Raw genomic sequence first — 142,180 nt, 5'->3', positions numbered from 1 at the left:
TGTTTCCAAAGTAACCCATAATTATCCTCCTACTTGTCCCTTCCCTGCCCAGCATAGATAACCAAGCAACTGTTTTGTGGCGGAAGTATCTCAACCCAAGGTTTGGAGCCATCAGGGGCTTGTGTTCTTTTGGCATCTTAGGGTTATTGAACACAGGAGAACTATTGAATCAAGTGCCAGTGGTTAGGGGACAATGTGGATGTAAATAAAATGTGCTCTCTGACCTTTCTCAGGGACACTATCCATTCAATCTTCCCAGCCCAGGCATGTCTGGCCAGGCAGATTCCAGCATTGACAGTAAATGAGAAAGTCCTCCTGATGTATATCACATTTACCCAGGCATACCTGAGTCTTCATAACTAGTATCTAGATTCTCAGAACAAGGTTCATGGACAAACCTATTTGCTATTGAAATGTGTGTAAAGCCAGAGAGACTTAAAATAGGATTTGACCCTTTAGGAGCTAATACAATAAAGGAGGTGAATTTACTCACATCCTACCATCTTCTTGAAGCTGATGTCAAAGAACAAATGAGTATATACACATTTTGGGTTAATTTAGGAGGCCTTTCACTACCATCCCCCTCTTTGGGATGAGAGTTTTGATGAAATGCAATCTTGTATCATACTTACAAATGATTGGTCTGGAGACTGAGTCAAACTTGGTGATGCTGGTGTGCTATTTCCTTGTCTAGCCTTAGGAGTTCTGTTTTTGGCTATACTTTCTCCTGTCTCTTTTCCTTCCCAGTGGACCTGGTAACTTTAACCACAGCCCTAGAGATCTTCAATGAGCATGATCTGCAGGCCAGTGAACATGTGATGGACGTGGTGGAGATCATTCACTGCCTGACTGCCTTATATGAACGGCTGGAGGAGGAAAGAGGCATCTTGGTCAATGTGCCACTCTGTGTGGACATGAGCCTCAACTGGCTCCTCAATGTTTTTGATAGGTAAGGGCTTGTATCCCTGGAAGCCTCCATGATGAAATCCAGTGGGACATTTGAAGTGGGCATGGTGGGAAGAGGTTGCTTCCACAGTGGACTTGGACTTAGCTCAGCTCGGGGCCTGGTTGGCACAGAGCCCTGCTGGGATCAACTCTGTGAGGGAAATTAATGCCAAGATGTTAACTCTTTACATGTATTCGTGTTCTCAGTCTCTTCTCTTAAACCTAGTGGTCGCAGTGGAAAGATGCGGGCACTGTCTTTTAAGACCGGCATTGCATGTCTGTGTGGCACAGAAGTAAAAGAAAAATTGCAGTGTGAGTACAGCCCCAAGTCTGGAGTGGAGTTGGGCATAGGGAGAGGTGTTGTGGGAGGAGAAAGGGTGGAAATAAGCAGAAGGCACGTCTTAATGACTCAGCAGAGCACTACTCGGACTACATTATAATAGTGGTCCAGGCTATTGCAATGAACCTACAACAGCCCAAAGCTAAGATGGATCTAAGGCCTGTTACTCTTTCTAGTGTCACTCCAAGGGGGTTGGCTTCTTCTGATCCAATGTGATTAATTGACCAAGGTCTGAGCTGGTATCCTGTGGCCTATCAGGCTTATTAGCTCTCTCCCCGTTGGAAGCTCAAGCCATGTCACACATTCTACTGGAGACTTCCCATGTGATTACACAGGCAGGGCACAATTATTAATCCTTATTGGGGTTATTATTGGGAGGTGAATAGGATGTCCTTCTGTCATATTTAACCTCTCTGGTTTATAGTGCCTTTGCCTTTCCCTCCATCCTCCATCCAGTACAGCATTTTGTACTATTCTGTGCTAAGTGTGGCAAGTACAAGGTTCGATCAGATATGGTCCCTGCCTCAAGCTGTTGAGAGTCCAGAGGAGGAGACAGAAATACATAGGAAGCATTTTTGAAAGTGCTAATTAGAATAATCTGAAGGGCAAAGGATATGTGCTATATCAGATCACAGAAGAGGGATGACAGTGGTCTGGGAAAGCTTTACAGGGAAGGAGACAGAGCAAAGCATGTTCATTGCAACACTATTATTGATTTCTCCCCACATTCCTTTGAGAAAGACCAGACAGTGATTATTTTTCCTCAGTTTACAAGAAGAAAACTGCAGCATAGAGAGGTTCATGATTTCCCCAAGCTCCTACAAGCTAGTCAGTAACAGATCCAGAACTAAAACGCAGGCTGTCTGCTTTCTGAGTATTTTCTAAGCCATAGGTGATGGCATGAGACAAGACAAAAATCTTGGAAGGAGCTTCTCTAGGGTCGGGAAAGGACGGAGGTGGTTCTCACTGATCAGATATAGCCCATGTTCAAATACAAGTACCATAGTCTATTCCATAATCATTTAGAGGTAATTATTAGATGATGAGCTCCTCTTTGTGGATTATCCATGCCAGGGTTTCTTTCCATTTGTGTGGAGAATTGAGAGCTTACTACAGTGCCAGACTCCATGAGCTACATGAGTAGAAGGGGACTCATGTTCAGACACCCCTACATCCCATGCCCCTTCATCTTGCTTCTTGAGAATCTGTTTTCCCGGCAGTGTTGTATCCATGTCTGGCACTGGTCTCACATGCAGCCTGCTCTCTGTCTTCATCTCTCACTCCCCCTGCTTCTGATGCTCTGTCTCTTTGAGCCTGTCTCTTTTTCTCTCTCTGAACGCAGAGGATGCTTTTTTTTAGACCCCATGAGCTTCTAGAAGGTCAGGGATGGGCCTATAAGTATTCCGGGTTTCAAAAGTCATTAGCTCAGTCTGTGTGCTCTTTCTCTGTCTTCCTTCCCTGCTCTTTCTCCTTACACCATTCTCTGGCCATTCCATCTTCGGGTGGGTGGGTGGCTGTGACTTATGGTGTGGCCAGCAGACCTCTTCAGCCAAGTAGCCAACTCAGGCAGCCAGTGTGACCAGCGCCACCTCGGTGTCCTGCTTCATGAGGCCATTCAGGTGCCCCGGCAGCTGGGGGAAGTGGCGGCCTTTGGGGGCAGCAACGTGGAGCCCAGTGTCCGCAGTTGCTTCCGTTTTGTGAGTATGGAACTGGGGATGGATGACGAGAGGCAGGGTGGGTGGGAAGAAGGGAGGGAGAACTAAGAGTGAGGCTTCTCATCTGAACTACTCAGATGTAAAGGGAGGTCTGATCAGATGGGACAACAAACCAGAGGGTTCTCTGGACTTTTAAGATCAGAGTTCTGTTAGGGTGGCAGGGGGTGGTGGTGGCAGTTTGACAGCTCAACTAGGACAAGGCAAAAGGTGGACACCTCTGTAGGATAGGCCACGGGCCAACCCAGGCCTTGCTGGCTCTCCTGCCCCTCTAAGGGCGGCCATTCTGGGGACAGGGGCCTCAGTCATTGTCATTGGCCTTCTTGTTTCCCTAGAGCACTGGGAAACCAGTCATTGAAGCTTCACAGTTCCTAGAGTGGGTCAACTTGGAGCCCCAATCCATGGTATGGCTGGCTGTTCTGCATCGGGTCACCATTGCTGAGCAAGTGAAGCATCAGACCAAGTGCTCTATCTGTAGACAGTGCCCCATCAAGGGCTTCAGGTAGGGAAGGCAACACCTGATCATTTTGAATAAATAGACCATGTGACATATAAAAACATACATCATTAAACAATGTATTCTATAATCATATAACTACAGCTAATCTATGGTACAATGCTACATATGGTAATCCTTTCTACTGCAGAATGTTTAACGATTTAAAAAAATTGGAAACGATTAAATACTTCCTTTTGTTTTAGTTTATATTATGAAGTATTCCAGACCTACAAAAACGTATAGAAAAGTGAAAGGGGGTATGGGAGGCAACAGCGCAGAAATAGTTTGTTGATTGTGTCCCAGGGAATATTAAATAGAACCCAGAAACCCCAGCATCCGGACATAGAAGAACACCTCTGAACCAAATGGTATGCTGGCAAGTGGTTCACAACTGACTCCCCAGAAAGCAAAGCAAACAAACAGAAACCAAAACCTGGTTTGTAGTATGTGCTAATTTCCATGATGTAAATACTCCCACTGTGGCTGATGTTGAGAAAAGATGCATGGTTGTACACTAGTTACAACATTTCCACATTGTAGCTATGACAGACTTAACCTCGAGGGCATAGATAATAGAAAAATATTTAGGAGGAGATGAGTTCTGAGCATTTGTTACCTTTGTTTTTAAGATCATTTACTTAATTTTGAGTTTATATATATATTTTACAATGGCTGTATTTAACAACTGGCTTGGAAGATCCCTGAAATTTTAACAGCTGGCTCTTGTGAGCTGGTGTGCACCCACCACCAAGCTTAAGAAAGAAAGCATTATTGCAACACATTTGAAATTTCCCTGGTTATATTCTCCTTCTCCTCCCACTATCCTGAATTTGGCTTTCATCATAAAATGCTCCATTTTTAAACTTTTTAAAGCATTAAGGCACTCTCTTTACAACTGCCCTGCTTTTTATAAGCAAATGAGGCATGGAGGTGGCATTTGACTTGCCCAAGTTCACACAGTTGGGTAGTATAGATCCAGGATTAGATGTTGGATCATCTGACTTTTCTAAGTCTAGGCATTTCACTTTTCTATACTACTAGGTCTGGGCAGTTCAGCCAGGCTTTGGACCTGGATCTGAAGGGCTAGTCAATATTCAGTAATAATAGAGTTATTATTATTATATTTTTTTGAGAGAGAGAGAGAGTGTGTGTGAGCAGTGGGAGCGGGGCCAAAGGCAGGGAGAAAGAGAATCCCCCCTTTTTAAAGATTTTATTTATTTATTTGACAGAGAAGAGAAAGAGAGAAAGCACAAGCAGGGGGAGTGGCAGGCAGTGGGAGAGACTGATTCGGGACTTGATCAAGACCTGAGTCAAAGGCAGACATTTAACCAATTGAGCCACCCAGGTGCTGGAGAAAGAGAATCCTTAAGCAGTCTCTATGCCCAGCGTGGAGCCCAACTTGGGGCTCAATCCCACGACCCCGAGATCATGGCCTGAGCCAAAATCAGGAGTCCGATGCTCAATCAACTGAGCCCCCAGATTCCCTGAGTTATTATTATATAAAGAAGTCTTGGAAATAGCTTAGCCAACATGCCCAGGGCTAGTAGAACAAGTGCCTTGGTATTGTAAGTGTAACTTCTCCAATGTAGTAAGTGGTACCTGTGAGACTGGACCCTTTGGAGACATCGTTTAGAAAGCTATTTGATTGCAGAAGGGGAGGTGGGGGGGGGAGGATGGGGTAACTGGGTGACAGGAAGTGAATCTTGGGCACTTGATGAGATAAGCACTGGGTGTTATACTATATGTTGACAAATTGAATTTAAATTAAAAAAATAAAGCTATTTGATATCAAGAGCTCTTTACCCCTGCCCACCTTTGTAAAAAAGATGGTGAGGCAATACTATTTCCCACGCAGAGTCCTGGGACTCTGACCATGTACATTTCATGGAGGCTTATGGTCTTTAGAATAAGGTGAGTCATCTGGTGAGGACACAGCCACTGTTATGTACAGAAGGTTGCGCACATTATGACTCCATGCCTCACCCCCTTCTAATGTGTGTGTGTATATTTGGATGTAGGGAAACGGAGAGGTCACTATGGTATACTGTATTCTCTGTCCTACCGCCTCTTGTCTCCCCAAGGTACCGGAGTCTGAAACAATTTAACGTAGACATCTGTCAGACCTGCTTCTTGACAGGCAGGGCCAGCAAAGGCAACAAGCTGCACTACCCCATCATGGAGTATTACACCCCGGTATGGAGCCTCTGTGTGGGGCAGGAAGGGGAGGCAACAATTGGGTTCTGGGCCCTTGATCTACTTGGCCAAGCATGGACTAACTATATTCTGCTCTCCCTTGGGGAGCATTCTCCCAGCAGTCCTGGTGATTCACCAGTTTGGGGGATTCTGGCCTTTCTGTTTTTCCAGCAGAGCTTTTCCCTCACTGGGGCCATAGCTGGCTTTAGCAGCCCAGGGCACTCATGGCCATTTAAAAGGCATTTACTATTTTCCTGCAGAGAAAAGTCTCGGGGAAAAGATAGAGCAAGGCAGTTCCAGGCAACTAGCCTTCCTTCCACGGCTCACTTTAATTTTTCCTACCTAGCTTCCTGCATTGCTCCTGTCACCTGGTCTCCACCTGATACTTTGTCATTTCTTCCACCCCTTCCAGTCAATACCAAAGTTTCTGTTCAAATCAATTATTCAGTCTCTTGGAGGTAAAAAAGAGTATGTTCTTTACCCAGGTCCCCAAATTCTACTTCATTTTCATTGGAAACTGTGCAAATCATAGCTACCTGAGCCCAGGTTGGTCAGCATTCCTGAACTCCACTCATAGAATTTCTCCTCTGCTGTGGTCAGGACCCAGAGCCCCATGCTTAGCTCCCTGAGTTGACTCTGCTCCCCAGACTCTTTTATCCCTTTCTGCTTCACAGATACTCCCCAAGTCCCAAGCATATTGCCAGCTCCCCCCACTGTTTTCTCCCATCCTACCAACTCCATCTTCCAGTGTGTTTCCCCGTAATCCATCTCTCCAAATCATCATCTCTCCTCCGAATTCTGTTAGCACAGAAACATGTGTGACCCAGGGGGAGCAGGGGCTTGCCCTTTATTTTTCTTTTATTATCATTTCAAAATAAACATACATAGAAAACTGGCTTGAGATGGTTGATTGATGATCCCCTACCTCCTGCTCACCTTTTACACCCCTAGAATTTATATAAAGATACTTTTAAAAAAGATTTTATTTCTTCTTGAGAAACATAGAGGGAGAGGCAGAGACATAGGCAGAGGGAGAAGCAGGCTCCTCACAGGGAGCCCAATCACTCCCTGAGCCGAAGGCAGATGCTCAACCACTGAGCCACCCAGGCGTCCCTATATAAAGATACTTTAAAAATTAACACTTATATGCTTACTGTAAAAGATTCAAATTCTATAGAGGTGTACAAAGTATAAAACCAAAGTCCCCCTCTCTCCTCAGCCTTGCCCCCACCTCGCCAGTCCTACTTCCCCAAGGCAACCAGTGTTCACATTTTGGCATTATATCCTTCTAGACCTTTTTCTAAGAGTGGGGTGTGGTAGACACGAACAAGTGTAGATGACCAGTCATGTTCCCTGCTCTAGGGGAGCATCCACACTTCCCCAGCAACCCAAAGCCATTAGGATGAATCCCTCTGCCCTGTCTCCCCCACTAGACCACATCCAGTGAGAACATGAGGGACTTTGCCACAACCTTAAAGAACAAATTCCGCTCCAAGCATTATTTCAGCAAACACCCTCAGCGAGGTTATCTGCCTGTGCAATCGGTGCTGGAGGCTGACTACAGTGAGACGTGAGTACCAGGGGCTGAACTGGGGCTGTGGGCCCTGCCAAGCTGGGGGTGCTCTGTGTAGGGGCTGAGTCCCATAGGGGCTACAGGCATATTCCGAGGCAAACCCGACTAGCGACTGGGAAGTTCAGCTTGGGCCTGACTGGGAATCTGGCCTAAGAAATAGTTTAGAGTCCAGTCTCTGTAGCCTTTTTCCCATCAACTCTTGCCCATCTCCCTAGTTTGGTGGTGGGGGATGGAGGGGATGGTGATAAGGAAACAGACTGCTCAGCTGCCTGTTCCTTGGTCCTCTGAGTCCGCTGCTTTCTTCTAGGCTGGCCTCTTCCCCGATGTTGCCACACGCTGACACACACTCCCGCATTGAGCATTTTGCCAGCAGGTACCACCAGGCTTGGGGGAGGGAGATTTTAAAGAGTCTAAGGGGGATGGGATTTCCAGTGAGGGCAAAGAGACTAGGGGGATGCACAAAGTGGGGTATGTGGCAGCCAGTAAGGCCCAGCACTTAGGGGTGGTTGGGTCAGCCCCCAAAGCTAATGATCCTATTGTGGGATTAGTGTCTTTGAGATGAAAGCAGGCCCCACATCCTGCTTCCCCTTCTGTTCCTGCTCTTTCTTCTCAGGCTTGCCGAGATGGAAAGTCAGAATTGTTCCTTCTTTAATGACAGCCTGTCCCCAGATGACAGCATGTAAGTTTTCACAGCTGCTTGTTTTCTAAGAATAGTTCTCCTTGGGATCCCTCTGTCACTATCTGGGAAGGCTATATCTTCAAGGGGGAGGTAAGTGTGGTGGTTAGGGTCCTAGAAGCCCTGAGGAAGGGAGGCTGGTTTCTGGGCACAGTGTTTAGTAATAGAAGCCCTCTATTGACTGAGCTGCCATCTTCCCAGGCCCCTTCCTCTTGCAATAGCCCATCCTTCCATGCCTAACCCTGAAGGAAGAAGAATCTGCCCTCATCTAACATTGCAGATGTGAGTCATTATCTCCTGCTCAGGATGTCAAAGCCCCATCCAGTGCCACACCCTGAGGAGATGGCAGGGACTTGACTGGAGTGTGACTAGAGAGATTCTCTCGTGTTATAGCTCAGAGATGGGGCCCCTTATCCCTAGGGAGGTCCCCTGGCAAGCTCAGGGGGCTTAGGAGCCACTGGCCATGGATCAAGTGGGCCCTGATTGGGACTTAAACAGTCAGTGAGCTGCCTGGGGGTGGCGAGGAAGCAAAGGAGGAGGCCGTCAGGAACTGCACGGAACGGGAAGTGATTTGCTCATTGTTTCCAGGGGGCTTCAGGTAGAACCCAGAAGCCCCAGCATCCTGAAAACACTCTCTCTTGTACCCTCAACCATGACCTCTGCCACCTTTAAACATTTCTGTCCCTCTTCACCCTCAATATATAGCCTCGCCCTCTCTCTGGGTCTTAGAAGTGAATCTTCCGGCATATGTCTCCTGGGATCTGAGCTGTGAGCTGAGAACTTGTGCCCTGAGAGGTTTCCTGCTTTAATGCTTTGGCCACCCTCCTTTTCTCTCCCCACATCCATGCAGAGATGAGGACCAGTACCTGCTGCGGCACTGTAGCCCCATTACAGACCGGGAGCCAACCTTTGGACAACAGGCTCCATGTAGCATGGCTACAGAAAACAAGGGGGATCTAGAGAAGATCCTGGCACACTTAGAAGATGAGAACCGGTGGGTGTGGTGATGGCACAGATCTGTGTGGGTTTGAGCATCAAACAGTTTAATTCTGAGTCTTGACTTCCACATCGAGCTATGTGGCCTTGACTGAGTTTCTTATATTTGGTGATCCTCCATTTCCTCATCTAAAAAATAAGAAGGGTGGTAATAGTATCTACCTCCGTAGGGTCACTTGTGAATTTCAAAGGAAATCAGGCAGATTTCTTTTTTAATCTTTTTTAAGATTTTATTTATTTATTTATTCATGAGACACACACACACACACACACACACACACACACACACACAGAGAGACACAGGCAGAGGGAAAAGCAGGCTCCATGCAGGGAGCCTGACGTGGGACTTGATCCCGGATCTCCAGGATCACACCCTGGGCTGAAGGCGGCACTAAACCGCTGGGCCACCGGGCCTGCCCAATGCTAGCTATTCTAATAATTATTTGAATCCTTTTAACTCAACTCAAATATCTTCAAGTACTCAGTAGATGCAAGCAGACAGAATGCGAACACAGAGACTACAGAAGGCAGTATGCATGTCTCTGGCCTCAAGGAACTTTCAGGGTTGGAAATAGAAAGAGGCACTTGGCACTTGCTGAAAGTAATAAAACAAGAGAAGGGTGACATTGCATGGAGTGTTTGAGGACTTGAAGAGGGAAGGTGAAAATGACAAAGATGACTTTAATCTCCATAAAGTATGGGTGTCAGTGGAGGCCTGGGTCAAATGGTCCAAGCCACTTTGGGGGCATTCAATAGAACCCAAAGTATTCCTCAGACCAGTGTTTCTCAAACATCAGTGTGTATACGAGTCAATTGGGATGCTGGGTAAGAGGCAGATTTTGATTCACAGGTCTGGGGCAGGGTCTAAGTTCTGCATTTTTAACCAGCGCTCAGGGGAACCCCCTGCTGCTGGCCCACAGGCTACTTGGAGTGGCAAGTCCTTAGAACAGGGCTGGTCTGTCAAGCATTCGTTACTGGTTCAGGACAAGATAAATACAGAAATACAAAGTCGGCTTTTAGAAACTTTTATAGCAGTTCAACATTGGCATGTCTTCTAGGCACATCATTGGTGGACTTTTCATCGAATAAGGTCTGAGTGTTGAACTTGTGTGGCAAGTCATATGTGATGGGAGCTGTGTACAGCCATAGACATTATGGGTCCACAGTGATTGAACTCCCCACTCCCACCCCCCAATTTTTGGCTATGGATAGTTTGAGAAGCACTGCATTAGGTCAGCAGTGGGCAGGCCCTGGGAAGCACTGGAGAGAGGGTGATTCTGTTGCAAAGCAAAAGTGATGTCCTGCAAAGTAGACCATCTTTTTGGAATCTGTTTCTTGATGATTCAGCATGGGTGTTCAAAGTGGGCCACAGAGGATGATAAGTGGAGAGAAGAGGCAAGGTAGGTGATCTTTTGTTTAGGTCTTCCATTGGAATCTAAAAATCTAAAAGTGGAGTAGGTGAGTCAGTGGCCCTTAATGCTTCATTTATTTGCTGACTATGTTCCTGCCTGATTTTAAGTTCAGAATTAATCCCTGAAGCAGTACATCAAAGCCCTGAGACATTTTTTATACGAAATGTCAGCAATTCTTGCTCTGAGGCCCAAGGATGGCAGAGTAAATGACATGTGTGCTGGAGAAGAATGCATATGGCCATAAGAGGAAGAACACAGCTGGGGCGGGGGTGGGCAAAGGGAATGCTCACACTTAGGTCCAAGGGGACATCTGGGACCTGGATGGTCGATAACTTGTTAGGGCCTAGGTCTCAGCTCCTCTGTCCTTGATAGGATTCTCCAGAGTGAGCTGAGACGCCTGAAGTGGCAGCATGAGGAGGCTGTCGAGGCACCCACCCTGGCTGAGGGCTCTGCAGAGCTAGCACAAGACCACCGCAATGAGGAGCTTCTGGCTGAGGCCCGGATCCTTCGGCAGCACAAGAGCCGCCTCGAGACCCGCATGCAGATTCTGGAGGACCACAACAAGCAACTAGAGTCTCAGCTGCAGCGCTTAAGGGAGCTGCTCCTGCAGGTGAGGCTGGAGCCAGGGGAAGGACCAAAGCAACCCCCCCACCTCTGCCCCACACCCCTCCCTGCACCCCTGGAGAAGTGGGGAGCTGGGGAATGCAGCAAAGAGAAGGAAAGGAAAAGCTCCTTGGCAGTGGCTGTTGGATGACTTTCTAAAGAGAATGGGGCTGACAATTAGGGAAGGTGGGGGAAGGAAGGGGCCAGTGTGTCCCATTGCTTGGCCAACTCTGAGTGCTCACTTCTCTACAACCCATTTGAATCTGGTATTGAAGGAACACAGTTCAAAGAATCGTCCAAAACATTGATTTTGCTACTGTGATGTTTGCTGGAAAGAAGCAGGTTTGGACATGCTGGGCAAGAGAAAGATTTTTGCTGGGAAGGGGGCTCTTGACTACATTTGTTCCTTTCCCCTTTGAGAGATAGAATATATGACATGATGTAGCTCTGGATTCAGACAGCCCTGGGTTTGAATGTGGCTCTGCCCACTAGTGACTGTCAGGTGTTAGGAAAGTTATTTAGCCTCACTTATCCCCAGTTCCCTCATCTGTAAAACAGAGATAGTAATATACTAACTTCATGGAATTGTGAACATAAAATGAGATAATGTATTTAGCATGATAGCCAGGAATATAGTAAATACTTTGTAAATGTTACCTATTACAGTTGACCCTTGAACAACACAGGTTTGAACTATGTGGGTCAACTTATATGTGTATTTTTAAAAAGATTTTATTTATTTGAGAGAGGGAGAGTGCACACAAATGTGCATGAGTGGGGGTGGAGGGGCAGAGGGAGAGGGAGATGTACAGCTCCATCCCAGGACCCTGGGATCATGACCTGAGCTGAAGACAGATGCTTAACCGACTGAGCCACCCAGGTGGCTATACATTACTGTAAATGTATTTTCCCTTCCTTGTGATTTTCTTTTTCTTTTTTTTTATAGAGGGAGAATGAGGGGGATAGGCAGAAGGAGAGAAACAGAGAGAGAATCTTAAGTGCAGAGCCCGACACAAGGCTCAATCTCACAACCCTGAGATCATGACCAGAGCAGAAACCAAGAGCCAGATGGTCAACCAACTGACCCCTTATGCTTTTCTTAATAACATTTTCTGTTCTCTAGCTGACTTTATTGCAAGAATATAGTACATAAGGATGCCTGGGTGGCTCAGCGGTTGAGCATCTGCCTTTGACGAAGGGCGTGATTCCGAGATCTGGGGATTGAGTTCCACGTCAGGCTCCCTGTGAGAAGCCTGCTTCTCCCTCTGCCTGTGTCTCTGCCTCTCTCTCTGTATCTCTTATGAATAAATAAATAAAATCTTTAAAATAAAAAAAGAGTATAGTACGTAGTGCATATAACATACAAACTATAAGTTTGTTTACTGTTTATGTTATCAGTAAAATTTCTAGTCAATAGTAGCCTATTAGTAATTAAGTTTTTTTTTAAAGTAGTTAAGTTTTAGAGGAGTCAAAATTATATGTGGACTTTTGACTGCACGGAGTGGGGGGTTACTAACCTCCGCATTGTTCAAGGGTCAACTGTCTTATCATTTTATGTACTAAGTAATACCAATCCATACCTCTTCCCCAGATCCTCCAAGGGATAGCCTCTAGATGAATTCCTGGAGGTCTTAATATATATCATCAACTGAGGATCAGGTGTGCAGCTCTATGTTTTCAGGGAGCGCTGGATACTAAATAGCTTAATTATAGCTGAGGTGACAGCAAGAGAACTTTAGGTGCAATGCCAGCCTTATAAGTGCTGGGAGCCTTGGGGCACCTGGGTGGCTCAGTTGGTTACCGTTTGCCTTCGGATCAGGTCATGATCTCAGGGTCCTGGGATTGAACTCATTGGGCTCTCTGCTCAGCAGAGAGCCTGCTTCTCCCCGTCCCTCTGTCTGCTGCTCCCCCTGCTGGTGCTCTCTCTCATAAGTAAATAAAATCTTAAAAAAACTGGGAGCCTTTGAACATGTTGTTGAGGGAAGAAGGTAACTGGTAACTGAATATTCTACAAAGTTTCTTAAAAGGGGAAGCCACTATTTGAGGCACCACGGAAAACTTCTTAAAGTCCAAGGGCAAAGGGATGGGCATGAGGTCTCTAAAACCCCTTCTAAGCTCAGGAGTCTGTTAAAGTAAGGTCAGAAAAGCAAAACCCCTAAAGTCATGCCTTACCTCCTGTTAGCCACCCACCGAATCAGATGGCAATGGCTCTGCAAGCTCGTCCCTAGCTTCCTCTCCACAGCAGTCAGAGGGCAGTCATCCCCAAGAGAAGGGACAGACTACTCCAGATACTGAGGCTGCAGGTAAGTTCCTCCGGCCCTTCCTAGCCCCTTCCTCCATGGCTTCATCTCCCCCAGATCTACCCAAGGTCCTGCTAGGGCTGGGACTGGTTTTTCCTCATGGCTTTGAGCTTAGCATCAGGGATGATTGACTTATTGACTGATTCATTTATTTGCTTATTCTACACGTGTATGTTGAGCACCTCCTATGTACGAGGTGTGCTGGGAAGACACAGATACTGTGTGTTTGTCTTTCAGCTGGCAGCATCCCACCTCAGCCCCTTAGCCTCTTCAGGGGATCCCTAGTTCTCTTCCCAAATCTCTCTTTCCCAACTTAGATGATGTGGGGTCAAAGAGCCAAGATGTCAGTCTGTGCCTGGAGGACATCATGGAGAAGCTCCGCCATGCCTTCCCCAGTGTGCGAAGTTCTGATGTGACTGCCAACACCCTGCTGGCCTCTTGATGGAGCCAGATCCCCATCCTATAATCCATAGTCCTCTCCCGATTCTGGCAAATTCTTCCTTCAGCCTTCACCCAACCTTTCCAGTCCCTATGGGGCCCACATTCCTCAGCCAGAGTTCTTTGGGCTCTGGGCAGCAGCAGGGATCGGCTGGTATGTGAAGTGGATGCTTCAGGGCTGGAGGAGGGAGAGGCACGATTCCTCCAAATATAGAAATGTGCCCTTTAACCCTCAAGTTTGAGACAAGTCGCTGACATATGTTTCTGTTGTAGTCCAGGCAAATGGCACTTGGAGGCCATTCTGACGGGGAGCAGAGAATCTACCTTGCAGAGCTAAGCAGTGCCCATTACCCCTTTCCCTTCTCCATGGAATTATGGAAATAAGGAAGCCTACTGACCCCAGGGTTACAACATTATGAATCCACAGGAGTTAGCCCTATTCTCTGGCCCAACTCAGGGAGGCAGAAAGGTATCCCCAAGACACACCCCCCAAAAAACGTGCCCCTGAAAATGTTTTGGCAGCATGTGTCCTGTGATTTTAGTTTCATGGTACCTCTCTAGCCATCCTAATGTTGTTTCCCCTTTGAATATCTTCCGTTCCTTCTGCCTCAGGCCCTGGCAGACCTTCCTCAAGGGGGGAGGGGGGACCAATTCATTCTGATTCCTACTTACACCTTACATTTGGAAACATTAAAGAAACACTTATGTGCTTAGTTTTTTTCCCCCTGATCATCCTCCTTCCTGAAGGCCTCAGCATTCCGAGACACCAGCTGAGTTGCTCTGGGGATCCAGCTGAAGCCACCCTTAGCTCAGCCGGGTCTGCCCTCACAGCCCTGGGGTAGGGGCGGCAGCTTCCTCAGCAAGGGAATCTTGCTGTACTTGGGGTGAGGAAGGGGATGCCACTCACCAGCCTAGAGGAGTGTGACTGCCCAATACTCTTGCAGGCTGTGACCCTTCTTTCTTTCGGGTGGAATCAGATGGGGCGGCTGATTTTCCCCTGCTAATCATAAAGCAGATGCGAGTGGCAACCCTAAATAGTGGCACCTTCCTAGGAGCCACTGGCCACAAATCAGGAAGCTGGCCACTTTCCACCCAGACAACAGCAAGGCCTTCCTTTGCATAAAACGGTTCTAACTCTGGAAGGTGAACCCAATCCTCAAAGTAAACTAACTCTTCCTAGACTACATATACCATAATCCCTTTATCCAGAAACCGTTCAGAGCGGATAGCAGGTGATTGGGGTGGGGAGGGAGTTGGCTTGGGAAATTGGGAACAGAGTCAGAGCCCACTGAGGCAGCATTTTACAAGAGGAGCTTTATAACCTAGAACCCTGCAATTGATTTAATTTGCCTGTTTATATACATATATATCTATCCTGCATATTACTGTACCTCAGTACTCCTCTGGCCTCACTCACACATTAAATTCTAATACCTCTTAAAGTATTAATGTTCTGCCTTGCTCTTTGTTAGCCCCATCCTCTGGTTGGACAGATAGAGGCATCCTGGTTGCTCCCCTAGGATGTCTCTCCACTCATGTTTGGGGTGAGCTGTCCTCAAGACCAAAGCAAGAGAAGCCTGTGGCCACAGTGGAATCGAACAGAAAGGGTCACTCTGGTCTCTTGACTCATTCCAAATCTTCTTCCCTGGAGACCTGGGCCTTGGATGAATTTTCCTGGTCTCCCCTAAATAAAGGATCAGGTGTCAAAATAGAGCAAAGGCAAGCTTTACTCATCCCATATAGACAAGAAGGAACAGATAGGCTTTTATTGGCCTTTGCCAGGCTAAGACACAGAGAATACCCCCGGCCTCTTCCAGTTCCTAGGTCTGGCTCAGGGACTTAAGGAAAGCAGTGGTTGCCACCAAGATCAGGAGGGTGTGAGATAGTGGGGGTGCTCTGTTATAATCAAGTAGCCAGCCATGGGTAGAACTGCTGGGAAGCTAAGATGTATCTGCTGCAGGGGAAGGAGGGCAGCAGCTTGGGTTCAGAAGCCTAGGACTAGTCCCTTCTAGAATGGCCAGGGAGCACTAAGTCCTAGGTCCAGGCTATCAGACCTAACCACAACATCTGCCTTAGTGCTCATAAGGTCTCTGGATGGGAGGACTGGGTATCCAGGTGTATGGTGGACAGGTAGTAGGCAGGCACCAAACCAGAGCCTGGGCCTCTGTCTATGGTGGGGGTGGGGGGGATAATTGTAGGGGCCTGGTTGTGGACTGGAATGGGATAGAAGGAATTTGCTATATAGGTAGGGAGCTCAGGGTCTTTGAGGCATATCCTGCCTAAGCCATAGAAAGGCAGATGTTATGAAACAGTCTTTTACTGGGGAAGTCCTTGAAAATCCTTTCCATAACCATCCCTCCCCTTTCCCCTCCCCCTCCCCACCCCCGCCAAGAGATCTTGGGCTGCTGAGGGCCTGTGGCAACTGCGTGGGCTAGGTATGGTAGAAAAGATGTAGATCTTGCTATGTAGGATTTTGTGCTGTAGGTGGACCGAAGCAGCAGGTTAAGAGTTGAATTGTCACTAATGGGGCCATTGCCATTTTGTGTGTGGTCCTGTGTGTACTTTAATGCCCGAGATGAGTATATCACTCGAGGGTCCAGTGACCATCACAGCAGCATGTGTGGGCAGTTTGCCCGCGGTGAGGTAAATGGGTCCTTGGGCACTGGGAATCTAAATTAGGGTGAGATTTACTGAGATGTGTTGCATGTTGTTAGGCATCTGTCATGTATTGTGTTTCCTATAGGTTTTTTTTGTGAGGCTGCTTAATTTATGGCCCTGTGCCAGAGGAGTGGCAAAGAGAGTTTCTGGGCAGGCAGCCTAAAGAAAACCTCCGACTTGTGAGATTAGCATCAGTGGAAAGGAATGTGTTTGCTGAGGTGGTTGTCAAATGGTATCAGGGGACAGTTGGGATTGATAGGCGATTTATTCTGGACAGAATCTGACACAGGCCCAAAAGCTGTTATGAGGGTGCCTCTGCTCCAAGTGAGAGCAGAGTTGGGTTATGTTGACTGGGAACTTGTCAGGAAAGGCTAACTGGCTATAAAATATCAAGCTCTGTGTTGTATGGTTCCCTAAGGAGGGCCCTACCCAGGAGGACATGTGCCCTTCCCTCCAGGATGGCAAGGCTGAAATCAAGGCTCTCAAGTGCCCATTTCCTTCAAGTCCCCAGCTTTGGAAATATTTCCCTGTGGAGAAAACCGCTTGAGGCCCTTGTGCTCCGGGAACAGGGCCAGTAGGCCACAGTAAGGAGAAACCCTGAGGTCTGGCAGAGGCCAAAGCCAGGAGATGCTTTCCCTCCAGGTTAATTTTAAGGAATATCCGTGCTGCCTGAGGTGTGTATTTGGGACCTGGGCTCCATGTCCAGCTTCGTGCTTAGAACATTCCTTGAGCACACATTCGTAGTGAACGACTCATGGCCTCTGACCCTGTTTCAGGCCAAGAAACTCATTAAAGTTCCCCTGACATAGGTGACAGCTAGCCAAGAAAGTAAGCTGCCTTAAAAATAAACAGTCCTGGGGGAGAGATTGAGGGCCTTGCCCTGGGGCTGTGGAGACTTAGCTGCTCAGCTGGGCAGCTCTATCTCTAGGCTTTCCTGCCAAAATCTGGCCCTAGGAACAAAGGAATACTTGAGCTCCTTACTTTCTTAGCACCACCGGCTGTGGGAGAGGGCAAGGCTCAAGGTCAGGGCTCAGCTCCTAGCCTCGATCTCCTTCCACAGCTGCTGCATTTGGGGTGACCTGCTGAATGTTCTTGATGCCCCAGGGCAGTACTGAGGCCAGAGTGGAGGCTCCTGTGCTGCTTGCTGGCTGCAAGAACTGGTCTCAGGAATAGAAGTTGGGGAAGGGATCAAGGGGAGGGGGAAGTGGCAAGGGTGGCACACAAGTCTAGAAAAGTTTGGGACAGGGGTGTGGCTGGGGAAAAATTGGTTAACTTTGCCACTCACCGTGGTGCTTTTCCCCTTTCCCTTGAATTCTGCTTCGAAAAGAATAAATTTGTATTTGTTTACTTTGGTTCTTCTGGTTATACTCTGATATTCTACATCCTTCCCTCATTTGGGTGTGGAAAGAGAGGGTGGGCCAAGGCGGCACAGGAATACTACACAACACAGGCCACCAGATGAGTTCAACACCTGCTGGACCAAAAAAAAAAAAAAAAAAAGAAAAAAGAAAAAGAAAAAAGAAACCCCCCTGCATTAGGCCCCATCCATTACTGTTACCTAGATTGGTTGCCTTTCAAGGTCCCACACAAATTAGCCAGTTAGTTATCCCCTCATGGGAGGAGCTCTCTATAGCAATAGTTCTTAAATACCATCCTCATCAATCTGAGGGATTTTTCATCAGCCCAAAGCAATATGAGAAAAGTCAGGACAATGAAGTGAGTTTCCATAAAGTTACATTTATTCAATTCAAAGGCCTATCTTTTATTATGGATATATATGTTTAAGGTGTTCTTGTAGCTATGGCGATAAAACTATGACAATAGTTTTTTTCAAATGCCATTTTCTGGCAGAATACAACCCTGTGAGTCCCTCTTCCCCACCACCAATTTTTTTCTCACCAATCCTTAACAGCACTGTCCAATAGAAATTTAATGCGAGTCACATACACAAATTTTCTAGCAGCCAGATTTTAAAAATAAACAGGTGAAATTAATTTTAATATTTAACCCAGTATATCCAAAAGATTATTTCAACATGTTATCAGTATAAAACAATTACTGAGAGACGCTGCATCCCTTTTTTGTTTTTTCACTAAATCTTAGAAATTGTCAAGCGGGTTGACAGAATCAGTTGGGAAAAAACCCAAGACACCCACATCAATCCAGACACTCTATTACTCATAGAGGCAGCAAAAGCAAGATCAGCAAGGGTCTCACCTCCCTGCATCCCTTGTGCCACAGGTTGCCACTGAAACAAAAGGGGCCCGAGGACATGCAACATGAATGGTGGGACCTCCTGTTGCTGAGTAGCCAATTCCACACTGCTCTACCCTCTGGGGGTGGTGGGGCAGGCTGAAAGTCTGGTGCCTCACTCCAATGAGGGAGGCAGATGAGAAACCGCCTCCCAGAAGCTTCCCTGGAGATAGGGAGGTGAGTGAGAAATGGTCTTGTAGCGACTTCTCAGGAGACTGCCTATCTTCCCATGTTCCGGGAGGCTCATGGGGCATTCTGCCAAGGCCTGCGGCAGCCTGCACACAACCCTTGACAACGTGGCCTATGTCAATATGTGCAAGGTCGGCAGGACACCAGCATGGAACAGTTCGCCTTCCAGAAAACCAGTGTGTGTTTTACACTTACTGCACATCTCCGTTCAAGCTAGCCGAACGCTGAGGGCTCGAAACCCCCATGTGGCTAGTGGCTACCATGTCGGACAGCACAGGTCTGCGACATGCAAGATTCAGGATTACGGGACCGTAAAAAACGAAAACTTCCTGAGACATGGTATGTGTGTGCATGCGTGCTTGTGTGTATGTGTGTGTGTGCACGCACGCGCACGAGCATGCGAGCGTGGTGGGGGTAAGGTGAAGGGTCAGGGTGGCAGGAAGCCTTGGGTGACTGGAGGGCATGGTGAAGCAGTTGCCCTGGGTTACAGTGAGATGTGGTAGCAGAGGGCTTGGAAGGTGACTGCCAACATGTGGCTTCGCCCTTGCCTCTTGCTGTTGTCTTCCCTACCATCCTGCCTCTCAGCACGGTTCTGTCTGCTCCTGATACCACGACCTGAGCCCAACCCAAGAGTCAGATGCTCAACCAATTGGAGCCAACCAGGTGCTCCTGAAAAAAAAATTTTTTTATATCATGATTTTCTAAGATTATTTCTTTATTCATGAAAGATACAGAGAGACACACAGACATAAGTAGAGGGAGAAGCAGACTCCCTATGGGGAGCCTAATGCAGGACTCAATCCCAGGACCCCAGGATCACGACCAGAGTCAAAGGCACATGCTCAACTACTGAGCCACCCAGGTGTCCCATCACCTTGGTCTTCAAGCGGTCTTCTAACTTCTCTCCTAGTCTTCATTTTGTTTGCCCTTAACATGTCTAGCTCCTTTCACCCCACTTCTTCTCTGCATTTGCCCCCAGTATTCCTTGCCTTCCACCCTCATCCATGGGCCTTGCCCATACATATTGATCTGCTCTTCACTGCCTCTAGCTGATTAACTTCAACTGGGAATGGGAGCACTAGAAGTGGCCCAGAAAACTTGGGAGTTCATTTCCTAGAGCAGCACCAACTTTGTCGATTGGGACTAGATCTGGGTCTAGCTGGACTACTTCCAGAAACCCCTCAGATGCCTCTTGGTCATAAGTATTATCACCCTTGATTTCCAGATGAGAAAATACTAGAGCTCTAAGTGGTGTAGGGACTTTCCCAAGGTGAACAGCAGAACCAGGATTCCAACCTTGTGTTCTTTCCACTACAATGTAATGAGATTCGAATATTGGAGCTGCCATTTTTTTTTTGGAGCTGCCATTTTTATCACTTCTCTAGACACTTTCTCGAAATCCCAGTGCTATATGGTTAATAGGAGACGATCTGCTTAGTTCATTAGAAGTTATCCCAAGGGCTCTTTAGGAGGATGGCCCAGTACTGGCACCATCTTGTCATTTCCTAATGGTAGTTTATTGCCTGTATCTCCAGTTTTCTTTTGGATAGGAGTACAACCATCATGGGAGCAATTTAATAAAGTGACAGCAATCCATTTAAAATGAGGAATTTATTTATTGCTTAAAGAACACAGACCAGAAAACCTTAACAGTACAGCAGAAAAAAACAAACCCATCCAGGGTTTTTAAGGGAGTCTTCATAGGCATCACAGGCATCTGATTTTTCCTAATCTTTTCTGGTGGGGATTTCAATGAAGAGGCTCAGAATATAGATAACAGCTCAAAATTTCATCTCTGCTCTAACTATTCTCTTAGCTGGCAAATAATAACCAGACACAACTTATAAACACAACAGAACAAAGCTAACAGCAGCAAGAAATCATCCCTGAGCAGGAAAGCAGCCCCTATCACCTAAACAGAGACAGGACACAACCTAGTGCTAACTGCTGCGAGGTAGGCACTTAATTCACTGTGGCAGGTCCTAGCCTTTGGTAGAAAAGATTCTTTTTGTGTCTTAGGAAATATTTAAAATTTATAGGAAAAGGGAACTGGAAACATATTCAAACCAGCTATATAGCCTTCAGGCTAGAGTGTCTTTGGCAAGCATGGCTGAATCATTTGATGGCATCAACACAACAGAAGCAATATAAGCAATTCTCAAATTGATAAAGAGAAGCAAAGTTCCATATTGAAGTTGGGTTTTTAGGTCTACTATGTTTTTATATTCTGTCCCTTTCTACACAACCCTAAACTTCAGATATGACTAGAAAACAAAATTTCAGATAAACAAATACAAATGACTCAAAAAAAGGGTCAGAAACACATACAATTTCATCCAGTCTTCAGGCTGGATAGTGAATCCAACGTTCCTGCGCCAGGGCCAAGGCTCTCTCACTTCTCCAAAAAACATTTCAATTGTTCCCGTAGGGAAATGAGCTGTAGGGAGAGGTGGAAAAACATGAAAAATTCATCCAAAATCTTAAGTTCCATTACTTGACCTAGAATTTACTTGAATGAGCCAAAGAGAACTACTGTAATTTGGTATTTATAGGGTTATCTTCGTCTTGCAGTGTTCCAAAGAACAGTGCCACGGTAAGTCGAGTGCTGCATGCTGCTTTCTTTTATGGTGCCAAACTTATAAAAGGAAGCTTTAAAATTGAATATGCTTAAAAATTCAACATGCTTGTTGTTAAGACTTTGTGCTTCTGGGAAAAGCGTACAGAGGGATCACTGTAGCCACATTTGAAGAATATAAAGCAGCTGGGATAGCCTTCACTCCCACGGAACACACCAGATCTTAAACCAAGTCTTAGCTGCTGCTTCTTGCCATGTTATGCTAGATACTTAGAAACCGAGCCGGAGACCTGACCAGTCAGGAGTCCTGATGATGTTCTACTTATTCTGATTCTTTCTAAGTCAGAAGTCCTGAACCTTTTGTGATGTAGGATTTAATTTCTTTTTTACTTGAAATGGCAAAGTGACCAATAACATTAAGAGAGATATTACTATCTTTGGGACAAAGATTGTTTCTGAGTGTTACTCAATTTAGGTCACTCTGTACCAGTGTAGATTTTCATTCTGTGAAAATGAAAGGACAGAGCATTATAAAATGATTCTATGCTGCACATAACCTACCAAACTACCAGAATTGCTTACTACAGTAATTTAGAGGCTCTTTACCCTCATGCTGATGTGATATCAACTGCTGCATGCTCCAGTTCTTTCCCCCTTACAGGCTCTTCCTCTCACCACCTCCAGGTTCAGACTTCTGGCTAAACAGTCGACCTAACTCATCTAAGCCTCACAGCTTCAATGATCGGTTCTCTGCATGAGCCAACCTCTACTCTTCCATTTTCAAAAGTACTTCCAAGGCACCATGCTTCCAATTTGACTCATTAGCCTCTCCACCCCCAAACCCCCGCCACCCCTAATAATTCCCTTCCTGTTGTGGTCTGCTAGTGGCATACCATTTACCAGTCACTCCGGCTTCGGACTCCTCCTTGTTCTCCTTTTTGTCCTGTAAACCCAATCAATTGTTAAGCTCTGATTCCTTCTAGCACTCATATCTTCCTCTAGTCTCTCTCCACTCCAATTCCTCCTACCTACTGCTGGCAGAGAAGTCTTCCTGAGTTATTCCCCAGCGAGAAAAGCTTTGATAGCTCATGATGCCCTCCATCAAAAATCTCAACTCTAGCCTGTCAACAGCACCCCTGAGCTATAGTACTTTCTATATAGAATGCCCTCCTTTCCTTATATCTTTATTAAAACCCTACCTTTCAAGGCTCCAGCCAAACATCATTTCTCCACAAAGTCTTCCCTCATCTCTATGGACAAAAGTGACCCCTAATTCCTTTAAATTCCTGTCTCTCTCATGAATCTCTCTCCAGATGGAGGCAGAGACTGGGCTGTAAGTATTTTGTAGCTCCCTGCAGAACCTAGCTTAAGGCGGGCACCCATCTACGCTAAGTGAGCTAACATAAAGGACTGTGAGTGAATAAAGTTTATGGCTACATTTCTGTGTTGGAAGTAGCACTCCCCAATACTACTTAGATGGATGGAAACAAAGATGTTTGGTGGGTCCTAAAGTAATTTGGCATTAACTGTTCATGTGGTTGTTTTAAGTAGTACCTGGTTAAGTGATTTGCTGAGGGGAAGGGAATATACAGAATTCCCCTCGCCTTGCTGGTCTGAGGAGTGGGGATGAGGGATGGTGTCTCCACCTTAAAAGCCCCATGCTAAGCCCATCATCATATGGCCTCCAGTTTCTTTGAAATTGTGATCCTCAGTTTTTTAGGGCTGAAGTCAGCATCCATTTTCTGTACAGCCAGTTGACCCTCACTTATCCCACATTAACCTCTTCTCTTTTCACTCTGTTCATTCTCTCATGGCTTTAAATAATACAGTTGTTCCAGTTAGAAATCTGGCATGCATCCTTAACACTTTCTTCAACACCCACTAATTGATCCAAGTCCCATCAATTCTATCTTTAAATTACATTCTCCCATATATGAATGTTTATGGCAGCATTATTCATGATAGCTAAAAAGGGGAAACACCCAAATGTCCATCAATAGATGAATGGATAAACAAAACATCGTATGTATGGTATGGTATGTACATGCATGCACATGCATGCACGTGCACATAGACACAGACACAGACAGACACACACACCATTGAATATTAGAATATTATTCACCCACAAAATGGAATAAACTACTGATACATGCCATGACATAGACTAACTTTTAAAATATACTAACTGAAAGAACCAGATAGAAAAGACCACATATTATGTGTTTCCTTTAAATAAAATAAGCAGAATAGGGAAAATAGATTAGTAAAAAGTACATTTGTGATTGCCTAGGTCTGGCAGGTGGGAGGAATTCAGAAGAAACAGGGAGTGACTAGTAATGAGTGCAGGTTTCTTTCTGGGGTGATAAAAATGTTCTAAAATTGATTATGGTGATGGTTGCACAATTCTGTGAATATACTAAAAGCCACTGAACTGTCCAATTTAAATGTATGGCATATGAGTTATACCTCAACAAAGCTGTTATAAAAACATTTTTTTTTAATTTTTTTTTCATTTATTTATGATAGTCACACAGAGAGAGAGAGAGAGAGAGAGGCAGAGACATAGGCAGAGGGAGAAGCAGGCTCCATGCACCGGGAGCCTGACGTGGGATTCGATCCCGGGTCTCCAGGATTGCGCCCTGGGCCAAAGGCAGGCGCTAAACTGCTGCGCCACCCAGGGATCCCTAAAAACATTTTTATTACAGTTAAAAAAATTCTATTCTTCCCATATCCACTGCCACCACCTTAGTTCAGGTGGTCATCACCTCTTATTAGACTACCACACAGCCTCCTAACTGGCCTCCCTGCTTCTAGTCCTGCCTCCCTATAATCCATTCCCCAGATAACAATCAGAGTGATCTTTAAAAAGTGTAAATTAAATGTGACTCTCTTGCTTAAAACTCTTCATGGGTTTCCCACTACACTTAAGACTAAAACTCATCCTCCTTATCATGGCCTGCAAGGGACCATATGCTATGGCCTCTGCCTACTTCTGCAACCTTATGTTAAGTCACTCCCTTCCTTGCTTTAAATACTCCAGAGGTCCTCCAAGAGGCCAAGTTCTTCTCCAACGTGGGACCTGGCATATGCTTCACCCAAGAGGCTCTCCATTCCCTCTTCGCCTGGACTTCTCCTGTAGGTCAAAGCTTACATATCGCTTCCTCAAAGAGGCCGCTCATTTTAATTCCATTTAATTCACAACTCTTTTTATACAAATAGCACCGATTTTTTTTCTGCTTCACAGCACTTCGTGACTTGCACTTTTATATTTGTATGATAATTTGCTCACTGCCAATCTTCTGTGGTAGATAGTTAGCTCCATGAGGACAAGCACAATTATCTGTCTTATTCAACACTGTATGGACATCTTGTGCTTTTCACTTAATAGGCATTCAATATCTGTTGAATGATTGAGTTTTCACAAAAATCTTTCCAACCTGCTACCCTCATTTAAAATATTTGGCCGTTACTACTTATGTGAAAGGAACAGCAGAAATGACATTGGAGATGGGGTGAGGGATTCTTTGTATCAAATGTTTTCTGGTTGATTCAAAAACTCACTTCTCACCTGCTCATTTTTTTGTATTTCCTGTAGCTGAAGCTGCTCCAGCATAGACTGTAAATGATTCTGGAAAACAAATTGTATAAATGATGAATGCTGAGTCTCAAGGGAAAAGAGAATCAAGTGAGACAAAGAGTTTGACAAATGGTTTGATAAGAAAATGGTCAGTTGTAACAAAAGAGCGCTCTTTTTAAAGGATTCGGAGTCTAAAAACTGTACCCCCTAACTACAGAGCCATGTCATTTGATTGTATAACCCTACACACAGAATTTTTTTCTTGCCCTAAAATAAATGGTTAGAATGCCTTCATGTTACCTTTTTCTAGTTTTAGCACAAATCCTTTGACTATGGTGAACTATTTAAAAAGCTGGCTTGGAACTGGATGCTGACTCACTCATTTTCCTGCACTAGGTTAGAATATTACTATTACTAACTAGTACTTCATGCAACAGCATAATAATACCATATGGGTGTATCTTTCACAGTGTGCCCGCATCTATTAGATCACTTGGTTATTCTAAAGGACAACACTCTAAACAGGTATCGTTCTATGTCACGTTGCTCCATTTTGATGACTACAGCTCTCCAGAAAATGAAATCTGGCAAGGAATTTTCCAGATGCTTCAGAATTTCCCTTACAATAAAAAAGCATTCAGGGGCAGCTGAGTGGCTCAGTGGTTGAGCGTCTGCCTTCAGCTCAGGTCATGATCCTGGGGTCTTGGGATCGGGTCCCACATCAGGCTCCCTGCGGGTAGCCTGCTTCTCCCTCTGCCTATGTCTCTCCCCCTCTCTGTGTGTCTCTCATGAACAAATAATAAATAAAATCTTTAAAATAAGCATGCAAACATGGCCTAAACATACATTTTCCTTTGGTTGAAATATGTATTAACAAAAATAAAGCAAAATATTTATTTTTCTTCAGGCATGCATCATAACATTTAGAAATGAATTTAGTTAATTTTCTTTTACTGCAATGAATACATTTTGGTACAAACAACAGGATTCAATCTATGTCTTACCACTTGCTGTGGTCCTTGGCAAGTTACTTAACTTTGAATTTCCAATTCCTTATCTATAAAATAGGACTAGTGATAGTACCTGTATTTCAGGAATGTGAGGATGAAATGAGATGATACATGTAAAATGGTTAGCTCTTTATGTGCCTTTCTTATGATAAATGTTCAATATTGGTGATTATTATCTCAGGCCTCCTGGTCTCTTCCCAAAAATGCTTATGTGAGATGATCAAAATTACTCAGGTAAAAGGAATAGGGCTATGTTTTATTAGGGGTTTCTAAGAGGCTCTTTAGGTGTGCAAATGAATAAGAATGCTGCACAGAGACAACATGAGTAGAAACACAAAGATAGAATTTTGAAAGTAAGATATCAGGATATCTTTATCCCAGCCAGCTAGAATTTACCTTGAGCGTCAGGTTTTCCACTTTCATTATGAGATCCTTCTGTCTTTGTGCTTTGCATTGAATCTCTTGGAGCTTTCTCTCCATGTAATGAATCTGCTTCTGAATATCCATGACTAACAGAGATAAACAGAAATTTTATCTAAACAGAGCCTAAACTAGTGGGCCGAGATAAAAAGAAACTAAAACTCCAGTATACATCTCAGCAATAACTTCTCAAACTTAGTCCTGCATCTAACATGTGTTTAGAGTCAATCTTCAGCACTGCCACCCAGTCTGTCTCGCCCTTTTGGTTTTTCCTTTATAACTTACCTACTGAACTGGCTTCTTCCTTTGCCTCATATTGGCCAGATGCAAAGAACCTGGCCTGTAGCTCCCTTTCCAGATCCTTTTCATAATAATCTTCCTCCTCTTCCTCAACTTCATACTCATCACCATAGTTGTCCTTTTCTTCATCCTCCTCATCCTCATCCTCGTCGTCATCATCATCCTCGTCTTCGTCGTTGTCATCGTCGTCGTCGTCATCATCATCATCATCACTGTTACTGCTAGAATCACTGGACATCTCCCGAAGCATACCATATTCTATTGGTTTTAAGGAAGAGAGGAAGGCGAAACTATCTGAATCTTTTATATTTTTTAAAGATTTTATTTATTTATTCATGAGAGACAGAGAGAGTCAGATACACAGGCAGAGGGAGAAGCAGGCTCTTTTGCAGGAGCCCAATGTGGGACTCCATCCTGGACCCCAGAGTCAGGCCCTGAGTCAAAGGCAGACGCTTAACCGCTGAGCCACCCTGGCATCCCTATCTCAATCTTTTCAAATGACTCCCACTCTAGCTGCAATTATCCTCCTTCCCCTCAAATTCACCAGAAACCAATGCATTTTATAAATAATTTTCTTGAAGGAAGATTTTTCTCGGGATCCCCGGGTGGCTCAGCGGTTTAGCGCCTGCATTCGGCCCAGGGCGTGATCCTGGAGACCAGGGATCAAGTCCCACATCAGGCTCCCTGCCTGGAGTCTGCTTCTCCCTCTGCCTGTGTCTCTGCCTGCCTCTCTCTCTCTCTCTCTCTTTCTCTCTCTGTGCGTCTGTCATGAATAAATAAATAAAATCTTAAAAAAAGATTATTCTCTTCCCAGAACAATGAGGGAACTAAATGCAAAACACTAACATTCATTCATTCATGTATTCAATGATCAAGACATTTAGAGTATCTAAGAGCCCAGAGGCATTTAGAATACCAGCGATGGATGAAATGACAAAGGCCTCCTTTTTCTGTGATTGGCCAGTGAGTCTATGGAGAATGGCTTTTCACACAGTCAACACCTGTCCTCTCTGAAGCTCTTATTTTGCTGCTATAAACCTACCTGACGAGATATGACCCTGCATATAGTCACTTAGCCCTGGGGACACTGCAAAACCCAGGATGGAGCCTTGACTTTCAATTTCCTTGGTTTCATCTTCAGCAATGACTTCCCATCCTGAAAGGTAGGGCAATCAAGGAACAAGTACAAAGAAAGGAGAAGGCACAGTTGGAAAGGAAGAGGCACTCTGGCTGAAAATGCTATTTAATTTAGTCCAAATTCTATCTGGATTCCTAGTATGAAGAAGTACCTTATATTGAGTCACGCAAGTAAATACATTTCTATCATGTGAGTTTAGTGTTCCTAGCTAGGAAGTAACATTTCCCCAAATCCTAAGTTCTACACATCAACAATTGCACACAAATACGTGAGGACTTGTCAGCAAGCGCATATGGGCTGGAACAGACAACACAGAAAATATTTAGTATAAAAGGATACGAGCACTGACAGCTTCAGCATCTGAACACAAGAGTCTTTTTACTTCCTTTTCCACATCAGGAGATTCAATGTACTGAACCAAAGTGGGGGAAGGCGGGATACCAGTAAGGTCATTTAACATCCTGTGTTTTCCAGAAATGTCCTTGTCCTACATACAAATGAATTCAAATAATTAGGCTCTTCAATATACATCCAACCAAATTTCTACTTTAAGCAATGCTATTTACGAAAGAATCTTTATACCCACCAGGGTCTAGGGTTTTTGTAGTAAACATTTTTCCCCATTCAAACAAATTATTTGATACATTTAATCTTTTCAATCTGCAATTCTGTGTTAAAGACCTCTCTCAGAGGCACAACCTTAGGTCTCAGTTATTAATTATTTGCCCTTATCCATATTGGCAAAGAACTACAATTCCTTATTTGTTCTTTAGAAGTAATTTCGCCAGCGATCCAAATTCCCAGGGTTTACTTCTTCATATCTTTATTGTTACAGATTTTCCTATAAAAACTGGGTCTTAGCTACATGTTCTCCTTTAAATACAATTTTAGACAATTATCTCCACAGCAACCAATTCGTCATGCCACAAATAGAAATTAGAACTTTGCAGGGGGGAACAAGCAATTGCAAACAACTGCTGGTAAAAGCAAACACTGGCTTCCAAGAAATGGCTTTTAAAATAAGTATCAGAGAAAAAAGCAGATTGGAATACACAGTCACTAGCCAAATTGTATCTTTTCCTCTAGGAGTTATCACACATTGAACAATGAATCCATTTTTCAATTAATCCAATTCAGTTTACATGTATGGCAGTGGCAGATGAGAAGGAAGGCTTAAAAATAACCTTTATGATTTCTTTGATTGCTTCAAAGTAATAAGCTATTGAGGAAAACATACTAAGGGTAAACAGTAAAGTTATATGATGATTGCTCTACCTCAGGAAAGCTGATTTCTTCAATTTGTTTGAAATCAATGAGCTATGAAATAAAACACAATAAACAGTGAAGTTATATTATGATTTTCTACTTGATTAAAGCTTAAAGAATTCTAAAAGTATTCTTAACTTAGTTTCACATTTAGCAGGCACTCAATAAATGCTGTTGACCAACATTATAAAAGCCAAGGCAACTGTGTTCATAGACTGATTCAACATGGTAAAGCTGTCAATTCTCCCCCAAATTGATCTATATATAGGTTTAATGCAAATCCTACCAAAATTCTAACACGGTTTTCCATAGACATAGTGGGTGGCTCAGTGGTTGAGCATTTGCCTTCGGCTCAGGTCGTGATCCGGGGTCCTGGGTTCGAGTTCTGAATTGGGCTTCCCGCAGGGAGCCTGCTTCTCCCTCTGCCTATGTCTCTCTCTCTGTGCGTTTCCCATGAATAAATTTTTAAAATCTTAAAAAACTTTTTCTAAACTTCAAACTTATTCTAAAATTTATGTGGAAAGGTAAAGGCTCTAGAATGGCTAAAGCAATCTTGACAAAGAAAAATAAAGTAGGAACAGCCTTCCTGGTTTCAAGACTTCTTATATAGCAACACTGTGATATCAGTAGAAGGATCAACATATGGATCAACAGAACAGAATAGGGAAACCAGAAACAGACATGCACGAATATGCCCAAGTGCTTTTTGACAAGGTGCAAAGGCAATACAATGGAGGAAAGATAGTCTTTTAAACAAATATTGCTAGAGCAATTGGATGTGAAAAATGCAAGAAAAAAATGAACCTTGAATTAGGGGCACGTGGGTGGCTCAACTGGTTAAGCATCTGCTTTCAGCTCAGGTCATGATCCTGGGGTCCTGCTCCAAGGGGAGCCTGTTTCTCCCTCTCCCCCGCCCCTCTCCTTACATAGGTGCGTGCTCTCTCTCTCTGTCTCAAATAAATTAATAAAGTATTTTTAAAAACGAACCTTGGACTAAAACCTACACCTTTTACAAAAATTAGCTCAAAAATGGATTGCTGGCTTAAATATAAAATGTAAAATTTTTAGAAAAAAGAAATAGAAAATCTTCAGGATCTGGGCTAGGCAAAGAGTTCTTAAACTTGACACAAAGGGAAGATCCTTAAAAAGAAAAGTCAATACAGTGGACTTAAACAAAAAACTTTCGCTCTTTGAAAGAACCTGTGGAGAAAATGAAAAGATAAGCTATAGACTAGGAGAAAATATTTGCAAATTTCTACATATCTGACAAAGGACTAGTATTTGGAATATTAAAAGAGCTCTTAAAACTCAATAATAAGAAATCCATCTAGAAAATGGGCAAAAGGCATGGACAGATATTTCACTGAAGTGCAATATATGGACGGCAAAAAAACATATGAGAAGATGTTTGACATCATTAACCATCAGGGAAATGCAAATTAATACCACAATGAGATCACTACATATCAGAATGGCTAAAAAAAAAAAACTAGTGACAAATACCTAATTCTGGTGAGGATGCAGAGTAACTGGATCACATGTACACTGCTGGTGCGAATATATAATGTTACAGCGACTTTGGAAATAGTATAGTAGTTTCTTATAAAATTAATCGTTCAAAGGGCACCTACATGGCACAGTAGGTTAAGCATCTGACTTGACTTGGATTCAGGTCATGATCTCAGGGTTGTGAGATCAAGCTCTGCACATTGGGCTCTGCACTGGGCATGGAACCTGCTTAAGATTCTCTTTCTTGGGGCACCTGGGTGGTGCAGTCATTTGAGCATCCAACCCCTGGTTTTGGCTCAGGTCATGATCTCCTGCATCGTGGGATTGAGCCCAGCATCTGGCTCTGTGCTTAGTTTCTGCTTGAGTCTCTCTCTCCCTCTCCCTCTGCTACTCCCTCTTCCACCTGCACTCCACCTGCTCTCTCCCTCTAAATACATAAAGCTTTTTTAAAAAAAGAGATTCTCTCTCCTTCTGTCCCTCCTCCTCTCTGAAAACTAAACTAAACTAAACTTTCAAGTACCATACGACCCAGCAATTTCACTCCTGGGCATATATCCCAAAGATATGAAAACTTATGTTCACACAAATACCTGCTTGAAATTTTATTTACAACAGTAGAAAACTGAAAACAACCCAGATGTCCTTCAATGGGTGAACAATTAAACAAGCTGTGGGACATCCATATGACAGAATACTAATCAGCAATGACAGGAATCAGCTATTGACACGTGCAACAACTTGCACAGATCTTCAGGGAACTATGTTGAGTGGGAAAAAAGCCAGTATTAAGGGTTACATATTGCATGATTCCATTTATATGACATTCTGAAAATGACAGCATTACAGAGATGGAGAACATAACAGTGACTGCCAGAGGTTAGAGACTGGGGGAGTGGGGTATAAGGAAGATGAGTGTGACTATAAACGGGCAATGGGGCACCTGGGTGGCTCAGTTGGTTGAGCGTCCGACTCTTTGTTTCGGCTCAGGTCATAATCTCAGGGTCTTGAGATCAAGCCCTGTGCTGGGCTCCACGGTCAGTGGGGAGTCTGCTTGAAGATTTTTTTCCTTCTGCCCCTCCCCCCATTTACTCTCCGTCTAAAATATTTAAAAAATATTTTTAAAAAAGAGCGAGATGAGGGATCCTTGTGGTGACAGAACTACATAGTATTTTGACTGTGTAGGTGCCCACAAACATACACGTGGGATAAAATTGCACAGAACTAAATACACACACAAGTAAAACTGGAGAAATGTGAATAAGATTGGTGAATTATATAATATCAATTTCCTGTTTGTGATAATGAACTGTAGTCTTGCAAAAAGTTACAATGAGGAAAACAGGATAAAGGGGACATGGTATCTCTTTTATTTCTTACAACTGCTTGTGAACCTACAATTATTTCAAAATTAAGTTAATTTAAAAAATAAGCCAAGCCACAATACTCCTATAGCTTGCTCTAGGTTCTACAAGTCTGAGATAAGGTTAGGAATATAACCACAGTTCTCAATTCCCAGGTTCTAGATGGGTTCGCTTTAAAACTAGATCTTGCAATTGAAAACTGAAAACATTAGCAGAAGTTTCAAATTCATGACACATCCAGATCCCTAAATGATCAGGCCTGTTTTTGTTAGTATATAGTCCCAATTGCTACCACACAGTGCCTGGCATTTAGCTCACAATAAATGTTTATCAAACATATAAATGAATGAACAAATTAATCCCCAACTGATTATCTCCCTTTCCTCCCCGCCCATAATCCTCTTCCAATCTACCCACTAGACACGGAAATAGCATGAAACTAACCTTTTTTGTTGTTTTGCGGAACCTTTTCTTTCTGACATTCTTAAGTGGTGGAGTAACTAAAATAAATTCAACATGGTGAAATGCATATATGACTGTTAGTAGTCACATTCTATCTGAATTTGATAAAGAGAAAGGTCATGCTATAAGCCACTGGCATGACATGACCTGTTCCTTTAAAAGTGTCTGGATGCCTAATGAACCAAACACCTAAGTGTGGTAACAGGTCCCTGGATCACAAGTAATTAGGATTTAGCAGATAAATATAGTCAGCCAGAATGAGCAAGGGGCCGGTGACTTACTGCCATGCTTCCAGATATATTTTTTCTGTCTCTCTTTTTCACTTTTCCTAATTGCTTTGAGACCAGTAGAAGTAACTGGTTCTTCCGGAGAAGACTGGAGCTCAGCACCAGGAGTGCACACAAGCATCTAAATTTAACAAAGATAAAGAAGTTGACTTTGGGCCACAAATTTTGGATTATTATGAATCACGATCATCTTTACTACCAGAAATCCTGGAGCATAGAAATAAGGAGACTGTTAACTTGACGTTTCCAGAAAACCAAGTATTAATATACATGCCTATTCGTTCTCTCTGTCTCAGCAGCATTGTATATGGATTCTGGGTTTTGTTTTTGTTTGTTTGTTTTAGTTCAAATTCTTACCACTGCAGAGGAAACATGTTAAAAACAAACATATCTTAGCATTTTGATTTAAAGACAAACAGGAAGTCAACAATTAAGATGATGAAAAGAACAAATATAAATTTCCAGAATTAACAGCATCTTGCTTTAGCAGAAAGTTCAGAAGAAGATCCCAGATCCTCATTTTTTTCAGGTGAAAATCATTACAAATGGCAAACATAAACCTTTTTTATCTAAAAGCTATTTGGATAAAATTAAATAGTCAAAAGTTATGGATCAAACACCAAACCAGAACATGCCTTTGTATTCCTGTGCAATTGAGCTGGAATTAGAAATGATAAGCAGCCATTCACCAAGTGGGAAGGAGCACTGAAAGAGAGTAGGGAGAAAGGGACTCCTCAAAGGGTATAAGGGCTAGTAGATTAAGAAAACTCATCCATACCTGAGAAACATCTGCTGTTTTATAAAAAGTTTTTTTATCAAGAGTTTTCAGACTTCCAATAACACATGGCAAATCAACCAGCTTTGCGGCTAGTGAGATTTCTTCTACCTCAACAATTGCATGACGTCCATCAGCTGAAGAGAGGTAGGAAAAATTAAAGTTAACATCTTCCCAGTGCATTCCTAAGCTTCCTAGGATTTGAGTAATGAAGACTTAAGTGGGACAGACTAGTCTTTCAGCGAAACCTACTATTTCTCATAATGCTAGAATTGTGTATGTAATTAGTAACTTCCCAGAGAAAAGAAGGCAGGGTATATGTTTATGCTGCTCGATCAAAAGCAGCTAAGTTTCTTGTAATCACTGTGAACTAAATGAGGATGAAGTGGTTTCATTCTCCTGAAAGGCAAACTCCATGCTAGCCCATTCATTTTGACACCATTAGAAGCACTCACTTATGTCATTGTACCTGGATATTTTCAAAGGGTCAAGCGAAGAAAGGGTTGATCTCAGAATAGTGCTAGTAAAACTGAAGTTATAATCTCCACAAAGATAAGATTCTACACAATATCCATGCACCGTAGGAATATATATATATTCATATATGGACAACTCTGACTCCTGCCCAGATGTCTCAAATATGAATGTCCTTTTTATTTTATTTTTTTGAATGTCCTTTTTAACACAAGAGGATTCAAGTGTAATCTTCTAATATTACGTGAAAAAGAAAAATTCAGAATGATGTTGGACATGACTCATTTTGTGTCTTTAATTCTTTAAGGAACCTTTAAAGATATAGACGATTTAAATGTTAGTTGTGCATAAAAATTTTATATGTAAGGAAACATGAGGAGAAAGTTATTATTAGTTACCTTTGGCATTAATGCTGGGGCATTGCAAAGGAGAGTCTCACTCTTCTTTTTGAACTTTTGTTTTATTTAAATTTTCTAACTATGAACTTGTATTACCTTTTTAAAAATGTCAATAAGGGCTACCTGAATGATGGCATTATAGGCCATTTTAAATTTTCTTCTTTATGTACTTCTCTGTATTTAAAACACCTAATAAATATCATTCAAAAGAGAAAGATATGTCACTTTCATAAACAAAGAACAGTACATTCATTTTTCATTCCCCTGGACAGTCAGAAGTCACAAAGTTTGTATGTAGGAGACAAAAATCAGGATACAAATTGCATAGTCAACTCCCATGTTTTTCCTTATACATACTATAATAATTACCTCAAATTACATAATTTCTAGTTCCTTTCCTCAAAAAAGAAGATATGAGAATGAGTTAAGCCTCTCTTAGAGTCTTTCAAGGCAGAGACCATATCCTGTTCTTTGCTACACCCTTAGTATCTAGTATAGTGTCTGGCACATGGCAATCCCATAATAAGCTACTGTTCGATGTATGGTAAATGGATATTAACTACTTACAAGATAAGTCAATTTTTAGTTTATCCTTCATGGCAACACTTCTGGAATGTACTATCTTCCTGACAGTAGATGCATGTTCCTAAAAAGGAGGTAGATTGAAAAATCAGGATGAATTGTCTACTTGGCAACTAATAGATGTGTCACAGACAAGTCCTCTCTTAAATTAAATCTTAAACCTCCCAAATGTTAAGAAAAATGCCATGCACTATGACATACTGTGCACTAAGTCAAGTTGGGGTGAGGCTGACTAACCTCATTGTTGTTTCTTAGCTAGAGTTAATGCCTTTTTCTTTTTTTTTAATGCCTTTTTCTAGCTCTGCATTCCTGCGTCTCACTGCTGCCCTTCAGTTGTTGCTAAGGAAAGGCTTAGCTGCAGTTTACTGGGTATATTAAGTAGTTCTAATTGGGAAAATACCTTTTTGAAACCTGTTTTTAATATAGCTTTCTTAGACTAAATACTACTTGAATGCAGGTATCAAAGGGAGAAGAGACACTAACACAATGTTAAGATGAGCTTCAAGAGCCTTGCATGGTGATGAATTTGAGGAAATAGTGATGGTCCCCCTTTAATTGCCCCTTTTGAGGTGACAGAAAGGATTTTAGAGGAGTCTTATCTTGGCTGTCCAGTGAACAGACTGTTAGCACCTCTGGTAAGTGACTGAATCCCTCACTGTCACAGCTGTTTGTCAGGAAATCAGCCCACATGATAGGCAGCATGTACAAGATGAAAGAAATTCAGCTAAAAGAGTACACACTAGGATAGGACTGTTTAATAGAACACGATTCCTGGGAAACAAATGTTCTTAGTTTTTATAGCATGCCTTAAATAGAAATGCTAGAGAATCCAAGCAGAGCTTATATGCAACTGATGAATTATTGAACACTACATCTGAAACTAATGATGTACTATATGTTGGCTAATTGAATTTAAATTAAAAAAGAAAGGATCCAAGCAGAGCTAATACATATGTACTAAAGATATTTGGTCTGAGATACAAGGGTTTCTTACCAGAGGCAGACGCAATATAAACTGGTTCTCAAGTTCATGAGGAGGTTCATCCTGGGTTTTACTCATCTCTGTTTTTGAGTTCATGAAAGCAAAAACAAAATGGACAGTGACCAAAAACTCATCTTGCTCCCTCTGCTGACCACTTCTGGTAGTACTGGTTACATTATACAAGATCTAGCCCATAATCCTCACTGGAACGATGCCTGCACACCTTGAAGTACCTTATTTGACATAACTTGATTATTTCTAAAAGTCATCTTATATCCCTTCCAATATATATGCACGTTTTCCAAGGATAGCCCAAATTACATGATAACCAATGAAGTAACAGCTGTTAGGAAACATGATTTAGTCGTCTTAATATTCTTAGACCCTTAGGTAAAGGACCACAATTCATCAACACAGTGGTGGCTACTGAAGCAAACTACATGCCTCTATAGGGAAGAGCGCCAACCAAAGGCCAAAATCATCCAAAACCACTGGCAGAAATGTTCTATGATGATTTGAAGAGAACAGCTTAATTTTTAATATTTCATTCACCTTAATGGATTGGTAGGAATTAAGCTAGTGGGAGAGCAGGTAGCTTTTACAACTCTAAAGTCAGCATCAACGGCTCTGAGCTACCTTGGAGAAAAGTCAGGAGTCCCGTTCTTATGGCTAGGCCATCTATATGAGCACATTTAAGTTCACAGAATAAACCCTTTCTTGAAGGGATAATATGAAATATTATAAAACCCAATTAATGAATTCATTATTAACACTTATTGTGTACATTCTGTATGCTAGGAACTTCACTGTGTGCATTTGGTCTGTTATTTCATTTAGTTCTCACAACCACCACTTACTTGAAATACTCCAAAAGTTATTTAAAGGAATCCTAAGATGGATTCCTTTATTTCAAAACAAAACAAAAACAACAACAACAACAAAAAAACCCCAACCTTTTGTAAAGTGAATAATCTCATCAACGTTCATCTTTATTTTTAATCTAATTTTCCACCTATTTGGGATATATCTGTAAGTGGCTTGCATGTTGGATTTTAGGGCTCACACTGCTGAGGAAATTTTTTCTCACAGGGTGGAAAGAAAGTGCTATACATATATGAAACCTGACAAGGTCTTCCTATGCTTTAAGGACATTATGCTATACACCAAGTTATAAAGTCTTATACCTTAAATTAGATTAAAATCTCCAGATAGTCACAGCTCCTAATACTTTGTAAACCATTTGAATCTCACTTAAAAGCATTGGAATCATTTTTAAAAACACATACAAGTGAGTCTGAGACCCTATTATGGTGAAATCATTCACCAGTCCTTTAATATGACTTCAGAAACTACCAGAAACGCATAGAAAGCAAGAGAGAGGTCAGCAGTGGAAAAGGAGACACCCAGGATGAGAGAGAGAGATTATTTGTGATAGTCATTTCTTCTCTTCCTGCTTCATAGAATTATATCTATCTATCTATCTATCTATCTATCTATATAAATACAATACAGAAACTGAACGTAAACATAAGGGAAAAAATTAATTAAAATAAATGAAATTAAAAATCTTGGAGCTGGGCACATTGCTTAACAGAATGAAAAGTAGCAAATACAACATTGGGGGCAGAAATACAGATTATTTGAAGAATTAGCTGCTAAGCAAGATTTTATCAAATCAGAAGTAACCTTCAGATTTTTCTGCAGAACTACAAATAGGGCATTTTTGTTCGTTTCAGTACCTTTCTAGCATCTCCTCTCTTAAAGAATTTAAGAGTCGAAACAATTTCAGAGGAGATGGATAACCCTAGTTGAAATGAGCTTTAATTATTTAAAAATTTGTTACCTTCATTTACCCAATGAACCGGGTTATCGTATTTCTTTTAAGAAAAGGCATCCATTTTTTCCCCAGACACTCTTTGATAAGTAATTAAACTAACAGGACTGCTCTCCACCGTTCACCCCCAGCGCCGCCTCGTTGCAGCGCAATCAGACCTGGCATTAGAATTGTAGCCAGCTAGAGGGTGCCTAACAGCATGCTCCAGGCAGCACAAGTCAGCACAAGCCTAAATTGGTATTTTCTCAAGTTCACAGTCCCTGGCTGCAATCTGGAAGCAATGACCACTCCATCCTTATCCCAGGGGCACTAAGCTTCCAAGGATGAGTCCAGCTCATAGGATTTGATCCAATTTCCCAGGAAAGCTTCTCGCGGGGCCAAGGGTCCCCAGCCTTCGCGCCTCGCTGTCCAGGCGGGCTTGCGGAGCTAAGTGCGGCGCGCGGGAGCGGGGCGCTGACCCGCCGGGGAACCCTCTGACCGCCCGACTCACCCGCGGCTCGGCTGTGTAGCGCCAGGACCGGAAAGGCTGCGCGGGGGGAAGCCGCCTCTCTTCCCTGGGTAGGGGGGCGGGTTCCGGCGAGGGCGTGAGTGGGCTCACGGGCAGCGGGCGTGGAGGCGGGCTGCGGACCCACCGCCTGGCGACAGGTAGGAGCCGCGCGCGCCGCCCCTCCCCGCCTAGCCACGCCTCCGCGGCCGGGGCCAACTGGACCGGCGGGTGGCCTCGAGGCGGCGGCGGTTCACCGCGTGCCCTGCCGGGCAAGGAAGGCTGGAGGGGCGCTGAGCGCCGCGGGGACCTAACTGAGCAAAGCTTCAAAACAAAGTCCTCTCCTACGGGGCGGGGGGGGGGGGGGGGGGGGCACCTGCGGGGCGGTACACGGTGGTATTTGTAAAAGGGGAGGCACGTTTTGTTTGCTCCTCGAATCCGTTAGGTTTTACCGATTTGTCCCTTGGCAAGGCGACCTCGCCTGGTGACAAACACGCCGCCACGCAAAGCCACTAAATAACTAGACTCCGTGCCCCAAATACTTTAACTTAATGAACTGCTCTCTTCTTGAGCGAGAGACACTACTGTACACCTTTCAGACGGGGACGTGCAAGTGATAAGCACTTATTTCACCTAAAGGGAGTCTCAGTTCAGATAAACTTATGGCGGTTCGCTTCTCTCAAACAATATCCATAACCTATGAGGAAAAATAAATAAATAAAGCCACTTACCCTTCCCTTCCTGTAAGTTTTCCACAGCAGTTGACGTAACAACCTGGCTGCCGCTGTCGGCATCAGCTTGGGTGACATGGTCGCCTGGAGTTTGGGTGTCCGGGCGGCTGGCAGTACTGGCGGCCTGGTCGCCAGCGGTTTCAGCTTCGTTGTCGACCGGAATTTGCGGATCTTGTGAGCTCGTTACTTCTGATGTTGAAGCTGTTGGTGTCGAATCATTTTCTAACGGGCGGGGAGGCGGTACCTCAGGGTGCTCCATGGTCTACGCTCCTTGAGGTTGTAAAATGGCTTCCTGTTTAGTCACGTGAGTTTGAAGCTTCCAGAACTTTCATGAAATGATGTCAAAGGTATCCTCCTTAAAGACGTAGGGATAATATTAAGGGACAGCATGGGTGCCTGTTAGAGATGATAGTGGTGAAATCTCTACTGCCTAATATATATCTAAACTTAATCGTAACGGATAAATATTTTTGGAAGACTAATTATTGTACAATCGTTTCTCCTGAATAAGAAAAACAATTTTTTTTTTCATTCAGTGAAGCTAAATTATCAAAGTTTCAGATAGGCAGAATTATTTTGGTCCTTTTTGGAATCCATCCACCGATCTTTATATCAAGGGTTATAATACAAAATAGACCAATGAAACTAATTTTTCATGTAGTACAGCATATTCTTAAAGGCATTTGCATCGCAAAATAAGTCTTTAATAACTCAAAGGAAAAATTCCATTTTTTTGGTAGCTAAAATAGCTGATTGTGTTTTTAATCATATTGACAATGTGAATTATGTAATTAACTTTCCTTGTGATGGCTGCTAGGAAGCTCAGAACCAATTTTGCAGCCCACCTCTAACAACTGTGAACTTTATTTCCATATGCTGATATCTTTTTTCCTAAGATTTTGTTTATTTATTTGAGAAAGAGACAGAGAACAGGAGGGGGGCAGAGGGAGAGGGACAAGCAGACTCCTTGCTGAGCAAGGAGCCTAATTCCAGGTTATATTCTGGAAATCATGACCAGAGCCAAAGGTAGACACTTAACCAACCGAGCCGCCCAGGCACCCTGGTATATGCTGATCTTTCTGTTATCTTAAATAACCATATTCTCTCCCAATCCCCTAATTATTTTTATCTTGTGCAGTAACATTGAAATCTGCTTCAAGACTTTTTTTTTTTTATTTATTTTTAAAAGTAATCTCTATACCCATTGTGAGGCTAGAACTCAGGACCCTGAGGTCAGGAGTCTACTGACTGAGCCAGGCAGGAACCCTTCAGAACTTTAAAAAAAAAAAAAGGAATCAGAGGGATGCCTGGCTGGCTCAGTCAGTAGAGTGTGTGACCCTTGATCTTGGAGGTCCGAAGTTCAAGCACCACTTGGGTGTAGTGATTACTTTAAAAACTTTAAAAGAGGGATGCCTGGGTGGTTCAGTCAGTTAAGTGTCTGCCTTTAGCTGGGATCATAATCCCAGGGTCCTGGAATCAAGCCCTGCATCAGATTCCCTGCTCAGTGGGGAGTCTGCTTCTCCCTTTCCCTCTGCCACTCTCCCTGCTCATTCTCTCTCTAGCTCTCTCTCAAATAAAATCTTTTAAAAAATATTAAAAGAGTCAGATATAAATAGTATATAAATAAAAATAGTACCCTGACAAAAGTGTCATGGGAACATCCTATAGATAGAAAGGTACATAGTAACTGCTCACTTAAAATTCAATCATCTAACAGACGTTAATTGAGAATCTCATTGCCAGATTTGATTTTAAATATTTATTAGATCCTTAAAATATGGTAAAAGTTTCATGGAAAGAGACAAAAATTACCCTTAAGATACAGGCATACATTTATGTGATTTTTTTTCCCTTTGTTGCCAGATTTCCAGCCCCTTCTTCAGGAAGAATGGAATGGGATGTGCAAGAAGGCAAAGGGCATGAAAATTGTGGTTTCTCTTGTTGGGAGAGAGCTGATCCAAGATGTGCCACTGATGTACAGATAAAAACGTATCATATACATATTATAATATTGTCAAATACATACAGATATATTTCTGGGCTCTGGTTTGTCATGTTGCTGTCTTTCCAATAAATTCTTCGGGACCCCATCCTCTCCCCCGTCTGTGGGTTCGATCAATTTCATCATTATAGCACATACACAGTTTCATGTATTCCTTCAACAGAAATTTATTGAGTTATGGGCCAGAAACCATTGGAAGGCTAATAATAGCTAACATTCGTTGAGCACCTTTTAGATGCGTAAGCTCTTTGCTAACCATTTGGTATGCATTATTTCAGTCAACCCTTACAATTGCTCTATGAGTTTGGTGTAACTATGTTCCTGGGTTTTCTTTCCAGATAAGTAAACTGAGATTTGGAAAGGCTAATTAACTTGACCCATGTCACACATGTAGTAAAATGGTGGACCCAATACATAATTTAATCCCAGGTTCCTTGACTGTGTCTGTTTACAAAGACTTCCCCTATACAACTAGATGTACAGGTATTCCCCCATTTTCTGCTCCCCTACAGACCCTGGTAACTTCTATTCCACTTTCTGTTTCTGTGAATTTGCCTATTCTAGGTACCTCATATAAGTGGAGTCATACAATATTTGTCCTTTTGTATCTGGATTCTTTCACTTATACAATGGGTTGGGAAGTATTTTCTCCTTGTATATTTTGGAATAGTTTGAGAAACATAGGAGTTAATATGTGTAATGTTTGGTAGAAGTAATCAGTGAGGCCATCTGATTTGAGTTTTTCTTCATTGAGAGGTTCTTGATACTGACTTAATCTCCTTATTGGTAATAGATCTGTTGAGATTTTCTATTTCTTTATAATTCAGCTTCAGTAACTGTGTTTCTAGGAATTTTTCCATTTCATCTAGGCTGTCCAACTTGCTTATGTCCAATTGTTAATAGTATTCTCTTATAATCCTTTTATTTCTGTAAAGTCAACAGTAATGTCCTCAATCTCTTTTCCAGTGTTATCAAGTCTTCTCTCTTTTAGTCTAGCTAAAGATTTCTCAATTTTGTTGATATTTTCAAAGAATCTACTTTTGGTTTCATTGATTTTCTTTATTGTTTTTCTATTCTCCATTTTATTTATCTCTGCTCTAATCATTATTATTTCATTCCTTCTGTTAGCTTTAGGTTTAGTTTGTTCTTTTTTTGTTGCTTAAAATGTAAAGTAAGGTTGTAGATTAAAGATGTTTCTAAATGGGCTTATAGCTGCAACTTTCTGTCTTAGCACTGCTTCTGCTATATCTCATAAGTTTTGTTATGCTGCATTTTCATTTTCATTGGTCTCAAGTTATTTTCTACTTTTCCTTGTGATTTCTTCTTTGGCCCAATAGTTATTTATTCTGCCAATCTTTCTTCCTTTTTGATTGAAAAATTTAATCCATTTGCATTTAAAGTAATTTCTAATAAGGAAGGACTTCTGATATTTTGCTATTTGTTTTCTACATGTCTTATAGGGTTTTTTTTTTGTCCCTGATTTCCCTTTGTGTTTAGTTCTTTTTTTTTTTTTTTTGTAGTGACACATTTTGGTTCCCTTTTCATTTCCTTTTGTATATATACTCTATAGATATTTCTTAGTGATTACTATGGGAAATACATATAACATTCTAAAGCTATAAAAATGTAATTTTAATTAATAACAACTCGACTTCAATTATATAAAAAATTCTACCTTTATTTATAGCTCTGTCCTCCTCTTTATGTTATTAATGTCACAAATTATACCTTTATGTATTGTGTGTTCAATAGCATAGATTTATAATTATTGGTATGTATTTGCTTTTAAATACTGTATAAGATGAAAAGAGGAGTTACAAACCAAAAATATGATAATACTGGCTTTTACATTTGCCTCTGTAGCTACCTTTGCACTGTTCATTAGTTTATCATATGGCTTTGAGTTACTGTCTAACGTCTTTTCATTTCAGCCTGAAGGACTCTGTAGCATTTCTTATAGGTCAGATCTACTAGTAGCAAACGAGTTTTTTGTTTACCTGGGAATGTCTTAATTTCTACTTAATTTTTGAAGTGTAGTTTGACTGATACAGAATTCTTGCTTGACAAGTTTTTTTCAGCACTTTGAATATGTGACCCCATTGCCTTCTGGCCTCCATGATTTCTTTTTTTTAAGATTGTATTTATTTATTCATGAGAGACACATAGAGAGAAGCAGAGACATAGGCAGAGGGAGAAGCAGGCTACCTGTGGGGAGCTTGATGCAGGACTGGGTCCCAGGACCCCGGGATCATGACCGGAGCCAAAGCCTCAACCACTGAGCCACCCAGGTGCCCCGGCCTCCATGATTTCTGAAGAGAAATAGGCTGTTAATCATATTGAGGCTCTTATGTACATCATGAATCACTTCTTTGTGCATTCAAAATTCTCTTTGGCTTTGTTTTTGACCATTTGACTATAGAGTATCTTTATGGGTCTCTTGAATTTATCCTGCTTGGAGTTTGTTGGCTTCTTGGCATGTAGATACATGTATTTCATCAAATTTGGGGAGTTATCAGCCATTATTTCTTCAAATATTCTTTATTCCCCGTTTTCTCTGTTCTCTCCCTCTGGAAATCCCATTATGTTAATATGGGATTATGGGTTAATATGTTTGATAGTGTGCCACCAGTTTCTTAGACTCTCTTAATTTTTCTTCATTCTTTTTTCTTCTTACTCCTGAGAGTGGATAATCTGGATTGATCTATCTCCAATTTCACTGACTCTTTCTTCTGCTTGGCCAAATCTTGCTCAAAACTCTCTCCTCTAGGGAATTTTTCATTTTACTTATGGTACTCTTCAACTCCAAAGTGTCTTTTTGGTTCTTTTTTATAAATTATATCTCTTTATTGATCATCTCTATTTGGTATGACATCATTCTACTGATTTCCTATAGTTCTTTGCTCTTGGCTTCCTTTAGCTCTTTGGACATATTTAAGACAATTTATTTAAAGTCTTTGTCTAAGGGGAATCCCTGGATGGCTCAGCAGTTTAGTGCCTGCCTTAGACCTAGGGCGTGATCCTGGAGTCCCAGGATCGAGTCCCGCATCGGCCTCCCTGAAGGGAGCCTGCTTCTCCCTCTGCCCCCCTCTCTCTCTGTCTCTCATGAATAAATTAATTTTTACAATCTTTAAAAAAAAGGTCTTTGCCTAGTAAATCCAGCATCTCTTCAAGGAAGTTTCTATTAATTTCCTTTTACCTGTGAATGGGCCATGTTCTCTACTTCCTTTGCATGCCTTGCAATTTTTGTTGAAAACTGGATATTCTGAATATTACAATATGGCAACCCTTGAAATATTATTCTCGCTACTCCCCGGGTTTTGTTTTAGCTTCTTGATGTAGGTGGTTGTTTGTATGTTTAATAGTCTAAACTATTTTTGTAAAGTCTCTATTCTGGAATATGTTCAGTGGGATTTGCATTCAATTAGCTTAGTGGTCAACTAGTATTTTGACAGAATTTCCTTAAATGCCTGGAGTCAAGAAAAGAAAAACAGAAGAGGAAAAAAGAGAAAGAAAAAGTACTCTCCCAATTTTTGCCAACTGGTTCTGTGTTGGGGGACTCCTTCAATGCTTAGCCAAGTCCATTAATGACTCCGCTTTAGCCTTCAGTTCTTGCTTGCACAAATCCTGAAGGTCAGCCAGAAGTGAAAGCTTAGGTCTTCTCAGGACTTTTCTGATCATGTGTGCAGCTCTGGGCATGCATGTGGCTCTCTCGATTTCCCAGTACATATGAAAGCTATTAAAAACTCTTATTCTCCCACATATTTCCTTTTGCAGCCTCTTCTTTCTCAGGCCTTTCAGTCTATCTATTGGTTGTCCTAATTATTATTCTTTTCCTGGGCTGCTCCAGACAATACTGCCTTTAAATGCTTTCTGCAAAAACTACCCAGAAAGCCCGAGGAATGCTCTAAGTCAGGTGAAATAAAGGCAGGCCCTTAATCTTTGAGAATAAGACCCATATTGCTCTCTCTGGTGGTATCAACCTGTGCCATGACTGCAAGATGTCATATTCCTGGCTGCTGGAGACCTGGGAAGTAGGAAGTTGGTAGGCAGGTGATCAGAAACACCACTGTACTCTTTTACTGCAAAGCAGCCATTTCTTTTTACACTACCTATTGTAAGTTTTTTACTAGATTCCAGACTTTTCACAAAATTTGGCAGCTTTTAACATCTATATATTTTTGTGGAGAGATGGAACCCTGGAGTTCCCTAGTCTGCAATTTTTGGTGATGTCACTCAACAAGCAAAGATGCTATAAATTTTTTGTTATCTTCTAGAGTTCTTATAAAGTTGATTTTGACAGTGTCAGTTTATTTCCTGCTTTTGTGAACGGAAGGACTTTTGGAGTTTCCTGCTCTGTCTTTTTGCTGATGTAGCTCAAACACAGGGATTCTTTATTTCTGGACAAATTGTCCATCCCAGTATTTTATCCCACCAAAGAACTATTGCTGGAAGGAGACAATGTCTGGCCACTCTGGCTTCAATTTTGGCTTAGTGTTAACTCTCAGCTCCAGCATTTTTCATTGGAGGAAGCTCTATCTTAAGGAGATAGGATTTATTAAAATGACCAGCAGCACTTCTATTAGAGCCATCTCTACATTTTTAAAAAAAGATTGTATAGGGGTGCCTGGCTGGCTCAGTCAGAAGAGCATGCATCTGTTGATCTTGGGTTCATGAGTTCAGGCCCCATGTTGGGTGTAGAGATTACTTAAAAATAAATAAACTTAAAAAAACTAACTAACTAAATAAATAAACTTTTAAAAAGTAACTAAAAAACAGGGACTCCTGGGTGGCTTAGTGGTTGAGTGTCTGCTTTTGGTTCAGGTTGTGATCCCAGAGTCCCCAGGGTTGAGTCCCACATTAGGCTTCCTGCATGGACCCTGCTTCTCCCCCTGCCTATGTCTCTGGCTCTCTCTCTGTGAGTCTCTCATGAATAAATAAATAAAATCTTTTTAAAAAGTAACTAAAAAATAAATAAATAAATAAATAAATAAATAAATAAATAAATAAAAAGTAACTAAAAAATAAAAATAAAAAGACTATTTAGCTTTTCTTCTCTCCTTTGTGCTTTACTTTCCATTAACACATTTTCTTCCTTTTACTTGCTGTATTTTCTTGTTTCTTTGCATTTAACATGCATGTCAATTTTATAATCAGAAAAAAATCAATATTTTTCAAAAACAGGTAAGTATCTTGTTTCATAAATGAGATAAAAGAAGTTTCATGAATGTGACAAGAAAAAATCCAAGCTCCTTACTAAAGCTTATGAAGAACAGTTACTTTTTTTTTCAGTTACATTTTTCAATTGTCTTTTAACCTGAGGAAAAATATAAATAGTTGCAGTATTACTTTATTATATTACAGTGTTCTAGAATTGATAGTTAATAATTTTTCTGCCTTTCTTTAGGTCACTGTAGTCATACATATCTGGAGGAATGGTTCTGGTAGGTTGAACTAATATTCAGTAAGCAGTCTTCAGTTTATAACCTATTGAAAATATATTTACCTAATGCTCATATAAAAAAACAAGTTAATTTTTTTTTCAGAGATCACAGTCAGGTTTAGAATAAGCCAGCTAAGATTCAGGATTTCGCTTTTTCTCAGATATTATCAGCAAAATATCATTTCTTCCCATAATTACCTATATATACACAGAAATAGTCACATAAACATTACTTACTTTTCTATAACAAAAAATTATCTCAAGAGTATATTTCTGTCTCTGCCCTACATTCAGATCCATTTCTGTGTGCTAAGTCACAAGCAAACTTAACTTCAGCTCTCATTGACTTGGCCTATAGTTGAGTCTCACAGTTCAAGGCCTACACTATAGGTAAACAACTTTCCCAGAAAAATTCTCCAAATGAGGGAGCATTCTGGGAACAAATAACAGATTGAGATAAGGATAAAGTTGATGTCAGGCTCTAGAAATTGAGATTGTCTGTGAACCTTTCAATAAAATCCTGCCTTTTTAGTCATCTCTTCTGGCAGAAGTAGCGCTTTCTTAATCATAGTGAAATAGAAATTAAATGCTTCTCTACTGCTCATTTCTCTGGAAAACATGATGTATTTTCTTCTCATTTACCAGTCATTTGCACATATTTGCTGATACTTTGATTGGTGGGTCATAACACATTAGAAATTATCAACCTAAAAAAAACTATCAATCTTGGCTCACTGGAATAATAATAACTACTAGGACATCAGTAAGAACTATCCTATTTTATAGCTGCTGTGGGATTTATTTAATTGAGAAAAAAGCATAGCACTAAACTGGAATTTGGTAGATGTTCGGAGTTTATATAGCACAAGTGTATATATAAGAGCTTTTGCTTCTTTACATGGGCTAGACTTGACTTTAGGAAGTGCAGTGTATGTAAAAAATCGTACAGATGTGCCAAGTTTTGTTTATAGGCATGTTCCCTTACTTAGTCATGAGCTTTGTGTCTCCTGTGCAATGGGAATTGGAACAGCTACCAATTTTGTAGTCTGTGCCTTTGCCCTAGCACCCCCTGGGTGCACTAAGTATATTAGGTAAGCAGAAATAAGATGCTTTATCTAGAACTTCTGTCAGCCTGAATAAGTATCATGATGACACTAAATTCCTATCTTTCAATAGTAACTCTGAACATGAATGGGATTAATGACCCCATCAAAAGGTTCAGGGTTTCAGACTGGAAAAAAAAAGCAAGACCCATCTATTTGCTGTCTACAAGAGACTCATTTTATACGTAGGGACACCTACAGCCTGAAAATAAAAGGTTGGAGAACCATTTACCATTCAAATGGTCCTCAAAAGAAAGCAGGGGTAGCCATCCTTATATCAGTAAAATGTTTATCCCAAAGACTGTAGTAAGAGATGAAGAGGGACACTATACCATACTTAAAGAATATATCCAACAAGAGGACCTAACAATCATGAATATGTATACCCCAAATGTGGGAGCTGCCAAGTATATCAATCAATTAATAACCAAAGAGAAGACACACTTAGAAAATAATACACTTATACTTAGTGACTTGAATATACTGCTTTCTACAATCGACAGATCTTCTAAGCACAACATCTCCAAAGAAACAAGAGCTTTATTATTTTTTTGGATTTTATTTTTTATTTATTTATTTTTTTGTAAATTTACTTTTTATTGGTGTTCAATTTGCCAACATATAGAATAATACCCAGTGCTCATCCCATCAAGTGCCCCCCTCAGTGCCCGTCACCCAGTCACACCCACCCCCAACTAACCTCCCCTTCCACCACTCCTAGTTCGTTTCCCAGAGTTAGGAGTCTCTCATGTTCTGTCTCCCTTTCTGATATTTCCCACTCATTTTTTCTCCTTTCCCCTTTATTCCCTGTCACTATTTTTTATATTCCCCAAATGAATGAGACCATATAATGTTTGTCCTTCTCCGATTGACTTATTTCACTCAGCATAATACCCTCCAGGTCCATCCACATCGAAGCAAATGGTGGGTATTTGTCGTTTCTAATGGCTGAGTAATATTCCGTTGTATACATAAACCACATCTTCTTTATCCATTCATCTTTCGATGGACACCAAAGCTCCTTCCACAGTTTGGCTATTGTGGACATTGCTGCTAGAAACTTCGGGGTGCAGGTGTCCCGGTCTTTCACTGCATCTGTATCTTTGGGGTAAATCCCCAGCAGTTCAATTGCTGGGTCGTAGGACAGATCTATTTTTAACTCTTTGAGGAACCTCCACACAGTTTTCCAGAGTGGCTGCACCAGTTCACATTCCCACCAACAGTGCAGGAGGGTTCCCCTTTCTCCACATCCTCTCCAACATTTGTTGTTTCCTGCCTTGTTAATTTTCCTCATTCTCACTGGTGTGAGGTGGGATCGCATTGTGGTTTTGATTTGTATTTCCCTGATGGCCAGTGATGCGGAGCATTTTCTCATGTGCTGAAACAAGAGCTTTAAATGATACACTGGACCAGATGGATTTCACAGATATTTACAGAACTTTGCATCCAAACTCAACTGAATACACATTCTTCTCAAGTACACATGGAACTTTCTCAAGAAGAGACCACATACTGGATCACAAATCAGGTCTTAACCGATACCAAAAGATTGGGATTGTCCCCTGCATATTTTCAGACCATACTGCTTTGAAATTATAACTAAATCACAAGAAAAAGTTTGGAAGGATTTCAAACACATGGAGGTTAAGGACCATCCTGCTAAAAGATGAAAGGGTCAACCAGGAAATTAGAGAAGAATTAAAAAGATTCATGGAAACTAATGAGAATGAAGATACAACCATTCAAAATCTTTGGGATACAGCAAAAGCAGTCCTGAGGGGGAAATACATCGCAATACAAGCATCCATCCAAAAACTGGAAAGAACTCAAATACAAAAGCTAACCTTGCAACTAAAGGAGCTGGAGAAAAAACAGCAAATAGATCCTACACCCAAGCAGAAGAAGAGAATTAATAAAGATTCGAGCAGAACTCAATGAAATAGAGACCAGAGGAACTGTGGAACAGATTAACAAAACCAGGAGTTGGTTCTTTGAAAGAATTAATAGGATAGATAAACCATTAGCCAGCCTTATTAAAAAGAAGAGAGAAAAGAATCAAATTAATAAAATCATGAATGAGAAAGGAGAGATCACCACCAATACTAAGGAAATATCAAATGATTTTAAAAAATTATTATGAGCAGCTATACGCCAATAAATTAGGCAATCTAGAAGAAATGGATCCATTTTTGGAAAACCACAAACTATCAAAACTGGCACAGGAAGAAAGAGAAAACCTGAACAGGCCAATAACCAAGGAGGAAATTGAAGCAGTCATCACAAACCTCCTAAGACACAAAAGTCCAGGGCCAGATGGCTTCCCAGGGGAATTCTATCAAATGTTTTTTTTTTTTTTTTTTTTATTTTTATTTTTAAATTTTTTATTTATTTATGATAGTCACATAGAGAGAGAGAGAGAGAGAGAGAGAGAGAGGCAGAGACATAGGCAGAGGGAGAAGCAGGCTCCATGCACCGGGAGCCTGACGTGGGATTCGATCCGGGGTTTCCAGGATCACGCCCTGGGCCAAAGGCAGGCGCCAAACCGCTGCGCCACCCAGGGATCCCTCTATCAAATGTTTAAAGAAGAAACCATATCTATTCTACTAAAGCTGTTCGGAAAGATAGAAAAAGATGGAGTACTTCCAAACTCTTTCTATGAGGCCAGAATCACTTTAATTCCAAAACCAGACAAAGACTCCACCAAAAAGGAGAATTATAGACCAATATCCCTGATGAACATGGATGCAAAAATTCTCAACAAGATACTAGCCAATAGGATCCAACAATACATTAAGAAGATTATTCACCATGACCAATTAGGATTTATCCCTGGGATGCAAGGCTGGTTCAACACTCGTAAAGCAATAAATGTGATTGATCATATCAGCAAGAGAAAAACCAAGAACCATATGATCCTCTCAATAGATGCAGAGAAAGCATTTGACAAAATACAGCATCCATTCCTGATCAAAACTCTTCAGAGTGTAGGGATAGAGGGAACATTCCTCAGCATCTTAAAAGCCATCTATGAAAAGCCCACAGCAAATATTCTCAATGGGGAAACAGTGGGAGCCTTTCCCCTAAGATCAGGAACAAGACAGAGATGTCCACTCTCACCACTGCTATTCAACATAGTACTAGAAGGCCTAGCCTCAGCAATCAGGCAACAAAAAGAAATAAAAGGCATTCAAATTGGCAAAGAAGACGTCAAACTCTCCCTCTTCATAGATGACATGATACTGTACCTAAAAAACCCAAAGGCTCCACCCCAAGATTGCTAGAACTCATACAGCAATTTGGCAGCGTGGCAGGATACAAAATCAATGCCCAGAAATCAGTGGCATTTCTATCCACTAACAATGAGACTGAAGAAAGAGAAATTAAGGAGTCAATCCCATTTACAATTGCACCCAAAAGCATAAGATACCTAGGAATAAACCTAACCAAAGAGGTAAAGGATCTATACCCTTATAACTATAGAACACTTCTAAAAGAAATTGAGGAAGACACAAAGAGATGGAAAAATATTCCATGCTCATGGATTGGCAGAATTAATATTGTGAAAATGTCAATGTTACCCAGGGCAATTTACACGTTTAATGCAATCCCTATCAAAATACCATGGACTTTCTTCAGAGAGTTGGAACAAATCCTCTTGAGATTTGTGTGGAATCAGAAAAGACCCCGAATAGGCAGGGGAATATTAAAAAAGAATACCATAGCTTGGGGCATCACAATGCCAGATTTCAGGTTGTACTACAAAGCTGTGGTCATCAAGACAGTGTGGTACTGGCACAAAAACAGACCCCTCGATCAATGGAACAGAATAGAGAATGCAGAAGTGGACCCTCAACTTTATGGTCAATTAATATTCGACAAAGCAGGAAAGACTACGCACTGGAAAAAAGACAGTCTCTTCAATAAATGGTGCTGGGAAAATTGGACACCCACATGCATAAAAATGAAACTAGATCATTCTCTTACACCATACACAAAGATAAACTCAAAATGGATGAAAGTTCTAAATGTGAGACAAGATTCCATCAAAATCCTAGAGGAGAACACAGGCAACACCCTTTTTGAACTTAGCCACAGCAACTTCTCGCAAGATACATCCATGAAGGCAAGAGAAACAAAAGCAAAAATGAATTATTGGGACTTCATCAAGAGAAAAAGCTTCTGCACAGCAAAAGAAACAGTCAACAAAACTAAAAGACAACCTACAGAATGGGGGAAGATGTTTGCAAATGACATATCAGATAAAGGGCTAGTATAAGATCTATTAAGATCTATAAAGAACTTATTAAACTCAACAGCAAAGAAACAATCCAATCCTGAAATGGGCAAAAGACATGAACAGAAATCTCACAGAGGAAGACATAGACATGGCCAACAAGCACATGAGAAAATGCTCCGCATCACTTGCCAACAGGGAAATGCAAATCCAAACCCCAATGAGATGCCACCTCACAGCAGTGAGAATGGTGAAAATTAACAAGGCAGGAACCAAATAATGTTGGAGAGGATGTGGAGAAAGGGGAACCCTCATACACTGTTGGTGGGAATGTGAACTGGTGCAGCCACTCTGGAAAACTGTGTGGAGGTTCCTCAAAGAGTTAAAAATAGATCTGTCCTACGACCCAGCAATTGAACTGCTGGGGATTTACCCCAAAGATACAGATGCAGTGAAAGACCGGGACACCTGCACCCCGAAGTTTCTAGCAGCAATGTCCACAATAGCCAAACTGTGGAAGGAGCTTTGGTGTCCATCGAAAGATGAATGGATAAAGAAGATGTGGTTTATGTATACAATGGAATATTACTCAGCCTTTAGAAACGACAAATACCTACCATTTGCTTCGACGTGGATGGACCTGGAGGGTATTATGCTGAGTGAAATAAGTCAATTGGAGAAGGACAAACATTATATGGTCTTATTCATTTGGGGAATATAAAAATTAGTGAAAGGGAATAAAAGGAAAGGAGAGAAAATGAGTGAAAGTATCAGAGGGTGACAAAACATGAGAGACACCTAACTCTGGGAAATGAACACGGGGTAGTGGAAGGGGAGGTGGGCGGGGGGTTGGGGTGACTGGGTCACAGGCACTGAGGGGGGCACTTGCCGGGATGAGCACTGGGTATTATTGTATATGTTGGCAAATTGAACTCCAAGAAAAAAAATTTAAAAAAATAAAATAAAAATATAAATAAAAATAAGCTTATATACCTTAAAAAAAAGGAATGGGTCATTTGAACCCCAAATTATAGCTGGTCGGTAAAAATGCAGGTGACAACCTGGGACTTTGAACTGGTGTCTGAAGTGGGGCAGTCTCGTGGGAGTGAGCCCTTAACTTGTGGGATTTGATGCCAACTCTAGATAGTGTTAGAATTGAATTGTAGGACACCCTGCCGATATCAGAGAATTGCTCGATATGTGGTAAACCCACATATCTGGTGTCAGAAGTATTGTGTGGCAGTAGTGCGAGAGTAAAGTAGAAACACAGGAGGAAAAGTGTTTTTTCCATACAGGTAATCTTACACATTGATGGTAGAAATATTTAGTATCATAGTCGTAACTAGCAATCTGGAAATATCAAAAATTTTAAAGATGCATATAATATGACCCCATTTTAAGAAACAATCAATGATCAAAAGTGTATCTGTCTATCTATCCTTATCTCTGTATAGAGGCGATAGAAAGATATATATTAAGTTGTTAATATGTGTGACAGGTAGAAATGGAGAAGAGTTGGGGTAGCCAAGCCAGAAACAGAGAAAAAAACAAAAGAAAGAGAAAGAAGAAAAACAGGCTGTGGTTATTAAATAAAGGATCCATATATTCACAATTATGCATATAGCTAAAATTGTATGGATATATGTGAAAATATTTTTTACTTATTTAGAAAATATAACGAGGGGAAAAGATCCCATGTCCTATTGCAGTGTAAATTTTTAGATTGCCTAGGAATAAAATGCATGTAAGTGCCTATATGAAAAGAATTTTTAATTTTTAATGAGAAACATAAAAAAAGAACGAAGTATGCCGGGGCACCTGGGTGGCTCAGAGGGTGAGCATCTGCCTTTGGTTCAGGTCGTGATCCCAGGTTCCTGGAATAGAGTCCTGCGTCGGGCTCTCCATGGGGAGCCTGCTTCTCTCTCTATGTCTCTGCCTCTCTGTGTCTCTCATGAATAAATAAATAAAATATTTTTTAAAAAAGAAAAGTATGCCGTGTTGCATGAGAAGACTCAATATTGCAAAAATATCTGTTCTCAAATTATTTATAATTGTAATGCAACCCCAATAGGATTTTAAAAATAATTTTATTTATTTAATCATGAGAGACACACAGAGAGAGGCAAAGACATAGGCAGAGGGAGAAGCAGGCTCCATGCAGGGAGCCCAATGTGGGACTCCATCCCGGGACACCAGGATCATGCCCTGAGCCAAAGGCAGACTCTCAACCACTGAGCCACCCAGGCGTCCCTCCAATAGGATTTTTTATTTTGGAATTTGGTAAAATATTCTGAATTTCATCTAGAAGAATATACAGCCCATTTTTGGAGAGAACAGTGAGGGTACTTGCTCTACTAGATATTAAGATGTGTTAAAAGTAACAATAAATAAGATAGTATGGCAATGGCACAAGAATAGGCAGTGGATAGGGTAACCAAATATCACAGTTGGCCTAGGATTGATGGGTTGCACAGGACACAGAACTTTCAGTGCTAAGCCTGAGACAATTCTGAACAAACTGGAATGGTTGGTCATTCTAACAGTGGAAAAGAATGGAAAGCCTAGAAGCAAACCTTAATAGGTAATAGGGAATCAGAAATCAGTGGGAAAAGGAAGGATTTTGTAAGATAGGGTTTCAGAGAAATAGCCAGTATTTGGAAAAAAATAAATTAGGCCTCTATTTCATACTACATACCAAAATAAATTCCATATGGATTGGTGAATTAGATATAAACATGAAAAGTGAAAATGTGAAACAATAAGAAATTATATAGGCAAACATTTCCTTCATTTGGGGTATAAGGAAGAACTTTCTAAGTATAAAGACAGCAGAAGATATCACAGGAGAAAATGTTGATATACTTGAATTTAATATATATATTCTATGTATAGACTTTAATTTTTATACACATCAGAAAACACACATAAATGAGAAAAGTAAATTACAAATTGGAAGTAAAAGATTTGCAAGAATATATGATAGATAAAAATATCCACAGCCAAAGGAACCTGAGGACACATGACGACTAAATATATTGTGGTATCTTGGATGGGATTTGGAACCAAAAAAAGGACAATAGGTGAAAAATAAGAAAATATAACTGAAGTATGGACTTCAGTTAATAATAAGGTATCAATATTGGTTCATTAATTGTGACAAATGTACCATAGCTGTTGACAGCAGGGGAAACTGAGTGTGGGGTATATGAAACCCCACTGTACAATCTTCATGATTTTTCTTTCTTTTTTTAAAGATTTTATTTTTAACTAATCTCTACACCCAACATGGGGCTCAAACTCACGACCCCGTAATCTAGAGTCACATGTTCCACCGACTGAGAGAGCCAGCCAAATGTCTCATTCACAATTTCTGTGACTCTAAAGCTATTCTAAAATAAAAAGATTGTTAAAATATATATATGATATAAATACAGAAAACAAACTGATGGTTGCCACAGGCGCAGGGGTAGGGGGGGTGAGCAAAACAGGTGAAGGGGAATGGGAAGTAAAGGCTTCCAGTTATGGAATAAATAACTAATGGGGATAAAATATATACCATAGAGAATATAGTCAATAGTATTGTAGTAGTGTTATATGGTGACAGATGGGAGCTACACTTGTGGGGAGCAGAACATAACTTTAGACTTATATAGACTTGTGGAATCACTATGTTGAACACCTGAAACTAATGTAACATTGTGTATCAACCATACTTCAGTAAAAAAGTACATGAGAAAAAAAATTACATGAGAACTGCAAAAAAGAATATATATACACAAATGTGTGTGTTTCTAACACTAACCAATATACATAACGTATAACTATATATGAAAGTTAATATATGACAATATATTATATGTAACATATATACACATCTAACATATATAATATATACAAAATGCAAACAAAATTAGAAAAATGAACATCTCTAAAGAAACATGAACAAAAGCATATAAATTGGTGGTCAATATGTGAAATGTTCAACCCTACTCTCATACACTACCAGTGGTACATAAATGAATTTGACCTTTCTGGAAGGAAAGGAGTTTGCCAGCATGTATTAAGAGCTTTAAGATGTTCATACTTTTTGACTTAGTAAGTCCACTTCAGAGTAACTACCTTAAAGGGTACCTAACTCACACACAATGTTTTATGGGCAAATATATTCTTCACCAGTTTTTTTTTTTGTAATAAGTAAGTGGAAAAGATGTAAATGTGCAACATTTGGGGAAGACGATGGTGAGCTTTATGATCTATAGATACTCTGAAGCCATTCAAATATATCAAAGAAGAGTGTAGCGTGACAATCAAGAGCATAGGGGTGCCTGGGTGGCTCAGTGGTTGAGCGTCTGCCTTCGGCTCAGGGCATGATCCCGGTCTGGAGGTTGAGTCCCACATCAGGCTCCCTGTGAGGAGCCTGCTTCTCCCTCTGTCTATGTCTCTGCCTCTCTCTCTCTCTGTCTCTCATAAATAAATATATAAATAAACAAACAAACAAACAAACTTAAAAAAAAACAATCAAGAGCATAGGTTTTGAAGACAGATCTAGATTCAAGACAGATCTGAATTCAGGTTGAAGTACCATCATTGGCTGATTTGGGGCAAATCACTTCTTAGTCTTTCTAAGCCCCACTTACCTATAAAATAGCGGCAATAAGAGTTTCAGCCCATGTGGGTTTTGTGAAGGAAGATTCGGCGAGTTTATGTGTTAAGCACAGTGCTTGCAGGTAGCTTAGTAAATAGTAACTCACAGTAACTCTAGGATGTATGTAGTTTTTTATAGATGAGAAAGTGGGATCAGAGAGGGGACAAGTCACTTACCCAGGTTCACATATTCACATAGCTAGTAAGTGGGAGTTGGGATTCAAACACAGAAATTTTGACTTCAAAATCCATGGTCGTAACCAACACACTATAATGTTAGCTATTGTGTATGTTGTTGCAGCTGCTGCTGCCTACTGACACAGGAAAATGCTTATGGAAAAATATTGAGTTAAAAAAGTAGAATACAAGATTATACATAATATTATTCTGACTTTTCTTTGAAATTTATGTATATAAAAGATATATAGATGAATCAAAAGATATATATCTATATGTCTATGTATCAATATGCATGGATAAAAGGCTGGAAGAAAAGATGCTAATATATTAAAATGGTTATCTTTTAAATAGTGTTTAGAACAATCCTGGCACATAAAAAATGGTAAGTATTATCATTATGATCATTTGTTTTGATGTTCTAAAGATTCACCAAAGTGGTTTGGGAATTGAGTAGTATTTATCTTGCTGAGGACTCAGACTTCCTGAATCTGAGAATTCACATCTTTAATTCATCAGTTCTGGAACACCCTCAGTCATTACTTCTTTGAATATTACTTTTTTATCCCATTTGTCCTCTATGTGTCACCTCTCTTTCATATTATTATTTCTGTATCTCTTTGTGCTGTTTTCTGTATATCTATATTCCAGCTTACCATTATTTCTCTTTAGCTGCGCTCAACCTGTGGCTTAATCTGTCCACTGAGGTTATTTATTTATTTATTTTAAAAAGATTTTATTTATTTATTCATGAGAGATACAGAGAGAGGCGGAGATATAGGCAGAGGGAGAAGCAGGTGCAGGACTTGATCCCAGGACTCTGAGATCACAACTTGAGCCAAAAGCAGACACTCAATCACTGAACCACCCAAGTGCCCCTCCACTGAGGTTTTAATTTTAAAACTATTTTCCTTTCATTTCTAGAATTATTTTTTTTAAATTTTGGTCTTTTTTGTTGTTAGTGAGGGCCAAGTGGCTGAGGAAGAAGTACATAGGGATGTGGAGGCCAGAGTCCAACTTGATGAGCAGGATGATGAGCAGGTTCCCCAGCACCATGGTCAGGTACACACCAGAAACAGGGCAAAGTACACGCCTTGTAGCTCTAGCCAAATGGAGAGCCCCAGGAGAAGGAGCTCAAACACTCTGCTCTGGTTCTCCTACTTCATGTTCATCTTCTTCTGCCAGGGATAAAAGAAGAATGGAAAAAGCAGCAATCAACAAATGTTAATTTAACAGCAGGCAGATTGAAATGAGATCCTTCCTACCAATGAAAAATAGTTGGTCTTTTTAAAAAATTAATGTCATTTTCTCATGTTTTCAGTTAGGTCTGCAATCATTTTATAGAGTGATAGTGTTAGATGATTCTAACACTAAAGATTTATCTGAGGATTTGGAGTCTAATCTTGGTGTTCTATCTTTAGGCATTGGCTATGGTGGGGTACTACCTCATGTGTTTTTTAATTTTTTATTAAAAATAGTGGTCGGTGTGGCTTTACCTGTGGGGATCTTGAGGACGATTGGTCATTCTAGAGCTGTTTTCTGTTGCTTCTGCTGGGTAGTTCAACAGCTAGGAAATGCTTTCTACTACTATTTTGACCTGGAGCATTCTTAGACCTTGCAGGATACATTTTAAACCCCAAACCCATGTAAAAGCAGGCTTGAAATTACAAATCCTCATAGAGAGACCTTTTTTCTACCTTCCCAGATATGGAGCTGTCTTCCCTATTCTAGTGAATACATTTTTTTGTAGGGACAGTCCTGAAAGTTTCAGCTTTCTGCAGTTGTCTTAGTTTCAACCCCTTGCTCTGTTACTTAGGCCCAAGGCTCTGTTCCATGCCTCTGCATAGTCTTCAAAACATAAACCACGGAGTGTCTGGGTGGCTCAGTCTGTTAAGTGGCTGCCTTCAGCTCAGGTCATGATCCCGTGGTCCTGGGATGGAGGCCCCAACAGGGATCCTGTTCAGTGGGGAGTCTGCTTCTCCCTCTCCTTCTTCCCCTTGCCCCACTTATGTGCGCACCCTCAATAAATAAATAAAATCTTTAGGGGAAAATAAACACCAAAACCTAAGCCACCAGCATCCCACCATTAAACCAGCTAAAGCTTCAACTCCTGCTAAATTCTCTAGTTTTGGGTTTTCCACTTTGTGTTTGGACCCCTAGTGATTTCCTTTACTTCCTTTCAAACTCACCTATACATTTGAAAGGATGCTATATTTTATTCTGTATTTCTATATGTTTTACAGTATGGAAAGACTTCTAGGTTGTTTTCACCACATTACTGGAAATGGACATGAAGAATTATTTTTTTTAATTTTTTATTTATTTATGATAGTCACAGAGAGAGAGAGAGAGAGAGGCAGAGACACAGGCAGAGGGAGAAGCAGGCTCCATGCACCGGGAGCCCGACGTGGGATTCAATCCTGGGTCTCCAGGATCGCGCCCTGGGCCAAAGGCAGGCGCTAAACTGCTGCACCACCCAGGGATCCCATGAAGAATTATTTTTAAAGGAAAATAATCTTAGGATGGCAGGCAGGGCTACCCAGGAGAATTTTATCAAACGTTTAAAGAAGAAATCATACCTATTCTCCTAAAGCTGTTTGGAAAGATAGAAAGAGATGGAGTACTTCCAAATTCGTTCTATGAAGCCAGCATCACCTTAATTCCAAAGCCAGACAAAGACCCCGCCAAAAAGGAGAATTACAGACCAATATCCCTGATGAACATGGATGCAAAAATTCTCAACAAGATACTGGCCAATAGGATCCAACAGTACATTAAGAAAATTATTCACCATGACCAAGTAGGATTTATCCCTGGGACACAAGGCTGGTTCAACACCCGTAAAACAATCAATGTGATTCATCATATCAGCAAGAGAAAAACCAAGAACCATATGATCCTCTCATTGGATGCAGAGAAAGCATTTGACAAAATACAGCATCCATTCCTGATCAAAACTCGTCAGAGTGTAGGGATAGAGGGAACATTCCTCGACATCTTAAAAGCCATCTATGAAAAGCCCACAGCAAATATCATTCTCAATGGGGAAGCACTGGGAGCCTTTCCCCTAAGATCAGGAACAAGACAGGGATGTCCACTCTCACCACTGCTATTCAACATAGTACTGGAAGTCCTAGCCTCAGCAATCAGACAACAAAAAGACATTAAAGGCATTCAAATTGGCAAAGAAGAAGTCAAACTCTCCCTCTTCGCCGATGACATGATACTCTACATAGAAAACCCAAAAGTCTCCACCCCAAGATTGCTAGAACTCATACAGCAATTCGGTAGCGTGGCAGGATACAAAATCAATGCCCAGAAGTCAGTGGCATTTCTATACACTAACAATGAGACTGAAGAAAGAGAAATTAAGGAGTCAATCCCATTTACAATTGCACCCAAAAGCATAAGATACCTAGGAATAAACCTCACCAAAGATGTAAAGGATCTATACCCTCAAAACTATAGAACACTTCTGAAAGAAATTGAGGAAGACACAAAGAGATGGAAACATATTCCATGCTCATGGATTGGCAGAATTAATATTGTGAAAATGTCAATGTTACCCAGGGCAATATACACGTTTAATGCAATCCCTATCAAAATACCATGGACTTTCTTCAGAGAGTTAGAACAAATTATTTTAAGATTTGTGTGGAATCAGAAAAGACCCCGAATAGCCAGGGGAATTTTAAAAAAGAAAACCATATCTGGGGGCATCACAATGCCAGATTTCAGGTTGTACTACAAAGCTGTGGTCATCAAGACAGTGTGGTACTGGCACAAAAACAGACACATAGATCAGTGGAACAGAATAGAGAATCCAGAAGTGGACCCTGAACTTTATGGGCAACTAATATTCGATAAAGGAGGAAAGACTATCCATTGGAAGAAAGACAGTCTCTTCAATAAATGGTGCTGGGAAAATTGGACATCCACATGCAGAAGAATGAAACTAGACCACTCTCTTTCACCATACACAAAGATAAACTCAAAATGGATGAAAGATCTAAATGTGAGACAAGATTCCATCAAAATCCTAGAGAAGAACACAGGCAACACCCTTTTTGAACTCGGCCATAGTAACTTCTTGCAAGATACATCCACGAAGGCAAAAGAAACAAAAGCAAAAATGAACTATTGGGACTTCATCAAGATAAGAAGCTTTTGCACAGCAAAGGATACAGTCAACAAAACTCAAAGACAACCTACAGAATGGGAGAAGATATTTGCAAATGACATATCAGATAAAGGGCTAGTTTCCAAGATCTATAAAGAACTTCTCAAACTCAACACCAAAGAAACAAACAATCCAATCATGAAATGGGCAAAAGACATGAACAGAAATCTCACAGAGGAAGACATAGACATGGCCAACATGCACATGAGAAAATGCTCTGCATCACTTGCCATCAGGGAAATACAAATCAAAACTACAATGAGATACCACCTCACACCAGTGAGAATGGGGAAAATTAACAAGGCAGGAAACCACAAATGTTGGAGAGGATGCGGAGAAAAGGGAACCCTCTTACACTGTTGGTGGGAATGTGAACTGGTGCAGCCACTCTGGAAAACTGTGTGGAGGTTCCTCAAACAGTTAAAAATATACCTGCCCTACGACCCAGCAATTGCACTGTTGGGGATTTACCCCAAAGACACAAATGCAATGAAACGCCGGGACACCTGCACCCCGATGTTTATAGCAGCAATGGCCACGATAGCCAAACTGTGGAAGGAGCCTCGGTGTCCAACGAAAGATGAATGGATAAAGAAGATGTGGTTTATGTATACAATGGAATATTACTCAGCCATTAGAAATGACAAATACCCACCATTTGCTTCAACGTGGATGGAACTGGAGGGTATTATGCTGAGTGAAGTAAGTCAGTCGGAGAAGGACAAACATTATATGTTTTCATTCATTTGGGGAATATAAATAATAGTGAAAGGGAAAATAAGGGAAGGGAGAAGAAATGTGTGGGAAATATCAGAAAGGGAGACAGAACGTAAAGACTGCTAACTCTGGGAAACGAACTAGGGGTGGTAGAAGGGGAGGAGGGCGGGGGGTGGGAGTGAATGGGTGACGGGCACTGGGGGTTATTCTGTATGTTAGTAAATTGAACACCAATAAAAAATAAAAAATAAAAAATAAAAAAAAATAAAAAAAAAAAAAGGATGGCAGGCAGCACGGACTTAGCTGTTAATCCTTTATTGGGAAGGCCATCCCCTTTCATAGAAGAATGTAAATGGATTCTTTCCTGCCCTACTTCATTTTAAAATATTTCTGCTTGCCTAAAAAAGAAAACAAAACTGTCAACCTACTAGTTACCTAAGTTCTGCTGATTTATTTATTTATTTATTTATTTATTTATTTATTTATTTTTATCTAAGTCTTGGTACATTTGGCAGGATACCAGATTTCCTGCCAGTTTCTTTTTTTTTCTTATTTTTTTTTTAAGATTTTATTTATTTATTCATGAGACACAGGAAGAGAGAGGCAGAGACATAGGAGAGGGAGGAGAAGCAGGCTCCCTGTGGGGAGCCTGATGTGGGACTCGATCCCAGGACCCCGGGATCACGACCTGAGCCAAAGGCAGACACTCAGCCACTGAGCCACCCAGGTGCTCTTCTTGCCAGTTTCTTGCAAAGGACTAAGTTGAAGGTGGGGAGGATGTGTGTCACAAATGTGCATATATTATGGATGGGTCATTTTTAATGTGAGAAAATTGATCAGGTGAATGATTCTCAAGTTTTCTGGTGAGCTCTGTTACAAAAGTAAAAGCTGTTTGGCATGCCTTTTAGAAAGGAGAGAGTAATTTATCTCCTTTCACACATTTCAGGAGTGAATGTATAATATAATATGGATACAGAACAGGTTGTAAATGGGTGAATCTTGAGTGGTTTGTCATCCTCATTTTTTCTTTCTCTAGTCATCAAAATCCGGCCTATCTACCTCAGAATTACCTTTTTACCTAAAAAATCTATCTAGTCTTGTCCTTCAGTCCTTGGCACTGTTGTGATTGTAATCTTCTTTAAACATGTGCTTAAAATACTTTAGATGTTCCCCATCACCTTCAAAATAAAGTGCAAACTCCTTAGCATGGCATAACTAAATAGTCCACGTCTACCTTGTGATTGTTTTATTTTTTATTTTATCTATTTATTCATGAGAGACACAGAGAGAGGCAGAGACATGGGCAGAGAGAGAGAGAAGCAGACTCCCCACAGGGAGCCTGATGTGGGACTCGATCCCAGGACCAAGGTATCATGACCTGAGCCAAAGGCCGACGCTCAACCACTGAGCTATCCAGGCATCCCCCATGTCTACCTTGTGATTCTTATTGAGATTCTCCAGTATTTATCTTGCATTTCTGTTGCACCACATTACTAGCACTTCCCACAAATTCTACATATTCTTATTAGGCCTCAGAAAATACTTAATGAAAATATTACTGGCGGGGAATCCCTGGGTGGCTCAGCGGTTTAGCGCCTGCCTTTGGCCCAGGGCGCGATTCTGGAGTCCCGGGATCGAGTCCCACGTCGGGCTCCCAGCATGGAGCCTGCTTCTCACTCCTCCTGTGTCTCTGCCTCTCTCTCTCTCTCTCTCTCTCTCTGTCATAAATAAATAGATAAATCTTTTTTAAAAAAGAAAATATTACTGGTTTTATTTTATTTTTTTATGTTACTGGTTTTAATGAAAACATTATTGAAGAATTTGCTTCCGTTAAAGCCAGGAAAGTAAACTTTAATAAATTCTGGACTGGGCGTAAATGAAATATTTAATCTTAATGCTGTGAATTTTAATGTATCTACTTTTGAATTTTTCAACTGTTTTAGTGTTCTGGAAAAAATTAACCATTCAAGATTACATAAAAACATGTATATGGGACCTACATTTTTTCTGTTGCCTCAGACTCCAATGTGGCTCAGTATGGCACTTTTGTTGATCTTGTCCTTTTTTAAAATTCTGATACTCTGTTCATCATGGATTTTTGCATTAATTTTCACTGACAAATACTGAATTATCTAGATTATGGAAGTTTTCTTTTTGTATCTCCTTAAGTTCTGTACACACAGTGAGTGCCTTATTCACCCCACCCTTATCCTACACTTGCTTGAGATCCTTAGGTATAGAAATAATCTATTTGAGACTAGTGGGCATCTGAAAGTACTGCAGTTGAAATATAGAGCTTTTATTCCTGAAAGTGGTTTCCATCATACCTCTCCACTTTTTAGTACAGAGTTCAGAGTTCTGAAGTGGGGAGAAATTTTATTTTTAAAATAATATTTATTTTTGAATAGGTAATACATTTACATGATTCAAAATTCAAAAGGCATACAGAAAAGATATATAGCAAAGTCTCCTCCCATCCTTACCCTCTAACTACCTAGCTCCACTACCTGGAGGCAACCAGTGTTAACAATATCCTTCAAGAGATAATTATGCTTCTTCAAGCAAATGTATAAATATATTTTAATCTCCTCCCTTTTACACAAACGGTAGCATATTGTGTCTTGAATCTTACTGTTTTAACTACATATTAGAGCTCAATCCATATTTGTATATAAAGGGGTTCTTCATTTTTATAGCTGAAGAGTTAAGTATCTCATTGTAGCAACATTATTTAATCAATATCTTATTGAGAGTCACTTGGGTTGTTTCCAGTCCCCTTCTGTTACAATGCTGCAGTGAAGAACTTTGTCATTTTGAACATGTGAGTATATCTATAGGATGAATTCCTATAAGTCAGATTTCTGGAATAAAAGGTTTGTACATATATAATTTGGTAGATATTGTTAAACTACTGTCCAAGGAGATGGTACCAATTTATACCCCCACAAGCAATGTAAGGATAGCTGTTTCCTTATATCAGCCCACAACTGTGTGTTATCAGGCTTTTGTTTTGTCAGTCTAACAGGTGAGAGATGATATGTGTCGGTTTTTAAATTTCTCTTAAATATGTTCACATGTTCACATGTTCAAGAGCCATTTGTATTTCCATTTCTTTGAATTGTCTCTTTATATCCTTTGTCTATTTTTCTATTGAATGGTCTTTTATTACTGATATGTAGGGGCCCCTTTATATAATAAGGAAATTAGTCCTTTGTAGAAAAGTTTCAAATATTTGTTTTCTGTTTGTTGTTTTTCTTTTAACTTTGCTTATGGAAAGTTTTGCTGTTCAAAAATTTTTATATAGACAAAATAACAATCTTTTATGGCTTCTGAGTTTTGTGTGAAGTAGGGAAGCTTGATGAAATCTCACTCAAGAATAAAGACTGAGGGAGATCTTAATAATCACTATATCAGTAAGGAAGGGAATGTGAATCACTTGACTGTTAGAAATTTCTGAAATTCAGGACGCCTGGGTGGCTCAGTGGTTGAGCATCTGCCTTTGGCTTAGGGCATAATCCTGGGATTCTGGGATCTCAAGTCCCACGTTGGGCTTTCTGTAAGGAGCCTGACGCTCCCTCTGCCTATGTCTCTGCCTCTCTCTGTGTGTGTTTCTCATGAACAAATACATAAAATCTTAAAAAAAAATAAATTTCTGAAATTCCAAAACCTTTTCTCACATTTATTCTATATTTTGTCCTCATGTCTATTTCCCTAGAGTGATTCAAAGCAAAACCCTTAACATGTTAAGGGCCTACATGCTTGTCTTGAATAGGAAAAATGGGGTGAATTGAGAATAAAAGTTAATCTGGTATGAAGAAGAATTCCAAAGTGTTAGCAGCTTTAAGAGGAAAAGAAAGCATCCCTGGGACCTGCCTGAGGGAAGAAAAAAGAAGAAACTGCTTGAATAATGGGAATTAGCTCTTTCCACCAGGTGGTGTATCCTGCCACAAAATGATAATGAAAGATGGCGTTTAGAAAAAGAACTAGACAAGAAAGAAAGAAAGAAAGAAAGAAAGAAAGAAAGAAAGAAAGAAAGAAGAAAAGAAAAGAAAAGAAAGAAAAGAAAAGAAAAGAAAAGAAAAGAAAAGAAAAGAAAGAAAAGAAAAGAAAAGAAAAAGAACTAGACAGTGTTGATAATGGTTCCTCTTTCGTGACAAGGTACAACAAGCAATATGATGACCACATTCGGTTTTTAAACAATACTAGTTTAGTACACAAGTCAGTCACATAATATAGAAAATAGCTTAAGCCTTATGGAAATGACTATAGGTCTCAAGTCCAGTTTAACAAATATTGCTGAGTCCCTGGCTCCTTTTTCCTTGTTGTCATTCTACTCCTGCTTCCTTTCCTTATCAAAGTATTGTATTAAAACTCAAGTGGTATTTTATCTTTTTTCTTCCTGGCTTCTCAACTTTCCTGGCTCGCTGCCCAGCCAGGAGTCTGCTTTTCCCTTTCCCTCTGCCCCTGCCCCCTGCTGATGCTCTCTCTTCGTCTCTCAAATAAATAAAATCTTTTAAAAATAAGTTTACAGAACATTGTATTTGTGAGTAATCTTTTAAGTATTTCTGACTTTAGGGGTGATGTTCCTCAAGGGTGATGTTCCTTATGTTCCTCAAATTGCAAAATGGCAAGAAACATTTCCAGGGGTTACCCAGACACTGGAACTGTGGAACTGGGGATAGTCATTTGTGTACCTTCCTCTCTGCTGCCTGTTCAACATGATCAGTTGATATCTTCCTCTCTCCCTACTCACCTTTGCTGGCCCTTTGAACCTCAAGGCGTCCTTTCATTGGCACATTATTCTACACCCTACCTCCTTTCCTATCATGTTTTACTTCCTTTCCATGATACTCCAGATTTCTCTCACAGCTCCCCCATATTCCTAATATGTCCCCACTTGCACTATTTGAATCCAGTCATCCAGTCTCTTGCCTGAATTAGTGAAATACTCTTACTACCGTTCTCTCTGCCTTAATCCAACTTCCATCTAGCTGCTTAAGGGATCTTTCTAAATATATACATGATGGTAAGGGGAAGACTCTCATTTATTTTAAATAATTTTATATGAAGTTTTAAAACATGCATGTAATACTGTTGTCATTTAAAAAGTGCAAATAAGGGATCCCTGGGTGGCGCAGCGGTTTGGCGCCTGCCTTTGGCCCAGGGCGCGATCCTGGAGACCCAGGATTGAATCCCACGTCAGGCTCCCGGTGCATGGAGCCTGCTTCTCCCTCTGCCTATGTCTCTGCCTCTCTCTCTCTCCTCTATGTGACTATCATAAAAAAAAGTGCAAATATTATATTACTCCAATGTTTAAAATTCCCCAAGTTTCCCGTTGATTGCGATAAAACTCAAAATTCTTTTTTTAAAAATCAAAATTCTTAATGTCATTTGCTCCATTAGCTCTGCCACTTCAATTAGTCAACTTCTTTAAGTGACTTTTCTCTTGTTCTCCCAGATAATGACCCTGCTACGTTATCAAAGATGCTCAGTTCTGAATAATAGTAATAAATAGCTACCTTTTAAGCATCTACAGTGTGCCAAGTGCTTTACACGTGATCTTCTCTTTCAACCCTGTAAGGTGGGCATTACCATTTCAGTTTTATAGATAACTGAAGATCAGAGGTTAAATGACTTCCCTAAGATCACACAGGTGTTGGCAGGCAGAATCAGAATTTGAACCTAAATTTCTTTAACTCTAAAACCTATGCTCTTTCCACTATATGATGCTATTTCTAGAATGAAATGTTCTGGTAACTCTGGCCCTACCTTTTAAAGAAACATTACTTCCTATCTTTAAATACATTAAGAGGTAGTTTAGTGTAGTAGTAGCTCCTCTCTCATAGTTGTAATTTTTTAAAAAGATGACCCATGTAAAATACTTAGTACAATACGTGGCAAATGGTATGCATACCGTCAGTGAAGCATAGCTATTATCATTATATTGCAGATACATCTCAAAATTCTCTTGGCCCTTTTGTTCATCTAAATCCCCAATCAGTATGTCTGAATCCTGGCTTGCTATGTCTTAATTGTCCCTTCTATGTATTTCTGTGTATATTGTATAGGCTTTGCTTTTTTTTGAGTGATTTTTTTTTAATAAAGATACAGCTTTAGGGGCATCTGCCTTTGGCTCAGGTCATGACCCCAGGGTCCTGGGATCTAGCCCCGTTTCAGACTACCTGGTCAGTGGGAGCCTGCTTCTCCCTGTCCTTCTGCCTGCCACTCCCCCTGCTTGTGCTAATAAATAAAATCTTCAAAAATATATATAGCTTTAGATACACAACACCAATTTTACTAGTTCACACATTAAATGGCTAACTGTTGAAATGTTCATTTGTTAAGGTGTTACTGAATGTAACAATTTGTCAAATTGCTTTAGCATTTCTTATCTGAGTAATAAAGTAGTAATTCAATTAGTTTCTTTTACTGCAGGATTTGTTGTTTTTGCTGTGTGTAGTAACCAGTTCCACTTGCTTATCTTAGTGGGACCTCATGATGGCCCAAGTCACCTCCTAGTGTATATTCTTATCTATTCTTCTGTTGGCTCACTTTCTGTGTCAGTTATCAAGTTTGGGCATTGCCTTGAGGCAGCAGTTTTATGGATGCCAATCACAAAACCAGCCCTCAACTGGATACTTTTGACTTGTCTTATGATTGGTGTAGCATTCAAATGAACTATCTGAACAAGGCCTTGGTTACTTTCAGTACCTATGTAGTCAGTCATTGACATGAAGTGTTTGCTTTCCCCGACAGCTGTGATCACCTTCTCTGCCATTCATTGAAAGGAATGGCAGCATAGACCCTCAACAACTTTGGTTAGTACCACCCGTCCTTACCATAGTTCTTGGCTTTTTCCTCCACATCTTTTGAGTTGTCTCTTGTGGTCTGTATCTGTTGTTCTTGGACTAGAGTTCAATTAATCTAAACAAACCCTTTTCTACCATGGAATAAAAATGCAAGTTACCAGACTTTTCTGCACCAGCCTCTTTTGAGTCCAGAAAATGAGGCTGGAAGAGAGTATGAAGTCTTAAAAGAAGCACTATTGGGTGGTCTTTGAAACAAAATCTTCCTGGGCCAAGATTTTTTTTTAAGGTAGTGATAGGAGTGAAGTGGTTTTAAAAAAAAAAGGACCACTGATTGCCTTGCATGTAAATGTTATCTTACATGGAGTTTATTGACTTGTTATAATTTTATCATTTTTAAAGATTTTATTTATTTATTCATGAGACACAGAAAGAGAGAGGCAGAGACATAGGCAGAGGGAGAAGCAGGCTCCCTGTGGGGAGGCTGATGCGGGACTCAATCCCATGACTCCGAGATAACAACCTGAGCGAGCCAAAGGCAGATAGATGCTCAACCACTGAGCCACCCAGGTGCCCCAATTTGTTATAATTTTAAACCTAAACTCCATAGAGATTTGTTACCATAAATAAATACAAAGTTCTTGATTTCCTTTTATCTGTCATCCCTAATGTTCATTCATAAACTCATGGGCATAGGCCTCAGGGATAGTCTCGATTCAGTTTTCACAGTATGCTTAGGAAAATCCTAGAGGTCCTGAGACAGTGCCTTAGGCACCACAGGAGTGGGTGAGGTAGGAGTGGGGGTGACAATAGTGGGCCTCCAGATATCCCTGCCACTGCCTGAGCAGCTTTGTTTTCCTATTTTATATATTAGGCTTCTAAGATTTCATTTCAGGGAAAGAGTCTGCTAATCCAGTCCTTTTGTTTCAGATCTGGAGTCTTAAGCATTCTACTCTGAATATTGAAATGAGAATACTGAGTGTTGTTTAGATCTGACAGTACCATCTTTCTAGCAAGATTCTGAAAGTAAGGTTCTGAGATTAACAAAGCAAACAAAAGCTCACAAATTGTTGCTCTGGTATACTTAACCTCCTTGATGAGGGGGACAAATGTTTTACCTTTTCTTTCCCATTATCTTGTACCTAGTAGCGTTGAAACATATACTTGCTGCTCAAGCATATTGTATAAATCCGACAGACCTCTTTCTCATTATGTACATTAGCTGAGCAAACAGTTAACACTATAAAAGAAAACACTTAAGTTTGTATCTAAATGTGATGAGAATATTTTAATACTAAATGAAGGAATGATATAGTTAATAAATAATAAAACAGCAATGTATAACAAAAAGGAAGAATAAGGAAGAATGAATAAGGCAGACTATAGGACCCTTCCTTTAGGACTTGAGGGTTTCCATGAACACTAAATTTTGTGGGGAAAAAAAAAATCAGTGGGATATACAGATACAAAGTATATACTAGATACTTGCCCTAAGAGCCTGATTTCTCCTGTACTTCAAAATGCCATTATTTTTACTACTGTACATGTTTTCCAAACAATATCCAGACCCTCCTAAAACTTAAGTTATTTCACATCATTCATCTGCTAAAAGCCCTCAAGTGGCTCCCCATCTTGTCAAGTCCTTGCAATAGCCTATAATGCCCTACATGATCAGTGCACTTACCTGCCTCCCAGTCCCAGTCTGTCTCATGCATAGGTCTCTGACTTTATTTACCATTCTCCTTACTCATTTTACTCCAGCCATATTGACCTTTTGACTCTTCCACCTTAGCAGCATGGCATGTTGCTCTGACCTTGGGGCCTTTGGACTTGCTGTCACCTCTGCCTGAAATGTTCTTCCCAGATACCAACATGGCTTGATCATTTAATTTTTTCAGGTCTCTGTGAAATGCCACATTCCCAAGGAGGCCTTCTCTAACCATGTCTCAAATAACAACACCCCCCACAAACATTCCCTTATACCCCATACTCTTTTTCTCCATGGCACTCATTATACTGACGCACTGACATTTTATGGGTTTGTTGCCTGTCTCCCCTCTCTAGAACATAAGCTCCACAAGAGCAGGAACTTTGTTTTTTGTGCACTCCTGAAGCCCTGGCACCCAAATCAGTGTCTGGCACAGAGTAATCACTTAAAACTTTTGTGAATTTTCCCACCAGACTTTTAAAAAATTTCCTTGTAGTCCCCATATGGTGGAAATAAAAAGGACTTGAGGCTTCTAGAAATATGTATTTCCCCCAAACCCTCATGGTTCTGATCTAGAGGCTTCCATGTTAGGTCTACACTCCACTCTACTCGCATTTGAAGCTAGGAGGGGAATCCAGTCAATATAACCTCTTCTACTACACTCAGGGAACTGACTGTCAGCATTGAATTCCTTTCTTCCCTATCCCTTCTCAAAGTTCTCCTTTCTCACAAAAAGGTAAGACAGACATCACTGAAATACCATGCTATTCCTTGCACAAAGTACCCAGACAAACTATACTTCAGCCTTGGAGCCAGCCTACATTGAATCTCTCCAGGGTGCAGGTGATAACCAGAATAGAAAGCCTTCTCAATCAGAGTTGAATTTTTTATAAGCTTTTATTTCAGTGATCAAAAGAATGCAGTAAATGGAATCTATACTGATTAACATTAGGCATGCACCTCTACCTGAAACTGCTGTTAGCTTTTGACTGGCCTAAATCTTTATAAACTATTTAGGCACATCTTTGATTTTTTTGGACCCTGATATACAGGGTAAGTAAGCTTCTTCCTTGTGACAGTTTAGTACTGAGAATTATGCTCACTGGCTAGATTCCTTTATATCTAAAGGCCTCTAGACACTCAGGCTACCTGTACTACCTTGAGACCATAACTTATACATTAAAGTAAATCACAGCATAAGGGAAGGAGATAATCTAGAAAGCTGAGTGTATTGTATTAACATCCCATAGATTTCTTTCCAGCACTGATAGTCAAAACACTAGATAAGGAGGCCTATAGTTAAGTACCAAATTACTTTTCTCCACCTGCTACCCTTTCTGAGAGACACAAAGATGTATCAATCTCCCCAGAAATCTGAAATGAATCCACACAAATGACAGATTTTACTTTATGTGGTCCCACTGTCAAATTAGAGAAAGCAGTTCCACTATCAAAATTATAGGGAGCAGTTTATGGGACTTTGAGAAAGCATAGTCCCATATACAGTAATATGCATCTAGTAGTTTTCCCATTCATCTGTCAATTGTTTTCACAAGATTAGCATTAAAAAACAATCAAATACATATATGACCCTCAAACCCCCCCCCACACACAAAATTGGTCTTTGTTCATTCTCAGATGACAGGATGTCCCAAGAGTGACAAAGGTGGGAGCCAATCCCCCCATAGCCTTTTCTTCAACTATCCCATCAATCGTTCTTCATTTCTTGAACTACCTTCCTTTTCCAAAGAGGTAATGCTGAAATCAGTCAGAAAGGCTTTCTGAGAAAACTGGCTTGGATTTCTGGGTCTGTTCCAGTCGATTCAAGATGAATTGGCTTGTATCAATGAAGCGCTCAACGCAGTTCACAAAACAGGCCTCAGCCCGACTGTCCAACTTTGGCCCAGGCTTGTCCATGCACTTCTCCTGCTCAGGACAAGATACAAAATCACAAAAAGAACATGGGGAAATAATCGAGGAGGGCGAGGAGGGCGAGGTGGGCAGGGGGGAATTCTTGTTAGAGGAAAAACTTCACCACCTAAAAACAGTATCTGATATGTTACTATTTCACATTTGGCATGTGGCAAGCAGTTATCTACAGTCTTACCTTAAATTCTCACAACAACCCTACAAAATAGATACTATTGTTAGTCCTTACTTTACAGAGAGGGAAGGGTGGCTGAGATATTTTGCCCAAAGTTACTGGAACAGAAAATGGCGGAGCTATTACAGAGCAAACAAAAGGAGGGGGGGTGCAAAATACAAGAGAGGTAAACTTTCACTGAATTTGGTTGTAACTCCACAATGCTGCCGCCATTAATTGTTTTTAGGTGAACTCCAGGAAAAAAAAGGGGGTGAAAGAATAAACCACGGCAGTGACACTCTAAAACCTACGAAAGGAAAAAAAGAAATCTATTACCTGATTCTTTAACACTGTCTATTTAAGCCAGAAGTTCTTGAATACTGTCATGATGTATGGAAAATTATATGAATTTTCCTAAATGGCCCACAGAATCTGAAAGAAGCTTACAGATTCTTAAAGGAGTCCTTAACCACAGCCCCTCCTGGCCAAAATGTAATGAATCACAGATTTTTTTTTTTAAAGAATCAAAGCACCAAGGAGTACAGAAGTAAGCATTTGTTAGGGGCCAGAGTCCAGCAATACTGTAAGTTTATGTGAAAGGGGCTACAGAACTGATGACTGTATATAGTTCAAGATTAAGTGGTTCAAATGAACTTTGTTCGTTATTCTTTGCTGTGTACACAAGCCTCTCACACTGTCCACTTCCAAGGAAAATTATCCTTAGCCTCTGAATTCTATGGGTTTTCTTTCCACAAGGCAGGGCAGTTATGCTGTCCTTGATAGCCAGAGAACACTTTGATCCCAAGCTGCAAATGCCTTCCACCCTTTGCCAAAGTTCCCTCACAGGACATATCAATTCTTCAACAGTCAGACCTGAAAGGGCTTAGTATTACACAACAATCCAACAAGAAAGCAAGTAAGAGAGAGTGTGTGTGTAGAGATTACACCACTTTTACAGTTGGTGGGCTAAAGCCACTCATTTCTCACGGGCGATGGTTAAAGCAACTGGGTAATCCAGGTAAACCGTGAGGAATCCAGAACAGGAGATTCACTCTCTGGGAATAGGGGCTGCAAAGATAAAATCTCAGTATTGGTGGCTCTCATCAGTCTTGGTGATCAGCACTTGGCAGCTTCAAACTCAGGTGCCTAAAGTGCTGCTCTGGACAGGGGCAAAAGTCGGCTGTGATCCCCAGTCCTCCCTCTGCACCAACAAAGCCAAGGTCTGGGGTGAGAGTGCCCCGAGAAGCGGAGTCACCTTTTCTATCTTCCCGCTATGTCTGAGCAACGTGAGGAAATCAAGGGAGCGCTACTGGGTCCTCCCCCTCCCCGAATTCCGGACGTCCTGGCGAGTCTCGCCTGGCAAGGTCGGGGGAAAGTAGGTACCGTGGCCAGGTCCCAGCCCCAGGCTCCTCACCCAACAAAGTTCCGTCATCTGGTGCACCAGTTGCTGGAAGCGTTGCTTTTGAGTCTCCACCTCGATGAAATGCTGCAGCTGTGGATCCACCGAGCCCAAACCCGCCGCGGATGAAGACGAGGAGGAATCCATCCCAGCACCGCCACGCGTGCCTAGACGAACTCCGCACCAACTCACCGACCTTCACGTGTCTCCGCGACGGAACCGGAACCACAACCAGCCACCTCCCGGCCCACCTCCGTGAGCGCACTGCGCCGGCGCGTGGCCCTGTGCGCGGGTCTGCGCCCGCCCGCCCGCCGCTCCTCCCAGCCTCCTGTGCGCCCGGGTCCCGCCCGCTACCCCGAGGCTGCGCCCCACGTGAGCCCTGAGGCCTCGGAGCTTGCAGCCCAGTGCTGCGGTGCTTTCTTCTTCTATAGGAACGAGAAAGGGAAAAAGGTAAAAGAGGAAGTTACTTAAGTTAAGTTACTTAACACGTGGCCGGGTTCCGGCTGGCCCAACAGCCCCGCCCCTGCCCACTTCCAAATGGGCCCGCGCTTTTCGTGCTGCAGTACTGGCTCTCGCTTGGCCCAGACTGCCATCCTGGGGCGACAGTTCTTTGATGGTGTTTTCCCTCCTATCGGAGGAGAAAGAGGCTCCGGCAGAATTTGTCCCCAACTTTCAGATTCGTTCCGGTAACAATTCATGCCTGTCGTTTGCCAGGCACTGGTGCTTTGCTTGTGAGTTTGTCTCTGACTCGGAGCCAGAATTATCCAAGAGCCAGAGGGGTTAAATTGCTGAGGATCTCGTCCAGTTCTCAAAGTAGGAATATGCCAAACCAATGCCACACAAAAGTTTTCTGGAACACTGAGAGTGTTTCAGAGAGGTTGCGGGATTAATCGAGACAGCAAGAAACTTTCATGCATTCCAGTAATTTTATTTTATCAAAACACCCCCCTCCCATTTTTATGACACCCTTTTATTCTTGTCAAATTCTGCCTCCCCCACCAAGCTCTAATGCCTACCCAAAGAGTTGTTGGACCCCTTGTCAGGCTATTTACATCCCTCCCTCCCCCAAACTTTCTATTCCAAATTCAGTCTGTTTTCATACTCATGGAAAATTTTCTCTCTGAGGACAATACCAGACACAATAATTCCTTGGCTTTTGCTTAGAAGGTACTATCTCAGGTAATCAAAGAAGAGAGTCATTCCTAGATGTAGAGAGGGGCCTTTGGGTATTCATTGAGAGTACAAAGGCTCCAGGGCCTGTAAGCCTGGGATTTCCTCAGAAGAAGTGAAATTGGGCCTTGTGGAAGAGAGGAATAGAACCAAGAAGCCTATTGGTGAACTCAGGATTCTTCATCCATGACATCTAGGATGTTGCTCAGAAGAATTTTGAAGGTAGGACGTTCCTCTGCTTTCTAAAACCAAAGAAAAAGCAGTGTGTTACAGTGGGCTAGAATCCAGAATTCAGGGGAAATGCAACATGTAGGCAGAAATGTTTATTAAGTATATACAATATGACCTGTAGCATACCCTGTAAATTACACACAAAGAAAAAAAAGGAAAAGAAATAGAAGTGCTCCATGAAGTCCTTGTTCACTTTTCATCTTCAGTAGCTCAGGTGATGAGGATAATTTGCAAATTAAACTAACAAACACTGATTAAAACTGAGGGCAAATTCATTACAAAACTGTACACCAATGCATCATTATTTTGGATCCTCAAATGAAAAATGGCTACTAAACAAGTTTAAATGTTTGCCAGATCTGAACTCTTGTAAGCTTTCTTTTTTAATTAATTAATTAATTAATTTTTTATTGGAGTTCAATTTGCCAACATATAGAATAACACCCAGTGCTCATCCCATCAAGTGCCCCCCTCAGTGCCTGTCACCCAGTCACCCCCACCCCCCGCCCACCTCCCTTTCTTGTAAGCTTTCTTTTTTTTTTTTTTATTTATTTTTTATTGGTGTTCAATTTACTAACATACAGAATAACACCCAGTGCCCGTCACCCATTCACTCCCACCCCCCGCCCTCCTCCCCTTCTACCACCCCTAGTTCGTTTCCCAGAGTTAGCAGTCTTTACGTTCTGTCTCCCTTTCTGATATTTCCCACACATTTCTTCTCCCTTCCCTTATATTCCCTTTCACTATTATTTATATTCCCCAAATGAATGAGAACATATAATGTTTGTCCTTATAAGCTTTCAAACACCATTCTATCATCCCGTAGCCAAAGTTTTAGCAAGGAATTAACATTTCAAGACCATGGGCTGCATCACTGAGCAGGGCCCCCTCGGGCACCTGGGACATTTTATTAGTACTGTCCGGCCTTTAGACTAAGGCCTTTTGTGAGAGCCATGGTCCATAAACCCCTGAGGTAGTTAGTGATTCAGGGCATATTCATGCCAGAAAGGTCTCAATCCATCAGAACCAAAAAGTCATCAATTTCTTTTTCCTTTGAATCAGTGGTTTGTAAACCTAGCTGAGTACCAGAATTTCCTGGGAAGTTTAAAAGGACATTTCTGGGTTCTGCTTCAGACACACCTAATTGGAATCTCTGAAGATAGGGCCCAGTCATTTGCAGTTTTAAGAGTACACCAGGGATTCTGATATGCATCCAATTTCAGGAGTACTACTTTAAACAGGCTGTGGAGACAGTACCTGTCTAAAACAGTCAACTAGTGGAGTGAGGACGTCCTAGTTGGGAAGGAGCAGAGTCCATCCCCCATAATCCTGCATGGCACAGGAGAGAGAGGGAAATGTTTGTCCCTTTCTTCATGCTTCCTTTGTGACCTAAGTCATTTGTTGAAGGGAAAGGAGCCACGCTCTAATGCAGTTACCCACTTTTCACCCCACCAAGAGGGCTCCACATTCACATATGTGCTTATTGGACATTGTGCTTCCCTGTTTCTAGGGGTACAGCATCTATTTCCTACTAGTGATTGAGGTTGCCAATTTAACATTACCCAGGATATACTGAAAAGTGGAAAAAGCACCTCTGAAAGAACCCAAGGTGAGAGCACCAAAACATTTTAGTAATAGTGGGACAGACTCCTTATTTTCAAAATACCACATCTACCCACATACCTCATGATGCACCATATTTTTTTTTTTTTTATAAACGACCACTGCCTATTTTAGTTCTCTTTCAGGAGGTTTTTTTTTTTAATTCTAGTTAGCACCACAGCCAGGAAAGGTTGGCTGTTAATAAAGTAGAAGAAAGGACCAATGATGTCCAAAGGAATGAACATAAATTTTAATGGCTTTTCTTTTTAAATGTCAATACATTTGTCTGAGTGCCTTTAACTGCCTGCTTATGATAGGTGACACAGCCCCACATCTCCTCTCCTTGAAGCTGAGTTGGTAATGGGGTCTGCTGGTGGTACTCTAGTGAGAACTAGATGAGCCTGAGAAAGTCTCTGACCATCAAAGGACTGAGGTACAGGCTGGGCCCAAGAATGTGCACAGTTATCAGTGTGTACCCAGCTGCCACATGGCCAGGGAGAGTGGGGACTGGGTGCCTGGCTGGCTAAATAGGAAAGTAGGCTCAGGAAATTAATTTAAGAGGTCCTAATAAAACACTTACCTCATGCCAGCAGCTGTACATGATGGTATATACTCTCTCTGAAGCTAGATGAGGCCTATAGAGACGGAGGCCTTGGGCAATGTGTTCAGCAGTTTCACTGTTAGTAAATCTTTCATATGGCATCTTCCCCAGAGAGTAAATTTCCCACATCAAAACCCCTAGACAATGAAAAAAATATATTAAGCTGATTTAGTCTCTTTGGGTGTTTGGGATCCTAGTCTTCCTAGATCAACCTCCGATTATTATATTCAGCTGATTCCCCACTCTGTGAATTTTCCATTTTGTCCCAACTTCTGCTGTAGTACTGCCCACACTGGAGAGTAATCGGGGTTGTACTGGACTATTAGTTCTTCTGGAGAGAGACATCATCTTATTTGTCTTTGTAATTATAGGGTCTGGCAGAGTCCCATGGTGCATAATCAGTATTCAAAAGCTGTGGAATACTAAATAAATTGTTTCTCTCGATTGTAAATTCTAAGAAGGCAGAGATGAAGTCTAGTTTACTCTTTCTATCCTCAGGAACCCCTGTGGTGCCTGACAATGGTGAGCACTCCCTAAGGACTAGAAGAATGAAAACAACAAATAATAATCTCTCTGTGCAGGTTGCAAAGTGTGAAATTCCCCAATTGCATTCCTCTTCCTTTGAGCTGTATAATCTGTATAATTTTATTCACTCACCAAAAGCCCAGATGTCAGATTTGCTGCTGAACTTGCTATACATAAGGACTTCTGGTGGTGACCATCGGACTGGAAATTTGGAGCCTACTGAGCTTGTATATTCATCATCCAGGACATACCTGCAGAGGGTTCAGGACTTATTACAATTTTTTTTTTTTGACTTGTTACTATTTGGAGAGCTTGACATTTACTTAAATTTTCTTGGCACAGTCACATGAGCTAAACAAATACATGCTTACAGGCCAACCAGTGTGTTTTACAAATGTTACATTTAATGTATTCCTGTTTTCATATCTGATTTAGCTTTCCTGATTGACAATATGGTTACAGCAAGGATGAAGTGAAATAAGATCTATTAGGCACTCCTTTCTTCTTCTTTCTCTCCCTTTCTGTTTTATCCTTCCTTCTATTCTGCAGTTGCAAGTGGGGACTAGACTGATTAGGAAAGAAGGAGGCAAGGGAGAGAGAGAGAGAGAGAGAGAGAGAGGCAGAGGAATAAAGACAACAGGGTTGACAGATCAAAATGAGGTATTGGGGATCTTAGCTTTAAAAAGAGGGATGGAAGGCAGCCCTGGTGGCTCAGCGGTTTAGCGCCGCCTTCAGCCCAGGGCCTGATCCTGGGGACCAGGGATCGAGTCCCACATTGGGCTTCCTGCATGGAGCCTGCTTCTCCCTCTGCCTGTGTCTCTGCCTCTCTCTCTCTCTCTGAATAAATAAATAAATCTCTCTCTGTGTGTGTCTGTCATGAATAAATAAATTAAATAATTAAAAAAATAAAAAGAGGGAGGGAGAGGGGCACCTGGGTGGCTCAGTGGTTGAGCACCTGCCTTTGGTTCAGAGTGTGATCCCTTGGTCCTGGGATCCTGGAATTGAGTCCTGCATCAGGCTCCCTGCAGGGAGCCTGCTTCTCCCTCTGCCTATGTCTCTGCCTCTCTCTGTGTGTCTCTCATGAATAAATGAATAAAATATTTTTTAAAAGAAGAGGGAGGGAGAAAGAGGAAGGAGATATTATAATAAAAGAATGAAAGAAATGACAAATAATTCAGAGAAAGAAGAGGACGAAGAAGATGGTGAGAAAGACTAGAATGAGGGGGAAAAAAGAAAGGGAGAGGATTCAAAACAATAACGCTGCGTCATGTTGTACTGTGCTATTTTTACTTTTAGAAGGAAAGGTGAAAATGGCACACTCACCTGGACAGGCCGAAGTCAGATACTTTAACAACTCCTTGATCGTTTACCAAACAGTTTCGAGCTGCCTGTAGTACAACAGTTACCCATGAGACTCTGCCTTTGGCACACAGGTTAAAGGTACAAAGCTTCTGCCCACCAGGGGAATGAAGCCAGGGAAGCCTCATCTCTTTCAGCTCAAGAAACACTTTCCCACCCAGCAGGTGTCAGGTGATGCCACTGAGAAACTCTGATGCATTTCCACTACATCTAAAGCAACCTGATATATAGACATAAGTAAAGCATTGAGGGCAGGCAGAATGATTTCATTCACATTGAAGATTCCATGATACCCCATCCTCTCCTGAATTGCTGAAAGAATCAGGGAGAACAGAAAACAAGTTTGTTTTGTTTGCTTCTCTGCCAGTGGGACTAAGACAATTTGAGCCTTGGCTTGGCTGAAATAAATAGGGGCACAAACTCTGATGCCTCTAGAGGTCAGGCAGGCAAAGTGATAGAATGAAATGGGGTGGGTAGATTGCAGGAAATGGCAGAGCATGCAGTTGGCCTGGAGGAGGCAAGCTGCTCCTCAGCTCCATCTGACTATTAGCATGGCCTCTGTGAATGAGCCTGCTGTTTCAAGATGGTCAAGATTTTCAATAGAAGCTGGAAATTCAGGTTTTTCAAATGTGTTTGTGTTTGCTGACTAACATAGAACATTTAAAAAACAATGACGAATGTACCCACAGACCCCCATTATATGACTCTGATGTAACCAAATGATGGTTCTGTGCCACTGGGAAGTAGGGTACCCTTCTGTCCTGAAGGACCCCACCATTTCCTTGTTGTGGTAGGGGGCTGGCACGAGTGACTGCTCCAGCTTCCACCTTGGCACAAGTTGTACTGTTGAGGCTGGAGATCCTTGACTGGCTGACCACTGGGGCATAGGTTCGTTCACCTAACTCTTACTGTTTTCTAGATAAAACTGAAATGATAATTCTAGCAACCCTCCTTATCCAGGTATGATATATCTTCCTCTGCTACTTCCACCCCCTCAGCCCTTGGTCCCAGGCCAATCCTTCTGAGGTCCTACCAGGTCTCGGTGAAGGAATTGCTTTGACTCCAGGTATTCCATGGCTTCACAGACATCCTTGCACATCTCCAGCAGCTGCTGAGTCTGGAAACGGTTGCGCATTTCCCTCAGGTAGTTCAGGAGGCAGCCATTGGCCATGTACTCAGTGATGATGAAGATAGGGCGCTGTTTGGTGCAGACGCCATACAATTGTACCAGCTTCTCATGGGAAAGATTCCTACAGAAGAGGCAACAAACCTTTCTGGCTCTGCATACTAATCAGAAAGGGACTGGATAGGAAAGGGGTTGGCCTGGAAGTAGAGCATCAGATAAGGGACTGTGATAACAAGTTGAGCTTCCTCCTTCCTTCCCTTTTTTTTTTTTTAAATTTTTTTTTTAGAATACTTTTTTTAAAAAAAATTTATTTATTTATGATAGTCACACAGAGAGAGAGAGGCAGGCTCCATGCACCGGGAGCCCGACATAGGATTCGATCCCGGGTCTCCAGGATCGCACCCTGGGCCAAAGGCAGGCACTAAACCGCTGCGCCACCCAGGGATCCCCTTCCCTCCCTTTTGATCTAAACCCCCAAAGTGCCTAATATGTGAGGGTGGGCAGGGATTTGGAGCCCAAACAGAACAGAAAATAAGCTCAGGGCTGACTGAACACCAAGGCTAATCAGAAGCAGTCTTTCTTTTGAAAGTCTCATTTTTCACATTTATCCCCAAATGCTACAATAGTACACACCCATGATCAATACTATTAGCAACCAATATGTAAGGCAAAGAAATGATTACTTTAGCGGTTAGTACTCCCAACAAAGACTGACCTCAGGTCTTGGTCCCAAATCTCTCTCAATCTAAGTCACCTTAAGCCACAGTGGAAACTTTCTCAGTAATTCCTAGACTCCTAGGAGTCTAGGAGTCTCCTAGTAATTCCTAGACTCAGTAATTCCTAGATTGTAGAGCTGAGTTTGGGCTGTAACTCACATCATGACTTTGGCTTCTTCAATGAATTCATCCTCAGACATGGAGCCTTCTTTGATCATCTTGATGGCCACATCATATTGGCCTCTCCATTTCCCATATTTCACTACCCCAAACTGTCCAGTCCCCAGCTCCTTCAAGAAGGTCAGGTCCTTTGGATCAATTTCCCATGATCCTATAACAACAAAGCCTCAATATGATTATTTTGGGAATCATGTATGTATAATTCCTACAATAGGTAAGAATCCCTACTAGGGGCAGAAAAGGCAAGCAGTAAAAGGGAAATGCTCAAGAATATAATCTATCTTTGCTCAGGTCAATCTCAGGGACAGGGTGGTTACTGGTTGGAGGAATTGGAATTCTAGGTGCACATCAGCCATAAAGGAAGGAGAAACTAGACAATCTTTTAAAATCTCTTTATGATTATGGTTTTTTTAATCACACAAAAAATAATCCCTTTATGAATCTATGTTCTTGCAGTCCCAGTAGGAGCCACCAGAGGGAGGAAACTATTAAATAACTTGTTTATTAAATAATCTTCTTTGAGGCTGCTGGTGCAGAACAGTGTGCTGCAAGGTCCAGTGGGGTCAGCCAAAGGTAGTCCTGGTAACTGACCAATCCACCCTACCCTAGAGAAATAAGCAGTTACCGTAGCCCAGGCCTGCAGTGGAAGGTGCATTCTTGTTTTGTTGAGACACTGGATATTTGAGCCTAGATATGAGCCCTGAAACATACAGAGAGGGTCATGCTGCTGGTGCAGTGTAGGAGGTGGGATGCTGAACACACCCTCACTTAAAACCTCACACTTCTTATATCCATTCTTCCGGTACATTTTGAATCCCAGAAGATCTCCACGAACCCAAATTTTTCAGGAAGCTTCTCTTCTCACCAAAGAATTTTCAGAAGAAAAAAAGAGAAAATACTAATGGAAATACACTCCCCAACTAAATATATCCCCACCTCCCAGCCCAGGCTTAGCTCACATCCTACTGCTGCTTTTAATACTGAAAAGTGTAATTGGGACCCTATAAAATGATGGCCTCAACACTGCCTTGCATGGAGGTAGCAGATAGCAGCAAGTCTTCTCAGTGAAGCTTATCCCATGCATTCATGCCCTCACCAATCTCCAGTTTTTTAAATGTCTACCCTACTTAGAAACTGTCTTCTGGTGTTTTCTAACCTGTATGTTCTTTGAGGGCAAGGACCTTGACTAATAATTTTACTGTGATCTCCAGTACCAACAAAATTGCTGAGTATATGATAGGAACTCAATGAATACTCACTGATTTGTTAATTTACCAGCATCTTCTGTCTTTCCTTAGCACTGAGCATCAGTCATCAAATAAGAAGTCACTCCCTACTGGCTGAGAGTCTGCCTTTGACTGCCTCTTTACTTGATCTCTACCTGGCATCATAGGGGTTTTCTTTCACCAAATTTGCACTACCCTGTGAGGCTTTTTCTTCTCACCACCTTGTCCCGAATTGCTTCTCCTGGTTTTTGTCACATCCTTCTTCTCTGGTACCCCTGATACTCACCTGCAGAGTTATGCTGATGGTAGTTAATGAGCTCAGGAATGGTGCTGAAAAGGTGCTTCTCTGCCAGGTAATACTGGCTCTGAGGTGTGGAACACACAACATAATGGCGTATCACCCCTTGAGGGTCCCTGAAGAAGTGGATGCTGAGTCAGCAACTTGGAAACAAGGGTCAGCAGGACCCAAGAAGTAAAGTGAAATGAATTTTGAGTTTAAGGGACAGAGGTAGTAGGAGGGATACACCATTAAGAAGCTATTGGGGGTACTAGGAGAGGCACACCATTAAAGCACCTCTGTCCTTTGTCCCCAGGGCCTTGAAACAGTAACACTTACCCTGTAGATTTAGCAAACACAGACACAGTATATTTTCCAGCTTTGCTGGAGTCTCTGACAATGAAACCTCCTTCTTTCCCCTGAAACAATGAAAAAGAAGCTGACTTGAAGGAGGAAGTGGCACTCACATCTGCATTCCACCTGCCCAAACTTGAGAGAAAAAGTGAAGCCCTAATCTTACTGCCAAGTTCCATGTTTGAACTGCAGCCTCATTGTTTTTGATAGTGAAAAGTGCAATTGATATCCCCCTCCATAAAATGATAGTCTTGACACTGCCTTGCTTTGAGGTGACAGAGAACAGCAAGCCCTCACTTGTTGTGCAAGGAGAATGCCATTTGCCTGTGGTCACACACTTACCTCTTGCTTCAGCAGTTGCTCAGCTTGACTTCGAGTCATGTGTTTGGAATACCACCTGTAAAGGGAGAATGCTTCAGTGGCTCTTCGGCTGTGGTGTTAGCAGGTGGCAGAGGTGTCCGGGGATGGGATCAGAGATAGAGCACTCAAGGACAATCCATTTTCATGATTAGGGAGAAAGGACAGTGACAAAAGATTGGCATTTTCACCCTTTCAAATGTTTCCTATCAAGTTGTCAAATCCTTTTCTTTGAGTGGTTCTTCTGGGTTGGAGTGGGGGTGGGGCATGGTGACCTCTGTAGCTCTCATAAGCAAAGGGTGTTTGGGGGTGAGAGTAAGACAGAGCCACTAAGGGTGGTGGCATCATTTGACCCAGTTGGCACTGACTTTAATAAGTACCTTGAAATAAATTTGTTGAAAATATAAAAATGTATACACTATCTTTGGTTCTTCTGGCAAGACTGTGTGCTGGAAACATAAGAATACTCACTCATACATTTCTATGGAGTCTTCTGCTTCGGTGACATAGTTACTAGGGATGTAGCCTTCCTGCCTGTAGAGGAGACAATGTGGTAGATCATCCAGCACTTCCTATCCTTCAGTGGGGAGACAGATTCATATGCCCATATCTCTGGGCTCACAACCAATCTCAAATGGAGGTCTATAAACCACACCCCTCCATCAAAGAGAATCATGTCACTGATGCATGGCTAGGCCAGTGAAGTGTGTAGCTTTGCACATGTGGCACTGACACATATGTCAGGTGTGCATGACAACATATGGGCCAGACTCTACAGGCTCAGAGGTGTGGCCATAAGTAGCGCTGTACTCTGGGAAGTACTTGCTGGAACAGTATATTCCCTTTGGTGTGGGAAGGACAATTTCTGATTGGGATACCGAGTAGGGGAATTATGCTGCAAGATTTTGCACCTGTGTGGAGTGGACGGGCACAGAGTTGTAGAAGACCTGGAGTGGACTCACCCATTTTTATCCCGTGCTCTCCACCAGGGTAAGTTGCTCTCCTCCAGGATAAAATACTCCTCTCCCTTTCGCAGCTGTAGATCATTTGCATTCATTGGCATGTAATCATAAAGGGCTACAACCTTTTTCAGCTCACTTGTAGAGGCAGGCGCTGCTGTTGGCTCAGGGGGCAGTGGCTTTTTCAAGATCTGTGTAGTTGGAGAGAAAAGTAGGGCTGTTTGGCTAGATATCAAGCACTCTCCACTTCTCCCTCAACTCTCTGCCTTACTAGAGACACCAGTCTAACCTAAATCAGGCATAATAAAAGGTTTATTCAGCATTCATTCAACAAGGATTTTCAAGTACCTATGCTGGGCTCTCGGCCTGGAGTGCACATCAGAATCATCTAGGGAGCGGTTAACAATCCCAGGCAGTTTCCTACCCCAATTATGTCAAAATCTCAGGGGACAGGACCCAGGCATCAGTATTTTTTTTTTTTTTTTTTTGGCATCAGTATTTTTAAAGCTTCCTGGGCAAGAACCATGAATAGTCATGGTTAAGAAATCTTGACACTAAACCAGTGCATTAGTCTATTAAGTGGCTCTGAATCTTGGTTTCCTTGTTTATAAAATGGGCATAATAACTCCTGCCCTGCTTACTTACAAAATATGAGAAAGGACTTTTTATAATTCGAAAAGTAACCAAAAAATCAACTTTTAAAATAATAGATTAATGGTAGAATCAAGTATTGGGTATATGGATGTTTATTGTTAAATTCTTACAACTTTATGTTTGAAAATATTTTTCATTTTTAAAAAATCAGGCTTTGTTTTATTTTAAACAAGTGATTGGATTAAATTGTTGCCAAGAACTTCCTAATAGCCCTCTCTCTTACCACTGAAGAGTGGCAAGATTTGTCCTACTTAAGGACAGGTCCCATATCTCCACAAGAACACCAATTGACACTGCCAAGTCCTGTTGGAATTCGGAGACTGGTGTGTTTTCAGGGTGTGACTATAAGTTTCTTTCTTTTTTAATTTAAATTGTATTTTTAAATTAATCTTTATGCCCAACATGGGGCTCAAACTCAAAACCCCAAGATTAAGAGTTGAACGCTCTACTGACTGAGCCAGCTAGGCACCCGTGTAAGTTTCTATTTAAGCAGTAGCAGCACCAATTTCCCTGTATACCTGGTCTTCCTCAGGCGTGGGAGGAAGAGGCTTTTTTGTCTTTCTGTGAGAACTCCCAGGTTTCAAACCTGCAAAATAAGAAACTAGTGTTGACATAGGATGCATTTTAGGAAGGGGCCCAGGGACAGATTTGATCAGGGACTTAGCTTTTGTGCCTTTAGGAACATTAAAAGTCTGAGGGGATATAGCCTTGTGCCAGGTCACGTGGCTTGGAGAGCAGAGCACCAGTGGGATTTTGGCCCTGACTTATCCCCTTCCCCAGACCCCTTTGTGCAGTGGCGAAATGTACAAACCTGGGTTTGATAAACCCTTTCAAGAGTGATGGATAGTCAAAAGAGGGAGAAATTATATTGATCAGATCTCTTACTTCCATTCCTGTTTTCCAAAATTTGGCAGCCCATCGCATTTTTGGCTGTCTGAGAGCAGCAGAGATACTGCCCATCGATCCAGAAGCAAGGGTGGTATTTCTGTACCAGATCACTGTTATACCGGATTACTGTAACAGGAGAAAAGAGAGAAGGAGATCACATCTGACATTCTGAAGAATTCACCATTTGCATGTTTTCCTCTTTGACTAAGGTTAGTGATGAGCTTCAAACAACTGCCCCTTCCTCACCTACCCTGAAGGAAAGCAGATGACAGAACCAATTAGCTGACATCCCTGGTCCTGGAAATTTCTTGTGAAGTTCTCTTCAGTGGTCTGTCATGATGACTATCTCCTGACCACCAAGATAAGAATATCTGATGTTTCCAGAGCCCAAGAGCAAAAAAACATATGTTATTTGTTTTCCCAGTAACCATTTCAATCTTCTTGTAAGGCAAGGTATTGATTATGGTATTCTTTTCCAGATACAGGAAGCGATGTGCCCAAGCTAAACTCTCACTCCAGTTCTCAGCATATCAATGTCTCAGCTACCTGAGTGATCTTTTAGAGATATTTGCTTTAGTGAAAATGTCTGCATCAGGCTTCCTGTATTCATAGAACAGTCAATAGAATGGAGCTCAGGAGCAAATGAGGTGACTCTTCTCCTAGAATAAATATAGATCCAGTTTTCCTAGGGCCACTGAAGTGGGTGAGCTCGTTGTGGGAAATAAAAACAGTTCCATTTCCTTCACAGAGTCATGAAGCTCAAAAGACCTCCCAGAAGCCAAAGTACTTTGCAAAGAATAGAGTGGTTTGCAGATAGGAGGAATTGGTATTACTGTTTTTAATACTGTGGCATCTCAAGAATCTTAACATGAAGTAAATTAGACAAGTCATTTTGGGATCATGTTGTCAGATAACAGAGAAGCAAAGACAACTGAAATAATTGACAACAGCTAGCATTGGGGCAAAAAGACCTCGGCTGATCTAAGAATATACACATTTGAGGGATGCCTGGGTGGCTCAGTTAGTTAAGCATCTGCCTTCGGCTTAAGTCACAATCTTAGGTTCCTGGAATCGGGCCCTGGGCAGCTGGTGCCCTGCTCAGTGGGGAGTCTGCTTCTCCCTCTCCCTCTGCCCCTTCCCCCCAATGCACTGTCTCGCTCTTACTCTCTCTCTCTCACTTCCCCTCCCTAACCACCCCCCCCGTCAAAAAAATTAAAATAAAAAAATAATATGCACATTTGAGGACTTACACATGTCAGTGTTACTGCTAAGAGGAAGCCCACATCACTTTTTTAAAAGATAAAAAAAAGATAAAAACAAGGCAAAGCGTTCCTCTATAGAGACCAGCTCAAGTCCTTAAGAGCTTGTTAGTCATACTCTATTCACTTAAGACTTTGGGGGAAGCCTAGAAGCTTCTGGTGGCCAAGTGCATTTTACAGGCTAATGAACAAAAGCACTTTTTTTTAAGTGCTATTATGATGTGTTTCTAAACATGGATTTGAAGACTTCTAACCACTGTCCCCTGCCCACCCTCACCCCTTACTTTCTCAGCACTCCCCTTCACCATCATACCAAGTACAGGGTGGTAGGGTGGTGGGAGCTATTCAGATGGAAGTGCAAGCTCCAAGGGGCTGCAGTGTCAGTAGAGAATTTTTTATTTTAAAGATTTTATTTATTTGAGAGAAAGAGAGCATGAGTGGGGAAGGGGTAGAGGGAGAGGGAGAAGCAGGCTCCCCACTGAGCAGGGAGCACAGATGCTTAACCAACTGAGCCATCCAGGTACCTTTGTCTATAGAGATTTTTAAAACAATAATAAAACCAACCATAACTCTGTCTTTTTTTATTATCTGGCACTGGCAATTCTGAACAACATTCCAGATATCAGCCAGGACTGATTGCTCTCACTACCTCCACTCCTTGCCCTCCCTCCCCCCACCATTACTCTTCACCCAGGGATTTGTAGATCCTTTGGTACAGGCCTAGACACTGGTAGACCTGCCAAGAATTCTTAACCAACACCTGGCTGCTCTGATAAACAAAGCTATGCTAATGAGCGCACATAATACTTTCTGCCTCTGTACCTCCAGTAGATCATTAAGAGCTCACCCTACATCCCTGAATACTGCTTGGTACTTAAGAGGTCCCTTGAAGATGACACCTTTCTTTTGTTAGCCAATCCAGAACTGGCATTTCCAGCTACCTAGGAGCAAATTGTGAAAGCAGAGTGTCTCCAGAAGAGACACTCCATAAGAGACTAAATGTTTGTTTGTGTCCCCCTGAAATTCATATGACGAAGCCCCTCAATGTAATGGTATTAGGAGATGGAGACTAAGGGAGGTGATCAGGTCATAAGAGCAGAGTCCTCATTATGAGCAGAGTCCTCATTATGCCCTTATAGGAAGAGACTTGAGAGAGATTTTCTCTCTCTGCCATAGGAGAACATAGAAAGTGGCCATTCTGCAAGCCAGGCAGATAGTTCTTGCCAGGAATCAAATTCACTGGCACATTAATCTGGGACTCCCCAGCTTCCAGAACTGTGATAAATCAACATTTGTTGTTTAAGCCACTTGGTCTATGGTTTTTTTTTTTTTTTTTATTACGCCTGAGCTAACTAAGACAGTGTCCAAAGAGGAGGGCCAGGAAAGACTACTTCACCAATGCACAGGGCCAATCCTATCTGGGAAACACTAATGGTTGGTGCACATTCTCCAAGTACTTGATGGGCTGCTTTCTCATATTCATATTTATCAGGATAATGTCTAAAATTCTGTTTCAGGTATGCATGAATTATTCCTTCCTATATCGGTCATTAGAGTTTTGCCAATCCACTCTTTCTTTCATTTTTGGTGAGGTCAGGCCTTTTGCTTCTTTTTGAAGTTGCAATTAAGAGAGGATCTATTGAGCTTGACCAAACAAAGGTTCTAGAGTAAATGTAGACACATATCTGTGGTGCTATAACATTAAAGTGACCACTGCCATATTCAAGGAAACGGAAGAAGAGAGCCCATGGCAAAGTCCTCAGGGATACAACCTCTGCATGGAAAATACCACTGAAAAAAAGATGGCAGCTGGACATGGGTACCTGAAGCACTACTTTTAAATTGAAGTATAATTTATATACAATCAAGTATGCAACCTAAGACATACAACTAGCCAATTTGTCTACAACCATTTACCACTTAGGTCCAGCACCAGAGAAAGCTCCTTCATGTACTTTCATAACCAATAGCCCTGCTGAGGTAGCCAGTATTCTAATGAAATCCCCTTTGCATGTTAATGATTTTCAGTTGGTGCATTTTATCTACAGTGGGATAACTTATCCCTGGAGTAGGATTTTATGCCTTCTAGATTATCTCACAGTTGGCCTTGCCAGCACTTGGGGCTGTTCTGGTATTGTTAGGACTTGCACCTAAATCTCCTGACAACTGTGGTATTTGTTGCAAGGTGCTTCCCTTTTGGCTCATGTTGTCAGCCCAAGCAGGTTCAACAAGATATATACCCCGGTCTGTAACAACTGGAAATGAAATGCCTTCAGTAAAGTGCAAGCGAAGAGAAGGCAAAATTGCACCTTACCTACACTACCTATCCACACTAATAACTCAATTGAAGTGGTGGTGTTTTCTATTTGTTTTGGCTTTATTTTTACTGTTGTAATTTTACTTGCCTAATGAACTTTAGCAGTTGTGCATAATCAGCATTATATTTGATTTGAGTCAGTCAACCAAGTTTATAAGCTGGATATTCTTATCCTTTGTCATTGCTCATACCTTGAATACAGTGGGCACTCAATAAGTATTTGTTAGGCTAATCTATGATTGGTTTTGAAATTAGTACTGTAAGTGTAAAGGAGTTACTAACTTGCATATGTCTCATGTTTTGTCTTTTCTGGTTCTCCCTCAGTACATCCCACCTTCCCCTGTTTCCACACTAAATCCTAGCTGTCTATCAACATGGAGCCCAAGTTAGTGGTGGCTGTTTACACTCAACAGAAAAATCTGTTAACACAACTATTGGTCCCTCTCTGCGTGCAAGGTGCTGTGTGAGGCATTGTGGATGGAACCAAGAAAGTGCAAATATATATGCCCTCTGTGTGCTTATTTTGCACCCCTAGGGTAAAGCAGGCCTCTTACCTCAAAACATGCCAAGAACTGGACTTTGTGGTATAAGATATCATCAGTTTGCAATCTCAACGTGTCCTTACTCTAGAGTATCTTGCAGCCAACTATAGGTGTAATTTCTGGACTTGAGAACAAAGCAGCATGAAACTATTAATAAGCTTAGGCTCTGGAGTCATAGAGACATAGGGATATGGTAAAAATCCAGACTTCACCTCTCAGTGTGCCCAGGAGTAGGTTACTAAACCTCTTTGAACTTCAGTTCCCCCATTTGTAAACAGGGGAATGATACATACTTCATAAGCTTCTCATGAGGATTAAAAGCTAGTACATTTGAAACACTTGGCACAGAGCCTAGAACATCATAAGTGCTCACTAAGTGTTAGCTATTACCATTGTTGTTTTTAAGCCAAGGTTGCTGCAAGAATTAAGTGAGATAATAAATATAAGGTATCTAGCTCAGTGTCTGGCACATAGCAAGAATTCAATAAATGACCCATTTTTTCCTTTCTCCTCTCCTCTTTCAGCTTGAGAGATTCGGTTTTATTTTGGCCAATCAGACCTGTACTCAAGGGAGTGAATAAGGGTGGTACAGTGAGCCACCATATATCAGAATCTAAATGTTAAGACAAAGGGCTGTCATGCAATAACCCAACCATGCTGTTATCAGTCTGCCATCCTTCCTGTTTCTCTAGGCAGCCTTTCCTGATGTCAACTCAACCAGTTAATCTCTCAGTCACTTGACATGTGGCTATATATACACACAAATACGTCTGCATGCATCCTGTGCTGCAAACCTCTAGAGTCAAGTTTATCTGAATGCATTGTATGGTCTTTGTCAAATGCCGAAACTATGTTCAAGTTTAAGTCCTCACAAAACAAGGAACATGAAATAGTTCCTTAGAAAATATTTTCCCGTAATGAAGAGATGTACAGTGCTCTTTCCTGTATAGTGTTTGACAGTTTTCTATGTGCTCTCACATACATTACCTCATTTGATCATTAGGACAACGCTGCAGGTAGGTATGGCAGGCATCATTATTATTTCTATTTCAGAAGAAGAAACTGAGCCTCAGAAGAAGCTTGTTGGCCTACTTGCCAGAAGTCACCCAGCTTGTGAGTGGTAGAAGAGAACTTGGAAGAAGCTTCTCTACTCTGACTTCAAGAGCTCTCATGATCATCTAATTTTTGGAATTAGATATTTTATGCTTAGGATTTGAAATATTGCAATAACTATTGAATTCCACACCACACCACCCTTGTAATTGATGTAAAGGGTGGGACTCTTTTATAGATAGGAAAATAGAGGTGTCTGCAATTACAGAATTGCACTAGAGAGATAGTGGTGGAACTGGGTTGAAACTCTTAGTTTAGCACATTATCTTTTATTCATATAATGGAATATTAAACTCCATTGTATCAGTAATATTGGAAAAAATGCAATCTATCATCCTTCCACCCTGTCGTCCTTCTTGCCTCCTCCCTCCTCTCTTTCCTTCCTTCCCTTTCACCTCTTCTTTTTCTTTCTCTCACCTCACTCCTTCCATCTATTCTTCTTTTTCCTTTTCTGTCTCCATCTCTCTCTTTCCTCACTTCTCTCTCTCTTTTTCTTCCTTCCCCTCTTCCTTTCTTCTTTCTTTGGAAACTAGTTTATTTTCCAAATAATTCTCACCGTTTTTAAGCTGGTGAATCCAACGCTTCCTCAGTTCTTCAGTTGGGGAGAAGACATAAAGAGGCCCTTCATCATATACAACCTGAAGCAATGGACACACAGACTTCAGCAGTTAGGATTCAGAAAAAAAAGAAAAATGTCTTTGAAGGAACTAATGTTAAGCTACAAATCTGTATATTCATAGTGGGAAACAAAGAAAGGTAGTCTTCAGCCAGCCTTGGAGCTGAGGTCATGTAAACTATCTGAAAAATTCCTGAACAATTCATATCCAGGGTTGTAAGACTTAGAAGCTCTTAGCTTTTTAAATAGTCCTCCATCCTCTTGACTTGTGTTTCAATTTGTGTGTCAACTTAGTTCATAATATTTCCCCCAGCCTTGATGGAGACTTGGATTTGTGTTTATTCAACAAAGTATATTTTATGATCTGATTAAACCTTGAGTTTGTATAGAAGAGAAAATGAAGTAATTATTTGTGTAACTCAAGTCTTGATTGTTACATATGGATTGTTCACTTGGATAATATGAAGCAAAATTTTAACTCATGGCCAATTTTTCTCCTACTGCCTAGTGGCCTCCCCTTGCCAAAATAAACCAAGTTAGGAACCACAAAAGGGTAAAGTATATATTTACTTCAAAAAGAGTAAAGTACATATTAAGCATTGTCATCAAATCAAACAATATTTTTTAACAACTTCAAATGTACGAGGCATTGTTGTGTTAAGTGTTCTGGAGGTGCATGAAACATGTTCCAAACCTCACAGATGTAATAGACATCACATAGTGGATTCTGAAATCAAATGTAAATTAATTTGAATTACTTGCTATTTAGTATCATCCACTAGCCCAGCCAAACAACATCATCTAGTTGAAAGACAACAATAATAAAAACTATGTCTAAAACACTCCTATTTCACAGGTTTTGTAAACTATGATACAGTCAGGGACATAAACAAGATCCTCACACATCTTTCTTTTTGCTTGTTAGTCTTGCTGTGCTCATAAATCCATGACAGAAAGCCCCCTCCCCTGAGACTTTCCACTTCCTTTTCTGGCTTTCACTGTTTGCAGAGACTGCTATATTCACAACATGTGACCTACAGAGTTTTTGGGACACAAGCAAGCCAAATTGAAGATTGAATCTGAAGCTCTTGCTCTCCTTCATGGATTACAATGGATCTATGAAACAGATGTCTATGTGGCTCTTCAGTTGTTTCAGACTAGAATATAATTTAGGTTTATGTATAAGTCTAATAAGTCTTCCCCATACAGAACTTCCTAATACTACTCTTTCCCTCCCCTTTTTCTGTCTTTTCAACCCACATGACCACCATTATACAGATAGGCAGAACCAGAAGGAAGTGAAATGCTCACTCAACAAACAGAGGATCATTCTCAATGCAGTTACCAAGGACAAAACACACCATAATAGAATTACTGCCATTATGGATTCTCTTTGAGGTGAAAGGACTAAAAGGTACTATGTTAAATTGGGAAAATAGAAAAGCAAACACTCTTAGCCCATGTCAGTCTCATTTTTCACTTCAGCTTCCTTGTTTTCCTCGAATTCTGTTCACTGGGACCTAGTATTCTTCACTGTGTCCTGCAACCTATCCCTAATTATTACATTACAGGTACCTTTGAGAGCTGGTGAGAGAAAATACCTTACCTGGAAGGGGTAAGGGAACCTTTCAATGATTGAAATCTGCTCCATTTCACTGGACTCTTCACCCCTTCTCTGCAATGAAAGATGAAAGCATATCCCACTGTGGAAAACAGTGTGGAAGTCCCTCAAAAAGTTAAAAACAGAGCTACCATACAACCCAGGAATCTCACTACTGGACATTTACCCAAAGAATACAAAAACACTAGTTTGAAGGGATATGTGCACCCTGATATTTATAGCAGCATTACTTAAAATAGCCGAGATATGGAAGTAGCCAAAGTGTCCATCAATTAATGAATGGATAAAGAAGATATGTTAGGGGATCCCTGGGTGGCGCAGCGGTTTGGCCCAGGGCGCGATCCTGGGGACCCGGGATCGAATCCCATGTCGGGCTCCCGGTGCATGGAGCCTGCTTCTCCCTCTGCCTGTGTCTCTGCCTCTCTCTCTCTCTCTGTGTGTGACTATCACAAATAAATAAAAATTTTAAAAAATTTAAAAAAGATATGTTTTATATATATATATATATATACACACATACACAATGGAATGTTATTCACTCATTAAAAAGAATGAAATCTTGCCATTTGCAATGACATGGATGGAGCTAGAGTATGATGCTAAATGAAATAAGACAGAGAAAGACAAATGCCATGTGATTTCACTCATATGTGGAATTTAAGAAACAAAACAAACAAGCAAAGGAAAAAAATGAGAAAGTCAAAGCAAGAAACAGGTTTTTAAGTATGGGGAACAATCTGAATGTTACCAGAGGGGATGCGTGTGTGTGTGTGTGTGTGTGGGGGGGGGGTGTTGGGTTAAATAGGTGATGGAAATTAAGGAGCACACTTTTGATGACCACAGGTGATGTATGGAACTGTTGAATTACTATATTGTACACCTGAAACTAATATAATACTGCATGTTAAAAAACTAGAATTAAAATAAAAACTTAAAGCATAGTTATTGGTTGATGCATTGTTCTTTTTTGGATTTCCTTAGGTACTAGGAGTCCTTTGCAATCGCTCCAGAAGATTTTCCTGCACAGATAATATTAATTATTGTGGATTGTTTCCTTTAATCCAGTAGGCATACATATCATAGGATACATACATAGGATTCAGAACATACATGTTAAAAAAAAACCTCAGCCATTTCAAACCATTGAGGAAAGGGAGGTTACTCAATCAATGGTGCTGGGACAAATATTTAACCACTAGTTTTGGTGTGTGTGTGTGTGTATGTGGGGCAGTTAGGTGGCTATTTCACAGCATAAGCCAAAGTAAATTCTGAATGGATTCAAAAGTTTAATATAAAAATGGAACTATGAACGGACAGAGAAAAAAAACTGACCGTGTATATAATCTTATGGGAGACAAGACTTCCCAATATAATGCTAAAGGTTAGAATCATTAAGAAAAGATGAATTAATTTGATGACATAAATTTTAAAACCCAGAATGGTAACAATGAACAAGTAAAAAACATCATAAATAAAATTCAAAGATAAAAACTGGGAAAAATATTTTCAACATATATTACAGTTAAAGGATTAGTACTTTTAATATATCAAGATCTCTTAAAAAGTACTAGAAATAGGGTAAACATTCTAATGGAAAGATGGGCAAAAAAATGAACAGGCAGTTCACAAATAGAAAAATAGAACTGTAAGACATATAAACGTTCAACCTCATGGGCAACAAAAAATTGAAAAATAAGTCAGCAATGAAATACCACTTTTCTTGGCTGTCAAATTAACAAGCATTTAAAATATCTGATATTGGAAAGAATGTAGAGAAATAGAGATACTCTCATACATAGCTTATAGGAGTGTATGAAATTTAAATTATACTCCTATAAAATAAAATAGAATAAAAAGATAAACATAACCAAATTGTGCAGATCTAGTAAAGAGAAGAATAATATTTTACTTCTAGGAAGTTATTATAAGAAAAAGAATAGGAAAAGTACATAAAGATGTATGCAAGGATATTCTCAACATGTTTATAATATCAAGTTGGAAACAGATGTGTAGTAATAGGAGATTGGTTAAACAAATTGCAATATAAATCACGTTATTAAAATCACGTTATTAAAGAGTATCTATTGTCATGGGGAAAGTTTCCATATATCGTTAAATTGAGAAAGTAGATTACAAAGCAAGATGTGTAGTATGATTCTATGTTTTAAATATATACCATAGGGATGTCTGGCACACTCAGTCTAAAGAACATGTGACTCGATCTGAGAGTCCTGAGTTTGAGCCCTAAATTGGGTGTAGAGAGAGATTACTTTAATAAACTTTTTAAAAAGATTTATTTATTTCAGAGAGAAAGAGAATGCGAGTGGGAGGAGGGGTAGAGGGAGAGATTCTTCAAGCCAACTCCCTGCTGCAAGGGAAGCCATACACAGGGCTGGATCTCAGGATCCACGAGATCATGAGCGGAGCTGAAACCAAGAGTTAGATGCTTAACCAACTGAGCCACCCAGGTGCCCCTTGAGTAAATAAACTTTACAAAAATAAATATATAATATACTCTTAGTATGAATGTATGTGTTGCTAGTGGAGAAAAACATCTGTAAGTCTGTACACCAACATACAATAGTTATTTTAGCTGGATAATGGGATCATGCAAGATTTTATTTTCCTTATTGTGCTTTGTTGTATTTTCTAGAGTTTCTAAAATAATTACACATTACTCTTGTAATTAGGAAAAATAATAAATGACATTTTTTAAAAACTCGACTTAGAAATCTATAGCCATTATGCCTTGGAAAGGCTCTGGGAAATCAAAGGAGAATAAACAGTGAGTTGTTAAAGAATCTCATGACTCAGAGACCTAGAATTCTGGCTTTCAGACTAACTCAAGCCCATAAATCTGATCCTGGTATCTCAGAGAATAAAACCAATCATCTCTGATGAGTTTGAAAATTTCATATATTGGGGCTCTTGGGGGGCTCAGTTAGTGGAGCATGCAACTCTTCATCTCAGTGTTGTGAGGTTGAGCCCCACATGGGTTGTAGAGATTCCTTTAAAAAAATCATCGTAAAATTGGTGTTAGAATTTTCCAAGGTTAAGTGAGTTCTGCATCTGGGGGGAAAATGCTGAGATTCAGTATAACCCATATGTTCCAGAGTGAATAATTTTGTAAGGGAACTCTACCACATTGCATCACCAGTTTATTTATAGAGAGTTGAAGTGTTCCAAGTTTCTTAACCACCCCATTCCTGCTCTGACAATGGTCTCTACTTACTGGAATCTGTCTTTCAGGGGGAGGATTTTTTTCAGGAACCACTGTTTCAACGCAGGTGATCTTCTCAACATCTATTGAACCCTTCTTACTGCCTCTTCTCTGAGAAAGAGAATGAGGAACAAAATGGAGAAAGATTAGGAATGATTAAGCAACCAGATGATTAGATTTTGTTATCTAATCATTCAACATAGTGAGGTGACACCCACGTTCTATTCATCAGAACCTGTCATTTTGAAAAAAAAAATACAACAAAACTTCCAGATCTATTAATCTAAACTTTTTTGACTATCAGAGGGCAAATACTATAGAAGAGTGGATGACTGTGTGTGCCTTTACCATAAAAAATGAAGAATAATTTTCAAGACGTGGATTTCATTCTCAACAGCACTTAATGAATGATCAGTTGCAAGATTCCTTGGTAAGATTGCCCCCATGGCTTCTTAGCACCTTTGAATTTTTTGTGCCAACATGGCTGTAGTTAGTTCTAGGCTAAGAAACATTTTTCTGAGTTTGAAATATACCTCGATCCCTACCACCTCCCTCCTCCAACCAAAAATATCTAGTCCTCAAGGAAGATCTAAGGCTAAGTCCTTGATATTCAGGTTTCACAGCAGAAAAACTTACCCCACGTTCAAAGTCATACTCATAGTAGGAAAGTTTGTGCATAGTTAAGAGAAAGAGGCGCTTCTTGAAGTTTAAAGGTGATGTTTTCTTTTTCTGTTGAGATCGCTTCAGAAAGATGCTCTCCAGTATCACTGCAGCCATAGCTTCTTCTTTCTGGAGCTCACTTGTGTGCTGTTGATAATGAAAGTTCTTGAGGACCCAGCACATTATTCCTTATCCCTCCTGGTTCCCTCTCAACCTGACCACCTAGTTTCAAATGGAACAGAATCATGCAAAGCTAATAAAGAGCCTTCTTCCTGCCTTGACATCCTCCTTCCATAGCTTCCGTCTCTGTCAGTTTTCAGGTGTAATGGTGAATTGGAAGGACAGATTCGGCATGAGCTCACATACACTGGGTTTTTGTATAAGGCAATGGAATGCTCTGAATGTCAAATGACATGTACCTGTGTGCTTAGTAATGTCTAGAGGCCACTTTATACTAACCACCCTTTTGTGATACGTGCAGAATCTGTGAACAGCAACAGTCTCTGTGCAGCTGTTGACACTGATATCCCCAGAAGGGATAATGCAGGTGCCAAAACTTCACTGAGGCAGATATTGGACTTTCAGTTCCCAGTTTCCTAGACAGTGAATGCAATTTTTTCAAACATTGTCCCACTGGGGTCTGTAAACAAGGCATATAATAAGGATATGGAGGCTGCACCTGCAGGTATGGACATATACTAACTGCTGCCCAACTGATTTTGCCCATCAACCACTAGCTCAGCTACAAAGGGTAGAAGCTTTGTTCTAAAATTGAAAAATAATTTTGGGGGAGGGAGTTCCTTTTGTTTTGTCTCTGGTTTGTGTGTGTGTGTGTTTTAGTTTTTTTGTGTGTGCGTGTTTTGGTTTGTGTTTCCCCCTCCTTTTTATATTTTTAAAGACTTTATTTATTTATTCATGAGAGACACACAGAGAGAACAACAGACACAGGCAGAGGGAGAGAGAGAAGCAGGCTCCATGCAGGGAGCCCGACCTGGAACTCGATCCCCGGTCTCTAGGATCACACCCTGGGCTGAAGGCGGCGCTAAACCGCTGAGCCACCCGGGCTGCCCTCCCCCTCCTTTTCTTAGATTGGTTCTTTTAGACACTGTCTTACCAAAGTGATGCAACTGTCTACTCTTATGGGTGCCATCTCTGGTTATTTACGAAAAGTAATTTGTTTACTCTCTCCAAACTTAGAATACTCTAGGAAAGATTCAGTTTAGGTAGCTGAAGTGCAAAAATGCAAAGAAAGTTACAAAAGAAATCACCATTGGTTTTTTTCATTCATACAAAACATGCTTCATATTAGTTATTCACTTACTGTTTACACACAATTGCATATTCATTTAAAGTCTATGCATAATTCCAAACCTTCCTTAGAAAGATTAAGTGAAAATATAAATACTATCACAAAATGGGGCACTTAATCAGTACAAAATAAGTACTGAAACAGATCACCAGCTTCCCTCAAATTTTGTTATAAGTGGGGTTCTTTTCTTTTTTAAAGATTTTACTCATTTATTCATGAAAGACAGAGAGAAAGAGAGAGAGAGAGAGAGAGAAAGAGAGAGAGGCAGAGACACAGGCAGGGGGAGAAGCAGGCTCCATGCAGGGAGCCGGATGTGGGATTCGATCCTGATCCCATCTCCAGGATCGCGCCCTGGGCTGAAGGCGGCGCTAAACAGCTGAGCCACCCCGGCTGCGTGGGGTTTTTTTCTTAAGGAGGGATGACATTTTTTATAACTAAACTCCTTATCCTTTATCTGTCTATGCAGAATAAATAATGTCAGCATTTTTTTTCTACCTGCCAAACACAGATTATTGCTCACACCAAGGAAACAAGGGAGCAGTTTTTATCAAAGTCTGAGGCTATCCGCACCGTTATTTTGCTCTTTCCTGTGGTGTAGAAGGTTCTATTATCATACTGGGGAGACATTAAAAATAGGTTAAAGGAACACCAGGGATGTTCAAAATAATCACTTTGCCACTTATTCACCATGTCGATGCTACTGTCTTCTGGTGGTGGATTAATTCAATGGTTTATAAATGATCTTTTGAGAAAAATTAGACAAGGAGCAAACTTTTTCCCCACACCTGGTCACACAGGTTCCCTGACTACCTGGTTTAAATGGTCTCTACAGGAGTGACAAACTGATAAGACTTTACAACCAGAGTACTTTCTAATGCTCAAACCCCACAGAGATTTCTGTCAACATTAAAATTATTCATTTATTCAGAAATAGTGGTAACCAAGTAATATTATATTCTCAAGAACAGTCAACTCATCAAGATACTTGTAATGAGATCACATTTTTTTCACTGTGAATTCCAATTAAATAGCTCTTCACAATCAGAAAGACTCAACTTGCACAAGATAAAATAAAGCCTTAATGAAAATAAGTAGCATGTCCAGTAAATTGGATCAGAAGCATCCTAACAAACTACATCCAGTTTTGCTTCTTTTAGCTGAGTAAAGCATACCCATGATTTTACCTTTAGTTTTGTTGCAAGCTCTTGATGGATGCATTCCCTGCTCTGACCCAGCATCCGCTTCAGTCTTGGCCTCTGCTCTTACTTCCTATAAGATAGGTCCTTCTGGAAACTGCCTCTGCTCTTTTTCTCTTTTATTTTTATTTTCTTTTTTCTTTTCTTTTTTCTTTCTTTTTCTCTTTTAGAACAAATCCAGTTTGTACAAGAGGAAGCCTTCCTCTCTTTCAAGTGTCTGTTGGGTTATGGTTTAGTGCTGGTCTAAGTATGAGGAAGTAAGTAAGCCTCTCACTAGCCATCACCCCTCTCAGCAAAAGGGTGAAATGGCCTCTACCACTAGATCATGGAGTTGAAGAATTCCCAGGATTTCCAAGGTCTGGTTGCCCCTTCTTTGACTGCTTTCCCCTTATTCCTTGTGAACCAGTCCAGACACACACAGCCTGAAAATGTGGTCGTTCTTCCTTAGTCATCACTGATTCATCCACCAATAATGTGAAAGGAGGTGCATTTTTCCTGAAGGTTGGTGTGTGATGGACACTGCATTAGAGGGCAGTTGCAACTTCTTTATGGTAGCTTCTAAATTTTCTTCTAACTATTTCAGCAGCTGACAGTTAATTTGACCACAAAAGATGCACCATGTGGCTGACCCCCCACTTCACTCAGAGGGTGGGGGTGGGGGTGGAAACCGGAAGTGACATGAATGTTAACACACACACACATTCACACACTGATGTTCACATAAAGAAAGAGGAGGAAAAATAATAGAAAGACACAGGTTCTTCATTTAAAATACAGAATTCCAGGGGCACGTGGGTGGCTCAGTGGTTGAGCATCTGCCTTTGGCTCAGGTCGTGATCCCAGGGTCCTGGGATCAAGTCCCACATCAGGGTCCCCATAGGGAGCCTGCTTCTCCTTCTGCCTATGTCTCTGCCTCTCTGTGTGTGTCTCTCATGAATAAATGAATAAAATCTTTTTAAAGATACAGAATTCCAGCATTATAATGTTCTCTTTTTAAACTACAAATGCAAGGATTTTCATGTGGCCACCTTTTGCAGCCTCCCAGCTTCCTATGGAGCAGCAGAATTCATAAAGAGGATGCTTGTTAATAAGAGTTCAGCCATCTTAAAAACTGCGCTATGCCAAGGAATTGATACGAAAAACACCTGTAGGATTGGTAAACTAAATCACCTTTGGTCCTATCACTGCTCAAGGTAAGATAAACACCAGAGCAAAATTCAGAAGACTACACAGCCTGCCTATGATTGGGAAGAGTCCAGGAAATGCTATTTAGAAATAACCAGTCAGTCATAGTTCAAATAGCTACTTAGCCAGAATATCCAAGAAACATCATTCTCTATTTCTCATTTAAAGCATTACTTAAGTACCAAAAAAGTCTGTCTATTCCCTGTTCTTCTGAGGGGAATGGAAGGAAATTCTTGTTTTTCTCAGTGCAGTCTACCCATCAAGCATTTTATACTCAGTATTTCATTTATTTCTTACAACAAAGAGGTGAGGAAAGTGAGATTCATGGAAGTTGTGTGATCTGCCCAACCTCATCCATAACTCCGCAGCCCTTGCTATTTCTGTGATACCTACCTCATTGCCTCCTAGAGAGATTTTTTTTTTTTTTTGCTTTCAATAAGTTTTGATGCTATCCATCTCACCACCTGTCATCCCCCATGGCTACCATCAAAGAGCAGTAGAGACAGAATCCTCTGCATCTTCTAGGAACATTTGACAAAAGAGGAAATGATGGTAAATTCAGGGGATAAGAGAGAGTACAGGATCCTGGAGCATTTTCCTCTGCAATAATCCTCCAAGCGAAAAAGGATGATTTATCCCTGTTAACTGTCAACTGTACTTTTTCCCATATGTGGACTCTTCTTATCCCTACCAGATTTTCTTACATTTTCCTTTCAGTCTTTCGGAAAGAGATCCTAACTGGTGTTACTTGCTGTTTTCTTTTCAGGACTTTTTTTCATTGTTGATTCGATAAAAATATGAGATTTATGTGGAACACCTGCCAACTCTTTGTCCCTAGGGTTGTTATTGCATAGTGTGAATGTAAATTTTTGATCAAATGTACTTTGTTTTATATTATGAAGTGTGGCAAATAGTACAGAGACTAACACTACACTCAGGTACTCACCACTTAGCTCTATAAAATTCTAACATAGTGCCATAATTGCTTCCGGCATTTTTCAGAAATAAAATACTAACCATAGAGTCAAAACTTCCTTGTATACTCCTCTGCAATCAATCCCCTCCTTCCTCAGAAGTTAACTATATCTTGAATTTCGTGTTAATCATTCCTAGGCATGTTTTTATATTGTTACTGCATATGTAAGTATCCATGAAAGGTATTTAGTATTGGTTTGCATGTTTTACAGGGTACATATTCTTCAGCAACTTGCTTTTCTTCTCAGTATAAATTTTGTAAAGATTTATTTATTTAATAAAATCTTTCAAAACACTTATAAAAAAGAGATTTATTTATTTATTTTAGAGAGAGAGAAAGAGTACTCAAGCACTGTGGGCGGAGGGGCAGAAGGAGAGGGAGAGAGAATCCCAAGCCAACTCCCTGCTGAGCGTGGAGCCCCACATGGGGCTTGATCTCACCACCCATGAGATCATGACCTGAGCCGCAATCACAAGTTTGAATGCTCACCTGACTGAGCCACCCAGGTACCCCTCTCAGTATAATGTTTTATCTTGGTTAAAGCTCTAGTTCATATATTTTAATTTATTTTATATGCACAAAGTATTATTTTTAAAAAAGATTTTATTTATTTATGAGAGAGAGAGAGAGAGAGGCAGATACACAGGCAGAGGGAGAAGCAGGCTCCATGCTGGAAGCCCAATGTGGGACTTGAACCCAGGTCTTGGGGATCACGCCCTGAGCCAAAGGCAGGCGCTCAACCGCTGAGCCACCCAGACATCCCAGCATAAAATATTCTATATGATGAATACATCACATTTGATTTATCCATTCTCCTATTGCTAGATGTTTAGATTGCTTGTTTTCAGTTATAAACAATGCCGCCATGCACATCCTTGTGCGCAAGGTCATAGTTTTCCACTCTCAGAATGAATGCTCAGTTACTCAGTGACAAACTCAGGTCTGGCTTATTTGTGGGCCTATGTGGTCTCTGTTATCCCTTGTTCCCCATGTCAGTCCTGTCTTCCTGATATTTTACTATGAAATCTGGTAGAATTATCAACTGTCTGAAATTAGAATAGGGTATGATTGTCTATATTTAGCTTACCAAAAATCTCCTCAGTCCTCAGAAGCATCTCTTAGGTTCTGATTGAGATTTTCAGTGAGACTTCCCTGGGCATGGAACCAGAGGAGAAGTCTTCTTTAGAATATAACCATAGCAACAAAGAAACCTAAATACTCCTTCTGAGTTCCCAAGAAGCCCTATTCAGGCCCCAGTGAAACCTAATTATTTGATAAGTTTCACAGTCAGTGCTATAGGTGACCAAATTTGTGGTGAAGCCCTCCAGCCAAAATCAGTTTTCTGGCTGGGTGTTAATCAGGAAAATTTTAATCTGCTGCAGTCCTCTGTAAGAGGTCTCAGGTTTCTGGTTCTTCTTCAGCCTTTCATGTTAACATTTTACGTGAGAGCCAGATAGCTAATACGAAGTTGCACTCAGCATTAGACTGGTGGTAATACTTTCAGCACTGTCCCTCTGCTCTGAGGGTGACTACTGGGGTGTACATCTTTCACTCTGGACTTGAATGGACTTCTTTTTCAGTTTAGTTTTTGTTTTCCCTGGCTCATACATTTTATGTATTCTCTCTTTTGATATCAAAACAATACATGTTCATTATAAAAAATGTTTCAAGTACAAGAATATTAAAAAGAAAACATCACTTACAAGCTCATTATCCAAAGGCATTGATATTCAGGCATATTACCTCCCATCTCTTCTCTGCATTTTTCTTATATTTGAGATCCTATTGCACATAGTATTTGTAGTTTACTTGTATTTCTTGACATTATCTATCCATCCATCCACTCAACACAACTTTTTCCCAAAACATCTAAATGTCTTGTTTAACAGTATTCCTGGTTATTTTCCCATGATATTAGAATCTCTATATAAGCATCATTTACCAAGTCAAAAAGTATGTGCATTTTGCATTTTGCAATATATTGACAAAGTAGTTTCCAGAAGCATTTTACCAATTTCCACTCCAGATAGCAATTTTTGAGAGCTTGGCTTTCCCATTCCTTTATTTTCTGCTCCATTTTTGGCCAGTTTTTTTTACTCTGTTTTTATTTCTGACTAGTCTGTTTCTTCATTGGCCAGTGATCTTGAACTCCAGTGTATCCCAATGTACGACTTGTCTAAAATTTAACTTATCTTGACTCTCTAGAATTTCCTTCTTCTAAGGGATGAGCTAATTGACTATAGTTTGTTTTTGTTTTAGGGAAGCCAGGCAATGAGATGAGCTTCTTCTTGAGGTTCAGATAACCAACATTAACTCTCAGGGCATCTGGTGATGCTTCTCAGAGAGTGAGAAGGAAAGCCTGGGATTAGGGCTTTTGTATTTCAAACGCCCTCTGTCAGTGCACATGAACCCCTATAGAAACTGAAAGTCACACGTGGCCCATTTGTTTCAGGGTCCTCAAAGAAGTTCTCTCTCCCCATCCCCTGATGGCTTCATTTGCATAACCAAGCAGTTTTGGAGTGAATTAGGTCAATGTCTTACCTCTAGCTTCTTGTTGAGCACAGACTCACTGAAAATTCTAGCTCTCCCTTATTCCCAGGAATTAGCAATCAGGTCTCGGTATAACATCTTTGGGCAAAAAGCAGTCAGTAACTGATAACTCTTTGGAGAATATCTGAACTGGTTTTCAAAAGGCATTTCTTCCCCTTATACCTAAGTCACTTCCTGGTATAGGTCTAGACTGCTGAAAGGAAAGTCTCTGTAGGAAATTTGCTCAAATAGAAATAGTAAATCATAGTGATGATAATTTAAAATTGCACCAAGACCGTAAAAGTGGATGGAAAATTGCACTAGTTCTCATAAAGAGTTTACGAAGGATTCCAGACAAACACATCACTAGCTATAAGCAACAGGAATTTGGGCTTTAACACAGATAGTTTAAATAGTCTGACCATAAAGGGGGTCAGAATAGAACAAATAGGGCTCACCTTAAGGGATACTGTTTTGGTAGAATGCTTTAGGTTCCATGAGTATTTGCATTTTGTGGATTATTAGAAGGATGACATTGTTTTATCAAATAACTGAGGTTTCAGAGAGGCTATCGCACCCTTGTTTCAGGTAGTTGGCATGCAAAATGAGGGAAGGAGCAGAACTAGCACACAGCTAACAGCACAGAGAATAGTCCCTCAACTTTATAAGCCACCTCTAGGCTTTCCTGCTGCCCTGCCTCTGGAAACACACAACATGGCATAGAGATTTTGAGCTTGGAGAACTGGGTGATCAGGCAATTAGGCCAGGATTCCATTTGGAGGTCTAATAGCTTATCCAAGGATGTCTTGATCAGGGCCAGCAATCCCTTTTATTCTGAATGCCACACTATTTGCTCTAGGCAGGCCCTCTGGGGACACTAGCAAGTCTTAGGCAGGATAAAAATAATAGCAAAGATGGAGATATTAGCACTTAACTATTGCCAGGCTTTGTTTTAACTGTTTCATATATATTAACACAGTTACTACTCACAACAATCCTATGTGGGAAGGTACTAGAAAAGTAAGGGGAAAGGAAAAAGGGAAAAGAACAGGGGAAGGAAGAGGCAAAAATAATCTGATGCAATTCAATGATTATTTATTAAGCTCCAACTGTTCCAGGGGATGCAGTAAAGAACAAGATAAAAGAGGGAGGGGAGGTGGTATATAAGAAGAGGGAATATAGGTAGAGAGAGGAGGAGGAGGAGGAAAAGATGGAGGGGGATGGAAAGGAGGGGGGGAATGGAGAGGAGGAGAGAAGAGAAAAGGAGAGGAGAAATGATGAAGACAAGAGAAAAGAAAGCCATGCACATGGCAGGCAATGGTAGTAGGAAAAACCTTCCCCATGACCTCAGGGGTTGGCCACACTGTCTGGGCTGAGGCTGAGGCTGCTTTCTTCTGGCCCAGTCTTTTACCCACATTACCACGAGGTTGGCACATACACAATCTTTCCAATAAGCCAACTCTGCTCCTGGCAACATTGGCTGGATGCAGCCCAAGGCAGGTAGCTTACACCCAGGGTTAGTCTGTACTTGTACCCAGTTCACCAAGGTTGAGTGCCTATTACGGCATATGAGCTTTTACTGTTTTCAAAATCTGCCTCTTGGATTTTCTTCTCCGAAAGGCCTCTTGACACAAGTATACCTTTTTGGTCTTCAAGCAATATTTGACCAAATGGCTTATTTTTTTATCTTCCTGCCATCGACAATATTACTTTTCTGCAAGGTTTTTCAGGGGTGCCCATTTCCAACATTTGCTACCTGTTCAGATGGTCACGTCATGTCACTTTTTTCTCTCCTTGTCCTCCTCCCCCACTCCCATGACCTGATTCCGAAAGAACCCTTACATCCCCTTTTGATCATTGGAAAGGACTTCCAGGGCCTTGTGCTGAAGACACTCCCACCCTCTGTCAGCGTCCTTCACCAGCAGACTATATGGCACCAGCCATGCTTTCTCTCTGGCCTTCAGGAGTCCCATGAAAAGTATTTGCTGCTGCTGCCCAGCCCCTGCCATGCCCCAGACCCACCTCAGTCCTGACTTAATGCAGGTAGCTTTCCAGATGCATTGAGATGCCAGGACTTTGAAGCTGTGACTCGATCTCAGAAGACACTGGCCCTGGAGACATATTCTTACAGTCCAGAGAGGAAGGACAGTTTGAGCAAACCCCACCCTTTCACAGCCACTCAGTTCCCTTTTTTTGTTTCCTGACTTAAACCAATGTCTTTTTTTTTCTTCTCAGTAGCATGGTATTTGGTTCCCTGCTGCTGTCCCAAACTACCCCCCCAACCCCCAGCTGTCCCCGCCCTTCATTTGCTTGGGACCTCTGACACTACTATCTTGAATGTGCTCTGAAAGAACCCTGCTCAACATTACTGGGGCCATTGAGACTCTAGATGGTGCTGGGGTGAGCAGATAGGTCATCATGCTGACCTCCCCCAGCTAATGGGACCACATATCTATAGAACTGTGGGGATAATCAGCAGAAAGTGGAAACTTCTAGGAAAGACAAGAAATGCAGACCTGCAAAGACAAAACAAAGGGTCTAGTAAGGAAGAGTGTCTTTAGAGTCTCCTGTCCTTGAAGGCAGAGATTTGGGATAATGAACGATGGAGAGTACTCACAAAAGGGACCCCAAAGTGCAGAGCCCCAGAGAGGTAGAGACAAGACTTCCCCCTGCTGAGTCATTTTCTCAGAAAGCATTTTTCCCCTACAGATAAAAATGTCTGAATGTAAGCTCACACGAAGACTTGTGCCCTTCCCCATTTTTTGTGGATGTCAATTTTCTCCATTTCAGATTCTGCCTCAGGGATTAACTCTTAGTTTACACCTTTCTCTTTAATCTTGTAAATCGTTAAATCAGATCAAATGTGTTAAGCCTGAATGTGTCCTCAACTGCTTCCTAGCCCAGGTTCTAAGCCACAATCATCTCTCAGAGGCTTCTCCTAGGAAATGCAGACATTACTGGTGGCAGACCCCCATGGCAGCAGAGACCCTGCTGACTGGTCTGTTTGCCCACCCTGACAGATCAGGAACTGCCATATTTACTTGCCTTGGGTGCTGGATCCTAATGTAGGAGCAGATCACAGATCTCACCAGAAGTCTGTCAGAATTTTGAAGGCAACAAGATTTTCTTAAACAAGTATTTTTTAGGAATGGTAGAGTGGCTAATCCTCACATCTGCACAAGATAGATGGGAAGTAAGTGTTGAATGATCTCCCTATTTTATTGACAACGTATATCCTTTTACTAGTCACCTCTCAACATGCTGTAGTCACCTGAGCGTTCATCACAGACTTTCTCTTTCTCTCTCCTTCAATCAGATGCTACCTGTTGTCACATGGCCTGTCCCTTCTCAAGATCCATCTTGGGATGGAGACGAAATTGATAGGCATACAGTGGGGAATCTGGATAAGAAGGAGTGGGACAAGGGATAGGGTAAAATAAACTGAGGCCTTTTTTTAAACCATCTGCCCCCCCAAAATAAAATAAAATAAAATAAACCATCTGCCCCTGAGCACTTCCTTGACACACTTGTCTAGATGATAGAAGGGCTGCACCCAAATAGTGCAAATAAATGGCTGAGTGTCACCGCAAAAGTTTCCCAATGTACTATAAGGTTTTGCTTTTGGTGGTATCTTGTTCAACATTTTTACTAATGAACTTTGAGAAAGATACAGAAAGTAGCCTAGCTAATCTGTGAATGGTGCAAGGCTCTTGGGAGCTAGAGTGGATGACAGAACCAGAGTAATCGATTTGCAAGAAGATCTCGATCACTTGGTGTGATAAGCCAACTTCAAGTTTATTTTACCAGAGCTAAGGGTCATGTCCCATAATTGGGCACCAAATCGAACTTCAAAAGACTCTAGGTGCAGTAGTGGGATAGCAGTAGCATTTGTGAAAATGCTTCAGAGGTTTTTGATGATAGTAATAAAAAGAAACGTCATGTCATGTCAGTAACGTGGCTGCCAGAAAATCCAAGGTGATATTAGGCTTCCTTGTAGAAGTAAGATATCGGGATGTCTGGGTGGCTCAGGGGTTGAGTGTCTGCCTTTGGCGCAGGGCATGATCCTAGAGTCCCAGGATGGAGTCCCACATCGGGCTTCCTGCAGAGCCTGCTTCTCCCTCTGCCTGTGTCTCTGCCTCTCTCTGTGTGTCTTTCATGAATAAATAAATAAAATCTTTAAAAAAGTAAGATATCTAGAAGGAGGAGAGTGAATAGGCCACCTACTCTGCAATGTCAGGCCATATCTAGACTCCTGTGTTCAGTTCTGAGTGTCTCATGGTAGGGAAAATTAATGAGCAGGAGCATGTCCAAAACAGAGCGCAGGATTAGCGAAAGGAATCAAAACCAAAGCCATATCACGCAAGGTGTAATACAAAGAACTAAGGTTGATTAGACTAAGAGGGGCCCTGTTACTGACATCAAAAACCTCAAGGAAAAAAAAAAAAACCTCTAGAAGCTCCTCAAAGACCATTAAGACTGCCAAAGGGCCCAATGAGAGGAAGAAAATGCTGAGACTATAGGCTGGCTGTTTGGCAAAGAAACTTTTAGGGAATGTAGCAGGTAGGGGCAATGTTTTTGTTATCTCCTTCCCAGAGACCATCCAAATAAAAGGGGATGATCAGAGAGTCAGCTCTGTATCCATGGGTATTCCTGGAGAGTTACATAAGGAGGAGACCTCAGGCTTTCATAGTTCCTTAGACCCTAATCACTGGTACCCCATCCTGAGTTCCTGCTCAATTCTCTCTCTTCATCATCCTCTACCCTGCAGATGCCCTGCTTTCCCTGTGTGATGTCATGTTTAGGTGCAAAGCTATGGTGCTAGAAATACCTGGGATGAAATTCCAGCTGCACGAAATAACCACCTGTGTTGTGCCTCACTTTCCTCACCTGTTAAATATTAATAGTGGTACACATTGCATGGGGTTGTTAGGATTATAAGAGGTAGTATATGAGGTGTTTATGAACATGCCTGGTATATAATAAGTGCTCAATAATTGTTTGCTATTATAATTACCAGGCCACAATAGCCATATTGTATAATGGTAAAGAAACCCAGGCTCTGGGGTCAGATCACCTGTGTTTGTATCCTGGCTCCACTAAATACTATCAACATTGGGCAAAATGTTGAATAGCTTATGGCCTCAATTTTCCTATCTGTGAAATAGGAATAATAGTACCACCTGCCTCCTAGAATTACTGTGAGAATTTTATGAGACAATCCATTTTAAATACTCAGTACCCTGCAGTCTTTCTCTGCTATACTCTTGAAACCTAGCACATGCCTTCTGCCAGGTATGCAAAGAAGGGAAGAGCTGCTGGATACTTTCTATCACTCTGCCTGTTTGCTATTGTGCGAGCTGAACAATTTCATTGTCACTTTCAGAACCCAGGGCAGCCAACTTGCTCCTTCGGTAACAGGGGGCTGCTTGAATGCTGACCATCGGTCCTATTTTACAAAGAACTTTGTAATGATATATTTATGAGAGTGATTATTTGATTATTGTGTCCCTACCCTAGAACAGCGCCTAACACAGAATAGGAATTCAATTAACGTTTGTTGAAAGGACCAAGCAGCCATGTGATACATGAGTTAGAGCACTGGCTCCCTCCAAGCCTTCAGTTAACCAGCAGTTCAATGTCACAGATATTCCCAATGTCTTTGAAGTGAAACAGTAAGAACATGGGTGTGTAGGGCCCTTCCATTTGATCCTACTCCTCGCTTCCCTTGGAGATAGGGACAGAGACGCCCGAGGATCCAGAACGAGTACTGCTTCCTTCATTTAACGCTGCTACCTAGCGGCGTCCGCCAAAAGTGATGAAGGGAGGAAAAGCTGCAAAGCTGGAGGACCCGAGGAATTGCAAGACAGGATCCCCTTCAGGCAGAGCCCTTCCTTGAGCTCCCGCCCACGGCTCCGAAAGGAGTCCTCTCCGCCGCCAGAGGGCAGTACTCACGGAGGCTTAGACTCTATGGTCGTTCTCGCCGCCTCCCATGAGCAAGAGCGACCAGAAACCGCCTATATACTTCCGTTTCCGGCGCTACCTCCTTCTTTCCGTGCCGATAGCGCTCTCGCAAAGATGGTAGGATCTTGGGCAGCGGGCCCGGTAGCATCCAGTTTAATCTTTTCACCCATTTTGACGAGTGCCATCCGAGAATGGCTCTAGGCCCACGCGTGGACTCGTTGTATCAAAGAAACCCTATTTTGCCCCGATCGGCATTGGGTTTCGGGGCCAATAAATGAAGTGATGGGATCAAAGCGGTAGACCTAGCGGGGAATGGAGGGAATATGCACTGTCATCATTTTGGGGCCTAACAAGGCTGCAGTACTGGAAGCACATGTGGTTGTACCACCTTCTAGTCGAGTGTTCTGTGCTAACAAAGGAGTCTGAGCGTCGAGCCCTCCTGGGATGTCTTAGCTTCAGCTGGGTGGTTTAGGGCGTTGTGCATTTGGTATCTGATAACGCTACTCGTTCTGAACTGTTTTTTTACTAGGTGAATGTTCCTAAAACCCGCCGGACTTTCTGCAAGAAGTGTGGTAAGCACCAACCCCACAAAGTGACACAGTACAAGAAAGGCAAAGATTCTCTTTACGCTCAGGGTAAGACATTCTGTACGTAATTTGGTTTTTATTTTATTTTATTTTTTTAGAGACTTTATTTATTTATTCATGAGAGACAGAGAGAGAGTGGCAGAGACACAGGCAGAAGAAGCAGGCTCCTTGCAGGGAGCCTGACGTGGGACTCGATCCCCGGTCTCCAGGATCACGCCCTGGGTCGAAGGCGGCGCTACACAGCTGAGCCACCCGGGCTGCCCCGTAATTTGGTTTTAATGCATCATTCGGGTAGTAGTAGAACATCTGAGCAGTCCCGTGCCTTCCCCCTACCCTTGGGTATTGCTATTTCTGCTGGAAAACCTAAGGAAAAACCTGTAAGTTTTCCATGTGGCAGCTGTGATTTATTATCTTTGGTATATCATAACAAACCACTTCATTCTCCCAGGAAAGCGGCGTTATGACCGGAAGCAGAGTGGCTATGGTGGGCAGACTAAGCCGATCTTCCGGAAAAAGGTTAGTAATTACTATTTGACATGCTTCCCACTTACTGTGGCAAAGACCTTGCATTTTTCTGTAGCTCACACTTCTACATGTGTTTCCATAGTTTCAGTGAAGTTCTCTGTTAATGCAGTGACATGTCCAGTAGGCAGTGGAGCTGGGAGTACTACCCAGGTCTGACTAGTCTACAATACTGCACCCTCTCAGTATTTTTATTTTTGTTCTTCCCTTTTTGAAGAGGCGCTATCAAGTAATGTTCCCTGCCTTCCTAAGGACTGAAGTTTGAGCACACCAGTGAATCCTTTCCTTTGCCCTATTCCCTGTTCTACCCTAGTGAATCCTCAGCCCTTGCTTGCAGTAAGAATTCGTCTCACTTTGCTTCTCCGTTCGGAAGCCTGCAGTCTACTACTGATCTCAGGAAGTTTTAAAGCTCTTTGGAATCCTCATTTAGGCCTTCCATGGGTCTCCTGAGTTCTGTCATTCTCATCCAGGTCAAATGAGTTTCTGTTCTGTCCTAAATGTGATTGGCTATCCCTTAAAGCATATGTATAGTCCCTGGAACGGCATTCCTATGAACACAGCATTTCTTTTGGTGCTTTGCTCAGCATTCAACATCGTTCCAGAAAGTACTAAGGAATAACTTCAATGTTCATTTAGGTGCCGTAAATAAATGGTTGGATCTCAAAGTGGTAAAAGGAATGGCAGATTGCCTTTTCACATTCGGCTAACTTGTTTAAAAGGTGGGGAGATTCCGCCCAGGTTTTGTTTTTTTGAGAACTGAACAGGCAGAAGTAGAATTCTGATGATAGGAGTAGGCTTAAAAAGTTGATTAGTGTACCTTGAGTTAAATAATATAGTTGAATGGACATTAATTATAGACAAACTTAGGTAGTCTCCAGACTTAGGTCTTAAGTAAGTTACTGACCCTATTTAATGAGAAAGTTGTGTTTATTTCATTGTTTTTATGCACTTTGTTGACCCATTTTTGGTTGTGGGGAGTACAACTGTAGAGCTAGTGAAAGGCCACAAGCTCAAGGCGGTTTTACGAATGCCTACTTGATGAGCTCTACTTTGGGATGTTTGATAATAGAGAATTTGATGGCAGTTAGACAAGCTCCTACCCTTGCTATTAAGTTTTCTCTTAAATGCACTGATTTTCACATTTCTATTTTCTCCTTGTAGCTAAATACAAATTGCCACAACTCTGTCATTTGCAAAGCTTCCCTTTTAAGTGGTACTTAACCCAACAGTCTATTTTGAAAAAGGATTTTCTGCAGTGATTTATGAAGGGGTGGACTTCTATTTTTCCAGGCTAAAACTACAAAGAAGATTGTGCTGAGGCTTGAATGTGTTGAGCCCAACTGCAGATCGAAGAGAATGCTGGCTATTAAGAGATGCAAGCATTTTGAACTGGGAGGAGATAAGAAGAGAAAGGTATATAATTTCGGGTGGAAGGTGCAATCATTTCTCTTGGGAGAGTTGAATATTTCTCTCCATTTACTGATGGTGGAATCTGAAATGGGGTAATGCTCTTCAGATAACTAGAGCCATAGCTGAAGGTATGAGGTTTTTGGTGTTGGTTTTGGCATGAGGAGACTTGACTTAATTAAAAGATGGTGATCCCTTTAGGGGGATAAACCATGTACTTGAGAGAGTAGATGTTCTTTGCAACATTATAAAAGAAAAAAAAACTTAATTTTTTTTCTGTTCCATTACAGGGCCAAGTGATCCAGTTCTAAACTTCATATTTTGTTATGAAGACAATAAAATCTTGATGTTAACGTTCACTTCATTTGGTTGCAATTGGTCTTTTTAAGAGGGAAATAAACTAGTGCCATCAAATTCCCCTTGTGGGGCAATTTATACTGGATTCTTCTGGGTACTTTTTTTTTTAAGATTTTATTTATTCATGACAGACACAGGCAGAAACATAGGCAGAGGGGGAAGCAGGCTCCATGCAGGGAGCCCGACATGGGACTCAGTCCCGGGTCTCCAGGATCACACCCGAGGCCAAAGGCAGCGCTAAACCGCTGGGCCACCGGGGCTGCCCTACCTAACTCATTTTGGATTGGATTTGAACTGGTTGAAGTCCCATCAAACATTTTGATTTTCCAATTTGGCACTTAGGTTATTTAAGCAAAGGTTATCATGGGACCTGAGTAGAGTTCCATGGTAACAGTTATATCCATAGTGAATGTAAGGTTTACCAAGAGTGAAAGAATTTCTCTTATATTCTTGCTATTCCAATCATTTAATGAGGAATTTAGGCCCACTTTTCTATGCAGACTACATACTACATTATGTTCTCAGACGTACTCTTCTAACTTGCTCAAAAATTTTGACATGCCCCCTCAAATTTTATCTTTTTTTAAAGATTTATTTATTCATGAGAGACATGGGCAGAGGGAGAAGCAGACTTCCCATGGGGAGACTGATCATGGGACTTGATTCCAGGACCCCAGGATCACTACCTCAGCCAAAGGCAGGTGCCTAACCACTTAGCCACCCAGGCCCCCCCACTTCAAATTTTAAAGTAGACCTAAATTTTCATCTTGAAATAACTGCAGAAGATATAATTTCTAGTGAATTAAGCTGCCTGGCAGAATTTAACAGGGATTATCTCGTTTTTTAAAGATGTCTCCTAGTTGGAAACTTTATTACATCCTTTTCCTCTTTGTATCCTTGATTATGTTCAGCTTTTCATATTGTGCAGCAAAACTGGAGGCAAAGCACATAAGTGATACACTTTGGTAACTGGAAGTATGTCAGTGAGATGGAACGGTTTTCTTCCAAAATTACCTTGTTTCTGTGGGTGATTAGTCTGGGTTTGTCAGTTTTAGCAACTGATTACTCGAGTAATCACCTGACAGGCAAAGGAATTGTTACGGCATGCACTTTGTATTTTGAGGGCCTTTGTCCCCTGCTAATTATGTGCTGTTGTACATTCAGGATGAGTGAGCTGCTGCTTTTGGTCAAGTGGGAAAAGGTGATGAGCAGGCTTGAAACTGACTACAGATTGGTTCGCAGGCAAATCAATTGTAGGAAAAGGAGGGAACTAATGCCTGGAAATTCCTTTAAAATGATCCATTCCCAGGTTGCCTGGGTGGCTTTTTAAGTGACTCGATTTTGGCTCAGGTCATGATCTCTGGATTGTGAGATTGAGCCCTGTGTCAGTTTTCCCTGGGCATGGAGCCTGCCTGGGGTTCTCAGTCTGCCTCTGCACACTCCCCCCTCCACTTAAAAAAGAGATCCAATCCCACATAACCCAATCTGAAGGTCATGGCATCATCACATCCTGGAGAGGAGGCAACTTAAAGGGGAGAGGGTGTTCAGGCCAGAGATCAGCTATCACTGGTCAATGTAAGCCATCTGCATTTGTTGGATCTAGATTGAAAGCAACCTTAGGATATGGAAACTTAAGTGGTGGAGTGTTTCTTGACAAGATGGTTCCATAAAAATTCAGTAATGTGGGCCATTGGGTAGCCTCTGGAAGTCATTCCTGCTGGGGTATTTTTTGCCCTTCAATTACAGTAGATTTGTTTTAATCTTCCCTTCGGGGTAAGATTGTAAGCAGTGACATCCAGGCACCTCAGTAGGTGGCAGTGTAAGGGTTAAAAGTCTGGGCTGAAATCCTGCTAGCAGTTTATAGTGGATTGTACCTGCCTCGGTTGTTAAGGATTCAAATGGGTCCCTATACTGCATTTAGAACACTGCACTGCCTGGCACATACAAAAGGGCCCAATAAGTTATACCTGTTTCTTATCAGTCATATTTGTTTCAAAAGCTTTTCCCCAAAATACTAAGGGTGCCTTCAGAAATTTTTATAAAGCTCCACTGGAAAATTTTATTGAAGGAGAGAGGAACAGCTGAAGTGGAGTGGAAGAAAAGAGAGACACCAGTGGGGTAGTCACTGGCAACAAAATACACCATTTTTTTCCTTTTGACGTAGGGCTGAAGCTCAGGAACCTGAAAGACCTGAGCCGAGACCAAGAGTCAGAACACTTAACTGATGAGCCACAGAGGCCCCAACAAAATATATATTTAAAAAAGACTTTTTAGTGTAGTTTAGTTTGCTGCCAGCCGAAGTAAAACAGTGCCTGTGGGATTTATCTTAATTTTTAAATCTGAAGTCCATTCATAAAACCCAAGCTGGCTCTTCACAGGCAGGAGCTGTGTGATCGTGCAGTCAGGAACACAGGCCATCCCCTGACCCAGGGAAGCAAGAGAGATGGTATGAAAACGAGGTCCACCAATCTCCTGCAGGTTTACCATAGCCACAGCCCAGGCTAAGTCCGTGAGTGGGCGTTCCCATACCTCGATGTTGTCTTCCTGAAAAGTAAGCCAAGAAAATAGGTGTGACAACTTGGTAACAAGAAGCTGCCTTAGTAGTAGTGGCATTCAGTGTTATTGTCAGAACTATTGAGCACTTCCAGGAAAAATTAAAATCCTACAGCATGCTTTAGAAATAAAGTAATAGCAAAAAAGGAGCCTCATTGCTGATTATGATTTGAAGATTAAAAGTAAATATTCTCAAAAGATGAGTGTACATCCTCTTATGTAACAGATTTGGGTCTAGGGCAATGGTGGTACTTGAGCACAAAGCCATTCCATCTCAAACACACAAACATTTGGATGAACTGTAAAAACAAGAGGGCAAGAGAGTATGTTACTGGCCAATTCCTATTTTATCCCATAGAACCTTATTTACTGTACCTTTCTAAGCCGGTACCCCTGCTTGCCCAAGGGGTCTTGGTTGATGGCAATTACATCCTTATTCTGAAGGAGGGCTTTGGCTTGAGGGCTGATATGCCGGAGGTCATTGGACATGAGTAATGGAGCGGCCATGATAGCCCACAGGGCCATCTGAGTTACCTGCTGATCCCAGCTGAGGCCAAAGTTACCAATCACTAGCTGGGACAAAGAAAAGCAAGAATTTAAATTAAAAAAATGAAACACTTTTAATGTTGCCTAGATGCAGAGAAGCCACTTTCTTTTTTTTTTTTTTAAACCTTTTGTTTTAATAAATAAGACATATTCATGGCTTAGGTTTTAAATCACATTTACAGATGAGGAACACTTCTAGGCCCAAACAGGTTAGCGGTGAAGCGACTACTGCTGGGAGGAATGCACGGCCCCCATGCACTTTAAGCCTAAGAGCAAAGACTTCATGTCAGAGATCACCGTACACATCCCCTCTAGGCTCAAGAACTGGAAGACTGGAGGAAGAGCGGAGACTTGGTGAAGCCCCTGTGACCACCATCTGATACCCTCACCTTCACACTACACAAGCCGATGAAAGTCGTGCTACTTTTAGATAAGCTAAAAAGGAACTTTCCTGATTATATGAAGTGAAACTTTCTCTATTGTCAACAATTAGGATAAGGGCATTAGTTACACAGAGTATCCACTGACAAATACAGACTATGAGAACAGGGAAGAGGAAGCCACACAGATATCTCGTTTCTTCAAATGTCAGAAACTTCCATGCCACAGCAGGAGAGCAGTGGATGAACTCTACCGCTCCCAAAGGTTTAGTCCAAAAACTTCCTGTTGGCATTTGCACCAAATAAGGCTCCCCGTACTTCTGAGAAGCCACTTTCTAAGGCATCTTGCTCTGAGTACTCTCAGATAAGGCCTGCTTCCAGGAATTTTGCCTTTTTTAAAAAAAATATTTGACAGAGAGAGCAAGCACAAGCAAGGAGAGTGGGAGAGGGAGAAGCAGGCTCCCCGCTGAGCAGGGAGCCCAATGTGGGGCTTGATCCCAGGACCCTGGGATTGTGACGGCAGCCAAAGGCAGATACTTAACCAACTGAGCCACCCAGGTGTCCCAAGAATTTTCCCTTGAAAAATCAAATAGGAAACAGGTCCAGTGCAGGGGCCTGAGCAAGGAGGGCTCAGATTCTTACCATATCTGGGTCGTTCCAACCCCCTGGTCCTGCAACATGAACAATTCTCTTCTGGTTAGAAGATGTCCAGGCCAAGATACTTTTTATACTTTGCCAAGAATCATAAACATCCTGAAAATTTCTCCAGTGATTGCAGTACTGTCGGATTTCTGTGTAATTGGGCTGTGGAAACAGACATAACTCTTCTGTTTACTTTCTCCTAACATTCTTGCAAGACAAAAACAGTCAAGTTGTAGTTTACAGATTAAAGGTCTCTATGAGGAGAGCTAAATTCTGATCATAATGGAATTTCATTGTAAGAAGTCAGCTTCAGAAGTAGGCCATCTAAATTAAAATCCCTACTAAAATGGCTTTAATACTGTTTGTGCTAGAAATTTACCAAAGGGTAACTAAGTATTGAGATTATGGAAGACTTTAATTTTTTTCACAACTTACTGTATTTTCACACTTTGCTAAAGTGGATATGTATCGTTTTTGTAATAAAAAATAACTAAAATGATCCTTATTAGTAAAAATAAAAGCTGCAAAATTACATAGGACATACAAGCATAGGATAAAGTAATCTGAATCCTAGGCACATAATTTATTAACGGAATGAATACAAGTTTGTAGATAGGGAGGTAGAGTATCAGGTTTAGGATGTTGAGAAAGAGGGGAGAGCATTTTGCAGAGATTAGAAGGGAATGACAGATTCATTCTATAAGTAATTCATTCATTCTATAAGTAATTATTCAACACTTACCATAAGCTAGAGAGACTGACAAGTCAGACAAGGTCCCTGCCCTCCTGGAGCTTACATTCTAGTGGGGTAGACAGACAATAAGTCAGTCAACAAATAATTCCATACAGTGCTAAGCTCTTAAAAGGAAATTCAGATCAATGTGATAAGGAATAAACGGATAGAGGGCTATTTTATAGTAGAGAAGAGCTGTCCGAATATGTGGCATTTGGTTTGGGACTTCAATGTGTAGAAGGATGCAGCAATTTAAAAATCCTGGAGGAAGAATGTACTAGGTGAAAAAACAAAAGTGTAAAGTCCTCGAGGCAGCAGCAGACTTACCAGTCTGAGGGACAGATAGAAAACCCAGTGCAGCCATGGAAAGAGTAATGGGTGGATGGAGGCAGGCCAGGTCTGGGTCAATGGAGTCTGCTTTTATTCCGAGTGCCTGGGGAAGCCAGCTAATGCTTTTTAAAGCAGGGGAGTGATAGGATTTACATTTTAACAAGATCACTGTGATGCTGCTCCAAAAATGGATGGTTAGGACAGTGGATGCAGACTAGGCCGATGATGTAGTCTGGGTGGAGATGAGGGTGGTTTGGAAGACTAGGGTGGATGCAACAGAGACAGAAATAAGTGGGCTGATTCGGGATGTATTTTGTAGATTGTACTGATAGGATTACTGGTGGATGTGTTGTGTACTATGAGACAAAGGTTAGAATCAAAGATGACTGAGGTCCCAGGTGATGGTAGCTTAGAATCCAATTATAGCAGTGGAAATGGTGAGAAGTAGTTAGATCCTGAGAGGGATAGTAGGATGAGACTGTTAAGATTGGACTTTGAAGGCGATCCTTTGTTCTCAGGTTCTGAAAAATCTATCAGCAAAGCTCTACTGGATTCTGTGCTCACTAGCTCACCTCATGAAAAGGCCACATATAAAGGGGCCACTCACAGGAATACACAATGCTTCTGCCAGTCCTGTTCAGGGCCAGGGACATACGCTTATAACCTGTATGAGAAAACAATGGGGAAAATGAGGGAAATAAGGGAATTTCCAGCTGGTGTTATGTATTTTAGAAAGACACTGCCTGAGGAAAAAAAAAAAGAGGCTGCCTGGAAGGGCCACGGTTATATTTTAACCAGCAGCAGAGATAGGTGGCTGCTCTGTGATTAAATTGTGTTTAGTACCTCCCAGACTGTTGGGATTGTTCTGAGGAGGTAGTGTGGGATGGTGCATATACTGAGGAAAGGCAGGAATGAAGATGCTCTTTTTCTGTGACTGACATTCCAGATGCTTTCCCAAGAGATGTTCTGGAAGGTTACAATAACTATTTGTAATGAACTCAGAGCCCTCTTGAATGAAATGTGCACAGTATGAGCCATGATTAGGCATGCATGAATTTTATATGCATGCATGAATGAATGCATGGAGAGCTGAAAGAAAAGAAGAGGTAGGAGCTCTGGCACATAGAGAATAATTATTTCCAGTACTATGACTGAACATTTAAAATGTGAAGATTAGCTCTTTGGATGCTCCAGTTACCCTGGACTCCAAGTTCCTCCTTTTGCTCATGGCTATATCTCTTGAATGAAACGTACCATTTTCCAAATGTTCCACGCTGTCACAGTAACAACCGTCAAATTTCAGCAGATCTACTCCCCAGTCAGCAAAGGTCTTGGCATCAATGTCATAGTGTCCAAAACTCCCAGGAAAGCCAGCACAGGTTTTATTTCCAACATCTGCATAAATTCCTAGCTTCAGTCCTTTGCTATGGACCTGAAATGAGAGGAAAGGATCACCCCAACAGAAGGGCAACCATGAAGTAGAGAGAACCACTCCAGGCTGTGGGCACAGACAAAGTATATTTCACTAGGCATCAGGGACTTTTTTCACAAACCTCTAAAATTATCCAGGTGAGTTAGCTGGGAGACAAAGTCTCCAATTCTGCTGAATTCAAACTATACACCTAAGCTATGATACTGAACTAAAGGGAAAGCTATCACTCTCATCTTTTTCTGGTGGGATCCTAAAAGTTACCTTTCCATAGCAATGACACAATTATCTGGAAAGAGACTCTCACCATGACCATACCTTTGGCTCCTCTGTGCCCTCAAATGGGCCTCATGTTGTTTCAGCAAGAATCCTGCCAAATCATCTCCCTACTCCTGATAACTGATCAAGTTTCTTATCCCCTACCCTTGGCCTGCCTTTAGCAAGAATCCTCTTGCCCTTGATGTCTCCTCTTGGTAATTTCCATCCACTGACCCCAAGTCTGCTCATTGACTATAAAACCCCACTTGTCTCTGTTGTATTTGAAATTGAGTTTGGCTTTTTCCCTATTGCAGTAGTACTGAATAAATCTGTCTTCATGGCCTTTACCTAAGCGTCCAGCTGTATTACTCTGTAAGTTCCAGAATATATTCCTTCTACCTTCTAGTTATACTACAATTGTAATAGCTGCTTAAAACATATGGAAATATATGCACGCATGTCAAGAACCAAGTTCCTTCTTCCTCCTAGAGAACTCAGTGGTTTCAGCAAAAGGAGAACTTCTCTCAGATGGGCCTCAAAAGCTATTGCAAAACAAAGGTCTGCTAATAGACTGAAAATTCCACCTGATAAGCCTTACAATTTGATAGATAATACTTTCTCAGTTTTTCTGAACAAGCTGCAGTCCAAAAGTACTTACAGTCTCCTGAATGAAAGAGAATAATCTATAAACTCACATAATTAGCAAGGCTTTGGATCCCATTAGGAAAGCGTTTAGGGTCGGCCTGAAGTCTGCCTTTTGAATCTCTTTTGGGAGCCATCCAACAGTCATCAATGCAGAGGTACTTATAACCTGCATCCTTCCAGCCATCTGAGTCCATGAGTTCTGCCATCTGCATGAAGAGCTTCTCACTGAAAGAGAAATTCCAAGAATCATTGCAATTCATTAAACAAATGATTAGGCATCTTGGGGTGTTGCAATTTGTTTCAACCCAGTTACTGCCCAGTTCAGTGGCAATCAGTGGAATGGGACTGGGCCCTTTTTTATTCCTCCCTGCCTGAATACTTCCACGCTAAGTACCTCAAACAATTAGGAATGGGAAATACATGAAATTGAAAAGGTAATTAGAAGAAGAAAGTTGAGTGAAGTAAGAAACTACAAAGTTACTATAATCAACAGCTTCCTTAAATATCAACAATAACCTGTTTGGAAAAAAAAGATACCATTCACAAGAGCAACCAAAAAAGCAACAGAAAAACCTAAAATACCTAGAGACAAATTTAAGACATGTGCAGGATTCATATGAATAAAACTATAATGTTCTCATGATTTCAGTAAGTGGAGAGACATTATTTTGCTCTGGAATAAGAAAACTCAATATCAAAACACACCTTTATACATTTTTCTTAATGGCGTCCCTTATACATTTTTTTCCTTATACATTTAATAAAACCCTGAACAAACCCCAAAAGGACTTTTTAAGGAAGCTGGCAACATGATTCAAAAGTTCACCTAAGAGAAAACATATGAACATTCCACAAAAGATAAATGAAGCTAGTATAGTACAATAGCATTAGAATACACAAATCAGTGGAATTAAAGACAAAGTTCTGAAAGAGATCTTTCCAGCCATCTGGTACCATGGAATTTAGTATATACATAGTTTTAAAATATTTATTTATTTGAGAGAGAGAGAGCACACGTGCGCAAACAAGCAGGCAGAGGGGTAGACAGAGAGGGACAGTCAGGCTCCCCGCTGAGCAGAGATCCCAGGACCCTGGGATCATGACCTGAACTGAAGGCAGATACTTAACCAACTGAGCCACCCAGGTGCCCCAGGAATTTACTATATATTAAATGTGGCATTCCTTATAGGAAAATAAAGTCCAGATGGATTAAAGATTTTAAAATTTTAAAAATCCATAAAAATACCTCTAGAAAATGTAGATGACTATATTATTTTCAGGTAAAGACTTTCTTAGCATGATGCAGAGCCAGAAATCATAAAAGAAAAAATTGATGTTTTTGACACATTCATGCAAAACCAACATAAGTCACCATATTCATAATATGATAGACCAAACATACACACACACACAACCCCAAAACCAAACTCAAAACATTTCAATTAAAAAACAGTAAGTGGAAATAAAAACACCATATTGACAAAGTTTTTTGTTGTTGTTGTTTTAAAGGAATAACAAAAATGCAGTGTTGGCCAGCGTGTGGGGAAATAGACATTTTCATACACTGTTCTTGGGAATGTGCATTTGTAAGACTTTTGGGGAGGATAGTTTTATATGTAACAAAATGGGCATACCTTTGGATCCAGTAATTACACTTCTAAGGCAAGAATCTTATGATATATAAGGATGGTTAACACAGCTTCACAAGAATTAAAAAAATGGAAGAGCTTGAATAGCTATCAACAGGAGATTGCTTAAATAAATTATATACATATGATTTGAATTTGTTAAGTGCTTATTCTGTGCCAGGAAAACTTTAGTTTCATTATACTCTACTGTCTACATTTTTTGCAATGATCATGCATTAGTTTTATTATCAGATATAAAAATAAGCCAACCACTACTTAGGGAAAAAAAGGAAAAGGCAAAAGGAAATATGTGTTCGGAACTACATTCCTCAGCATTAAACCACCACAGCTTTGAACTGTGTCTGTGAGCATCTGTAATTTATCTCCATTTATTTTGTGCATCAAAACCAAGAGAGGGGGGATCCCTGGGTGGCTCGGTGGTTTGCCGCCTGCCTTTGGCCCAGGGTGCGATCCTGGGGCTCCCGGCATGGAGCCTGCCTCTCTCTCTATCATCAATCAATCAATCAATCAATCAATCTTAAACAAACAAACAAACAAACAAACAAGAGAGGTTATTCTTCGAGTCTGGGAATGCTTGAAATGTTTCCATATAAATTAATTGTAGGGCAGCCCGGGTGGCTCAGCGGTTTAGCGCCGCCTTCAGCCCAGGGCGTGATCCTGGAGACCCGGGATTGAGTCCCACGTCGGGCTCTCTGCATGGAGCCTGCTTCTCCCTCTGCCTGTGTCTCTGCCTCTATGTCTCTCATGAATAAATAAATAAATAAATAAAATCTTAAAAAAAAATAAATTAATTGTAATTCCGTAGTTACTTTATGCCATTTCCGCTTACGGAACACTCCACATTTGGATAGGAGGAAACCTTTGTAAAGTTCCTCCAGGTCAACCTTCGAGCCAGATGCCACACTCAAAAGAGTGAGGGGTGTGGATATCTCAGAGACTCCATGGTTCCTCTAAACTCCCTCCAGTTACAGCCAAGGAACTCCTCACCCAAAAAGCAGAAGAACTTGCACGTGGCTTAGTCCTCTGTCTCTCCTACTCACCCCAGCTGTGGTCACTAACAGTGCCTGGCAGGGACAGAACAGCAGTTCACTAGAAGAGTCTGAATAGGACTGGATGGTGAATGGATAAAGTCCCTAGTTGGGTGATCCGGCACAGACAGACGGAGAAGCAGAGGCTGCTGACCCGACTCCTACCATAGAAGGGGTCACGCCAGAGAAAGTTTGGGGCTAGTTGCCAACCAGGGCAGTTTGCTGAGGATAAAAAAGCAGCAGTAATAAGGGAGCCGTGCCTCAGGGTCAAATGTTCCCTCTGAGACCCTCTATTGCCCCAAACAGAGACAGACGAACACACGGAAAGGCGAACGCAAGGGAGTACTCAGCATCTCTCATACCTGATACAGGAATCTGGCTCTTCTTGGCAGTCAACGTTGCACATGAAACGCTCCCAGTGCAGCCAGCCCATGGTAGGGGTCATCGCCAAGCCATTGTCCAGGGCCCTGGCCCCCGGGACGCTCCAGAGAACCAGGGCCAGGAAGCGAAGTGCCAGTAGGAAGCACGGCTGCAGCAACTGGCTCTTCAGCTTCATTGTCACCGTAATGCAGTGTTAAATTTCTATTGGTAATCTGGGCTTTTAAATTTAACTTTAGGGGCGGACCAATCAGCGGTGAGTTATTAAATAACGACGTTATTGTTTCTCGGGCAACTGGGACGGTGATCCCCAGAGGCAAACCAATGATCAGTCACATAAGGCGCACCGCAACCAACCACACGCTTTCTTTCTTGATATTGGCCCTCCCCGTTTCCATACCAGAAGGAAGTGCGGCACTTAAGAGATCCCGAGTCTAAGCCGAGAGTTGCTCACGTGACCGAGATCTCACATGACGTAGGTGGTCACGTGATCAGCCGCTTACGTGAGCAGAAGTAGTTCTGGTCGTCGTCTACCGTCTCGCTATAGCCGTTTGAGGGAAGAAGGAGGAAAATTGTCCGGTATCGTTAGAGGTTGGTGTGTGGGTGGGAACTGGGGACCCGAGGGTGGTGCTGATGAAGACCAAAGCAGGATCCGCGGGCCGCCTCCGCCTTTTTCGTTCCCTGCTTTCCCCTCCCCCGCTCCCCCTCCCCCATCTCAGTGCCGGGAAGCCGCCTTTGCTGCGCCTGGTGGGGAAATGGTGGACGTTCGTGACTGTGTATGTGTTTCTGTATATCAGTCTGTCTGGGTGGGTCTCAGGGGACCCTTAAGAGAAACTGTGAGGTGAAAACGCTTGAAAACCACGTCCTTGGGTTAGGAAAAACAAATATTGAGACTAGTGGCCAGAGTGCTCGTCCATCCATTCAGGCACTTAGTCCCCACTGATTGTAGGGGGACGCACCAAGTGAATTTTATCTGTAGAGTCACATCTAGGCAAACGCTGCGTGCCTGACCGAGGCGCCCAATAAATGTTTTTACTGAATTGAATATTTAAATAACGCTTATTTTTCTACTTATAATAACAACCTACACCTAGTTTTGAACATTCAAAAAATAACAGTATAGTATAAATTTAAAAAATACATGCAGTTCCTCACCAGGTGATAACTACTCAGCATTTTGGTGTATAAAAAGTATGTGTATAACACACATATAAATACACAATTTCTTAACCCACAAATGGAATCCTAGTTCCTACTTCAGCAACTTAGTCCTGGTGGCCTTCCCAGGAGATACAGTAGTGAAGCAGAATCTCCCTTCCACTACAGAAGGGATGTTAATTTCTGGAGTGCTACAGGGACATGAAATGGGATTGGTCATCCAAGAGATAGGGCATGCTAAAGACCAGCCCATTAATCTGTCACTCACCCCTAAAGATGGTTTATATGGAGACTATTATTTGAGGATGCAGTGTGCCAGGCATATAATAAGCAATTAGTAAATGTTGGCTGAATCCTCAGTGTAGTTTTATGGCAGTTAATAAACTTTGTACTTTCTTCCAAGAGGACCATGTCAGATAAGCCATGCACATATACAAAGTTAGAAAACTTTATAAAAAATATTTAAAATTTTTTGCTGAAATAAAATTAATCTGTATAGAAAATTAAGAATGCACAAGAAATTGAAAAAATAACATTTAAAAAGTCATAAACTTGCCACTCAGAGAAATCACTATTAACATTTGATGCATTCCCCATGTATATATATATATTTCTAATATTTTGTTTCAATTACAGTGATTTTTAAAAATTAAAATTATAAAGAAGTATATGGAGTAAATTGTGAAAATCTACTTCAGTCTACCTCCCCCAGTTCCTGCTTTCTCAGAAAACAAATTTGTATTATATACTTTCAGATCTTCTATGCATTTACATACATATATACTTGCATGCTTATATTTTAAAATAGGATCACACTCTGCATATTCTATTTAATACATTTTGGAAATCTAGATTACGGCAGATCTTTTTTCTTAAATGCAGCATAGAATTCCATTTTCTTTTTTTAAGATTTTATGTATTAGAGAGTGAGAGAAAGAGCACGAGCAGGGGGAAGAGGTAGAGGGAGAAGGAGAGGAAGAAGCAGACTCCTCCCAAGGAGCCTGATGTCACGACTCAACCCCAGGACCCTGGGATCATGACCTGAGCTAAAGGCAGATGCTTAACTGACTGAGCCACTCAGGCCTGGAGGATTCCATTTTAAGGATAAAGTATACTGTAATTTATTCAGCCTTTCACCTATTGATGAATTGTTAGGTTTCTAATTTTCTGCCATTAGTAACAGTGCAATAGCAGTGAACATTTGTGAGTATTTCTGTTGACCAGTTTCCGGAAGGAATTTTAGCAGGGTCAAACAATATGTAAACATATATATTTTTTTACATAGTTGAGATTATAAAGCATCTGTGATCCTGGTTCATGAGATTATAGCATATGTAGTTCTTCATGTTGTTAAATATTTATGTAATTTTAAAATTGTGTAATACTCTTTAATAAAATACCTTTTGAAGAATATATAGCTTCATAAATCTTTGTCTGAATTTCAGATCATCTCTTTAGGGCACATAATCTGAAATGGATTTACTATATCAGAAGGCATGATACATGTTTCCAGATTGCTTTCCAGAAGTACTGTATCTACTTTCACTCCTCTAGGAGTGGTTGTGAACCCTGAATATTAGCATTGGCTTATCCTTACTGTTTAATTTTCACTGTCTTGGTAGGTGAAAAATGTTGATTAGTTCTGGTTTTAATTTCGATTTCTGATAATTGATGAAGTTTGAACATTTCTCAGACAACTCTCCTATATCCTCACATCTGCATTCCTCCTGTATTTAATCTGTTATCACGTCCTGCAGAGTCCACTGCTTTCAATGTGTAGATTACATCCTTCCTTTCTTTTTTATTTATTTATTTTTAAAAATATTTATTTGAAAGAGAGCCCACACACAAGTGGGGGGGGAGGGGGAACAGAGAGAGAGGGAGAAGTAGACTTCCCACTAAGCAGTGAGCTCCAGGATGTCTTGACTCAATCCCCGGGACCCTGAGATCAGGACCTGAGCCGAAGGCAGCTGCTTAACCAACTGAGCCACCCAGGGGCTATCCTTTCTTTTTTAAAACTGTTGCCTTAGGTGAAATCCTTATTGCCAAAAAGAGGTTGGGGTTGTAACTGATCCTGCTTGTGTCACACCAGCCCCCTCTGTTTGAGTTCCACACTGTTGCCAGGGTGATCTATTATTTGAAAAGGCTCTGGTTACCTCACTTTCCTCCCCTCACTCCCTTACCCACTCCCTTACCCATTCCCTTACCCTCACTCCCCTACCCTCACTCCCCTACCCCACTCCTCTGTTTTAAAACCCTTAGAAGACTCTTAACGTTTGTCTATCAAGTAAGGCCTTTGGGATCTTACTCTCTACCTTGCCAGCCTTAACTTCTTGCCTGGGCTCATCCTATTTTATGCTCCATTGTAATTTTTAAAAATTTATTTGTGGATCCTTGAACTGGTGAGTCTGTTTAAACAATTCTGTGCCAACTGTTAGAATTGACCAACTAGTCCCTGTTTTATACCACCTTTTCACGCTATACAGAATTTCGTCATAGCAGGAATAATGTTTATTTGCCCTTTTGCCTTTAGTAAAGATGTATAATGCCCCTGTAGGACTATAAACCCTTTCTTGGTTTATTGATCCTTGTATCCCAAAGCCAAGTACTGGACTTGCCAGTTGAAAAATATAAAATGAATGTATGATCACCCTTAATGTCTTTTTCCCATTTATTGCTTAGGCCTTAATATTTCCTTGATTTTATTAATTGGCATGAGTTCATTATATAAGGATATTAATGTACTGTTGTGTCTTCTCAAGTGTATTGTCTTTTAATTCTGTTTAATCTTACCTTTGATGTAATGAAGTTTTTCATTTTTATGTAATCAGGTATAGCTATCTCGTATTTGTTCACAGCTTCCAGTGAACTGCTGCTGATTTTTTATGCCTTTTGTGTTCTATGATGTTAATATATGTTCAATATAGAAAACCTAAAACATAGAAATGTCCAAAGAAAATACTCCTTTAATAAAAAAGTTCCCATAAGCCTACTGCCCAGAAATAACCACTATTAACGGTATTCAACACATAATAGGTATTGAGTAAATAATCTTTGGATGAATGAATTAAAAATTTGGTGCAGTCTTTTTATTTATATGAATATTTTAGAACAAAGCTATCTGTTTGAGTTTTATATTATTGGTTTGCTTTTTTCTCTTACTATGTTGTGAACATTTTTCCATGACAATAGTCTTCTAATTTTTTTTTTAGCTGCACTGAAACTGCATTGAGCCAAGCTTGCCACCAAGAGCCCAACAATCATCATGATGCTGAGCACGGAAGGCAGGGAGGGGTTCGTGGTGAAGGTCAGGGGCCTACCCTGGTCCTGCTCAGCTGATGAAGTGATGCGCTTCTTCTCTGATTGCAAGATCCAAAACGGCACATCAGGTATTCGTTTCATCTATACCAGAGAAGGCAGACCAAGTGGTGAAGCGTTTGTCGAACTTGAATCCGAAGATGAAGTGAAATTGGCATTGAAGAAGGACAGAGAAACCATGGGACACAGATACGTTGAAGTGTTCAAGTCCAACAGTGTTGAAATGGATTGGGTGTTGAAGCATACAGGTCCGAATAGTCCTGATACTGCCAACGATGGCTTCGTCCGGCTTAGAGGACTCCCATTTGGCTGTAGCAAGGAAGAGATTGTTCAGTTCTTTTCAGGGTTGGAAATTGTGCCAAATGGGATGACACTGCCGGTGGACTTTCAGGGGCGGAGCACGGGGGAGGCCTTTGTGCAGTTTGCTTCGCAGGAGATAGCTGAAAAGGCCTTAAAGAAACACAAGGAAAGAATAGGGCATAGGTACATTGAAATCTTCAAGAGTAGCCGAGCTGAAGTCCGAACCCACTACGACCCCCCGCGAAAGCTCATGGCTATGCAGCGGCCAGGTCCTTATGATAGGCCAGGGGCTGGCAGAGGGTATAATAGTATTGGCAGAGGGACTGGGTTTGAAAGGATGAGGCGTGGTGCCTATGGTGGAGGGTATGGAGGCTATGATGACTATGGTGGCTATAATGATGGCTATGGCTTTGGGTCTGATAGATTTGGAAGAGACCTCAATTACTGTTTTTCAGGGATGTCTGACCATAGATATGGAGATGGTGGGTCCAGTTTCCAGAGCACCACAGGGCACTGTGTACACATGAGGGGATTACCTTACAGAGCCACTGAGAATGATATTTACAATTTTTTCTCACCTCTTAACCCCATGAGAGTGCACATTGAAATTGGACCCGATGGCCGAGTTACTGGTGAGGCAGATGTTGAATTTGCTACCCATGAAGATGCTGTGGCAGCTATGGCAAAAGACAAAGCTAATATGCAACACAGATACGTGGAGCTCTTCTTGAATTCTACTGCAGGAACAAGTGGGGGTGCTTATGATCACAGCTATGTAGAACTCTTTTTGAATTCTACAGCAGGGGCAAGTGGTGGTGCATATGGTAGTCAAATGATGGGAGGAATGGGCTTATCCAACCAATCTAGTTATGGGGGCCCTGCCAGCCAGCAGCTAAGCGGGGGTTATGGAGGTGGGTACGGTGGTCAGAGCAGTATGAGTGGATATGACCAAGTGCTGCAGGAAAACTCCAGTGACTATCAGTCAAACCTCGCTTAAGTAAACAATACTAAACAGCTATTACAAAAATAAAATCTCTGCATTTATGGGAGTTGTAGAATGGGAGGGATGTCTAGTATATCCAGTATGATTGGTAAATGGGAAATACTGATTCTGATCACTCTTGGTCAGCTTCCTCTTTCTTTCTTTCTTTCTTTCTTTCTTTCTTTCTTTCGTTCTTTCGTTCTTTCATTCTTTCCTTTTTTTTTAAGAAAACAAAAGTTAAGTTTAACAGTTTTGCATTACAGGCTTGTGATTCATGCTTACTGTAAAGTGGAAGTCAAGGTTTTACAACTTTAAGCTCAGTAATTTTGAACACTGAAACATTCATCTAGGGTGTAATAACAACGTTCAGTATTGACCATAACTGTTAAAACAATTTTCAGCTTTCCTCAAGTTAGTTACATTGTAGGAGTATACCTAAGCAGTAAGCATTATTTAGGTTAAAGCAGTTTCACTTATGTTAAATGTTGCTCTTATACCACAATACCTTGAAAACTTTGGATGCATGTTGAGAAACATGCTTTTCTGTAAAACTCAAATATAGGAGCTGTGTCTACGATTCAAAGTGAAAACATTTGGCATGTTTGTTAATTCTAGCTTTTTGGTTTAATATCCTGTAAGGCACGTGAGTGTACACTTTTACTTTTTTAAAGATCTGGGACAATTTTGAGATGTAATACCAATACTTTAGGAGTTTGGTCATGTTGTTTGTATGAGATTCTGAGACTTTGATTTAAACCTTTCCTTGTATTGTGATTTCCATTAGATGTATTGTACTAAGTGAAACTTGTTAAATAAATCTTCCTTTTAAAAATGAAAAATCTTGTGCAGCTTGATTTCTTTTAAAAATTTTATTTATTTGAGAGAGAGAGAGGCAGAGAGATCAAAGAAGGAAAAGCAGATTTGCCGCTGAGCCGAGAGCTGGATGCAGGGCTCAATCCCGGGCCACTGAGATCATGACCTAAGCTGAAGGCAGACATTTAACTGAGCTACCCAGGCGCCCCAACAGCTTAATTTTTTAAAAATGTTCCATCATATGAACCATTTCTTTGATACAAGTCCTCTGCACTTGAAACTTATTTTTTTAAGATTTTTATTTATTTATTTGATAGAACAAGCAGGGTGGAATGGCAGGCAAAGGGAGAGGGAGAAGCAAGACTCCACACTGAGGAGGGTCCCGGACATGGGGCTTGATCCCAGGACCTTGAGGTCATGACCTGAGCCAAAAGCAGATACTTAACCCACTGAGCCACCCAGTGCCCCTGCCACTGAAATTTAAATTTAATTTTTATAAACACACATTAGTACCATCATACATAAATTGTTCACTGTATCATTATTTTTAAGATCTATGCCTAAAAGTGGGATTGTTGAGTCAAGTGTACCCACATTTTTAAGGCTTTTGATTTGCATTGTCACATTATGGTACTCTTTGCACTGCCCCCCTCCACCATGATGCATATTATTCTTGATCTTGGCTAATTTATTAGTTGAAAAATGGTATCCCGTTGCTATTTTAATTTGTTTAATGAGGTAGAGTATTATTCTGTTTCTAAACTCTCCATGTCCACAGGACTATTGGGCTTCTCTGGAAACTATACTTTATCAAGACAGCATTCTCCAAAAGCCAGAAAGTAAAAACAAATCCCCTTCCTTTCATTGAATCATATATGGAAGATCTAAGGCACCTTTATATGTTCTAAAAAAGAAGCCTATGTTATTATATAAGTAATTCAGTCTCCTCCATGAATTTATTAATAGTCTCTAAACACTATGAGGTTTTTCAGGGCATTTAAAGCTTGTTCTTAACCATTGGTTCGCATACCTTAGTGTGCACCAGAATCATCTGTGGGGCTTCTAAAAACAGTGGTTAGTGGGCCTCACTCCTAGAGTTTCTGAAATCTGGTGATTCTGGGTTTGTGTTTAAGAATCTGGGGCACCTGGGTGGCTCAGTGGTTGAGCATCTGCCTTCAGCTTAGGGCATGATTCCAGGGTCCTGGGATAGAGTCCTGTGTCGGGCTCCCCACAGGGATCCTGCTTCTCCCTCTGCCTGTGTCTCTACTCTGTGTGTGTGTGTGTGTGTGTGTGTGTGTGTGTGTGTGTGTGTCTTATGAATAAATAAATAAAGTCTTTAAAAAAATCTGCTGATGCTCCTGGTCTCATGACCACATTTTGTGACCCTGTGCGGCACTCTCTAATGGCTAAAGGCCCAGAAGAGCAGCTCTAAGAACGACTTCTTCATGATTCCTGATTGCCTCCCCTACATTCATTCCTGTAACAAGTAATTTAAACTTTCTATTAAAGTACAGATTGCATATGATTATTTACAATATCTTGCACCTCCCATGATGACTTTAAATGCCTTTGACATGGGGGGGTTATCTTACATTTCTGCATATGTAGTTGCTATTGACAATTGCACCTCTTAAAGACATTCAGGCCTGGATACCCTCAGGTTACTACCAGCTGCACCTGAACTTCTACAAGTCTTTATGTGGCCAGCCTGGAAATGGCTTGTTATCCTTGGCTCTGCTTATAGCTTGGGGCCCAAAGAAATGCTCTGAGATGGAAAGCAAATAACAAATTGGTATTACCTGATTCAGTTTTATTCAAGGACACTTTTTATTAAGTATCATTTCTAGTAAATCATTCACACTGAGGATACAGTGACAGGTGATTTGAGATTCTTTAATGGCTTCTAATTTCTGTCACAGCTGCCAAAAGAACAAGAAATCCATTTTGACTCATGTCATACAGACCCAGTCATTACCTTGCCCTCCTAAGCTCCTTCAGGAAGCCTTCCTTAGGGAGTTCACAAGTAGGTGTTTTTGCTTTCTACACTCCTCAGTTAATTTTCCAGAACGTTCTGTAAGTATGAGCACAGATTCTCCTGTTAGCCACTAGATGTCACCAAATGCCATGAAAGGATTGGCTGAGACCTGTGCTCAAAGGTGTTTGTACCCTCTTGGTTGGATAAGAAAACTCCCCAGCATTTTAGGGAAGTAGTCAAAAGAGAGACCCAGGAAAAGGTCAGCAGAAGCACTATGGGTGCGGAAAGGGACAACAGTACCTGTCAGGGCAGCAGCACAGATGTACACACGCAACCCCCCCTCTCAAATCTAACACCCTAACACCACCCAAGAGAGTTTGCTGAAAGGTAAAATAGGAAACCTGCCCGTAGCTCCCCAAACCACTAAGCCAGGGGATTCATTTTTTTTTAAAGAAATGTTTATTTATTTCTTTATTTGACAGAGAGAGAGAGAAAGCACAAACAGGGGAGAGTGGCAGGCAGAGGGAGAAGCAGGGTCCCCGAGGAGCAGGGAGCCCGATGCCGGACTCGATCCCAGGACAATGGGATCATGACCTGAGCTGAAGACAGACACTTAACCAACTGAACTACCCAGGCGTCCCAGGGATCCATTTTATTTTGTTTTATTTTATTTTATTTTATTTTATTTTATTTTATTTTATTTTATTTTATTTTATTTATTATTTTATTTATTTTATTTGTTTTTAAATTTTGTTATTTTATTTTTTTCCAGGGATCCATTTTAGACTGCACCTGTGAGCTACTTGGCAGGCTCAGGTTGAAAGTTTGTAGTCGCAATAATCATGGCCTAAGTGGGTCCCCCGCTGATGGCTTTATGCCAGTGGTTTTCAGAGTGTGCTTCCTGGACCAGCAGCCTGACCTGGTACTTGTTAGAAATGCAAAGTCTCAGGCCTGTCCCAGACAGACTGACTCAGAAACTCTGGGGTGAGGCCCATATTTGTGTTTTAAGGCACTCTACAGGTGATTCTGATGCACAGAACCATTGGTTAATGTAGGCATCCTGTTATTCACCCATTCATTTATTTCTGCATTCATTCATCCAACCCTAAAGGTCACTAAACCAGAGACAGTCTTTTTAAAAAAATATTTTATAAATTTATTTGAGAGAAAGAGAGAGAGCACAGGAGCAGGTAGGAGCAGGGAGAAAAGAGAAAAGCAGGCTCCTCCCTGAGCAGGGAGCCCCCATGCCAGGCTGGATCCCAGGACCCTGAGATCATGACCTGAGCCAAAGGCAGACATTTAATCAACTGGGCCACTCAGGCGCCCCCAAACCGGAGCCAGTCTTATCTGTGAGCACGGCACAGCTTCTGTATCCTCCCCTCCCAAACTGATATGAAAAGGCATTGCAAATTCACTTAGAAATCAAGGTTCTGTTTCCTCAGGGAGGATTCCTAAGTTCTCAGCAAAAAGGAAGATTTTTTTTTCCAGGATGGACCTTGAGCGCAGTTGCAAGAACAAGATTGCTGCTGATGAAAAATTCTACTCACTACACTTGACACTGAGCTGGGACAGGTCCATTTCACAAACCCCTCTCAGTGGCAAAAATTCAGTCTTGTGAATGCAAAGCAGTCATGCCCGTGGGGTCACCAGGTTAGCGCACTGCAGGGCCCCATTCAGAGAGTTAGCTTGTGCTTGGAGCCTGTGGGAGGAGGGCAGGAGGCCCCCCCACCCCGCAATCATCCCAGACATGCACAGAACGCACCTCCCGCCAGCTGTCAAGTGCCGAAAAGAAGACATTAGCCTTCTGAAAAAAAGGGATGGGTACTGAGGAACAGCATTTGAGAATCACTGTGATTTATTCATTAATTATTTTTGAACCATTTACCTATACTGGTCTATGAGGTGTTGGAACAGGTACTACCAGGAATTCTAGTCTCAGTGCTGTCATTGGAATAGCTCTACCTCCCTAATGACAAGCCTTTGTTTCTGGGCTGACATAATTGTGTCTGGCTCTGTTCTCCCTCAGGATGAATTTCATTTTGCATCAGACCTCTGTACCCCTACTACGACCTGAAACAGTCTTGTGGCAGGCCTCCCCACCAGTCCCTAAAGTGTGCCTTGTCTCATGCAGTGGACAAAGCTTGAATCCTTTCCCGGAGGCTCCTGAGCCTCTCCTGCAAGTAGACTTTGGTTGGGTCTATTTCTTCGCCGACAGCCACCAGCAGCCACCTATGTTTCTCCTAAATATATGAATCATGAGTGCCTTCCCAGGATTCTCCTCAGCCCCCACACAAGTGGGCTTGTGCAAGTCTTTTCTGCAGTCTTTCAAATCTGCCCAGTTCCAGTAGGTTCCTGAGTATGGGCAGATGAGTCAGCCCCTGCAAATGAGATAGATTCATGCTGCAGAGCAAGTTTCTGACCTCTGCCATGCTGGAAAATTGGTAAATTCAGCAAATGAATGACTTCCTGGATATCAGACTGTCAGCCTTCCCTGGGCCATGCCCCATCTGTGTAACATTTTCACCCCTGGGCACATCCCACCCAGCCTGCTTGGTCCTGACTGCAGGGGTCCTGTGTAAAGTTTGTGCCACTGAGGGACGGGAGAAGGCATATGTTCTAAGAATACACAGGATCTGATTCAAACCTGACCACAAGGCAGGTTTACCCGAGGTAGGCGAAGGACAGAGAGAGCCAAGTTGAGCTAAATGGGTAAAACCAGGCTTGTGTCCATGGCAATTGAGAAGGTCAAGAGGAGATCGTGAGTGCTGCACAGACTAGGGGTGAACCCTTTGTGAAAGTTCATGTGCATGTTGCAGGAGGTCAGGGTGCAGCTGGGAGTAGGGCAGAGCTGGCGTTATGCTGAATCAGCATGGCTGCTTCTGTATCCCAGGCTTAATGCTTGGGGGTTATTTGGTTCTGAAATCCAGATTTGGGGGCAAGTCAGGGTGACACAAGTGCCAGTGGAGGCCCTGGGAGGTGGAACCATGGCTACCTATGGCAGTCTGTTAGACCAGAATCCATTTTATTTTATTTATTAATGAGAGACACAGAGAGAGGCAGAGACACAGGCAGAGGGATAAGCAGGACTCAATTCCAGGACCCCAGGATCATGGCCTGAGCTGAAGGCAGATGCTTAACTGACTGAACTGCCCAAGCATCCCCAGAATCCATTTTAGAATGAAATAAATAGTGCTTAGCAATCAGGCAGGTACAGGTCAGCATCCTGCTTCAATCTTTTATTTGGTCTGTAACTTTGTTTTTTTTTTTTTTTTTTTTAAGATTTTATTTATTTATTCATGATAGTCACACAGAGAGAGACAGAGAGGCAGAGACACAGGCAGAGGGAGAAGCAGGCTCCATGCACCGGGAGCCCGACGTGGGACTCGATCCCGGGTCTCCAGGATCGCGCCCTGGGCCAAAGGCAGGCGCCAAACCGCTGCGCCACCCAGGGATCCCGGTCTGTAACTTTGGACATGGCACCCTATTTGAGTCAGCACTGTTACTTGGAGATAGTAATAATGCTGCTGTACGATATTGTTACCATTTGTGATTTGCTACACATCACAAGCTGGGACAGTACCTGTCACTTATTAAGTAAATTCCAAACTCACCTAATAATACTAATCAACTTGCAATAGATCCATTTGCAAGGCAGCAGTCATTTTTGTGTCAATTCCGGCACCCCAGAATTGCCAGGTGCAGATATAGTTTCCTGCATCCTGTAAACTTTGGAATTATTTCTGAGTTTAGAGAGATAAGAAGGGCAGGCATGACTTTGGAGAAAGAAAGAAAGAAGAGGATCAACACAGGGCAGGAGCAAGGCAGGGACACCTCCAGAGCCCACTGAGACCCAGGATCCCTTACTGAGAGGAGGAAGAGATGGATTGGAGGCCAATAGGATAGTGACCACAGTCCAGCTGCACCCACCTCTGGCTGTACACAGCTGCAATACATCATAGTCTCAAGATTTCATTTTGTTGTAACAAAATGAATCTCTGCTAAAGTTCTAAGCTATCATATCCACAGAAAGCAGCAATGGAGGAATGTTCTGGAGATTACCTTCCCAAGATTTTAGTATATGTGCCATTATCAATAAAGGCTGATCATGCCTTACACGTGAGTGCATATTTAAGATCAGGTTCTGTTTCATCCAGCCCACATCCGTGATTATCAGCAAAAAGGGGTTTTCTTCAAGATGGGCCTACTAAGTCTCCCACCCTACAATGAGAGACCAGAGAGATCTCTACATTATGGGCATTTTTGGTCATATTCCTGAAAGCCATCTCTGGAGAGGTCTCAGCACAGAGAAACCCCAATTCAATGCTCAGGATGGGAGGTAGGGTTGTATTTTCACTTCTACAGGGATCCTGGCTCAGGGTTTACATGGGAGAAAGGTTGGGGACTCCTGAATATGCTGCCCTTTGTGAAGCAGATGGCATCCAGCGGTCATGGGTCAGAGATACTAAGACCTTGCTTCCTTGCAATCTCCTGCATGAGGATGAGTGTGCTCACCCAAAGACTGAGACCAGTAGTTACCTCCATTCATTCATGACCACATACTCAGTGGCTGGTGTGTATCAGGCAGGATGACGATGCTGATGTTAACCTTGAAGTTGCTTTGCCTGACTGTATTAGTTTCCTGAGGCTGCTACAACAAGTTGTCACCAACCTGGTGGCTTAGAACAGAAACTTATTCATTCTCACAGAATTCCAGAGGCCAGACATTCAACATCAATTTTACTGAGCCCAAACCAAGGCGTTGGCAGGGCTATGCTCACTCCAGAGGCTCTAGGGAGGAATCTATTTTTTGCCTTTTATCAGCAACTAGGGGCTGTCAGCATTGCTTAGCATGTGGCCACATCACTCTAATTTTTGTTTCCACAGTCATGTTGTGTCCTCTTCTGTGTACAAATCTCCCTCTGCCTTCCTGCCTCTTATAAATTCATTTCAAATGGCATTTAGGGCTTATCCAGATAACCCAGGATAATCTCCCCATGTCAAAATCCTTAATTTAATTATGTATGCAACTTGTCATTTTCCAAGTAAAGTAACATTTACAGGTTCTGGGGATTGGTATTGTGGACATTTGTTTGGGAACTATTATTAGACTACCTCACTGACCAGTGCCTCTCGACTGGATACCTAGAGGTCATTGAGAGAATGCTCTCCCAGATGATCTGCTTTTTTCCTTTCCCACATCAAGGGAGCTGTCCATAGTAGGGAGGGCCCATCAGAGAAAGTAACCCATCCTGTATTCTACCTCTATAAAGGCTGCCCAGACTTCCCCTCACCCCTATCACTCTCTTCCAGGTAACTGTATCCTGGCAAAGACACTCTTCTTTTTTTTTTTGTTTCCAACATTGAGATTTCTTATTAATATTCCCTGAACACAAATATAAGATAGTCTTGCAAAAGTGACTATAAAACTGAAAGATACTCTTTTTTTTCTGATTTTTTTTATTGGTGTTCAATTTGCCAACATATAGAATAACACCCAGTGCTCATCCCATCAAGCGCCCCCCTCAGTGCCCGTCACCCAGTCACCCCCACCCCCCGCCCACCTCCCTATCTACCACCCCTTGTTCGTTTCCCAGAGTTAGGAGTCTCTCATGTTCTGTCTCCCTTTCTGATATTTCCCACTCAATTTTTCTCCTTTCCCCTTTATTCCCTTTCACTTTTTTTATATTTCCCAAATGAATGAGACCATATAATGTTTGTCCTTTCCGATTGACTTATTTCACTCAGCATAATACCCCCCAGTTCCATCCACGTTGAAGCAAATGGTAGGTATTTGTCATTTCTAATGGCTGAGTAATATTCCATTGTATACATAAACCACATCTTCTTTATCCATTCATCTTTCGATGGACACCGAAGCTCCTTCCACAGTTTGGCTGTAGTGGACACTGCTGCTATAAACATCGGGGTGCAGGTGTCCCGGCATTTCACTGCATCTGTATCTTTGGGGTAAATCCCCAGCGGTGCAATTGCTGGGTTGAAGGGCAGATCTATTTTTAACTCTTGGAGGAACCTCCACACAGTTTTCCAGAGTGGCTGCACCAGTTCACATTCCCACCAACGGTGCAAGAGGGTTCCCCTTTCTCCACATCCTCTCCAACATTTGTTGTTTCCTGCCTTGTTAATTTTCCCCATTCTCACTGGTGGAAAGACACTCTTCTTGACCAAACTTAGTCAAACTCCTCTGAGCCCTCTTCTGAACTAGGCCATGACCTTGGCCTGCTGCCCTTGGCCTGTCTTTAGCAAGAATACTGCTAAGTCATTTTATTAAGAATCCCCCATTCTTGATATTTGATCAAGTTCCTTATCCTTCACCTTTGATGTCTAAGTCCTTGGCCTGCCTTTAGCAAGAACCCCCCTCATTTTGATGTCTCCTCTTAATAATTTCCCAGCCACTGACCACTTTACTCTACTCACTGGCTATAAATCTCTAGCTGTCTTTGCTGTATTTGGAGTTGAGTTCAATCGCTCTCCCCTTCTGCAATAGTGTTGAATGAAGTCTTCATTACTGTTTTAACAAATGTCAGAATACACTGAGGAGGGCACTTGATGGGATGAACACTGGGTGTTATACTATATGTTGGCAAATCGAACTTCAATAAAAACAAAAACAAAAAACCCCACAAATGTCAGAATAATTTCTCTTTAATAGCTCACAGTTGCCCAGATCAGTTTTCCTGAAGCTGGTTATAGTCTCATCACCTAGACATTCTCAGAGACATTCTACTGCCTATCAACAGACAACAAGACAAACAGCTTGCCCTGGCTGTCACCTCCCTCCAGCCCCTATCTCCTAAAGTCTTGGAATAACATTGCTATCAGAAAGCTGTGAGTAAAATGCGAGTGTTATATGTACACAGCTTTATTTGAAATTAAATTTAGGAGTTAGAATTCTAGAAAAAAGAAATGATGTATATTAACCACAATAAATAAGACCTTGAAGAAGTAGAAGGAAACAAAATATAACATTTGCATGTCATTATCACTTGAAATAATACTATTATTCCTGACATTCTTTTTAAAAAGATTTTATTTATTTATTTATTCATAAGAGACAGAGAGAGACAGACAGACAGACAGACACAGGCCGAGAGAGAAGCAGGCTCCATGCAGGGAGCCGGACGTGGGACTTGATTCCAGGTCTCCAGGATCACACCCTGGGCTGAAGGCAGTGCTAAACCGCTAAGCTACCTGGGCTGCCCTATTCCTGACATTCTTATACCAAACTGTACCCACTCCTACCCCAGGCAACAGTATTTTAGCCAGGATAGATTTTCTGACATTATTTATAGAGTTCTGAGTCAGCATTTAATGACCCCTGTGCCATAGATTCAGAGTACATTGCTAGTCCTCTCGCTCAAGCCCTCTGTGCTCATGGCAAATTGCACCATTTTCTGTTCCTTGAAGAGGTTCCAGCATTTTCTGCATCCCTTTAACATGCTGGCATTCAATTTTCACAGGGTTTGGCCCTCGCACATACATGATGTCATTACATGCTCTGATCAACCTCATGAGGGGCATTGTTATTTTCATTTTATTTATTTAATTAATTTTTTTAGAGTAGGGAGGGGCAGAGGGAGATAGAGAGAGAGAATCTTAAGCAGGCTTCCATGCCCAGCGGGAAACCCAATGAGGGGCTCAATCTTACAACCCTGAGATCATGACCTGAGCAGCAATCAAATTCGAAAGCTTAACTGACTGAGCCACCCAGGGTCCCCATTATCTTCATTTTAGAAAAGAAATCTAGAAATCTAAGAGGGAGAAAGCCAGCATTATCTTTGGTAAAGAAGCAGGTATCTAGAGGTGAGAGAGGAGTGGAGGAAATGAAGTTATTTTGGGTTCAAAGACAAAATGAATATAAAACTTTAGTATATATTGAAGTTACATAAATTATGTTTATTATTATGATGTCTCATTAGCAGCAGTGGCAGGAATTTCCCCTTCCATTCTAGCTCTATTTTTAGATCCTCTACCTTTACTCTTGTCTATTTTGTGGGAGAAGAGTGTTGAGGAGGGAGAAGAGGAGGGGCAGGCCTGGTGAGGAGGAGTCTATACTTGGGCTTGAGCTACCAAGTAGAGGGTTAAAGTCAAACCACCTTTCCCCATGCAGAGTCCCTTGCCTGGCACACAACAGGTGCTCAATACATCTTTATTTCTAATTGTTTGTGGATTGTGATGATGCACTTGCATTTTGTTCTAGAAGCTCTCATTGCAGAGTATATCAGGGACAAATAGCTTACCCACTGTTACAGTACTATCTTCAAATTTATAGAAGGGTATGTGAGTTGGATAGGAAAATTTACTACAAAAGATGTTGGCTTTTCCATTTGTTTCCAATTTAGCATTTTTTCAAGTGTATCAGTTCACTTTTCGTTGGTTAGAAAAAACAATTTTATTCTCCACAGAATATACTGCAAATGATTTGCCTCCTCTTTTAAAAAAGATTTTATTTATTTATTCATGAGAGACATAGAGAGAGAGGCAGAGACATAGTCAGAGGGAGAAGCACAATCCCTATGAGGAGCCTGATGTGGGACTCAATCCCAGGACAACCAGGATCATGACCTGAGACAAAGGCAGACACTCAACCACTGAGCGTGCCCCTTACCTCCTCTTTGAAACCACTATTTATTCTCTAGCCACCTTGATTTCCTGTCTCTTGGTTATTTTTAAGCAGATTTTCAATCCCCGTTGGTTGGTCTCTTAGAGTTTCCAATGTGCTAATTTGCCCATTCAATTTTACCCCTAAATAAATGCTATAGCCTCCACAAAAGCTAATTAAAACTTTAAGAAGAGTAGATATGGGGACGTCTGAGTGGCTTAGTTGGTTAAGCGTCGGACTCTTGGCTTCGGCTTAGGTCATGATCTCAGGGTTGTGGGATAGAGCCCCATGCCTGGCTCTGCACACTCAGTGCAGAGTCTGCTTGAGATTCTCTCTTTTCTTCTCCCTCTGTCCCTACCTCAGCTCATGTACTTTCAATCTCCCGAATAAAAATTTAAAAAAAATAAACAAAATCTTTAAAAGAAGAGCAGGTATGTGATGTCTCTTATGGAGAAAATTGTTAAGCAAAACCAGGGGACATAGAATAGCAACTTCATGCATTGCTTCTAGTAATATCAGTCTGCTTTTTTGAGGGAGCAAATTATTTGAAAATTATCTTATTAGTTACCTATTGTTGCATAACTACTTGCCACCAAATTCAGCAGCTTCAAGCAATAAGCATTTATTATCCCACATGTTTCTGAAGGTCAGCTGGGTGACTCTCTCATGAGGTTGCAATTAAGATGTAGGACAGAATTTTAAAAAATCTTTAAAAGGGGAGGGGTGAAAAATAAATAAATAAATGAATAAATAAATAAATAAATAATAAATAAATAAATAAATAAATAAAAAAGGGGAGGGGTGCTTGGGTGGCTCAATCAGTTAAGCATCCAACTCTTGATTTCAGCTCAGGTCATGATCTCAGGGTTGTGAGACTGAGTCCCGTGTTGGGGCTCCATGCTCAGCAAGGAGACTGCTTGAGATTTTCTCTCTCCCTCTCCCTCTGCTCCTACCCCACTCACATGTTCTGTCTCTCTGTCTCTCTGTCTCTGTCTCTCTCTCTCTCTCTCTAAAATAGAAAAATATTCTTTAAGATGCAGGCCAGGACTGCTGTTATTTGAAGGTTTGACTGGAGTTAAAGGACCCACTTCTATAATACCTCACAGAGCTTTTTGCAAGAAGACTTAGTTCCTCACTAAGTACATATCTTCATAGAGCTGGCTGAATGTCCTCATGACATTCCTCCAGAGCTAGTGATCTGAGATACATTGTGACCTAGTCATACACTACCACTTATGCCATATTCTTTTAGTTAGAAGTGATTCATTGTCGAGGTTGTCATGGTCATTGTTTCCTCACAGCAGAAACAATAACAAAACTCTGACACAGTGGTTCCTGGTGTTTATAGAGCAGAGTGGGAGGTGGTGCGGAGCTGTCAGAGAGCAAACAGATG

The 142,180-nt window shown here is 41.4% G+C and overlaps 7 protein-coding genes and 1 long non-coding RNA gene across 22 annotated transcripts in view; 4 read left to right on the top strand and 4 right to left on the bottom strand.

Moving 5' to 3' along the window:
• DRP2 (dystrophin related protein 2) overlaps positions 1–40,942 on the top strand; it is a 68,205-nt gene extending 27,263 nt beyond the window's left edge. For 5 of the 8 annotated variants that reach the window (XM_077889439.1, XM_077889438.1, XM_077889441.1 and 2 more), the window contains 12 exons: positions 748–949; positions 1,172–1,257; positions 2,825–2,982; positions 3,333–3,499; positions 5,578–5,689; positions 7,123–7,259; positions 7,570–7,635; positions 7,876–7,941; positions 8,789–8,932; positions 10,719–10,956; positions 13,132–13,252; positions 13,567–17,700. In XM_077889439.1, coding sequence (XP_077745565.1) covers positions 748–949; positions 1,172–1,257; positions 2,825–2,982; positions 3,333–3,499; positions 5,578–5,689; positions 7,123–7,259; positions 7,570–7,635; positions 7,876–7,941; positions 8,789–8,932; positions 10,719–10,956; positions 13,132–13,252; positions 13,567–13,691 — 1,622 coding nt within the window. In that variant the 3' untranslated portion in view covers positions 13,692–17,700. Of the gene's footprint in view, positions 1–747; positions 950–1,171; positions 1,258–2,824; positions 2,983–3,332; positions 3,500–5,577; positions 5,690–7,122; positions 7,260–7,569; positions 7,636–7,875; positions 7,942–8,788; positions 8,933–10,718; positions 10,957–13,131; positions 13,253–13,566; positions 17,701–18,586; positions 21,183–40,818 lie in introns of those variants that run through there. The other 3 variants (XR_013375040.1, XM_077889444.1, XM_077889440.1) reach the window with 3 other exon arrangements.
• TAF7L (TATA-box binding protein associated factor 7 like) lies at positions 20,384–39,253 on the bottom strand. 3 transcript variants are annotated; one of them, XM_077889446.1, is made up of 13 exons: positions 38,956–39,253; positions 35,919–35,986; positions 34,910–34,988; positions 33,474–33,607; positions 32,690–32,816; positions 32,391–32,446; positions 29,086–29,127; positions 28,150–28,297; positions 27,715–27,828; positions 26,658–26,930; positions 26,349–26,461; positions 24,934–24,993; positions 20,384–21,224 (listed from the first exon to the last, which is right to left on the bottom strand). In XM_077889446.1, the coding sequence occupies exons 1-13, from the start codon at positions 39,212–39,214 to the stop codon at positions 21,180–21,182; spliced, it is 1,518 nt and encodes a 505-aa protein (XP_077745572.1). In that variant the 5' UTR covers positions 39,215–39,253; the 3' UTR covers positions 20,384–21,179. The 3 variants fall into 3 exon arrangements, with proteins under 3 accessions (XP_077745572.1, XP_077745575.1, XP_077745574.1); XM_077889449.1 differs by lacking the exon at positions 38,956–39,253 and adding an exon at positions 38,231–38,384; XM_077889448.1 differs by lacking the exon at positions 24,934–24,993.
• Positions 40,943–70,844: 29,902 nt separating the features above from the next.
• Positions 70,845–73,718, bottom strand: TIMM8A (translocase of inner mitochondrial membrane 8A). The gene is made up of 2 exons (XM_077889201.1): positions 73,464–73,718; positions 70,845–71,892 (listed from the first exon to the last, which is right to left on the bottom strand). The coding sequence occupies exons 1-2, from the start codon at positions 73,593–73,595 to the stop codon at positions 71,731–71,733; spliced, it is 294 nt and encodes a 97-aa protein (XP_077745327.1). The 5' UTR covers positions 73,596–73,718; the 3' UTR covers positions 70,845–71,730.
• A 637-nt stretch (positions 73,719–74,355) lies between these two features.
• On the bottom strand, positions 74,356–106,398 carry BTK (Bruton tyrosine kinase). Of its 4 annotated transcripts, XM_077889200.1 has the most exons (21): positions 106,239–106,389; positions 103,391–103,469; positions 102,775–102,839; positions 96,998–97,168; positions 96,374–96,472; positions 93,127–93,195; positions 91,461–91,542; positions 85,671–85,799; positions 85,304–85,371; positions 84,135–84,322; positions 83,644–83,706; positions 83,158–83,212; positions 82,801–82,880; positions 82,471–82,598; positions 81,584–81,658; positions 80,938–81,109; positions 79,970–80,186; positions 78,901–78,965; positions 77,710–77,828; positions 77,032–77,189; positions 74,356–74,860 (listed from the first exon to the last, which is right to left on the bottom strand). In XM_077889200.1, exons 4-21 carry the CDS (start codon positions 97,136–97,138, stop codon positions 74,789–74,791), a joined length of 1,980 nt encoding a protein of 659 aa, XP_077745326.1. In that variant the 5' UTR covers positions 97,139–97,168; positions 102,775–102,839; positions 103,391–103,469; positions 106,239–106,389; the 3' UTR covers positions 74,356–74,788. The 4 variants fall into 4 exon arrangements, with proteins under 4 accessions (XP_077745326.1, XP_077745325.1, XP_077745324.1 ...); XM_077889199.1 differs by lacking the exon at positions 103,391–103,469 and having other exon boundaries at positions 106,239–106,393; XM_077889198.1 differs by lacking the exons at positions 102,775–102,839; positions 103,391–103,469 and having other exon boundaries at positions 106,239–106,398.
• LOC144308551 (uncharacterized) lies at positions 81,810–94,073 on the top strand. The gene is made up of 3 exons (XR_013375003.1): positions 81,810–84,162; positions 85,700–85,882; positions 90,845–94,073. It is a non-coding gene; the product is annotated as an uncharacterized LOC144308551 (long non-coding RNA).
• A 3,667-nt stretch (positions 106,399–110,065) lies between the features above and the next one.
• Positions 110,066–113,128, top strand: RPL36A (ribosomal protein L36a). The gene is made up of 5 exons (XM_077888712.1): positions 110,066–110,294; positions 110,707–110,812; positions 111,213–111,280; positions 112,577–112,699; positions 112,984–113,128. Exons 1-5 carry the CDS (start codon positions 110,184–110,186, stop codon positions 113,002–113,004), a joined length of 429 nt encoding a protein of 142 aa, XP_077744838.1. The 5' UTR covers positions 110,066–110,183; the 3' UTR covers positions 113,005–113,128.
• A 2,139-nt stretch (positions 113,129–115,267) lies between these two features.
• Positions 115,268–124,036, bottom strand: GLA (galactosidase alpha). The gene is made up of 7 exons (XM_077888711.1): positions 123,606–124,036; positions 120,617–120,791; positions 119,489–119,666; positions 118,807–118,898; positions 117,172–117,333; positions 115,979–116,176; positions 115,268–115,594 (listed from the first exon to the last, which is right to left on the bottom strand). The coding sequence occupies exons 1-7, from the start codon at positions 123,797–123,799 to the stop codon at positions 115,331–115,333; spliced, it is 1,263 nt and encodes a 420-aa protein (XP_077744837.1). The 5' UTR covers positions 123,800–124,036; the 3' UTR covers positions 115,268–115,330.
• A 24-nt stretch (positions 124,037–124,060) lies between these two features.
• On the top strand, positions 124,061–130,218 carry HNRNPH2 (heterogeneous nuclear ribonucleoprotein H2). Of its 3 annotated transcripts, none has more exons than XM_077888708.1 (2): positions 124,061–124,212; positions 127,992–130,218. In XM_077888708.1, the coding sequence occupies exon 2, from the start codon at positions 128,045–128,047 to the stop codon at positions 129,392–129,394; it is 1,350 nt and encodes a 449-aa protein (XP_077744834.1). In that variant the 5' UTR covers positions 124,061–124,212; positions 127,992–128,044; the 3' UTR covers positions 129,395–130,218. The 3 variants fall into 3 exon arrangements, with proteins under 3 accessions (XP_077744834.1, XP_077744836.1, XP_077744835.1); XM_077888710.1 differs by having other exon boundaries at positions 124,062–124,200; XM_077888709.1 differs by lacking the exon at positions 124,061–124,212 and adding an exon at positions 126,973–127,181.
• The last annotated feature ends 11,962 nt before the right edge of the window (positions 130,219–142,180 follow it).

The sequence above is a fragment of the Canis aureus genome, chromosome X (genome assembly GCF_053574225.1).
Source record: "Canis aureus isolate CA01 chromosome X, VMU_Caureus_v.1.0, whole genome shotgun sequence".
Classification (NCBI taxonomy): domain Eukaryota; kingdom Metazoa; phylum Chordata; class Mammalia; order Carnivora; family Canidae; genus Canis; species Canis aureus.
Note: the sequence above shows the minus strand (reverse complement) of the source record. Positions and strands in the feature narration are given on the sequence as shown.

Excerpts from the sequence above, each read along its gene's own strand:
- TAF7L (XM_077889446.1), bottom strand. The coding sequence starts at position 39,214 with ATGGAGCACCCTGAGGTACCGCCTCCCCGCCCGTTAGAAAATGATTCG. Across the intron at positions 32,817-33,473 it reads AAACAGCAGATGTTTCTCAG|ATGCTTGTGTGCACTCCTGG; the intron begins GTATGGATGAGT and ends TGTTAAATTTAG. Across the intron at positions 26,931-27,714 it reads GCAGGGTCATATCTCGTCAG|AATATGGTATGCTTCGGGAG; the intron begins GTAGGTTTATAG and ends TAAAACCAATAG.
- TIMM8A (XM_077889201.1), bottom strand. The coding sequence starts at position 73,595 with ATGGATTCCTCCTCGTCTTCATCCGCGGCGGGTTTGGGCTCGGTGGAT. Across the intron at positions 71,893-73,463 it reads AGATGACGGAACTTTGTTGG|GAGAAGTGCATGGACAAGCC; the intron begins GTGAGGAGCCTG and ends TGTCCTGAGCAG.
- BTK (XM_077889197.1), bottom strand. The coding sequence starts at position 99,568 with ATGCTGGGTCAGAGCAGGGAATGCATCCATCAAGAGCTTGCAACAAAA. Across the intron at positions 82,881-83,157 it reads AGCAACTGCTGAAGCAAGAG|GGGAAAGAAGGAGGTTTCAT; the intron begins GTAAGTGTGTGA and ends TCATTGTTTCAG. Across the intron at positions 81,110-81,583 it reads CACTGCAGGCCTGGGCTACG|GATCATGGGAAATTGATCCA; the intron begins GTAACTGCTTAT and ends TTGTTGTTATAG.
- RPL36A (XM_077888712.1), top strand. The coding sequence starts at position 110,184 with ATGGTCGTTCTCGCCGCCTCCCATGAGCAAGAGCGACCAGAAACCGCC. Across the intron at positions 110,295-110,706 it reads ATAGCGCTCTCGCAAAGATG|GTGAATGTTCCTAAAACCCG; the intron begins GTAGGATCTTGG and ends TTTTTTTACTAG. Across the intron at positions 111,281-112,576 it reads AGCCGATCTTCCGGAAAAAG|GCTAAAACTACAAAGAAGAT; the intron begins GTTAGTAATTAC and ends CTATTTTTCCAG.
- GLA (XM_077888711.1), bottom strand. The coding sequence starts at position 123,799 with ATGAAGCTGAAGAGCCAGTTGCTGCAGCCGTGCTTCCTACTGGCACTT. Across the intron at positions 119,667-120,616 it reads TCCAAAGCCTTGCTAATTAT|GTCCATAGCAAAGGACTGAA; the intron begins GTGAGTTTATAG and ends CTCTCATTTCAG. Across the intron at positions 115,595-115,978 it reads AGGGGTACCGGCTTAGAAAG|GAAGACAACATCGAGGTATG; the intron begins GTACAGTAAATA and ends CTTACTTTTCAG.
- HNRNPH2 (XM_077888708.1), top strand. The coding sequence starts at position 128,045 with ATGATGCTGAGCACGGAAGGCAGGGAGGGGTTCGTGGTGAAGGTCAGG.